At 39.4% G+C, this 144,179-nt stretch overlaps 1 protein-coding gene across 2 annotated transcripts; it reads left to right on the top strand.

The window, feature by feature from the left end:
- Window positions 1-38,873: 38,873 nt before the first annotated feature.
- Window positions 38,874-132,086, top strand: UCH3 (ubiquitin C-terminal hydrolase 3). 2 transcript variants are annotated; one of them, XM_089414457.1, is made up of 9 exons: window positions 38,874-39,182; window positions 40,758-40,889; window positions 85,322-85,375; window positions 85,502-85,607; window positions 91,244-91,302; window positions 91,405-91,479; window positions 92,277-92,334; window positions 131,558-131,634; window positions 131,716-132,086. In XM_089414457.1, exons 1-9 carry the CDS (start codon window positions 39,111-39,113, stop codon window positions 131,800-131,802), a joined length of 720 nt encoding a protein of 239 aa, XP_089270583.1. In that variant the 5' UTR covers window positions 38,874-39,110; the 3' UTR covers window positions 131,803-132,086. The 2 variants fall into 2 exon arrangements, with proteins under 2 accessions (XP_089270583.1, XP_089270584.1); XM_089414458.1 differs by lacking the exon at window positions 91,405-91,479 and having other exon boundaries at window positions 38,876-39,182.
- The last annotated feature ends 12,093 nt before the right edge of the window (window positions 132,087-144,179 follow it).

Here is a 144,179-nt window from a genome sequence, read left to right as displayed (position 1 = left end):
ACAATGAAAAACAAGTTATAAACCAAGTGAGAACAGCAGGGGATAGCAAGACCAACAGGCTCAGGAGGCAGAATTGAAGAAATTCAATTCTACAGGAATCAGCGCGGGTGATACACAGCAACAATGCGCTGATAAAGAACTACGCGTAGCAACAATGCGATGTCAGCGCGGAAGTACACGCCTTACCCGCGATGGTCCGATTTTCAGAATTGTCGCGACTGTTTGGTGTATTAACGCGATGATCAGGAGGTCACAGAAAGGGCTGCGCGATGACAGCGCGACTGTTTAATTATAAACCGTGATGATGCTCAAAAACGGCCACAATCAAGCCAAAAACTCCCAAACCAAGACAATCAATCTTTAAACAAACAAGGCATCTCCCAGACCGAACCAGGAAACCAAGAAACAGAGAACTAATCCCCAAACTTTGAAAAGAGAGCAAAAACAAACTCAAGGAAAGAATGAACAAAAAAGGACAAAAGCCAGCTCCAAGCCGTTCAGTTCGTAAACCAAACCGGAGATTGACTAAAGTGGCGTTGATCTACTTCGCTAATGCAGAGCAATAGCGTTTCGAAGGCTATCTGGTCGTGCTTCAGGCTCCGTCTAAAGTTTACAAATCAAACAACAAGGTAAACTCCCCAGCGGAGTCGCCAAATTGTTGTGGAGGTAAATCCCCTCTGCGGACAGAGGCGATCCCTACTAGTCCAAATAGGGTCTAGCAACAATCAAACAACGCTAACACGCAGGTTCCTAATTGCAAATTAAAGACCGATGATGAAGGCCTACCTGGATTCCAACGCTAGTACTTGTAGAAGAGTCGACGCTCCCGTTCCTTTGCTCCGGCTGGTCACAATCCTCACGATCCTCGTGCACGGACACCTGCACATGCAAAGAATGATACAAACACAAGCATAAAATCCAATAGATGCAACTATATATTAGTCAGAAAGGATATAACTCAAACACCATCATAAAGACAATAATAGTGGAACCATAATGATAGTCATCTATTATTGATAAACAAAGAAGAATACAACCATAGTTCTGACGTCAAATCCTTCTCAAGAGGGTTCAGCTAGCAGGTTCCTCAAGCATTCACCCTTGAAGGTAGATCTCCCAAGACAAAACTCTCTCTCTCACAAGTTTACACAAGATCAAAACACTTCACAACCTTCCTTAAGCTCTCTAACAATCCCACACTTGTCACACCAGCTACCTATCAAGCTCACACACTATCAACAACACTGCAAGCACTATGAATTCCAAACTAGCAGCTCATAGCAATGGTGGAGGCTTAAATAGGAGAAGGAGTCTCCATGAATGGTGGGAGGATGAGCTTATCTCCAAGGAAGGTCGCTCAAATGACGAAACAGACATGTTAGAGAAGGGAGGGCGACATATACAAGGCCAACAACTAGGTATGGAGTCATCTGGAAGGCCGGCTATTAGAACAAACTCGCCCAGACTGGATCATCGCGGGTGCATAACTGCACTGGAGCGCTGACATCGCAACTTCATAACGAAGAAAGTCATGTCAGCGCGATCAAATACAAGCAACAGTCGTGCTATCTCATGAAATTCGGCCATCGCGAGAATCACGTGTACTTCCATGCTGGCAGCGCATTCGGTCTGTTTTGGAGCGCTCATCAGCGCGTTTATTTTTACAACAGTCGCGATGATAGAAAAACTTTGGCAAAGTGCTTCATTTGGCAACATTAGAGAGCATGAGCATGGATGATTTGGACTCATGACACAGTAGGAAGACTGGTAGGAAGGCAGTGAAAAATTACTGTGTAACATCTAGCATATTCCAAAGATCGATATGAGGAATGGCAAGGATCCCGTAACATGGATACTACACATGGAGCAATATTTCGATCTCCATAATGTGCAAAACACACAAAAGGTATGCATTGCAACTTTATATTTGGAACCAAATCAGTTTGTATCGTATCAATGCCTTTGCTCTCGTAAGCATGTTGTCACTTGGGAAATTTTTATGGAAGAATGATAGCACATTATGAGGATACAAAAAGCAAACCATTTTTTAGCCAACTGATAAATATCAAACAAAAGGGTTCAATGATGGAGCACATTGAGGACTTCCAAAAATTGAATATAAGGGTAAAAGATATTCCAAAGGAGCATAGGATTAATGTGTTCATAGGGACTTTAAAGGATAACATCCAACATGCGGTTCACCTTTGGGAACGTAATTCATTGGAGAAGGCATTCAGGTTGGCAAGAAAAATGGAAAGCAAAATTATGGCAACAAGGAAGCCTACCAATCACTACTTTTTTTTCCCCTGGAAAAATCCGTAAAGTTTTCATTAATATGAAAAGATTACATATGTAGATGTTGTTTGCATATGCCATGATCGCTGTGGATCTGTACAAAATTTACAAAAAATTTACATTTTCATATGTCTGATATGAACATTTTGTATTCTGTTTTGTCTATAAAATAGTTTTGTTGCCTGTCAGCAACCTTCAGTCTGATCAAAAATGAATAAAACCAAAAAACTGCACTGTATGCTGTGATCTGTAGTGCTGCTGCTGAGTCCAATATATTAAGTGGTGGGTAGACCCGCTGTAGGGTATCCCGGGTCTATGTAAGGCCGATGGTAGTATTTTCGTTCTTGCTGGTCCAAGTTTTCGATGATCTCCCATAATCCACGATCCATCAGCGTGGCCTCCTTGGACAATTTGTCAGCCTCCATATTATGTTCCCTGTAAATATGAGCAACAGTGACATGATTAAATGCCTCTTTGAGCTGCCGAACTTCATCATAAATAACTCTGAGTGTGTGCACGTGACATGAAGAAACCTCATTGAACCAGTTTGTAATGATCTGAGAGTCTCCAAATATGTTGATACTAGTGCATTGATGACTAAGAGCAAAATGAAGGAGGTGACGTAATGTAATGAGTTCTGCATAATTGTTAGTGCCAGCCCCCAGTCCAGCTTTGATGTGGTAGGAATGAGTGGAGGTTTTGTGGAGGATGAAACCTCCCCCACAGCTGAGAGCATTTGCAGCTCCATCGAAAAATGCCCAAGGGGAGCTTGGGTCGATGATGGGAGGTGGATTTGGTCGTCTGGTCTTTGGGGGAGGCGGCTCAGGCAATTCTTTGTAAGCTGTGATTATGCCGGCTTCAATGTGAGGCCAGACAGGGACCTTGTCATCAAATATCACACTGTTCCTAACTTTCCAGATGATCCAATTTACAATGATAGGAAGATTTTGCTCTTTCTTGCCCTTGTGTCGGTTACTCCAGTCATTCCATGCGCTGATCAAATCTGGGCCATTCCAATCCCCGTTGTATGGAATGAAAGCCTTTATGTTGATCCAAACTTGCTGTACAGTGATGCAATTCAAAAAAAGATGTACAGAGGATTCGGACTCGGCTTTACATAGTGTGCATCTCGTCGGTCCATGAATGGCTCGTCGCATAAGCATTTCACCCGTGGGTACCCTGTTCCGGAGGACACACCAAGTAAAAAGTTTTGAACGGGGTGAGGCTGTAAGTTTCCATATATTCTGCCACCATCTGTCAAGTACCTCGGGCTTCTTTTGATTGATTAGATGCACATAACCATCCTTTGGAGAGTACATCCCATTTTCGGCCTGATACCAAATCAGCTCATCAGGGCCCTCAGTAATTCTAATATGGGATTCCATCAGGGCCGCACAGAAATCTTGCCATTGTGTGTGCCATCTCGGAGGTAGATTTAGGTGTACAGCAGACTTCCAAGCTTGATGAAAAATATCAGAGTGTTCCTGATCTGCAATATGCGCAATTGAATGTATACCCTGGGCAGAGAGGAGATCCACCAATTCTTGCGGGAGTAGGTGTCGACCTCCGCTGCCACTCCAGGGGTCAATGCCAATACGTGCTCTGTCCCCGCTTTTGATTCTCCATACAATATTGTCCCTGATGAGTGGGAGGGCATGTAACAGAGCCTTCCAAATTGACGAGATACCAACCCTGTTCCAATTAGGCTGTCTGAGCCAGTCCATGACATTTTGAGGCCAAATGTATTTATGGAATACAATGGAGGTCCATAGGCTCTGTGAAGTCATCAATGCCCAGCCCATCTTGGCAGCCAGAGCACATGCAAAGGTGGGGAGGTCCTTAAGCCCCCACCCGCCCCATTTCTTTGGGAGAGCAATCGATTTCCAACCAACCCATGCGAAGGTGCGCTTCTCTTGTTTGCCTGCCCATAGATATCTGATGCAGAGCCTCTGCAGCTTTGCTAAAATATTTCGAGGTATCCACGCGAGCGCCATCCAAAATACAGGGGTTGCCTCCAACACTGATTTGATCAATGTTAGTCTGCCAGCCCTTGATAGGTAACGAAAGCTCCAGCATGTGATCCTTTTTTCAATCTTTGCAACCAGCCATACCCAGTCTGCAATCTTTTGTGAGGTGGGTTTTAGCCAGAAACCCAGGTATTTTAGCCCTCTGTCCAGTGGCTGGTTTGTGAAGGGAAATGCTTGGCCTGCAGAGTATGATTCATTTACTGAGGTGCCAACCATCGTGATGGATGATTTTGTCCGATTTATCTCCATTCCTGTAGCCTGTGCAAATAGCTTCATAATTCTGTTAAAAGTGGAAGTATCCCGAACACTACCATCAAGCATGATTAGTACATCATCAACGAACAGCAGATGGGTAAGATAACATGCCTCAGATATTTTTAAACCCCTGATGGATCCTTCCCTTTTAGCCGAGATAATCAATCGACTCAGAGCTTCCATAACTAGCAGGAAGAGAAGAGGTGACAAAGGGCAGCCTTGGCGGAGTCCTCTTTCGGAGTGGAAAAAATGGGATGCAGCGCCGTTTATAAGAATGCTGTAAGTAGGGGAGGTAATGCAAGCCATGATCCAGTTGATGAAGGGGAGGGGAAATCCCAGATGAATGAGAATCATCTTGATATAGAGCCAGCTAACGCGATCAAATGCCTTTGATAGGTCAATCTTGAGGAGAATGCTTTTGAGCCGCTTGGTCCAGATAGAGTGAATTGCTTCCTGGGCTGATCCAATTGCTTCATGAATCTGTCTGTCTTCCAGAAAGGCAAACTGCTGGGGGGCAATATGTTTTGACAGAATGGGCCTGATCCGATTTGCGATGATTTTGGAGATGATTTTGTATAGGACATTACATAGTGAGATGGGCCGGAAGTCATCGAAAGATGATGGGGAATCAGTTTTGGGGATCAGAGCAATGAAAGTGGAGTTTATAGCATGATAGATCTGGCCCGTAGTTCTGCTCTCCTCAACCACTTTCAAAATATCTCCGCCTATGATGTCAAAGAAAGCTGTATAGAACTCAATAGTCCATCCATCTGGTCCAGGACTCTTTTCCTTCTGAAACCACTTTATGGTGTGCTCCAGTTCTTCCATGGTGACAGGATCAGTAAGCGGATCAATATCCTCCTCATTCACAAATCTGGGAAAGTGTGCAGCCACCCTGATGATTTCAGCCAGATTTGTGCCCGCAGGACTTTTGTATATGCCTCTGAAGTGTGAAGTACCTAGATGAGAGAGCTTGTTGAAAGTGTCTGCCAGTCCTCCATCGGGTAGAGGAATATTCCAAATAGTGTTGGCCATTTTCCTACCCTTTGCAAAGTTGTGAAAGAATCTAGAGTTCTCATCCCCAGCTTTGAGCCAGATTGCCCTGCTCCGGAGCCTAAGAGATTCCTCCCTGAGCTTAAGAATGTTCAGCTTTTGGTTCTCTAAATCAATGAGTCGAGTCTTATCCTCCATAGAACCAAAAGCCAAATTTCTGTCATCCTGCAGGTCTTTGAGCTCCTCTTCAATTCTGATGAGATTTTCATCCTCCCTTTTCTTCTTTGCTTTTGCCCATTCGATAACCATGTGCTTAAGTTCTGTCAGATTTTTGACAAAGCCCCTAGCCATCGAAGCTTCCCGGTCAATAGGGTGGGATTTCCAGAACTCCGACACAAGATTTGTGAAGCTTTGGTCCTGTAACCAAAGATGATTAAATTTGAATGGTGCTTTTGGCTTTGGGAGAGGCCCCAAGAGCTCCATTAAGATTGGGGAGTGATCTGAGATCCCTCCTTGACCCACCCATTGCTTATACCTATGAAGATGGTGGATTAGTGGTTCTTTCAGCAGAAATCGATCAAGCCTGCGGGCAAGTGCAGCTGGTCCAATCCTTCTATTCCTCCACGTTGGGAGGGCTTTCTGCATAGGGATGTCAATGTATTCATGATGCTCCAGTAGGGCCCTCATGTAGTCCGTGATGGGATCGATCTGAGCCCTAGAGCCCCATGATTCCCGAAAGCCCAGTGAAAAATTTAGATCCCCTCCCAATATAATGCGGTCTAGGGCCATCAATCTGCTGCTGAGGAGCTGTCTCCAAAATGTTTCCCTCTGTTGACAAGGCCCGTAAACATTGACAATGCGCAAATTTTGCCCTAGTTCAGCGGAGAAGATATCAATCCCCAGGAAACCCGGTCCACCCCAGGATGAATCCACACGGATGGTTTTTGGGTTGATACCAATCGCCAAACCCCCTGATCTACCAATTGCGTCCAGGGCTATGTAGTTCCAATGAGGCGAGATGTGACAGAGAGAGTGTGAGATATTCTCCGCTGATCCCAGAGTCTCTTGAAGAAGAATGATGTCGGGATTTTCGACCTCAAAAAGTCATTTAATGGCTAGTTTTTTGGGGGAGCTGGCCAAACCCCTGCAGTTGAAAGAGAGACACTTCATGAGGGACCCCTCTTTGGGGGTTTTGAAGCTCTAAGGACCCCGTCAATGGTGGCCTGTCGCCCAGAGGCGACTTCAGCACCGGCTAGTTTTATAGCTTTATTGAGATCTGATTTCCTTCCTCTTGTGGCAATAGAACCCAGCCCCGTGGTGACAATACCTAGCCCAATCTGAGAATCAGAGTGTTCTGCAAGTGAGGTCCGAGGGCGAAGGGAGTATGGATGGGGAGGAGGATGTCTAGGAGATGAATCGGAAGGGGGGGAGGGAGATCGAGTCAAGGAGGGAGGGGCAGTGGAGGTTACCAAAGGAGGGGGAGGAATGCTGCAATGTGCCTTGGAACATGAGACAGAATTTACGAGATCATATGATTGCTCTTGTGAGACAAGGGAAACTGTGGGATCAATGCAATGCATCATGGAACTAGAAACTGAATTTAAAAATTCAATTGGAATCTCCTTTGAGTTAGGGTTAGAGATAAGATCAGTTCCCGATGCCAGTGCAGCAGCAGCTGCAGCCCGAGCCCGAGTCATAGGAGGAGAGGGCACATCCATCTTGTTCTGCTCCGGCCCAACCATGTCTCTAGCAGGATCTGCAATCTTCTGTTCCGCTTGAGGGATGAGTGGAGAGTTCCTCTTTGAAGGGATAGGAGAGACCTTTGAAGAGTTTGCAGAGCTATTATTCAAAGGGCATTCCTTGTATAGGTGTCCCACTTGATGACATCGGTTGCAGCGGAAAGGAACTCCTTCATAATCCAGAATCTGCGAACGCCTGTACTTACCCAATTTAAGGGTAATTTTCTCTTCCAAACCTTCTCTGGTATCCAGATGCACCAGGATCCGAGCCACCGACTTCTTCCCTGAGTCCAAATAGGATCGATCGTGATCCAGGTATGTACCTAATGCATTGCCGATTTTGGTAAAAGCTGTATCTCTCCAGTATTGCAGCGGTAGACCTGGCAACCTTACCCATAATGGCCCTGCTGCAATTTGTTCTCGCTCGGGATCAAAGAGCGGACTCCATCGTTTCAATAGCACCGGTGCAGATTCTATGTGCCAAAATTTCTCAAGGACCGCCTCCGTGTGACCTTCTTGTGCGAATTGAAGGGAAAACCATCCTCTTTGGAGGACCTCGACAGCAGGCAATTGTGGGAGCATGCCACCCCATATTTCCTTGACCCACCTCTTCAGCCTGTCCGTCGAGTATGTGCGACCTCGCACATGTCCAACCAACACCGTGCGCGCCATCATCAGGGTTTCTTCGAAATCCATTGGGTTGCCAAAATCTACAGTGATGTCCTTTGAAGTTGCCCTAACACACTTTGACTTCCGTTTCTTCGAGCGAGGAGCAGACGGATGATCGACCAGCGGGTTTGAGTCCTTGGTCTGGGATGGATGATTCGGAGGGTTTACATTAACCGTGGGAGTACCAAAGAAACCGGAGGATTTTACCCCAATGATCGGGCTAGGGTTTTGTGGAATTGTCTCTTGGTTCCCATGAACTTCAGGCGAAACCGGCAGCTGAGGGGAGATAGGACCAAATAGTAGGGCATCAGACGATAGCGAGGAAAGAATATGAGCGGTACCTGGGGAGAGAGGCGGTGCCTCCAAACCGTTAGCAGAAGATGAGGGATCCGGCAGTGAAACTACCGGTGAGATATCCTGAGCGCAAGACCCTTCAGCGAATGGCGGAGTGAATGCCGGCGCAGCTAGTCTAGGGTTTCCGAAGATTTGCTGTCCCTCTAACGGGTCCTCAGTGAAGTCCACGAGGTCCGTTACCTGCTGACCTTCCATAACGGTAGATTCCTGCTCCCCTGTCACTCTCCGCGGTTGATCTGTCACCATGTCGTTTTCCTGTTCCCCAAACCGTTAACCAAAACAGTGGTCCTGCAGCTGCGCTCCTGCGGCTTTAGCCTAATCCTTTCCGAATCGCCGTTACCGCCTCCATTCTCTTTGTCTAGTGTCCCTACCAATCACTACTATAAAGATGGAAGTGTTGTTTCCCTAGCCTTCCACAACCTACAAGGTTGACACCACAACAATTGGAAGAAAAAAGAGCAAAAGGGCTTTGTTATAGTTGTGATAGCAAATACACTAAAGGTCATAAGTGTGTCGAGAAGAAATTATTTTACATATGTTGTGAAGAGGAGGAAGAAAAGGAATAAGAAACGTCAAAAGAAGAGGATATACACCAGGAACAAACCCTAGAGAAAGAAGAAATGAATACGACCATATCTTGTAATGCATTGGCTGGAATTACCACTCCTCAAACTATCAAGATAGAAGGACATATCAAGAAGAAAAAGGTAATAGTGTGGATTTATTCTGACAGTACCCATAATTTTATTCATTGTAAGATAACCAAGGAATTTAATTGCTTCCCATATCCAACACCAGAGTGTCAAGTGATGGTTGCAAGTGTAGGAACCATAAATTGCTCTGGAAAGTGCCATAATATCAAGCTATCCATGGGAGAATTGAATAGCCCAATGTTTTCCATTCCAATGGGTGGTGTTGATGTTGTACTAGGAGTCCAATGGCTACAATCCTTGGGTACAATAGCTTTTAATTTTCAAGAACTTTTCATGAAATTTTGTTTAAAAGGAAATGAGGTTGAATTAAGGGGTATCGCAGGGAAGCCGGGAAAGATAATTATCTCTAATGAAATGACAAAGCTTATAAAGAAAGAACAACAAGGTGTAATTGCACAGTTATGTTCGCTAGAGGTTCTCACATCGAAATCATCTATTTCTCCAGATCTCCAAACAGTCTTCGACAATCATTCCAAGGTATTTGAGACTCCAAAAGGCCTCTCACCTATTCATGATCATGATCATGCTATACATTTGATTCCAGGAAGTGTTCCTCCAAACATCAGGCCTTACAGATATCCTTATGCCCAAAAGACTGAAATTGAATGTATGGTTGCAGAAATGCTAGAGGTTGGTATAATTCAACCTAGTCAAAGTTCTTTCTCTGCTCTAGTAGTATTGGTGCACACGAAGGATGGATCATGGCGCATGTGTCCAGATTATAGGAAGCTCAACAAGATCACTATTAAAGATAAATTTCCCATTCCTATCATTGATGAATTATTGGATGAATTGCATGGATCAAATTACTTCACCAAGTTGGATCTTTGTTCAGGATATCATTAAATCGGAATGAAGACTGAAGGCATTCCGAAAGCAACATTTAGAACTCATGAGGGTCATTATGAATTTTTGGTCATGCCTTTTGGCCTTACCAATGCATCTTCTACATTTCAAGGTTTGATGAATTCCATTTTCAAACCCTTCCTTAGAAAATTTGTGTTAGTATTTTTTGATGATATACTAATCTACAACAAATCTTGGAAGGATCATGTTCAACATGTTAACAAGGTGCTCAAACTATTGGAGGAGAAACAATTATATGCAAAAAGCTCCAAATGTTTCTTTGGAGTACAAGAGGTGGAATATATGGGTCATATTGTATCTCATGAAGGTGTTAAGGTAGACCCTAGCAAAATTAAAGCCATTAAGGAATGGAAAATCCCCACATCCATAAAGCATCTACGAGGATTTCTCGAGTTGACAGGGGATTATCACAAGTTTGTTAAGAATTATGGGAGAATAGCAGCACCTCTAACAAAATTAATGAAGAAAGATGCATTTTCATGGACTCCAAAAGCAACAAAGGCCTTTGAACATCTTAAAGAGGCAATGTGCCAAGCACTGGTCTTAGCTACGCTGGACTTCACAAAAACCTTTATTGTGGAATGTGATGCCTCAGGAAATGGAATTGGTGTTGTTTTAATGCAAGAAGAAAGACCCATTGCTTTTGAAAGTCATCCAATCAAAGGAAATTATTTACACAAAGCTATTTATGAGAAGGAAATGTTGGCAATACTACATGCACTTAAGAAATGGTGACCCTACCTAATGGGAAGATACTTCAAGGTAAAAATGGATCATGATAGTCCGAAATACTTTTTAGAACAAAGAATATCTTTCGAAGAGTAGCAAAAATGGGTCACAAAGATGTTAGGTTATGACTTTGAAATCATCTACAAAAAAGGGAAGCAAAATGTTGTGGCAGATGCACTCTCAAGAAAGGATGAGGATGTGGAAGCATTGCTTTGCGCCATTTCTATTATATAACCAGATTGGATAAATGAAGCAAGGGATGAATGGAAGGATGACGAAGAAGTGTGAGCACTCATTCAAAAGTTACAAAAAGATCCTAATACATCTCACACATTTAGCTGGAAAATTGATTCATTGTGGTACAAAGATTGCTTATACCTATGTAAGAATTCTTAACTCGACTAAAAGATTCTTCTGGAATTTCACACTTCTCCCTTAGGAGGGTACTCATGATTTTTAAAAACTTACCACAGGGTTAAGAAAGATTTTTTTTGGGATGGCCTTAAATCAGATATTCAAAAGTTTGTGGTGGAATGTTTGGTTTGCCAACAAAATAAAGTTGAAACAATTAAGACCCCAGGTCTATTACAACCTTTATCCATTCTAAGCCAATGTTTGGAGGAGGTTTCAATGGATTTTATCACAGGTTTACCAAAGTCCGAAGGAAAGACTGTCATCATGGTGGTAGTTGACAGACTTACCAAGTCTGCATACTTTTGTGCATTATCTCATACATTTAAAGCCAATACAGTTTCTACTGCATTTATGGAAACATTTCGAAAGCTACATGGAAACCCAAAGATTATTGTAAGTGACAGAGATCCCATTTTCACTGGAAATTTTTGGACAGAATTATTTTCGTGTCTTGGTACTTAGTTAGCTCATATCTCATCTTATCATCCTCATTCTGATGGGCAAACTGAGATAGTAAACAAATTTTTGGAGGGATATCTTCGTTGCTTTGTCTTTGATAAAAAGACACAATGGGTCAAATGGTTGTCTCTGGCTGAATGGTGGTATAACACTTCTTTCCATATTGCAGCAAAAATGAACCCATTTATGGCACTTTATGGATATCATCCACCATCCATCACATCATATTTAAGAGAAAATTATAAGGTTTAAGAAGTGGAAGGTCACACAAGCATCAACAACAAGTTCTCCAACTCTTAAAGGATAACCTCACTTTGGCGCAGAATATAATGAAACAACAGGCAGATCAGTATCGCAGCGAAAGAAGTTTTGATGTAGGTGACTGGGTATTCCTACGACTACAACCATATAAACAAATGTCCATCAAGCAATCTAAGAAGGATCATAAATTATCGCCAAAGTATTATGGTCTATATAAGGTGTTGCAAAAGATTGGTACTATGGCATACAAATTAGAGCTTCCTGCAGCTTCCCGAGTGCACCCAGTTTTCCATGTTTCATGTTTAAATAAGGTTATAGGTGACAAGCTCCCAGTTCAAACAATATTGCCAGAACTTGACGAGGAAGGAAAAATCATATTGGAACCTGAAGCAGCCACAGAAACAAGAACTCGATAGCTACGAAATCGATCAATTTTGGAGTATCTCATCAAGTGGAAGAATGTACCCGCTGAAGATTCCACATGGGAGGATGAGAAATTTATACAGAAGCATCCAAAACTACTCAAGCATTGAGGAAAACACTTTTTTGAAGGAAAGGGGCATGTTAGGTCCCTATAATACTAGTGATTCCCCCATTACTATTGTCATTGTAGCCCTTATTGTTATTGTTGTGCCCTTATATTATTATTGTTATGTCGGCTTTGATTATATTGTGACCCCTTAGACTCCTATATATAGAAAGGAGGTTTAATCATTTGTATCATCCAAGAATCGTTCATTTGTGTAATGTAAGGGAGGTTGCCCCCTTGAAGAGGTTGATTTTGAAGTCATTGATCTATATTTTTTATCTTTTTGTGAACTGGTTCATAATTGAATGCGATGGTGAAATCAGAATCACCTTCTGAGCAACAGATTTGCAGATTCCCAGCAGAGCAGAATCTTGAGGGAATCTTCTAGATTCCTTGGAGGTTGAAATTCGCCTAAGTCAGAATGTAGCCAACTCTATACTCAAAAGTCTTAGAATCTCGTAGGGATCATGATGGCATGATCACATTCGTGATTTGAGAAATAGATCTCCAGTCAGCCCAAAGAAGGGAATCTTTAGAGAATCACAGGGAATCTAAAAGATTCCTAAAGGGCCAGATTTTGACCATGTCAGAATTCGACAAATGGATAGTCAGTTTTACACCTCTTGACGAAAAATAATCTGTGGTGCAGTCAATTTTTGCAATTGAGCCTTCCATTTTTCGGCCAACTTCAGAAGTGAATGTACATGAAGCAGTCATGTCATGTTTTCCTTCACAATTGTTGAGATGATAAATTATGTTTTAAGATCCCTTCTTGATGATATGTTGTGGGATCACTTTTGCCACATTATGTGAGATGTATTTAACTTGTCATTCTATGTATTGTTGTTGATATCCCCATGTAACTATGTTGAAGGGATACTCATTGCCATATTGTGTGAGATCATGTTAAGTTGTCATGCTGAGAGCAAGCCTTCTTAAGTGACAATTCCTATAAGTCAAACGGCTCGTGGAGAGACAAGCCACTCTTGTTTGAGGGAATATGACCTTGCTATGACAAAGTGTTGTCCATGTACATCATCATCTCTTTCAACATTATATGAAGCGACCTCCACCATCTTGACACCAGGCCCGGAGACATAGTCCACATTGGACGAAATCTGTTATCAAATGTCTCGTGTTTTGACTTGCCAATCTTGTCATGTTTCCTCTTGTTTAAGCATGCACATGTGGTTCTTTATGCTCTTTTAAAATGAATTCTAACAACATCACAGAAGTAAAAGGTCTTGGATAATTCCGGGAGCTGAAGGAACCCGGATCAAGTTTGGTATCGAAGCGGTCTTCTCGCTGATGTGAATTGCAAGCATGAACGATTAAATGTGCAGCAATGGAGGATGACAAAGAAATGTATGAGACCTTCCTGCGAATGTCCAAAATAGTGGACATCATGTATGAAGCATATGAGAAGAGAAGAGAGAAGGAGGCAGAAAGATCAGAAAGCAATGCTTCATCCACATCTTCTAGTGTACACTCATTTCCTTCATCATATTCTCATCATTCGAATGAGGAAATCAACCAAAATCTTCAAGCATATAACGTTGAATTGAAGATGCTTCTACGAGAAGAGAAAGAGGCGAAGCATCGATTGCAACTTTACTTGCAAGCCGCAGAGGCAACCTTAAAAGAATTGAAGCGAAATGACCGAAGTCTTCAAGTAGAGATTTCTGAATTAAGAAGGCTTCTATAGGAAGAGAAAGAGGAGAAACGGAGGTTGCTATGCCAACTAAAAGCTAAGGACTATGCCTGGGAAAAGCTGCAGTGTGACCCCTGTGAGGTAAAAATTAATTCTCTGACTTCATGTATGTTTATTGATGATGATTTCGCTATTTTTTAAAATCATACCATAGGAATCGAATCCAAACTATTAAAGCAAATGGGGTATCAGGGGAAGGGCCTCAGCCTTAATGGCTAGGGCATCATAAACCCCATCGAAGTAGAGGAATTACCCCGTTAGGCAAGACTTGGGTATGTCAGGAAGGAAGTTGAGAAATGCGCTATTACAGCCAGCGAACCATCAATGACAAATGATGAGAAGCCCTCATCAGTTCTTTCCAACTCGACAGTGGAGGTAAAAGACGTTGATTTCCCTTCAGTTTCATCTTCACACAATTTAATTTCTGTTGGAAAAGTGGAGATACCAATTTCAGGGACAAACATGAGGGTCCTTACCAGGATGAGGTACAAGGAAGAAGAAGGACTTAGTGTTAATAGCCAAGGCATAACTCAACCATTGGAGGTCGTGCAAAGACCTCGATTTGCAGGCTTGGGATACACTGAAGGAGAATGCTTAAAGGTGTCAGATGCTTCTGAAACATTGTTGAAATTGTAAAGGAAAGATAATGATGGGAAATCGTCACCATCATCTTAGGGCAGTATGCATTGTGGAGAAAGAGCTGAGGCAAGCTCTTGTTCCCATGATCATACCAGAGACCAACAAGAAAGGTATAACTAGTCTCGGTATTCTAATGTTCATTTTGATTACAACCATATTGTTAATAATGAACGAAAAATCATGGCATAAAAGAACTTGCAGTTTTTGTGGATTGCATAACCATATGTTTGTTGAGTGTTGGAAAAGAATAGCAGCATGGAAAAAGATGAGGCATGAAAGACCCTCTCAACAACAAACAAAGAAGAAGGTAAAGCAGATATGGAGGAAGGAAGCTTATTGTAGTCATTGCGATAGAGGTGGTCATCAACGAGCCACATGTTCGAAGCTCCATCCAGAACGACGCCACAAGGAAAAAGCATCTTAGCATGAACCACATGAAACAATTGTTCGAACAACGAATGCGCCACAAGGAGGCGACCCATTCACTTTGATAAGTGAGAAATGGTTCTTCTGAAGTGGTAGAATGTCAGGGCCTTATTTTTTTCATGTGTTGCATTTTAAACTATGAAAGTGATGATGTGTTTCAATCACTTGTTAAAGCAACAATAGTGTCTGGCCTTCTTTGTAAATCATGTGTTGCAGTTTAAAATGTAAAAGTGATGATGTATTTTCCATCACTTGTTGAAACAACAATGATATTTTGGCCTTGTTTTGATAGCTGGGGTATTATTCCCATTTTGATGTAAACTTGACCAAATAGTATGTGTTATGAACTCGTGGCAAGTATGGGATGCTTGGGTCATTAGTTGGTCATGTAAATTAAGCATGTAATTTGTAGAATTTTACTATAGGTTTGCAGAGGGTGCAGGTGTCGGCTCATTGCTTATGGCTCCAAAGGACAAAGGTGAAGGAGAAGGAAGGGTGACCTGTCAGGACACTTGTAGTGCAGACAAGGTACAAAGAAGTTTCAGATTATTTTCATGCTTTTGGAGGACCAAAAGCTCCTCAGTGGGGAGGATTGATCTAGGTGGCTCCAGACACATGTAGAAGTCCAAGAGGGCTCAGAAATGGTCAAAATTCAAAGTGGTCAGATTGCTCTCGAACTAGCACCAGATCGAAGTGCTCATCACCTTGATTCCAATGGTGCAAACGACACTCAAATCCGAGCTCGTATGGAGGAGATAGGGCTAGTCAAAGTTCAGGGTTGACTTGGCCAAGTGGCAAGGTTAATGGTCCTACAAATTGCACTAGCAGCGGTCACCAGAACCCGACCACCAGATGGGAGAAATTGTGGCCTAATTAGTTTGCCCAATAACCTCTTTGTTAAGTTGGGTTATGGTAATAAAAATAAAAAATTAAATGAGGGGCGGGCTGTCATCCTCGCCACCCCCGGACCATGTGACAACAACTTATATATATATATATATATATATATATATATATATATATATATATATATATATATATATATATATATATATATATATATATATATATATATATATATATATATATATATATATAACCGGGAACCCCTCCCCATGACCCACAAAGCATTCTCATTATGGAGCCACGAAGATAAGGGTGTCGGCAGGGGTCGAACCCGCCCCACCCACGTGGCCGGATCCCAAGCAGGTGGCCCCATAATCAAATGCGAATCAAAACGATGGATTCCAAAAATGAACCAAAGAGGGAGGTGGAGGGTTCGACACCATGACCTCCACCCTCCTAAACTCAACTGCCACCAACATGCCACAACGGCTTCATTGTTTATTCCACTATGAAAATGTATAAAAGGTATTTCTCTGCAGTGCGCCAGGGAGGAGAAGAAGGGGCGCGAAATTCCACGAATAACATTATTTTAATTGTAGGCTCGGAACCATGACACAATACACAAAGGTGGAACCATGAGGGCACGCATTTTGAGACAATGAATCTTTTGCAGAGAATATTCCTTGATCTTGAAAGATTCCACGGGGAGGTAAAATTTTCATTTTGTCAGAATGATATGAAGTTTAAATTCATTTTAACCAGAATTTCACAGGGAACGCGATTGTGAAATTAAAATCGCCATCTAAGCAGCAAATTTGCAAATTCTCAACAAAGAAGAATCTTTGAAGAATCTTGAGGGAATCTTCTAAATTCCTTGGAGGCTGAAATTCACCAGAGTCAAAATGCAACCAACTTTATACTCAAAAGTCTCAAAATATCGCAAGGATCATGATGGCGAGATCAAATTCGTGATTTGAGCAGCAGATCTCTAGTCAGCCCAGAGAAGGGAATCTTTGGAGAATCACAGGGAATCTAAAAGATTCCTATAGGCCCAGATTTTGACGGTGTCGGAATTCAACAAATGGATAGTCGATTTTACACCTCCGACGATAGAAATTTAGTGGTGTAGTCAGTTTTTGTAACTAAGCCTTCCATTTTTTGGCCAACTTCAGAAGTGAAGGTACATGAAGCAGTCATGTCATGTTTTCCTTCATAATTGTTGAGATGATGAATTATGTTTTGAGATCCCTTCTTGATGTTATGTTGTGGGATCACTTTTGCCACATTATGTGAGATGTATTTAGCTTGTAATGCTATGTATTGTTGTTGAGATCCCTGTGTAACTATGTTGAAGGGATACTCATTGCCACATTGTGTGAGATCATGTTAAGTTGTCATGCTGAGAGGAAGCCTTCTTGAGTGAGAATTCTTGTAAGCAAAACGTCTCGTGGAGAGACAAGCCACTCTTGTTTGAGGGCATATGACCTTGATATGACAAAGTGTTGTCCATGTACATCATCATCTCTTTCAACATTATATGAAGCAGCCTCCACCATCTTCACACCGGACCTAGAGATGTAGTCCACACTGGACGAACTCTGTTATCAAATGTCTCGTGTTTTGACTTGCTGACCTTGTCATGTTTCCTCTTGTTTAAGCATGCACATGTGGTTCTTTATGCTCTTTTAAAATGCAATTCTAACAACGTCATAGAAGTAAAAGATCTTGGATAATTCTAGTAGCTGAAGGAACTCGGATCAGAGAGCGATAAGCTAGGTTGTGGTACCTACTGGATAACGATGATGCTGATATAGGTCAAGAGTGTTGACCTAGATGATGATGTTATCAATGAGTTGTACCTTGTCTTAGAGAAATTATTAACATCAGAACATTTGAATAGTTATTATGAATACCACCCTAGTTAAGAGGGAGTGTTGAATTTTGTAACTATGGTGAATCTTCATACTGTATATTTTTGGTCCTTGATGTATTTGTAAAAATGTTCTCCATGTTTGAGTAAAAAAAAATAATGTTAGACATATTATTCATGTCGGTTGTAAAAGTAAAATTTTTGAATTTATAAAAGAAAATGTTTGCCTGCAAAAAGTTAAATTCAACCTCCTTCTAGTCAAGTTGGCCGCTCAAAAGCTCAGGTCGGATCCAATAAAATACACACCCATTTGGCCTCCAAAAAAAGCTATGTAAAGACACCAATTCATTCCTCCTCCAAGCCAACCCTAAGACTCTAAGAAGAGCTTAACTTGTGATAACTCCCATACCATTATTCCCAAGAGATCATTGTACTAGGAGGAGGGTTGTATGTATAACGTTTTGAATAATGGTGAGAAGGGGGTCCCACTCCCATCCACGTGGGCCCCCTCCCATGTCCCCACCTCCACCCCCCATTGTTCTTATATGATAGACTTATCATGAGGCATTAAAACCATGACTTCCTTTTTGTTTTTAATTTTTTTATTCATTTTCTTTTTATTTATTGTTTCTTTTCGTTTATTTATTTTTATAGAAATTCCTTTTTATATTTTAATATTTTGACCTTTTAAAATTTAAGAGTTATAAAAAAAATCCATAAATTTATGAACAAAACTATTATTTTTCCAGCAAGAAAACATTTTTGGAACCTAGACTTTAACAAGTCATATTTTTGAGTTCTACCCAACAAATCAAGGCTTGTTGGAAAGCTAATTTCGAGGAAAAGGATTTGGAAGTGGTTGCATGACTAGATTTGGTCATTAAATACTCCAAAAAATAGCGTAAGTAACAACTCCAAATTTGCCACAAAAAATCAATTTTTTTTTAGTTTTGTTTTGGGGAATTTCATTGGTTAGGAATATCTTGTTGTTACAAATTCATTTAATATTGCTTATTTACTAGAGAAATATCCAAGAGAGCAATGGAAAGCACATATATTATTTTATTTAATTTATTAATTTTAGTTTTAATTTGGGGAATTTGTTGGGCCAGTTTTGTATTTACAATTTTTTTTTTATAATTTGATTGATATTTAATTGTATTTTTGAATGATTTTTGTAGGGAGCTTGTTGGAGAGCATGAGGCCCAAGAGTTTTGAAGCAATTAGATTGAAGCAACATAGAAAGAAGGGGGAGATTTACAACTCTAATATTATGGATCTAAGTTGTTTTGTAATAGCTTTTCTTTTGGAGATTTCATTTGTAATTTTATAAATAAAGGCTCGGTAGCATATCACTAGGGTTCCAATTCTCTGCAAAAAGAGGGTTATTTGCACTATTGTAGGGGATTGAATTTTGTACAATATTAGGTGTCTTTTGGACCAGATTTAAAATATGTTTTACAAATTTGAAAATTTCATGCTATCATGAAATTTTCTGAGAATTTCAGGTACTCAGAGAGCTTCGATCAAATCTACAACTTATGTACGTTGTCATCAAAGTTAAAAGTTAATTAATAGCTTGCATTTTAATTCAATTTTATTTGATTCTTGATCCAAATAAGTATTTGGTGATTGGGTTTTGCACTATTGTAATGCAATTTAATTCTATGATTATTTAAATTGTTGAAAGGCTATTTTTTCTTGATGGATCTCATTGATATCAAGTTGAACAATGAATTCAAATAGATATACATGTCATTGCTAGTAATTATTTAGGATATTAATGCACATTTATCTTAGTTTTAATCACAAATGTATCTTGAGAATTATTTCCTTAATACAATTTTAGCACTGAAATTCATTTAATTTGAATTTAGATATGTGTGCCACAAAGATCTGATTACAGATAGCTAAATGTACATACTTGTTTTAATAAGTGATAGATCGTGGAACTCTTTCTTGATTTGTCAACTTCTTTTTTATTCTAAATTTAAAGCTAGTCCAAATCTCATTTCATGTTTTCTCTTGATTGGGATAAGATATATATCTTTCCCCATCGAGATATGAAAAGGAAGGGGTGGAATTTGGGCCTGACCATCTTCTTCTTATTTCATCCCCTCAAGTATTTATTATATTTATTTGATTTAGGATTTATTTTATGTGATATCCATTTTAGAGTAGATTTGCATTTAGATTGATTCACTACATTTTTAGAAGTCTCCTTTCACAGGAGCAATTTCATTGGTGGCTTGGCTAAGCCGTTATGTTAGATTAAGGGCTACTTTCTTGCAAGTGCACTGTAAGAGAGTAAGTATGACTTCTCTTATTTTTGACAATATATTAGAAACACCACAAGTCGATAAGAAGAGTGAGGGGTAACTAGACCCAATTTAACTAGTCGAAACCACCAGTGCAAACATAAAAGAGTCTAATTGGGGCTTTGACCGGGTGATCTCCCCAAATGTTGAGGAGGTCATTTTGGCCATCAACACCTTCTGACAACCAAACACCTTACAAAAGATGGTGTACCACTCAAAAGACCAAACTAGTCCTAGAAAGAACAAAGGTGTATATTTGATCCCATGTCCCTATGGAAAAATATATATTGGTGAGATCGGTCGAACAGTTCAAACAATACTAAGAGAACATGGTGATGACATCATACATGAAAGATCTAAGAAAACAACACTAGGAAAACACTCGAAATAATCTAAACACCACATTTTCTTGGAAAATACCAAGGTCATTTCCACCATTGATAATTATTCTAAAAGAAGAATCACGGAGGCCAAAGAGATTGAAAAAAATTCTTACAACATTAATGGAGATGATGGGTGGAAACTCAAAAAATCTTGAGCCCCAATTATTAACCAAATCTCTGCTAATTAATCTAACAATTGACATGAAAACATTGATAAGGATTAATTATCGTTTATTTATCAAATTATGGCCAATTAAACCTAAGGTTCTTTCGTGGATCTCCTCCTGATGATAGGTTGTGATACTTAGACCGAAACATCAACTGCTTAACTCCCATGCAAGATTCCAACCTTCACTAAATTCTCAGCTATTAAGATCTTCCTATGATCTAATACCAAACAAAAAAATATTAATTTTTGGGGGGCACTCCAAACTCCAAATAAAGGCCCAAAGTTGAGACAAAGAAGGTCTATTATTAGGGAAGAGCAAAGATTGATAACGTCGTTTAACAAAATACAAGTCACCTACCCAAACTTGAGAGTCCCGATCTAACAAGGAGGAAGGAGCACAACCAACAAGAACAAATTTGAGAGGTATGCAAATACTAAGAAGGTGACCTATAATGTTACCCCAAGCCTAGATCAAGCAATGCCCATAAAATGACGAGGAGGATATATCCCACAAAGAGATTTTATGCAAGGAAATCAACCAATTACATAATGGATTAGATAGGGGATTGGAGTTCAGAGGCGGATTTCACATAATTCCCCAATCCAAAAAAATATTGATTTCCCATTTCCTGGAATCCAAATAAGCTTGGACCTAATTAAAGGAACAAAAGCCAATATCAAATGCCATATGTGGGAACTACCTTTATTATCAGGGATATGACGAATACAAGATTCTATCACACCATTGAGATATTTTTTATGAAGCACCTATTTCCACCAACCATTATTCCATGTGATTAGTCGCAAAACTAGGTTTGCCCCAAAAGGTTATATTCATTAGAAGGAGGTCTCTTATTCCTAACCACCCCCCCCCCCCATGCCTTTTGGAAGCATAACCACAACCCAATTCACGAGATGAAACATTTTAGTTTTGTCTTGCCTCCTTGGTAGAGAAACCAACTAAGTTCTTAAGCCATTTGTTACTTGACTAAGATGGGGGCCAACATAGTTGAGAACTATAATATAGGAAGGGCTAAAAGAACATATTGAACTATACTTAATATTCCACCCAAATTTAGCCAATGAGCCCCCCATTATTCAAATTTGGATTTAAACTTATAAATAACATGACCCCAAGAAGGATGAGGGAATGTTTTGAGACACATGGCAAGCCCAAATATCTAAAATTGGTCCAATCATCCCTTCCCACTATCCTTAAAATTCTTAATATCCTTCCATGCAATAGTTTGTTGATATTCCAAGAATATCGATGACTTGACCCTCATTTATCAATCCTATCAACACTTGAACAAAATCACCTGAAACATATTTGAAGCCCCGCACTATAATGCAAGAGGCACCACCAAGAAGGATCGCGTCATCAACAAATTGGGCGTGATTTATGCTCTTTATGCCTTTTGAGAAGTAGATTCTAGGGAGGGAGTGCAATCTTCACTAAAATTCCAACTCCGTACTCAAGGGATTCTCAACCATGGGAATGTAAAGAATGGGGCAGAGGGGGCACCCCTGCTTTAGGCCCCTGGAATATTTAAAGAAACCAACCACAAATCCATTAATAATAGGGGAAATCCAAGGCCCAAAATACAAGCATTGATCCAAAAAAAATAAAAACCCATTTTTCTTAAAATATCAAATATAAAAGAATGACACACACAATCAAAGGCATTGGCCATATCTAACTTTATGACCATCTCTTTGTTTCCTTTGTGCTTATTGGAGTGTATGGTTTCCTATGCTAAAACAAAGTTGTCCATTAAATGCCTCTTATTAACGAACCCTCCTTGATTTTCATAGATCAAATTAGGAAGAAGAGGCACAAGTCTTTGAACAATAATCTTTGTAATAATATTATATGAGAAATTACAAAGAGAAATAGGTTTGAAACGAGAGAAAGAAGAGGGCCTTACATCTTTAAGAACTAAATCAAGGAGGAATAAATTGTGAGCGGCCCCCATTTGGTTAGATTTTTGGATGAAGTCCACCATTTTGATCATATCATATCAATTGTATTCCAAAATTTTGATAAAAGTGTCCCGTGAATCCATCTGGACAAGGTACTTTATCCAGATTGAAGGAACAAACCACCTTTCAAACTTATTCTTTTGTGATAGGGAGAAAAAGCTTGGCATTGTTCGATTTTGAAACTAGCAAAGGAATATAGCCTAAAAATTCTTCCACTAAATTTGTAAGAGCATCTCCATATTCTTTACATAAGGACTCAAAATGATGAAAACCGACATCCTTTGTTCTATCTAGATCTTAAATAATCTCTCCTTTAAGTTCCATATGCTTGATTCTATTTTTCCATTCCCTTATTTTTGATTGTTTGTGAAAGAAACTAGTATTTTTATCTCTAGATTTCAACCACAAACTTCTTGATTTTAGTCCCCAGATCTCATCTTCCTTTAATTTCCTAGGAAATTCTTCAAAGTATTTTCACTCTTTAGCAAGCAAATCCTTAGTGACCATAGCCTCTTCTATTTCCAAAAGGATTCCCTCCAAATTAGATTTGATCTACCCTATGTTCCTTTTATAAGAGTTGGACCTTTCGTTCTTCCACTTTTTTATTTCCTCTTTTAAGCCCTTGATTTTCTACTCCCGTATGAAGTTAGGAGAACTAATTACCCACCTCAACCATGCCTAATGTACTAATGGCTTGAAATCCTCATCATTCATCCATAGAGGGTAAAAAAGGAATGGGATGGGACCCTTAAAATCTTTCAATTCGAAAAGAAGGTTTAGTGTGCAATGGTTGGAACCACCCCAAACCAAATGAAAGGAAGAGAGAATTTTTTTGAACCAAAAGATTACTACTTACTAGGAATTGATCCAATCTTGTAGCAATGTGTCTAGGGCCAGCCCTTTGTTGCTCCAAGTAGATTTTGAGAGTTTAGGATTGATATTGACTAGGTCCACCTGGGAAATCAAATCCTCCATCTTTTCTTGGAACTGATCTCTTACAATACTGTTGTTGGGCACCAAATCTGCATACTTTTTTCCCTCCATTTTCACTCTCTCTCTCACTCTTTTGTATCATTAATATTCATTAAATGCTCTAAATGCACGAGGTAACCCCCTTTAATTGTCTTCCTGGAATGCTTAATTAATGAAGTAATAGTCATGGGGATTTTACCTATGCGAGTTACTAATTTTGTCATTTCCGCAGATCTGGTGGTCAAAAGGGTCACATTTGCAAGATCATAGGAGCAACTCCAAGCTTACGACACCATCTCGGCAATGTTGTAACAACATAACGAATTCCAGGCCTATTCCAAACCTTTCTTGTCCTCTCTCGGCAATTAGTTTGGCCATTTTAACAATTGTATATTTGTATACATTAGTTTCCATATTTGAGGAATGATTTTCTCTGAACAATTGTATAAGAAGGGTTTCAAGACTGTGAATCGGGGAGTTGTGCAATAGATTCATATTGTAACAGAAGATCGTTCTTTAATTAAATACAAGCTATTTTGTTGTTCTCTCTGTAAGCTGTGAATCCATCACAGCCCTGGTTAGAGAGTTGGACTCACCCTTCTAATCAGGTGCTGCGTTATTTCTATGTGTTATTATTTTATTTTTGTTGTTTATTTAATTGTTGTTACAATACTCTATTTCAATTGTTGTGAATGCTTTTATAATTCTGCAATTTTAACAGTTGTGATTGATGATTGGATTGTGCCATTGTTACCTTGAAACAGTATACACACCCGAATTGATAAATTAATGTGGAAAAGGGTTGAATAGTTATTCACACTCGGACACCAACAACTGTCACCATTCTTCTCCAACTGGTGAATTTTAACCTTAAAGTCCCCTCCTAAAATGTAGTTGGAGTTGAGAAGGCTTTCCCTTTGTCCTAACAAAGAATTCCAACTTTCTACCTTTTCATGATACGTATTTGGCATGTAAATGTTTACTATGTCACAATTTTTCTTATACGGGAGATGAATCAATCTAGTGATGATCCAATACTGAGATTTTTCTTTTGGTAGAAGATTGGAGAAGGAAGTTGCCTGTAGAGTTCAAACTCCAACCCAAGTTCCCCTTGAACTTACCACCACTACTTTAGTCCCTTTTCAAATTGTTCTACGTTTTACTAGAGCTTCACACTCCCGTAATTTCATCTCCTAGAGGAGGAGGACATATGGATTCTTTGATCTACTTAAGCTTTTGATTGAAAATTCCATTTTTTTTATTGGTCCTCCCACTACAATTCTAGTAGATGATATTCATTATTTGGTATAATATTCATATCCCCCACCATGATGACAACTAGAGGAACTAGATTTCTTTTGATTTTAGGGAGTTTGAAGGAAGGAACATTAATCTCTGATTTATTTCCCTTGTCTCTATCCATTTTTGCATGAGTTGATTAGAGCTCTTGATTAAATTGCTTTCCCACTTTCCTTGGAGATTTCAGGGGACCAAAAATCCTTTACATTTCAATTTCTAATTTGTCATCAACTCAGGTGAGATTTCTCTACTTGTGGAGATTCAAAATCTTCTTCCTTTTCCAAACCACATCTTCTGCTGAGACATTTCGCACAAGGTCATCTTCTAGTTTTAGAACTTTATTCCCATCATGGGATTCACTATATCCCTTTTCTCCTTAAGTTTTCTCTTGTTCTTCAATCCTCTAAGTTTCTCCTTCATCCTCTTCATTTTCCAAGACACCAAATTGATTTGCATGTTGATAAATATTCTTCCCAACTCCTGGAGACAAATCTAACCTCACATTCGTAGGACCTTATGGAGGAGGAGGGACCCTTTAGAGGAAGGGGGGGGTGGGGCCGCTTGGCTCCTTTGGGGATTTTGGAATGTTTGTCCTCCTATTCTCTTTTGGATTTTACATTGACCCCCATCCTCCTGCTGCTTAAGTGCATCCACATTTTTAGGGCAATTCCTGGCAAAGTGCCCATAGCCATGACATTATTTACACTTTAAAAGGATCTGATCATAATCGACCCCTTGGATGAAAGACCAATTATCTAATGTGAGTTGAATTGCTTCTGGAAGGCCTTTCTCAAGGTCTACTAATACACAGATACGAGCACATGCATACATTGAATCTTTTGGTTCTACTTTATATATGTATCGTCCCAAGGTATTTTCCAATGTTTCTCAAAGTATCCTCATATCAATAGTGAAGAGGTAACTGAGGAAGTTTACCTATACTGAAACTACTGAGGGAACATTATTCTCAGGATTAAAATCCAGGGTCTAACGATCTAAGTAAAGACCTTGAGCATCCATGAAGTAAGGGTAACTCTTGAACATGAGATCCCAATCTTCTTTAAGTTCAAATAAAAAGGTGAAGAAACCTTTGCCGCAAAAGGCACACTCAATATGGCCTTTAACTACGGGTCTCCAATTTCTTTCCATCCACATTGTTAGAGATATTAGAAAAGGCCAAACCCCCATAAGTTGGCCAGCCAAACCTATTTCAACTAGACTGATAGCCATTGCCCAATACTTTTTTCGCCTGCACTTTCAGAATCCTATCTATCTCCTTCACAAAATTCTTGGGTCTGGTTTTCAAAGCCTTAGTATCAGTTTTTACAAACTCATTGAAAGTGATGGCTATTGGAGAAGGCGGTCGGGGGTGTAACATCCTCATTCCACATTTACCCAAGCTAACCAATCCATTGGGTGTTCCAAATGGAAAATCACATCAACCCATGGTATTCATCCACCCATGGTATTCATTCACCCATGGTATTTGCCCATGGTATTGTGACATCCACCCATGGTATTCATTCACCCATGGAATTGACCCATGGTATTGTGACATCCACCCATGGTATTTATTCACCCATGGAATTGGCCCATGGTATTGTGACATCCACCCATGGTATTCATTCACCCATGGAATTGACCCATGGTATTGTAACTTAAAAATACTATAAGTAACAAGTCGCATTTTGTAAAAGGACAGTTTGTCCACCACAATGTAGTCCTTACAGTTATTATCTGTTTTAATAAAAAGTTTCTTTGTGGTTTGGTTTATTGGGCATTCTACTCTTTTTCTTCTGGCAATTTCAATCTTTTAGATCTTGGGGGCCTCCCCCCAAGATCTGAATCAGTGGTATCAAAGCAGGTTACGATTCCATGGGAATGAGGGTTTCATGCATATTTCAGTTTCAAATTTTTGCAGCAATATTCAACAAACTTCAGGCACGCGCTGCCACCTCCACAGAGCACTTTCTTGGGCCAAGCAGGAAGAATTTTTCTTTTTTCATTTTTTTGCAGGAATTTTTTTTGGGCGGCGAGTTTGCAGATCAGATCTGAAACATTTGGTGCATTATTTACAAAAAAAAATACCATATCTAGATTCCTTGCAAAAAAATATCAAAATTCAAAAAAAAAAAATTAGCTGAATTGGCGTCTGGATGAGAGAGGTATCGCTGATTTAAAATCAACTATGTTGTAGAATTATTTATTTATTTATTTATTTTTTTGACGACAACTGGTGGATGAAGACTCTCCTATCATTATTTGAAGTTTTTGTACAGAATTTCAAAAAAAGGATTGTAGATCTAAGCTCCTCTTGAAAAATCACCCAATTTAAAAAAAAAAAAAATGGGTCTAATCGGAGTTCAGATGTGGGAGATATCGCTAATTTAAAATCAACTATTTTCTTAGAACTTTTGTGACGGCAGAAAATTGCAACGCGAATATGAAATTCTAGAGTGTCTAGATAAGGATTTTCAACACATGGGAAGATGCAAAATGGTCCTTCTACTTCCAAAAACAGGTTATAATAAACATTCTAAGTTATATTCATCGAGTTATGTCCATTTTAATGTTGGAGCAGCATTTAGAGCGGGTTCCTGTTGGAGACGTGCCCTCCCACCCCACTTTAGTAGGCACTTGCTTCATCAACAACCAACAACCAACAACCAACATCACGGTTATGGGTCAACCACACAAAATCCTTATCATCGAATTCCATTTGCTAGGCCGCACACTGTTAGTATCATAGTTGGTCACAAGCATTACAGGGTATCTCTGTCCTCGGATCTTCGTTTTCATGATTATGGGTCATCCACAAACCCACACTTCATCGAAGTCCATTTGTTAGGGTGCACACTATCAGTATCACAGTTGGTCACAAGCATTACTAGGTATCTCTATCCTCGGATCTTCGTTCATCATGGTTATGGGTCATCCATGAACTCACACTTCATCGAAGTCCATTTTCTAGGCCGCACACTATTAGTATCACAGTTGGTCACAAGCATTATAGGGTATCTCTATCCTCAGATCTTCGTTTATCATGGTTATGGGTTAACCACATAAAACCCTTCTCTTCAGTGACTCTTCATATTCAACAAAGGCTTCGCAGGAGGGAACTTCACGCAATAGGGACCATTACTTCTTAAGGAGGGAGGAATGATCCGTATGAAAAATTGCATCAACCCATAGTATTCATCCACCCGGAATTTACCCATGGTATTGTAAGTGGCATCCACCCATGGTATTGTAAGTGACATCCACCCATGGTATTCATTCACCCATGATATTTGCTTGGTATTGTGACATCCACCCATGGTATTCATTCACCCATGGAATTGACCCATGGTATTTATTCACCCATGGTATTGTGACATCCACCCATGGTATTCATTCACCCATGGAATTGACCCGTGGTATTGTAACTAAAAAATATTATAAATAACAAGTCACATTTTGTAAAAAGATAGTTTGTCCACCACAATGTAGTCCTTACAGTTATTATCTGTTTTAATAAAAAGTTTCTTTGTGGTTTGGTTTATTGGGCATTCTACTCTTTTTCTTCTAACAATTTTCAATCTTTTAGATCTTGGGGGCCTCCCCCCCAAGATCCGAATCACTGAGGTAAACATGTGATGAGAGGATACTAAGATGTGATTCAACTTCCCATGTGTAGTTAAGGAAGTGAAACCGATATATTGAAACCAAATTGACCTTCCACACACGCTACAAAATCTTCAGGAGCCAACCAACCCTTCCAAGTGGCCAACCCCTGAGAAAACTTGACATTTCACTGAAATGGACCCTCATCCACTCCCATGACAAGCCATGCATGCGACTGAGGCTTTCCAGTCGCTCCCACAGAAAGGCATGCCAACGTTTGCGGACTTTTTCAGGCAGTTCTGTGCTAGTGACCCCAGATTCTGAGCCACTTTTTTAGGGCTAGGTCTTAGGCCACTGCCAAGAACTTCATGAAACTTCCAGAAATGAAAAATAAAAATAAAACAAAGATACTAATGCAATAACTGATACAATTGCTTAATCTGACCCCTAATATCCATGACATGCATTTCGTCAAACATGTCACAAATATGTAATCTACAGGTCATAATAACATATCTGAGCATACGGGTCTCATACTTATCTGAGATTTGTAAGGAAGCATTGTTGCCTTATCACAATAGTTACATTATCATCTATTAAGACATACATTCATTTGCTAATCAAAACATGATGAGATCCAAACATCAAGACTATCATAAAACATACTCATAACCAACATAAAACCAACAGAAATAATAAGGATATAACAACCATGAAAACCACATATGAACCAGTACATTTACACATAAAATACCAAGGAGAAGAAGCTCTTATTGATAAATGCAAAAGCCAACCAGGTATGGGATTTCCACGAACCGCCCGACCATAGATTGGCTGAACCAAATCTTTCTTTTAGCCAATCACCCCCATTCCATATTCAAAGCATGAATGTGGGACTCAAAACCAAACCAAACCAGGTTTCCTTAGGCTTTACTGCAATCCCGACTGATTCACTAGGCCCTAACAAGCATGGATGCCACTGGATTTCTCCACCTACACTATGAGAAATTTGTCTCCCTCCTAGACTCTAGGCTTTACCATATATCCCACCATTCACTGGTCGAGGATTCCTAGGCCTAATTGAGACTCCACCCTCCAGGCTTTACCGTATATCCCACCATTCATTGGTTGAGGATTCCTAGGCCTAATCGAGGCTGCATACCTCTAGGATTTACACATATCCCACCATTCGTTGGTCAAGGATTCCTAGGCCTACCGAGGCACACAAAATACAGCTTTACCATAATCCCACCTTCTCCATTCCAGGGATTCCTAGGCCATGTGTTCTTTCTTTCAAAGACCACCTCGCTTAGTTTCGAAACCATATGGAAATCCAACTCAACCAAATACAAGAGAACCCATCACATCATGGCTATCTGGAAATGGCAAGGCAAGGCTGAACTACACTGTCAACCTGGCAATACCTGCAAATAATTTCATTGTGCTACTTGTTCTTGTTATCTTTGCTTGATCTTTGCTTCCCTTTTCGTTCTTTTTCCTTCCTTTTCTTTCCTTGATCCAATGCTGAAGTGCTCCAAGAAAACTGTAAGTGTCCAAGAGAGAGAGAGAGAGAGAGAGAGCTCCAAAACTAAACTGAAAAAAGGTACCCACTAATCTTCGTAAGCCTTTTTATTAATGAGGCTTCTATTTTCTTCATTTTCCTCCTCACATGAAATCTGTGACCTTTCATCTTCCTTTTCTCCTAAATAATTTGCCAAAATGCCATTTTGCCTTTCCGAATCCTTTCCCATTGCCTTTTCCAATTTCCTTAGCCATAATAAACCAAATGAACACCCACACTAGGGTGTTTTGCCCAACATTCGGCTTGGAATAAGTGTCTGGTGACCATGGTTATTATTTGCCTTTATTAACTTTATTTACATGGAATTTTGACCAGGGCTATTACAAAACTCTCCCCCTTGGGGGAACACCATCCTCGTTGTTCAATGACACCTACAACCAACATGACAACATAACAACCATAATGAAATGACACCCATACCACTTATTGGAGCTTTATAACACAACTCATGGCGGTATTTACATCCATATACATATGTACATATACCAAAACATCACACCAAAATATATACCAAAAACATTCGCTTAACCAACAAATAGAGAAGGATACATAGCTCGCATTTAGTCTGCCATCTCCCATGTAGCTTCATTGGGGCCAAAGTTCTTCCACTGCACTTTAACCTGCTCGATTTCGGAACATGAGCATCTTTCTTTGCAAAATACACTGAGGTTCTGGTTGGAATTCTCCTTTTGGTTCCACCCACAATACAGTCCATTTAATCACATGATCAACATCTTTAACATACTTCTTAAGCAATGACACATGGAAAACATCATGGAATTTCACTGTCAGAGGTAGTGCAAGTTGATAGGCTACTGGTCCAATCCTCTCAAGAATCTTGAAAGGTTCACAAAACTGAGGTGCCAACTTGGCACATGATCCAATTCTCAAGGAGCTCTTCTTGGGCTTGATGCACAAGTACATATGTTCCCCAACCTGAAACTCCTTAGATATCTTGTTTCGATCTGCATAACTTTTTTGTCTGTCTTGTGCTGCCTTTAGATTCTTCTTGATTACCTACATTTCCTGTTCATTTTTGCCAACATATATAGCCCTATCAACACTCTGTTCATCGATCAATCCAAAGGATGGGAGTATTACAACTTCACGCATAGAGATTCTCAAACAGACTCATCCTTAGTGGTTCCTGATAACCATTATTCTAAGCGAGCTCAACGAGTGGAAGGTAGTTCTACCACCTCCTCTATTGATGCATCACATACATCCTCAACATTTACTCCAATATCCTATTGACCCTCTCTGTTTGTCCGTCTGTTTGTGGATGATACGCTATGTTGAACGCCAACTTTGTCCCAAAACTTGCAAACAACTCCTTCCAAAACTTGGAAGTGAGCTTAGCATCCTTGTTTGACGCAATCTTCCATGGAACACCATGTAACCTCACCACATCTCTAATGAAGACTTGTGCTACATCATTAGCTGAATATGTAGACTTCACTGGAATAAAGTGTGTTAGATTTGTCAACCTTTCCACCACAACCATGATGGAATCATGTTGTCTAGATGTCCTCGACAAACCTGTGATGAAATCCATGGTAATGACCTCCCACTTCCACTATGGAATCAAAATCAGTTGTAGTAATCCACCTGGATGCTTACACTCTATCTTCACCTGCTGACAATCCAAACATCTAGCCACAAAATCTAGCACGTCCTTCGTAAGATTCGACCATTGATAAAACTTCTTTACTGTTGCCAATGTCTTCTAGTATCCTGGGTGACCTGAATATGGTTTTGCATGTAACTCTTGCAAGATAGTCTTCTTGAGCTCATTGTTGTCTGGCACACATATCCTGTCCTTAAATCTAATCAAACTATTTGTTGTAAGATGATAGTCCACATCCTGATCACTTGTACCCTGCTATAACATGTGCCTAAGCTCTCTATACGTGTTATCCTGCATGTAAGATCTAACCCTATAAGTTTGTCCCATAAGAACTCATAACTGCTACATGATTCACTTGAATCCTCCTGGTAAGAGCATCTGCAACCCTGTTCTCTTTACCCTTGATGTACTTGATCTCAAATTCAAACTCACTAATTATGGCCAACCATCTAGCTTCTCTGGCATTTAGATTTGGTTGGGAAAATAGATACCTCAATCCACTGTGATCGCTCATCAATACAAACCTCGTGCTAAGAAGATAGTGAATCCACAACTTCAATGCATGGATGATTGTTGCCAACTTGAGATCATGTGCCAGATAATTTTGCTCATGCTCATTCAGTTTCCATGACTCATAGCATACTACTTGTCCTTCCTGCATAAGGACTCCGTCAAGTCCTCTCTTACAAGCATTTGTACACACCACACACTCTTTGTTCGAATCCGCTATCTTTAACACGAAGCATTTGTCAACAACTTCTTCAACTGTCCAAAACTTGCTACACGTTCCTCTGTCCATTCAAATTTCTTACCTTGCCTCTGAAGTGCATAATAGGATATGCAATCCGAGAGAATTTCTTGATGAACCTCCTATATTAACTTGCTGGCCCCATAAATGATCTTACCTCATCCACATTTCTAGGAGTTTCCCACTCCATGACAACCCTTATCTTTTATGGATCCACTGCTATATCTTCCTTGGAAACAACATGTCCCAAGTAATGCACCTCTGTCTGAAAGAAATTGCATTTACTGAGCTTAGCATACAATTGATGTTGTCTCAGCAATCTTAATATCGATGCTAAGTGTTTGGCATGTTCTTCCTCATTCTTAGAATATATCAATATGTCATCAATGCATACAATAACAAACTTGTCCAGACAAGTACACAACACTCTATTCATCAAGCGCATAATAGTAGTTGGAGCATTAGTCAAACCAAATGGAACTACAACAAACTCATAATGCCCATACCTAGTCTGGAAATTTGTCTTGTAAATGTCCTCTTCTTTAATGTGTACCTAATGATATCCCGATCTCAAGTCAATCTTCGAGAACACTGCTTATCCCTTCAACTGATCAAACAAGTCATCAATCCTCAACAATGGGTACCTGTTCTTGATGGTTACCTTGTTAAACTGCTTGTAATCAATGCATAACCTGAGAGTACCATCACTCTTCTTCACAAACAACACTAGTGCACCCCACAATGATACACTTGGTCTAATTAATCCCTTGTCAAGCATTTCCTTCAACTGCAACTTCAATTCTACCAACTTCGGAGTGCTCATCCTGTACGATGCCTTCGATGTTGGTGTTGTCCTTGGTACCAACTCAATAGAAAATTCCACTTCTCTATGAGGCAACAACTCTGAAATCTTTGCTAGAAACACATCTTGAAATTGATGTAAGATCGAGTACGTGCTTAATATCTCTGCATCCTCATCCTCCTTACTTTTATCACTATAAATATGCATTGCAAATAACACACACTCTTTTTTGCGACTACGATTTGCCTGCATAACAATCACCATTCTAACTGATGTCACCTTCTTCTTACCCCGCAAGACTCTTTGTTCTCCATTTTCACCCAAACACTCAATAACTTTGTCATAACAATCCACCTTGATCCTGTGAAGATATAACCAGTCCATACCCAAAAGCATACTATATGATCCCAATGACAATACATTCAAAGGTGTTGATGTAGGCATGCCATTCAACTCAATTACACACTCTCTTGCCCAATGATGAACTCTCTTCTTTGTACTTGTAGCCAATTGCACTAACTAAGATTTTGCATGCACTTCTTATTCAAATCACACTTATCCACCAAGTCAGGGTTAACATAATTATAATTATATCCAGGGTCAATCAAAATAGAAACAACTTGATCACAAAGCTTATTGTCTCTCTTAATGATAGATGCCTAATGATTTTCTTGCCTATTATCCAATGCTGCATAGATCCGAGGAATGCTCTGCCCAACATCCCCAACGTCTGCGCCTCCTTTGCACTTTAAATATGAGGCCTACCACCCTGATTCTGCGGACAATCCCTCTTATTATGCTCCTTACCACATGTCCAACACTGCAACCGTCCTGTACCATCACCTCTATTCTGTTGCCCTCTAGAATGTGACCCATGTCCCTGTCTAACTACATTGAACTTCTTGTAAGGTGCAACACTTTCTTTCTCTTCTGCATTCTGAGGCCTTGTTCTTTTTAGTTGCCATTTACCTTCAACTTTGTCTTTCCCTTTCTAACCTTGCTGAGATTTTGTCTTATGCTTTGACTTCTCATAACAATGCTTTAGTTTCCCAATAACTTCCTCAAGCACTCGAAGCTCATCATACTCAATGCTAATGGAAATCCACTGACAAATATTTAAACTTCAGCTTTCTCATCCTTAAGATATGGTACATACCTCAATAACTCCAGAAACTTGGTCGTATACTCCTCATCTGTCATAGATCCCAGCTTAAGCTCATAGAATTCCTTGGCTTTGTTGTCGTAGTACCTCTCTGACAAATATTCTTCCTAGAATGTCTCTTCAATTCATGCCAACTCAAGTCTTCTGTTCTAATGTCTCTCACTCGCTTCACATCTTCCCACCAAATGTCTGCTTTCTCTTTGAGGCTGAAGATAACTATTATGATCTTCATGTTCTTTGTGTACTCATGCAACTCAAAAAAATTCTTCATCCTAAGTAACCATGCCTCTGCATCTTCTGACTTCTTCAAATCTCCATCAAATGTAGGTGGCTTTGATTTCTTGAACTTCTTTGGCAAATATCCCTTGTCACTCCTCCTGTAAGGATGATAATGATGATGATCATAGTGTTTGTTAGAACCAAAACTAGAATAGAACTCGTGTCTATCACCTCTTGTATTTGGAGTATCTAAAAGCCCTCCATTTCTGATCGTGTCATCCTTATCCGACTTGTGCCCACCATGAGATCTACTATCATATTCCCCAGTAGTCTTATCCTCCTACCCATGGCTGATCTGAAATGGTCTCTGCCTCTCTAATTCTAACAAATTCTGAAGGATTACTACATTGACTTATGCTTGTTTCTCCTGTGTCTGAATGATCCTGTCATTATTTGCTTTGCAACTTCTTATTTCTGCCTTCAAACTTCTCAATGTATCTGCTAAGTCAGAAGAGTGCCCACCACCACGTTGTTCATCTGATCCATAGGGAGAATCATGTGAACTGTAGTCTACCATCTTACTAGTCATCTTGGATCTCTTTCCAACAAGTACACCATGTCAGCTAAAACCAAAACATAACATAATCAACATACCTCAGTATAGTTCAGGGGAGAATATGTCATTTGCAAGATTGACTAGATTAGCACGATACATATATAATCATAATCATAACAACATATACACATCATTTCAACCATTATCTAGTTATTAATGCATGACCATATCGACCACATACCATGATCTCATGCATGACAACTATCACCATGTCAATGTATGCATAACAACATATAAACATTGACATGCATAACCAACATTTACTCATGATGAACATATCCAACATCAACACCATCAAATTTCACATGGCGACACAACTCCAACCATGACCATCGCCATGCATACACAATAAGCACATATACCACAAGCATAAAGAACACATATGCAACTGACGTGTATGCATGACCAACACACAACCCATCTAGTCCAAGGGGTGAACTATTCTCTGGTACCACTTTGTAACACCCTCCTCCCACATTTACCTAAGCTAATCGGCCCACTGGGGTAAAAATGTGACAAGAGGCTATTATGATGTGATTCAACTTCCCATGTATAGTTAAGAAGTGGAATCGACATAACGAAACCAAACTGACCTTCCACACATGCTACAGAACCTTCAGGAGCCAACCAACCCTTCTAGGTGGCCAACCTCTGAAAAAACTTGACATTTTGTTGATCTGGACCCTCAACTGCTCCAATGAAAAGCCATGCATGCGACTAAGGCCTTCTAATCGCTCCCACAACAATGCATGCTAGTGACTGTGGACTTTTTTAGACAGTTCTGTGCCAGTGTCCCCGGATTATGAGCCACTTTTTCAGGGCTAGGTCTCAGGCCACTGCCCAAAACTTGATGAAACTTTCATAAATGAAAAATAACAATAAAACAAAGATATTAGTGCAAGTGACTAATATAAGTGCTTGATATGACTCCTACTAGCCATGACAAACATTTCGTCAACACATGTCACAAATATGTAATCTACAGGTCATAACAACAAATCTGAGCATAAGGGTCTCATACTTATATGAGATTCATAAGGAAGCATTGTTGCCTTATCACAATAACTGCATTATCATCTATTATGACATACATTCATTGCACATTCAATTTCTAATCAAAACATGATGAGATCCACACATCAAGACTATCATAAAACATACTCATAACCAACATAAATAACAAGGATATAACAACCATGAAAACCACATATGAACTAGTACATTTACGCATAAAATACCAAGGAGAAGAATCTCTTATTAACGAATGCAAAAGCCAACCAAGTATGGGACTTCCACGAACCACCCGACCATAGATTGGTTGAACCAAATCTTTCTTTTAGCCAATTACCCCCGTGCTATATTCAAGCATGAATGTGGGACTCAAAACCAAACCAAACCAGGTTTCCTCAGGTTTTACCACAATCCCCACTGGATCACTAGGCCTTAACAAGTATGGATGACATCGGATTTCTCCACCTACACTGTGAAGAATTTGCCTACCTCCTAGTCTCTGAGCTTTACTGTATATCTTGCCATTCACCAGTCGAGGATTCCTAGGCCTAATCGAGACTCCACCCTCGAGGCTTTACTATATATCCCGCCATTCACCGATCGGGGATTCCTAGGCCTGATCGAGGACACGTACCTCTAGGCTTTACCGTATATCCCGCCATTGACTATTCGAGGATTCCTAGGCCTACTGAGGCACACAAAATCCGGCTTTACCGCAATCCCACCTTATCCTGTCTAGGGATTCCTAGGCCATGTGCTCTTTCTTTCGGAGACCACCTCACTCAGTTTCGAAACCATCCGATAATCCAACTCAATCAAATACAAGAGAACCCATCATACCATGGCTATCCGGAAATGGCAAGGCAAGGCAGAAGAACACTGTCACACCTAACAAAACCCATGGCAATGACAACAAGAGAACTAAAACCACACATGCATGTACCATGCATGCCAATTCTAGCAAGGAAATCACACATGCAATTCGATATCTACAAATAATCCCGCTATAGCTGCTTGTTCCTGCTATTCTTTGCTTCCCTTTTCCTTCTTTGTCCTTCCTTTGCTTTCCTTGATCCAATGCTGAAGTGCTCCAAGAAAAATCTAAGTGTCCAAGAGTGTGTGTGAGAGAGAGAAGAGAGAGAGAGCTCCAAAACTAAACTGATAAAAGGTACGCATTGATCCTCATAAGCCTTTTTATTAATGAGGCCTCTATTTTCTTCATTTTCCATTATTTTCCTTCATTTTCCTCCTCACTTGGAATCCATGACCTTTCATCTTCCATTTATCCTAATTTCCATTATTTTCATAAATAGATTGTCAAAAATGCCATTTTTCATTTCCAAAGCCTTTGCCACTGCCTTTACCAATTTCCTTAGCCATAATAAACCAAATGAACAGCCACACTAGCATGTTTTGCCCAACATTCAACTTGGAATAAGCGTCCCATGACCATGACTATTATTTTGCCTTTGTTAACTTTATTTACATGGAATTTTGACTAGGGCTGTTAGGGGGACTGATCCCCTGCAACGGTAGTCATTTTCAGAACCAAGAGTGAGCGCGCAAAAAACCTAGTAGAGTCTTGATATTTTTAAAATTTTAAATGTATTTTTTTTTTGTAAGCTTGACAAGTCTACATCTTCATCATGTCCAATATATCATTCCGATTGGGGGAGGGAATTGAACTGATGACTTCACATCAAGGAGTGCTTTAAGAGAGCACCCGATCGCCATCTATCCAAGACCCCATGGACAAATGTAATTATTATTATGTGTAACTCTCTCTCTCTCTCTCTATATATATATATATATATGTTATTTTTTTAAAAATTTTGATCTCTAATGTTTAATAAATCTAGTTTTAATATAGATCTAAACTAATTTTTGAAAAGTGCATCTATATTTTGGAGGGAAATTATCCTATTCATAGGCACATAGCAAACACCAATATTTCTCATCATCATGTCACTTTGAGAATTAAACTTGGGGTGACGGAGATAACAACCATCATGTCAATAACCCAAAGACAAAACCACATCTATTTTAAATAGAGAGAAAATACTCTTAATATTCATATATATAAAATTATGATAAATATTTATATTTTTCGAAATATCATTTTTTTTAATCCATATTTTTACTACAAAAAATGCCAAAAGAATCATTTTTTAAAACCATAGTTTACTTCATGTACTATTATATTTTCTAGTCTAATTTACTCAAAATCTGTAGAATCACAAATTTAAATTAAAACCTCTTCACAAATCAAATACCCCTGATTTTTCAAATACTAAATCAATATATAATAAAAACCAATTTTAAACCGCAAAGATAAAATTTGGCGAAATATTTTTAAAAAATTCTAACCCACAAAAAAATCCAAAACATAATGTTTACACGATATTTTTTTAAGAAATAAATAAATATTTTTAAGCTTGATCATATAGAAATTCGTAAAAATCTCTATTTTTCTTTAACAAATATTTTAAAAAATTCACATATATAAAACCCTTTCGGTTACAGATCGTATTCCACCCTATCGCTCTACCTAAAAAGTCCTCGAATCCATAGACCCCTTTCGAAGGCTAAAGGAATTGGAGGTGACTAGTTTCTGTAAAAATATAATCTACAATTAAATAGTTTTTTGAACATTGGACTCCGCCTACGCCAAGTAAGGAATAACAGAATCAAATACAAACTCTTTATATATTACAGCCATAATCGCACCCAGGCATAGAAACGTTTTTCACTTTTGTCTTTCATCTTCGAAGCAGCAGAGTTTATTACACAGACGTTTGCGATCAATAGCGTGTTTCAACAATGGAGGTATCTAGAAGACCTTGTGCTAAACGATGGATTCCGCTCGAAGCCAATCCTGAAGTGATGAGTCAGGTAATTTCATACCTCCGTTTTCTTCTGTTTTTGAATTGGATGCTTCTGAAATTTCACAAAAACAAAATCGGTCGACAAAACCAATAATTAAACTGGTAGAATTAAAGTAACAGAGCAACGAGCTGCGACAGGCTTCCTGCGCCTGGGCATTTATGCCAGGGTTGGCAAATGCAATATATTGGGTGGTCGGATGATCAGGGGTGTAAAATGCCCATACATTGGATCTGTTAGTTGCTCAATATCAAGGACATGCATTGCTATGAAATTTAACCCATCTGAGGGCTGCATATGCTCTTTTTGGAATTATCTAAGTTTCACCGGTAAGATGCGTTTACATTCTAACAAGTGAAATAACATTTTTTGGGAGCAGCTGCTAGTGTAAGTCATTTATGCATGACCCATCTCTCATGGGTATTAGTCTAATGATATTGATCTTGAATGAATTTTTATAACCCATCTCTTATGAGTGTTAGTCATAATAACTGTAATTTTAAATAATTTATTTAGCACTCATTACATGAGGATGTTTGCCGGGTTTGAGTAATTATTAGAATAGTTCCTTAATGCATGACCCATCTCCCATGAGTAGTAGACATAATGGCTGATCCGTAATAATTCATTTTGAAATATGCACTCATTGCATCAGGATGTTCAGAGGGTTGGAGCAATCATTGCATGTGGTGCTCACAGGGTCTGAATACTCATTTATTTTCATTTTCATATGTTAGTTCTGTGTTATACTTATATGAGAGCATTAATAAAAAAACATGCACAACTGTCGCTGTCAGCAAATCCTCTAGGCCTTTGTAATCATAGTTAAAAGAAGCTTTATGAAGTCGTATTTTTACAGTTATTTATAATATGACTGTCATCCTCAAATCTTTTGGTGTTGCAGAAAAGGTTTAGTAGCTTTGTTTGTCTGAGTTTAGGATGGTGCCTATTTGCTGTTGGCCTCTGAGATTCTGACTTTGCGATGGAGGTTCGTGTCTAACGACTAGGGAGAACAAATTGAAGGAAATTTAATATTAAGAATCTTCAACTTTAACTCATATACATGCCTCGCAATGTCCTGATTTAGATGGCTACATGCTGTCATATTCTAAGGTGAATGACTCTAATGAGATTTGCTGCAACAGAAACCTTGGAATTTTGTTAGTGATAAGGATGTTAGATCTGGTCATAGGCATATGCCCCTAGATCACCCGATTAAGGTTTGAATTGTGGGGAAAATGATTGGTACGGAAATTGTGGTCTGCTGTTTATTGCCTATTTCAGCCATATGTTATTCTCATGCTGTGTGACTTTGGTGTGCTACTTTATAGGGGGATTCAATCCGAAGCATTCTTTACAGGACTCTTGTCTGGCCACTCCAGCTACTTTTCAATATTAGTGTAGAAATTAAGTCTCTTTTCATTCCCATCTGATATTTTGCTCAATCTTTGTATAATCATCTAATGTTAGACATAAAATAAATAGCCACTGGATGACTGTAAATTGCAAATGAGCATATTATAAGATAAATAGTTATTATAAAGGATTTCGTTTCAGGTAACTGTTTTAGATTCTCTTATGCAGTTTGCGTGGGGCCTTGGTATACCTGAAGAAGAAGCTGAGTTCCATGATGTTTACGGTTACGATGACGAGTTGTTGGATATGGTGCCGAAACCCGTGTTAGCTGTAATCTTCCTTTATCCACTTAATGATGCGGTAAGAACCTCTCCTTTCTGACGTATCGTATTCAAGAGTTATCCAGTATCTGTGAAGCCAATGATGAGCCTGTTTTTCTTTTATTTCCATCCCAATGATCCATGGCTTTTCTTCATTACTTTCTCTAGCTACTTATTGTGAATTAAGTTTTATTAACTGATTGTTTCTGTCAGTAATCTCATTAGGATAGCTATTAAATACTAGTTCCTCTTAGTCCTCCCACAATATTGAAATCTTACTAGAGTATCTGTTGGGCAGTTTAAGTGGCAATGCCGGTGTGTTAACATATTTATTACTTTGTTACCATAAACCTAATCTGGAGAACTATTTTTTGGTTCAGCTCCCATTTTCATTTCCGTATTTGACACTACATGAATAGGGGCTGTTACACTGCATACTATACACTAGGGTGTCTTACATTTTCTAAATCCTAGAACCGTCTATAGCCTAGCTTCTCGATCTGTTCTTGTCTCTTTCTTATTTAGACTCTCTAGCATAATAATTAGAGTGAGGCACCACATCCCCACAAAGAGAGAAGATCCTAGCTTGAAGTAAAGCCGTGTAATATCCCAGGGCTTTCTTTGACTAGGGTTCGAACAATTCATGAAGCGACTTATATACCATAACAACAATGCATATTTACTTGCCCATAAAAAGTAGATATTCTCAGTAATATAAAGGATGCACGTCAACCAGAAACTCTTCTGCAATTACGATAGGTCAAGACTGGCAAACAGCAAACTTATACAACCAGAACTGTTTTCACTTATAACGTTAATATTCAACAATAAATGAAAAGTACTGGTCCACAATAATATCAACAGTTGTCCCAGGTTTCACTGGGCTTCAATCTGTTTAATTCCACTGTGCTAATGATGCCTTAACTAAATTGGGCATCTTGTCTTCCTTACAGATTCACTTGCTGACTAGTCGCTGTTCCACTCAATTGCCCACTGTCTTAAACCGTGACTGCGGTAAGACAAATTCCTTCTAAGGCTACAAGATTCCTGGCCAGGGTACCACAGGAAAAGTCTTCTCAACCGACAATTGTTCCTTGATATGCCGTGGGGGAATCTTTTGGTATGGAGGTCGCGGCCTCTAAACTTCACCGTAAACTCGATCACAGTACCACCACGAAATGGGTTTAGAACTTGGGTACAAAAGCCACACTTCTGACCAGATGGGCTCCCTAAAGGTCTTCACTGTTATGAATACTTCCTTGAATGCCAGATCATAATTTCAGGAAAACATGGTTCAGACAATTGCTGTTATTTACTTATTATTGTGTCCTTGCTGTCATTAATTCAGCCTGGATCTGTTCTCAACAAGCTACAGCCTGAACCCATAGTGAATCAAATTAGTGCCCCGTCACTTATTAACAGAGTCGATCCCAGGGAAAATCCCAGACGACTTCGGTGTACGTATATTGCTCCTTCGCTGGTCCTGAAACCTTCCAGAAGCTTGGTAATACTCTCTTCACTTTACCCCAGAAATTCTTCTATGATATCCGCAATCCTATCACCTTCTGTGTCCTGAGTGTATTCATGGAATCTTTGCCACTGGCTTACATCTGGGCTGGCCTCAGATATACTTCCGCTATCTCAGGCTGTCCCTTCAACAAAACGACAGATCAGCTTCTACTGTCAAAACAAGACACAGGCAGGATTTTCTTAGCTGTACAGAAAGCTTCTCAATGTGCCAAACAGAGATGCTCCAATGACCTGTGCTAGAACAAGGAGAATAGTGACTAGGTGGGGTGGGATCACCTCAGTATTCCTTTTCAATTGTTACTTTTACCAGTTAGATCATTTATATTTAGAACACAAAATGAACAATAAGAATAAATGATTTTATTAATTTCTTCAATAAATCAAGTACAATATATGTAGGGCTCCAACCCTAGATGAAGACACCGATCTTCAATCTCCCATGCTCCAACCTGTATTTGCCAAGCACCGACTTGGACTTCCAAGGCTCCAACCTTGTCAATTTTGAGGCACCAACCTCAAGGGCTCCAATCCTATATCTGGTTCAGGCTCTGAGTTGGTTTCTTGAGGACTCCGATTCTCTAGGGGTCCAACCCTATCCTCCAAGGCACCAACCTTGTCTTTTCGAGGCTCCAACCTCTTGGGCTTGAACCCTCAGCTTCACTTTTTCAAGATATGTTTGGTTATACTTCACGGCTCCCAATGTTTTCTTCAATGAGCCTTGTCAATCTTCGTCTTCACTGTAGTCTCCATGTTATGTCATCAATAACAACCTTGGTCTCTTCATATAAAGGTGTCTCCGCTGTCCTTCATGGTACCCAATCAATTTCCTCAAGTCACCTCATGATGACATCAACGATGCATCATGATCTCCAATAATATCTCCAAGAATCCTACAAAGTGTCTTCAATAATAATATCTCCAAGAATCCTTCAAAGTGTCTTCAATAGCTGTATCAGAGAGACAACGTTCCAATGCTCAAAGGTTTCTTCTGCACAACAATTTTTTAAAGCTCCAAGATACTTCTTCCAAGATGTTCTTCTAAACTCTCTTCAAGAATGCCTCAAGGTTTCTCCACAATGGTTCCTCAACAAGGTTAGTAGGAGGTCTTCCAAAAGTCTGTTCTTCAAATCTGTCCCAAGAGGTCACTAGGCTGCTTCAATAGACCTAGTCCTGTCTAAGAGTAAGCCCAAACTCCCCTCTTAACTGTCAACTCAATATATGCTCCAGATTTGCAAGGCTTCTAGTCCCTTTTTTTTACACTCCCACATTCTGCTTCAATGGTGTCACGAGGTAGTTCAATAGACTGCCTTGATGCCAAAGCACTGTCCTCCAAATGATGCCCGAAGGCCTGCTCCAAAAACAATCTTAGGTCCAAAATCGACAAATGTGATAGGTCTAAGGTCTCAGATGTTACAGGACCAAGTTTGGCAAATAACACAGGACAGAGCTTTAATAAATGTGACAGGTCCAAATCATAAGGTAAAGTTCAAGGTTCCTTTCTCTGTCCAGATCTGAGTTTTGTCCTAAGGTAAGCACAGGTCTGAGAATACAGTCTCCCACAGGTCTGAGAATGCAAGTCTACCACAAGTGTATACTGCTGCAATGTCCGAGCTATAAACAGGTGTCACAGGTATGCTCAGGTCCGTGGAGCTGCACCACAATCCGAGCTACAACAGGTGATTTTCCTTCAAGTCTGAGTTGTAATGGAGGCTGTCATGATCTATACAGAAAACTGTCCACAGTTTGACCTCAAGTCAGAGCTTTCCCCAAGACTATCCGAGCTTAAGGCAGTAATCCGAGTTCCACAAATCTGTCCACACAACCAAGCTTCAATCTTCTGACTCGAGTTCTCCAATGATGTAGGCTACAGGTGCAGATTCGAGGTAGCTGTCACAGATGTAGAGCCTTCCACAGTTGTATCTCCAATCCTCCATAGATGTGAGTCCGAGCCTCCACAGTAGCTGTCAAGGACTGTCCGAGCTATCTAACACAGATCTGAGGAATGGAGGGTATACCCAACAGGTTCGAGGTATGGAGGCACCCAAATCTGAAGCGTTGTAGGTGGTCTGCGCAATCGGAAGTGTTGTAGGTGGTCCAAGGTTTAGTTTCACTTGTTCTGAGACTTAATCCCTCGGGTCTGAGCCTTGATTTGGAATAAAAACACAGGTCCGAGGTGCAAGTATTCCTTTCATTTGAGTAGTAGAGATAATCCAACACCAAATTAACCCAAACAGTGTCTTCTCGGCCTCTTCAGTTCACGAGTTGTGAACTCTAGTTGCTGTGCTATATCTCCGTTTTTTTCTTCACCGAATAATTGTTGAATGCAGAGTTTAAAAGTCAATATATACTAGTTGTCATGTGGTAAAAGGTTTCGACTATTGGCTTGAGAACCGACTTTGCGAATTAGGAATCCGACCTATGAACAGCTGGAGCACACTAGAAATTATGTAACATCTAATGTCCAGCGTTGATTATGTAGCGTATTATGTGATGTCATATGGGGAGCCGATATGTGTAATGTATGGGGCTTCAAAGAATATGTAGCTATCATATAAGGGTTACACTTAGACTTTCGATATAATAGAGAGTTATTAAGGAATGGTGAAATAAAGAAGTATGTGGCCCCCTTTTGTAGATTGTGAGGGCATTTGTATGATTTTCTACAAAGTTGCAGATATGCCGTGCATCCTCAATAATTCTTCCAATCCAAAGCACATCAGAAGCAATAGATTTAAGTGCTAAATTCAAGGAATACACCAATCTATCATTGTTGAAAATTGCAGATACACGGTTTGCCTCTTCATTCATCATGTTGAAGAGGTTGAGGGAGGTCAAGACTGCTCTTGGAGCCATGGTTATTTCAGAGTTTTGGTGTTTTTGGAGAAAGACAGATCAAGTAGCATCAAAAAGAGTGAAGGACACAGTGTTAGATGATGCTTGGTGGGAGAGGGTAGATCTACTTATTAAGATCATGGACCCTATCATTTCTTTGCTACAATTTGCAGATATAGACCAACCCATCCTAGGAGAGGTTTATGAGGGATAGGATTCTGTGATTGAGTCTGTGAGAAGCATTATTTTACAGAGTGAGTGCCCTAAGTATGAGACATCATCAAAGGCCTTCTTCACCACCATATAGGATATTCTTGTCAGCAGATAGGACAAGAATTGCACACCTTTGCATTGTTTGGCTCACTCATTGAACCCAAAATACTACAGCCATGAGTGGCTGAATGGTGGACCTTCTCGTAGATTCCTTCCTCACATGGATGGTGAAATTTCGCAGGAATAAGATTTTTGTAGGGAATGATGACTAGGGTTAGGATTTCATCAAAAGATTAGGGCAAAGGGTTTGCACATGAATTTAGGATCTAGGATTTGCTCACCTAGGGTTTGCACAACATCTAGGTTTAGAGTTTTATGTAGCTAGGGAATATGCATCATCTTCGTGCTTAGGGTTTTCTCCGAGGGTTTGCATGAGGTTAGGGTTTTTCAAGTATCACAAGAATATTTGCCATCTCCAATAATGCCATATTGACATCAATGACAACCTCGACCAACAATTAAGCCAAGTCGGTCCCAAGAAAAGAAGATGTCTAAACCACTATAGAATTGCACATGTGTGAGGTCATTTGGACAATAATCAGCTCAGTGGTTTTGGAAATGTGCTCTGCGGTTGAAGTAAAGAGAGTTTGCGGTGAAACAGAGTGTTCTCTGTGATGTAAGGGAGAGTGTCCTGCATTCTGAGATGGAATGAGTCTGTAAGCTGAGAGAAGACTGAGGAGAACTGTTGCAGGGGATATTTTTGGTACTTCTCTTTGGTAATATTCTGCGATAGAGCAGAGTTTTTCTTCTGTAAAAGGGTTTTTTGGTGTAGGCCATGCCCATTCAAGGGCTGGCTGGTAAGCCCTATCTGAGTCCTGGATTATTGAAATTGCAGACCTGTTGAATGCATTACAGCTGTTGAGTAGGCCGAGCTCCAAACAACTGTAGTTGTATATCAGTGACAGTCTTTGAATTTCGAATTCTAGCTTATTTAAACTGCAGCATGTAGGCTATATCAAAGAGAAGAAATATCTCATTTGTGAAGACTTTGTGGTATAGACAGATCATAGTCACTATTTGCCTAGGCCGCAGGGATTAGTGGAGGCTGAGGTAGCCTTCTAGGAAGTTTTTTTGAGAAATGAACAATTAGATGTAAGTGTGAATCGTGATGACCTGTGGCACCCTTGAGTGAGAAGGTTACAACCTCAGCCACAAACTTGTGCTGAAGCTACTTTTGAGAGATGAAGTTTGAAGACCAGATTTGAAGAGGACAGTAGGACAAACACCTCAATAAGACCAACCAATGCAGCAAAGGAACTCCAAAACCAAAGGGAAGAGAAGATATCAACTGTAGCAGCCTCCAAGCTGGTGAGAATTGAGGAGACAACCAATCCAAAGTTCCAAACAAGTCCAAGAGCATGGAAGGTGAGAGCTAGATCTTAAGTGAGCAATGAATTATACAAAGTTTTGGTTTGAAACATTTTGGGCTGAGGTTTAGAGCAACTTAAATATCTTGGGAGATAATCAAATGGCATTACCAATTGTTGTAGTGACCGATGGGGTGAGTGGTCTTCTTTGGAAAATTGAACCATGGGTTTATGGCCTCCATACTGCAGGCAGGTGCCTATAGAATGAAGGTTTCTCAAAAAAATTCCCCATTGTATGGAATGAATCAACAAACACTAGGAAATATGTGCAGTATGGCTAAATAAAATTGTGGCTTGATACACATGCCAAAATCACTTAGGGTAAAGTTTGAATAGGCATAGCAAAGCGATCCATTAGTAACATAGACCTCAATTAGTGTACAAACTCGAGGAGGGATCTAAATTAGAAAAGAGGGACCCAAATGAGTCAAACAAAGCACCTACCATAGCCAAACATGTCACCAAGGAAGACAGATATCAAAAGAGGGGAACCTTGCGATGGCACTAGTGACTAAACATCAAATGAAAAACCACAATCACATAACTAGGGAAGGGACTCCAAAGGACTTACTTTAGTACACTGCAAGCCATCACGAGGATGGATGGGACCCAGGAGGGCCTTGGTGTCAATGCACTGTAAAATACCCCACACACTATTAGAAATTTACCTATATTGCTCAGAAGGTATTCTCCACCCTCATGGTGTATTTTAGCATACCCAGAACTGTCCTTGATTCTTGTGTGGGTTGTTCCAAAATTAGAAGTCTGTATTTGTTGGTTGTAATTTGTTTCTTTTCTAGGAGGAGTGCCCATATCCCAAGGAGTGTAGAAATCTTTGAAATGCTTTGATAACACGTAGGAATTTCATGAATCTGAGTTTTAATGCAAATTCATAAATTTCACCTCAAACATGAGATTTCCTAGATCTATTCCTTGTGAACTTTCAGCCTTAGGGCTTGTTATTGATCTTTTTATCAGGGTTGTTGTAATGAACAAGGTTCGTTGTAGCAGGTTAAACACTCCAAAAGACTTGGAATATGTAGTTTTCCATTGAGGATACAAGAATATATATTAAAATATATGAATGAGAATGATGATACAAATGAGAATGAGGGCCTGCTTATATACCCTAAGCAGGTACCTCTTCATGGAAGATCATGTCCCATTTAGATATGCCTCTTCAGTACTAATTACTAATAAACTAATCATTATTACAATTATCATCATTATTTATAGTTATATTATATATATATCTATTTTATTCATAACAGTTGCTAAGGTCTTGACAATCTTGCTAGATTGGCACAAACAGGGTTGGGACCCTATGTCACCTCGGCTCAAGTCCTCACTATTTAGGCCCAACACCTTCTAAATAGCCAAGGGAGGCTTCCCTAAATATCCCCCAACACTATGGTACGTGATCAGTGCCTTATATGGAGTCAATGGGGCAAATGTGTTTTAGATTTGCTTGCTGTCCTGCTGATAAAACAAGGGTAAAAAGTGCAGATTTCCAACAGCAGACTATTAGTAGCTAAATCATTCATGATATGCAGTTTAACCTATAGATTTTGGTCTACGAAACTTATCCTAACCAATCATGGAGTTATTTATTTGTTTAGATACACGCTTTAAGAGTTATGAGTGAAAATAGCTTGTTGTCTTGTGGACAAACTGTGAAACCTGTGTAAAAAACACAGGGGCAACAAGTTGATTTGTTATTACAACCAACCCACAGTGTGCAAGACACCTCTATGGAGTCATCCTAAAGTGAGGGAAGGCTAGAGGGTAGGTACTTTGGAGGCTTTAGGACCTCCTTTCTATCAAATATTTCACTGAAAATCCTTTTAGATTTCTGGTTATATTTATTTACACATAAATTTTCTAGAATTCAAGTAGTCAAATTTTACAGCTGGAATATAAAGGAAATTCAACCCTTTCACAAGATAAATTTTCTAGAATTCAAATTGTCAAATTTTACAGCTGGAATATAAAGGAAATTCAACTCTTTCACAAGATACTGACTATAAATGATTATATAGCTGAAAATAATAAACCCTAGCTTAAGATACTTACATGCAGGAGTTGAGAACTTACTTTGGATGGCTGTTGAATGCAAGTCTAGTAAGGAAGAACCCTCTCCACTTGTAGATCTGCAGCCAATTGATTAGATACAATTGTAAAAATATGGGAAATGAAAATGGTATCTAAGTGGGAGCTTAGATCCTACAAATTTGATACTTCCCACTAATTAGTTTGTTAAAAATGATCTAATAGTAATAATCAGGAAGAAAATCCTACCCTAATACAGAAAAATAAAAGAGAATTTGAATATTTTTAGAGATTTTTTGGTTGTTCGAATACTTGTTCCATGACAACTTACTAGGCCTGGCTTGGAGTAACCTATATTTGGCGCCTCTGACCTCTATTCTCTATGTTCGATGAAATACAAAATCCTTGGAATAATGAATCCTTCCTTCGAAGTAGTCCAAAACCCTTCGATTGATTTGCCTACAAGCAAAGATCAAACAAGTACAAGAAACCCTAGTCGCTTATCTCCATGCAACATATTAGCTCATCAATGGCAAAGATCATTAGTCTTTGGATAGATTTAATTATATGCATAAATAATTTAGAATTTTAGTATTTTATGCCCAATAATCATAACCACAATTATAAAGAATTACAAGAGCTTGCAAAAACGAGCTCTTTATTTGTGATAGCTTTTGTCTTGAATGATCAACAACGATTACAATGGAGGAGAGTCTATCCTTTATAGAAAAAATTCTAACAAATAGTTAACTGCTAGTTGACTTTTCCTCTTTAAAATATTGCTAGTCTTCCACAATCCGTGACTTAACAACTTTTTATTTTGTTAAAATATTACAAAATAGAATGAATTTGCCCAAGGGGGTTGAATTTGTCCACACAGCCTAAAATAATTCATGATTTCCCTTTGAAAATGGTCTTCAATGGTCAAAAGTGAAGTATTACCAAAATCCCCCCCAACGAATAGCATTTTTGGTCCATGAGTGAGTTGATTTGTCCACATAAAAGAGTGCGAATTGACCAAAGAAAACAACTTTGCCCCTTGAGAAAAAAATAGTTGTAACGACTAGTAGATAGGTTCATCTTCCAACTTCTTGGTCCAATTTGGTTACGACGGCTAGTAGACTTTTCTCCAATGACTAGATTTGACCCAAAGGCTATTTTTTGACTTTGATGTGGCATTGGATATTCTTTTAGCAATTTGACTTGGGCCCATAGTGGTATATCTTTAACGCTTTAGCCCTCCTAGAAAAATTGGACCTTGGGTTTTGCTTAGCATATCTTGATTTGTGTTGCGTTTGTCTTTGTTTTCTCATCACTTTGACTGCCATGTCATATTGCCACTATGCTTGATATCCAACATTGTTGTTTTGACACTTGGGTTTTCTTCATCTCGTCGAGCTGATCAACTTTGACATCATGTATGCTAAATTTTGCCTATTGCTCTGCCTAAAAATCTCTTGGAAACATTTTTTGTACTGTTGACCAAGCTTGACCAAATTGTAACTAGCCACCAGATGCTTTTATTGAAAATTTTCCATGTGGCGTGGAATCCTCTGGTCATGCTCTATAATCTGAGCCTAGGTTGACTTTTTGACTACTTGGACCATTTTGCCTTGGGTAACATGAATTGCCTTGGGAAACATGAACATTGACAAATGAGATTGCTACATTGTGAGAGCTATAATGAGAGCAATATTTCATCAAGCCAGGGTCACCTACAGACTCTATAGACACAAAATCATGTGGAATGACATAAGTGCACCTTGATGCAGGCTGGACTGGTCCATACACTAGTGATCACCCCTACAAAGACAAGTATCCCACAAAACCATGAGTCCTCATGAAAACCTTCTGAAGGTCCTCCAATTCGGTTAATGACGAGATCGCCAAGATGAATCTCTCAAGGGACGAGGCATGCCCTGACCAATCATAATGAATACAAACTCAAAAGTCAAGACACTAGGTTTGGGATGCCGAATACAGGGCCTTACATGGTTTTTTACAAGCTCTGCTGCAGCAATATACTCGGCTTCGGCTGTGGATAATGATATGGATGACTGTTTTTTGCTGAGCCAGGATACCAAACAGTCTCCTAGGAAGAATGCATTTCCACTAGTACTTTTCCGATCATCTATACTTCCAGCCCAATCAGCATCGGTGTATGCAGTTACAGTCAGTGTTGAGTTCTTTGGGTACCAAAGACCGAAATCAGAAGTTCCCTTCAGATATCTGAGAATTCTTTTTACGGCTAATAAATGGGATTGTTTGGGAGCAAATTGAAATCTTCCCACCATTCCTACTGCTTGCATTATGTTTGGTCGTGTAGCTGTTAAGTATAGAAGGGCTCCGATCATTGACCTATAATGAGTTGCATCCACTAGAGGGGAGTCATCATCTTTGCTCAGTTTGCAGTTTGTGGTCATAGGTGTGCTCATGGGTGCACAGTCCTCCATTCCATATTTTTTGAACATGTCTTTTAGATATTTGGTTTGAGATATACAGAATCCTGCTCTAGTTTGGGATACTTGAAATCCAAGGAAGTGGGACAACTCTCCTATCATTGACATCTCAAACTCTTTTGACATGCTTTGAGAAAATTCATGGCTCATTTCATCATTATTACTAGCAAAAATCAGATCATCAACATAAACAAGAGCAAATAGTAACTTACCTTCATCTGTCTTTATGTATAGATTACTTCCAGCCACTCCCTTTTTGAAGCCTTGTTGTTGTGAATAGTGATCCAGTCTTGCATACCAATCTCTAGGAGCTTGTTTCAACCCATATAAAGCCTTTTTCAACTTACAAACTAAGTCCTTTCCTGCTGTTAGATCAAAACCTTTTGGCTGCTCCATGTAGACTTCCTCCTTGAGTTCCCCATTTAGAAATGCTGATTTCACGTCCATTTGATAGATTTTGAATCCTCTTGAGCAAGCAAATGCCAAGAACATCCTGATAGCTTCCATATGGGCCACTGGTGCAAATGTCTCTTCAAAGTCAACTCCTTCAATTTGTGAATAGCCTTTGCAGACAAGTCTTGCCTTGTTTCTGATAACCTGTCCTTCCTCATTCATTTTATTTTTGAACATCCATTTGGTTCCTATTATGTTTTTGTCCTTTGGACGAGATACCAGCTCCCATGTCTTGTTCTTCTCAATGAGGGACATTTCTTCTTCCATGGCTTTTACCCAATGAGGATCCTTACTTGCTTCTGCAAATGTTTCTGGTTCTATCATAGATAGGAGGGCAATGACTTTTCTTTTGGGTGTGATTGTTATCCTTCTTCGGGTCTGCACACCTTCATCTTTATCTCCAATGATCTGCTCTTCTGGATGATGTCTTTGGACATACTTCATCTTTGAAGGGGTATTAGGTGGTTCTCTTTCCTCTTCCTCTTCTTCTTCTTCCTCATCTATTACTTCTTCTTTAGGTTCTTCTTCTTCAATGAGAGAGGCATCTTCATGTTCTTCAATTTCCCTTATTGGAAGATCTTCATCAACCTTTACATCAATGCTTTCCACTATTTTCATTAGTCGATAATTGTAGCACTTGTAAGCCTTGCTCCGTGTAGAGTATCCAAGAAATATCCCTTCATCAACCCGAGAATCAAACTTTCCGGGTGAGCCATCATTTATTTTTATGAAGCACTTGCTTCCAAAGATCTTGAAGTACTTCACCGAAGCAAGTCTTCCTTTCCATAGCTCATAAGGAGTTTTTTCACAATTTGGTCTTCATAGAGTTCGATTCAATATATAGACAGCTGTCCCTACTGCTTGTCTCTAGAATTTAGGTTGTAAGTCTGCTGCTAATTGCATAGTTCTTGCCATTTCTTGGACTGTTCGGTTTCTTCTTTCAACTACACCATTTTGCTGAGGTGTTTTGGCAGCCGAGAATTCCCTTTTAATTCCATGAATATTACAGAACTCACTAAATTTGTTTGATGTGAATTCTCCTCCCTTGTCTGTTCTGATGCACTTAATTTTTGAATCTTTTTCATTTTCTACAAGGGCTTTTAGATTCTTAAAACACTCAAAAGTTTCAGATTTATACATTATGAAATATATCCACATCATTCTAGTATAATCATCAACAAATAACACAAAGTACCTTTCTCCTTGGAGTGCTTGATTTCTAGTTGGCCCACACACATCAACATGGATGATCTCCAAGGGCTTCGATGTAGAGAGCTCCTTTGTCTTGTGGCTGATTCTGGTTTGCTTTCCATGTTGACATGGACCACATACTGCTTGATTTGGTTTGAACAGCCTTGGGATGTCTCGTACAACTTTGATCTTGCTGATATTGATCAGATTTTCGAAGCTTGTATGTCCAAGTCACTTGTGCCACAGCCAACTCTCATCTGTCTGACTCAAGTAGCATTTATTTTCCTGAATCTTGTTCAGAATGTAAATGTTGTCTGGTGTTCTCACCCCTTTTGCCACAAGTTTCCCTGAGGCAGAGTTCCTTATTTCACAGTCTTTGGTGCTGAAGACAACCTTATGTCCTTGATCACAGATTTGGCTGACACTCAGGAGGTTGTGTTTGAGTCCGTCAACTAGCAGAGCATCTTGAGCTTTTCCTTTTCCATTGATCAGAGTAACTGTTCCTTTTCCTGCAATTCTGCTAGATCCGCTTCCAAAGGACACATTCCCTTCCTTTTTGCTCAGTGAGAGAAACTTCCTTCTATCTCCTATCATGTGTCTGGAGCACCCACTATCTACAAACCACTGGTTTCCATTATTTTGAGCATATAGAGCCAGGCCGCATTTGTCCATGCTGGAGTTCTTGCTACTCGTCTTTCTTCCTTTGAGTGGGCAGTCTTGTTCATAGTGTCCATTATTGTAGCAAAAAGAGCAAATTAGATCAAATTTGGTCAAGGGATCAAATGAATTGAAGGTTTTGATTTGTCCCTGCCTTTTGGGGGCATATGAGTTGATTATTCGGTCCTTTAGCTTTGTCTTTTCACTTCTGCGAGCCATACAATGTCTGGCTTGATGACCGAAGTTTTTACAGTGAAAGCAGTGTCCAAGAAATATGGTTTTGTACTTGTTGAAGCAACCACGGTTTGAGTCGATTTCCTTCCTGGGAATTACTCCTCCCTCGTTCTTTGGATTTGCGATGGGCCCTTGGTGGAGTACAGGTTTGTATTTGCTGTAGTGTCCATGATTCGACTCCACATTCTTCTTTGGAGTAATTCTCTCTTCATTCTTGGGATCTGGGATGCACTTTTTTTTTTCACATATTGGTTCACGGATACCCGGGTCAGTGGGTAGCCGCTACGTCCAGGGTTGTTTAACACTGAGTGGACGCCACCCGAAGCGCATCAACACCCCTCAGCCTCACCCCAAGAGCTTTCGAGATTCGACCTTGTTTTGGGATGCACTTTTGATAACACACTTTTTCATCTTTTGGATTGCAGGAAAGTGCATCGACATAGCTTTTCGCATTATTCTTAGTGCTTGAGGATTCTCCTTTGAAACCTATTCCAGACTTGTCATGTTGAGGTTTTTGATTTTTCAGAATAGTCTCAAGTATTTGAGAGCTTAAGGCGCTTTTTAATTTGCTCCAACTCCTTTCTCAGGGACACTATTTCGGCCTCACGTTTTTCACAAGTCTCTTCTTTTCCTTTAAGCTTTGCTTCCAAGAGATCTTCTCTCCTTCTTATTTCTTCGCTTTCCACTTTGAGAGAAATGATTTTGTTCCGTAATTTCTCATTTTCTTCAATGGCGCTTATTAACAGTTCATCCACATTTCCTTCCAGCCCTGAGTCATCATCATCTGCGAGTGCCATGAATAATGTTTCTTGGCTTTCATCACGATCACTTTCCTCATCTGATTGCCTTTTGATGACCATAAACTCCTCCTCATCAGACTCGTCTTGCTTGGAGAAGAAGTTTTTCTTATTGAACTCTTTCTTTTTGTGTGCCATTCTTTTAGAATTTCCTTCATCATCACTGTCATGTTTATGAGGACATTTTGCTGCATAATGACCTATTTTACCACATTTAAAACAAATAAGAGGATACTTGCCTTTAAGCTTAGATCCTCTCTTCAGCTTTCGTACAAATTGAGCCAATTCGGATTCCACATTTGACTCATCACTACAGTCATTCCTTTCTTTCCCCTTCTTTGACTTTGAGGCCTTGAATGCTGCATCTTTGGAGTTTGGGCCACCTTTCCTCATTTCATTGGCAGTGAGAATTCCATGGAGTTCATCCATTTTGAGGGTATCTAGATCCTTTGCTTCTTCTATAGCGCTTATTTTGGAGTCAAATCTGTCTAGAAGAGACCTTAATACCTTTTGAACAATGGTACTTTCTTCCACTTTTTCGTCCAATCCTTTCAGGGAATTTACCACTTCAACTACTCAGAGGAGGTATGCTGCAATATCTTCTTCATCTTCCATCCTCAAACTTTCAAATTGTCTTCTGTGAGTTTGAAGCTTTGCCTTTTTGACTTTTGAGTCTCCATCGTACAAGCCAACTAGCTTCTCCCACATTCCTTTGGCAGTGGTACAGTGCATGATTTTTGTAAACTCAGAATCAGTGATTCCACTAGTGATGGAGTTCATGGCCTTTGCATTTTCGATGTAGGCTTTCCTCTCGTCTTGGTCTGTTGGAAGAGTGGAAGTAGTTTTGTATTCATTTTGAACAAAATGCCAGACTTCAGGTCCAAGGGACATTAAGTAGTAGGTCATTCTTTTCTTCCAGAAACCAAAGTTAGTGCCATCGAACAAAGGAGGTCTTCTTGATGCTTCGTGATTTCTCATCATGGCTGCGGATCCTTCTTCAAGCTGTTAGGCTAGTATGAAGAAGCCTGCTCTGATACCAATTGTTGGAAATACTGAGAGGGGGGGTGAATCAGTATTTCTTATTATTATTTTTTATTTTTTAATTGTTCTAGTGATTGCCAAAAACATATATAGATATGTATATGTATACACAGAACACAAAAATCAACAGCTGGAATTAATGCTTTTATTAAAACTCAAGACAGTGCAATGAAATAAATACAATATAAGTATAAATCTGATTGTGAATAGTTGCCAAGCTCCAACTTGGACTTTAGTGAGGCTCCAACCTCCAGAGCACCAACTTTGTTTTGCAGTGGTTCTGCACTTAGGAGCACCTACCCCCAATGACTTCAGTCCTATTCAATTCTGAGGCTCCAACCCAATCTTAGTATACACTAGTATGCTGTTGCACTCTATTCAGTTGAGGTTATCTCACTCCTACTCTCCTGCCTCTGCTGCTTCTGCTGCCTCTACAGCCTCCGCTGCTTTTTCTGCCTCTTTTGCCTCTGCTGCTTCTACTACCTCACCCTCTGGTTCTTCACCACAACAACAACACCAACAGTTCTCTGTTTTTACTGTTTTATACACTCTCATGCCTTTGTCCATTTGTTTCTGCTTACTCGCTGGCTCTTTGGCTTCCTCCTCGCTCGCTTGAGCTTCGACTTCCTCAACACTCGCTCGACCTTCTGGCTTCCCTCCTCCATTCGCTTTAGCTTCCTCTACGCTCGAATTAACCAATGCTTCACGGGACACGTTCAAGAGGAAGAGGGGCCGAATTACAATAGAAATGATGCTTATTGAAAAAATATCAGAGAGGTCCTTTTTTTTCAAGTTCACGAGCTGTGAACTGTTATTTGTTTGTAATATAGATGCCCGAGATCAATTCCAAAAATGAGGCTTTTCAATATATATATATGACTTCTTCCTATCACCAAGGAATGAAAAATATATATGTCGGAGAATCTTTTATTCACAGACTTATTACTTCATGGAAACCATATAAACGAGGCTATAGCCATATAGAGGTACCACATGCCACGTCATCCTTTTATCGCAATCGCCGCTTCCAGAAGTTCGCACATAACATAGTCGATTGCCAATGGCCGATTCCCCTGCTAGACGCGATATTATATAAACTGTTTTTGATGAGTCCATCGGGTCCATACCTCTATCGCAATCGACAATCGGGAGAGTGTAATTCCTTTGTGTATTGTTGCGATGGGCGGATGTGATAAAGCATTCAACCATAACACAATTCCGCATCGGGTCTGCATGTGTCATCGCAATCGGGGCATAGCAGGAGGACAACCCTTTGGGTATTGCGATGTGAGAGTCCTGATAGGGTGGATGCGATATTGCATTCAACCATAACACAATGCCGCATCGGGTCCGCGTACATTATCGCAATCAGAGGTTTCACCGATATACATATGTATGCCGATATATATATATAAACATCTCCGCCGATCTCCTGTCACATTAGTCAAAAAACACGTGAAGTTAAACCTGCCGTCCGATCATTCATCAGGCGATCCGACGACGTTCGCTCCTCCTGATCCTGCGAACCGCCCGCGCGTTAACTCGCAATAAAGCGGTTTTCAACTGTTCCCTGCCGCCACGCGTCATAGTTCTAATGGAATCGCGAGCCCGTGTACGATTACCACTTGACTCCCTAAGGCGGTGCGAGCATTACCGCTTACCGCTTAAGCCCGATAAACCTTATGCATCTTCCGTTTGCTACATATGCTATGGTGTATTCCGCCTGCTATATATATATATAATTATGCTTTGATACCATATACACTATAATCCTCCCGATGGCTCTGTTTGCTCTGTTAGTTCCTTTGGCTCCGTTTCGTCTGCTCCTCTTGGCTCTGTTTGCTTCGATGGCTCTGTGTGCTCCTCTTCTTTGGCTCTGTCTCCTTCCTTGAATATTGCCATATTGACATCAATGACAATCTGTGTCCAACAGCCTTGACTTGTGACTTTGGGCTTACAATGGTGGTGAATGACTTGCTTGAAACATTTATGTAGACCCACTTATATGTTAGTTTATGTAACTTGGATAGATATTCTAGTCTCAAGTGGTGTTTGTGAGGCTAGGAACACAAGTGGATTAATTATCTCCAAGCCCAATTTATTTTATAAAAAGAAAATGTCTTAAGTAGATTTTTTAACCAATTTTAAATTTTAATTAATAAATGGGTTAATTAATCAATATTAATTGAGACAAGTCAATTTCTCTCTAATGACTTTTGGAAAAGTGACTTGATGGGGTCAAAATGATCTTAGCCATTGATTGTGATTAGATCGTGGCCATTGATTTGTCAACGAGTGATTATAAGAGGAATCAATGGGGCTCTTGGAGACACAATTCAAGTGAGCAAGGAAGGTGCAGTGATAGCGTGGGAGACACCAACAACGAGGTTTCAGCATGAGAAATTGAGGAGAGATTTGCTGGAGGAAGTTCTTCATAGTGATCCCAGTGTTTTGAGAGACAGAATGAGGCCGGATTATTCTGGAAAAGGAAGGCCGGATTTACCAGTGTGAGTTGCCAGTTTACCAGTGTGATTTGCCGGAGGATCAGTTTGTTGTCAGTTGCCAGAGTGATTTACTGTAGGTAGTGCAAATAGATTGAGTGAATTGCTGGAGGCAACTTAACTTGCAAGATTGATTTTCCCGAGGCAGAGCGAATTGCCAAAAAGGCCAATGCACATTTCTAGTGGGCAGTGCGAGTTACAAAGGCAGAGCGAATTGCTCAGGAGAGGTTCATTTGATTTGCAAAGGTTTGATTTGGTTAGCTATAGTGAAGAAAAAAAATGTTGGAGCTTTGCCAGTGGAAAACAAGTAGTTTATGTATATTCTCAATTTGCTGAACAATTAATAATATAAACCCTCATTTGCAGAACTAGTTTCCCCCATCTTGGGGTTTTTCCAAGGACAATTTGTCCAAAAATATTGGTGTCGATTTTGTGTGATGTTTTCTCTGTTCTCGTGGTTTATTATTTGGTGAAATTTGCAGTAAATAATTTACTGGGACAAATAATCTAAAAGATAGGTGAATAATTACCAGATTAACTCCAATAAATTTTTCACATGATAGAGGCTGATCTGAATTATTCAATTACAGGAGAAAACACTTAAATTCACTTCAAGCCAAATCACCCAACAACTCAAGAGAATAACTACCATATAAGTGTACTTCAATGCCAACAATGTACAACCCTTAGGGTACACTTTTCTGATCATTTAATGGATTTGAAATAACTTTGTTACAAGAGATTGCAGAAATTCTGCTCTTTCATATTCAGGGGTGTGTTAAATCACTTATCGAATTTAACAGTATGTTATGTCAAATCAACATGCATAACCAATGCTAGAATCTACTCAATCATGAATTTAACATAGGTTGAAAATAAAATTTGCAATTACACAATATTTGGACAGCTAAAACACTTTATATATATATTTTAGGGTGGTTCACAGACACTAACTGTCCGCTACATCCCTGGGAAAATCCAGGTAGATCAACCCGAAGGGATCTACTCGCCGGCCAAACTAGCAAGGCCTAACCCCAAAGGTGTCGAGGAGAATTGACCCCGTGACCTCTTTTTAAAATTGGCAACTAGGGCCAAACTCCATGTGGGTCATCTTATTTATGGCAGCTGATATTTTTCTTGGATCCCTCTCATCGAGAGGTGTAGGATTGATCTAAAGATCATCCAATTCTGATAAGTATTCATGGAGTTATGAATTTATTTGTGCTATCAGACAATTCGTCAAGGTTGGCCAGCAACTAAATATCACCCACATGTGTTCAACGTTTTAGTATAAATAGAGGTGGCTTGCTAGTCATTTGTACACACTCTTCTTGTGATCTCTTCCTCTCCACTTGTCTTTGGGTTTTGGTGGGAGGATAGATCCTAAGAGATATGCTGCCCTAAGAAGAGCTGCCCTAGTTGCTGCCATGGGGAAGAAGGATCTACACAACTCCTAGAAGATGATGCCCTAGCTCTATGTGCTCTAGATCTAGGATGTTGTCATGGTGAAGCTGCCTAAGACAAAGTCATGTTGAAACTGCCCAAGTGACAAGCATATTGGAGGGTTGTTTGAGGACTGTTGAGAGGAGTTTAGGGTTGCCCAAGTGCTCTAACCAGAACAATTAGGAACAACAAAGTGACAAGCATATTTGGAGGGCTGTTCGAGGATTGTTGAGAGGAGTTTAGGGCTGCCCAAGTGCCCAAACTAGAACAATTAGGAACATCAAAGTGTTGTTCGAGGATTGTTGAGAGGAGTTTAGGGTTGCTAGAGTGCCTTAACCAGAACAGTTAGGAACAACAAAGTGACAAGCAGATTTGGAGGGCTGTTCGAGGACTGTTGAGAGGAGTTTAGGGCTGGGCTTCCCAAGTGCCCTAACTAGAAGAGTTAGGAACAAAAAAGTGACAAGCAGATTTGGAGCAGTGTTAAAGGTGCGTTGGGTCAAGGATATTGACCAGATTTGAATCAGATTCAGAGCAACTTGTGGGAGCCACGTGTTGGGTTTACATGGAGTGTTGAATACCCCAAAGGAGTGCAACATGATGTGATGGATGCAATAGTATGGTATATTGCAACGACATGGTGCAATAAGGTGCATGGAATAACATGTTTAGATACAACAGTTGGACAACAACAAACAATGCAAGGGACAACAAGCTAATACATGGGACAACTGCAAGGATGGTGACACATGAGACAACTGCAAGCATGGTGAAGTATGGACAACAACAAGAAACATGGATAACAACAACATGGTAAAGCATGGACAATAGCAGGCACAATGCTGCAAGTACATTGGGACAATAGTATAGTACTTGGTGCAGCGAGAACACAAAGCAGCAATGGTGCAGCAAACACATGGGTGACAACATGGTGCAGTCGTGGCACTAGGTATAGCAGTGCTAAACACTGGGACAATAATAGCATGAGGTCTAGCATTGTGATGATGGGTGCAACATGGTGCAGCACGGTAAGGTGCAGCATGATGACGAGATGTAGCACAATGATAGGTGAAGGAGTCACTTTAGAGAATCAGTTGAAGCAGCATGTCTTCAACTGATCTCACGTATCATCTTCTAAGAGATGATCTATGCTCTTATCTAGATAAGTCAAAGTGTTGACTTCTGTTGTAAATGTACTCTCTCTCTCTCTCTCTCTCTGCTAAACTATTCAAGAACATATAAGAAGAATTGATCAAGGGTCTCCCCAAATTGGGGTTTGTCCCTGGCTAGCGCCACATCTTGTGTCCTCTTGTCTTGGCTTGTCTTCTGCGATTTATATTTATGTTCTATTTGTAGTTTACTTTAATGTTGATGTGATTGCTAATCTGGAAAAGATATTGAGTTAACTGTGAAAATTGAAATAAATTGCTCTAGCATAGAACATACCTAAAATTAACATGGTATCGGAGCTGAGGTGAAGACAAAGCCCAAGCAAGAGTGAAAGAGCAATCACCGAAGACAGTTGGGAAAGGACAAAAGGATCAATGGATTCCTCATCCCTCTTCTAATTCACCAAGGGTGAAGTCGAAGCAGAGAATATTATCAGAATGGCATAGCGGAAGTTTCTGATGGCCTACCTAAAGATCACTTCAATGGGAAGTCCAGATCTAAGGAAAGGCAGATGCCATTATGCGAAGGAGTGTCCGAATGGCAAGGACACATCACTTGATGATGATAACAATCACTCCAGGGACATCTTCAATGATCAGAAGAATGACAGTGCAGGTCATCAAGGAAATGGCTGACTCTTCAAGAAAGCAAGGAACCCCAGGTATGAAGAATCAAATGTTGTTTCTGATAAGATAAAGAAGTGTTATCTTGTATTGGCCCTCTCCTTCAGATTCTTTGGGAATCTGGCTTATTGATTGTAGTGCTTCAAGGCACTCCATCAGATAGAAGGGTGCTCTCTCTCTAATTTGGTAGAGATCAAAACATTCGTGGGATTATACTTGGAGCCGATGCCACCTATCCCGGAAAGGGTGTTACCCCTCAATTGAATGAGGGTAACTCAATTCATTTACAAAATCTCTTTTATGTACCTAATTGCAAGAAGAACCTGGTGTCCATTTTGGCAATGGAAGTCAAAGGTTGCAGGGTGGCATTCATTGATGGAAAGGTACGTGTTTGAAAATAGAATTTTCAAAGATGCTTTTACTAATGGGTTCAAGGTTGGCAATTTGTATCAAGTTGTAGGAAGTCCATTGGGGACCATGTCAATTGACACATAGCACTGGAGGTCTGTGAGTCAGATGATGACAGGGATGCTTGAATTCAAAAGGAGCATGAAGGTACATGTCTGAGATGTACCAAAGGAAAATCTTACAAGGGGACCATTCCCCTCATGTAGCAGGTCCACAGGTTTGGAACAACCCGAGAAGGTTTGAGATTCATGATTGGGAATCTCATGTGTGCAGGTGGAAGAAAGCCCTCTATGGCTTGAAGCAAATCACCTTGGGTTTGATATGAGAGGATTGATAGCTATCAAATAAAGCTGAAGAATGAAGCCGATCCAAACCATTGTTTGAAGGTTGTGGATGATGGACCTCTCATACCGACATCTTCTGAGAACGACCTATTTCTGACAGATGCAGACCCTCTGACTTGTAGAAGTAAGAGGGAGTTGGATTTTGGATGTGGAATGGTAAACTGCAAGCCCCTGACTACCTCGAGGATCTTAACTTTTAGAAGTTATATGGTGGTGATGCCGGACCAGATTTTGGAAATGCCTTTGAGTTTCACAAACTCATTTGCATTGATGTTCTTGGTGAACTTCCGTCTGGATATATGTTTTGCAGTTAGCATGGTGAGCTCATATTTGGTTGAGCCTCACTGGATTGGTGCCAAGTATCTTCTAAGATATCTTCATGGCACAATCTCTCATGGATTGAGATACAGTGTCGGAAAAAATGAAGCTGCATGATTATGTTGACTGGGCAGGCAGTGTGGAGGATCACTAGAGCACTTCTCAGTGCTGGTTCTTTTTGGGTATTGCTTTGATATCATGGATGACCAGGAAGTAGAAGTCGATTGATATAAGCACCGCCAAGACCGAATACATAGCCACGAGTATGATCTCGTATGAAGCTGCCTAGTTGTGGAAGCTCTTCAATGAGTTGTTTGTACACATGATGAATACCACCATATCCTTTGTGACATCCAGGGGGGATTCAGTTGTTGAGGAATCCCGTATTCGATGATTGCTCCAACAAATAGACATTAGATATTACCTTATCTGGGATATGGTAAGTCGATGAGCGATGAGGCTGTCTCACATTGAGACTGATGTGTAGGTTGGAGACATTTTGTCAAAGCCCGGGGGAAAGGTCAAATATGTGACTTTCCCAAACGACTTGGAGTCGTTGAGAGACCTTTGTATAAGGGTCCTGCATGTTTCATACATTGAGCTCTAGGAGCTCTAGGGGGCTTGGGGTACTTACTGGAGCAACACACGACCATAGGGCGACTCACCCTCCCCTAATGGTGCGCTGTGTACAGGGTGAATAGCTCAGCCTTCCCCTGTGATACCCCGAGGCGACTTTGGGACAAGATGATTCATTCTCCTGTGAGCCAGGATGATTAGTTCTCCTGTGGGACAGGATGATTAGTTCTCCTATCGAGGCATCCTACCCATGCAGTCTGGGACTCATGGGAAGTACCTCTCATTTGATCAATGAGCAGGGAAATGGGGTTAGGGACCATAGTAGTACTATCAATGGATGCATCGTTGTATCTACCGTACTCCCTATGCTAGGATGACCTCCAACTGATTTGGGATCAATATGAGTGGTTTGAGACACTCTCTTGTGATATTGATCTGGGATCAATAAAACTGACTTCGGGTCAGTAAAAGTGATATGACACACTCTCTTCATATGGAACTGACTCCGGGTTAGTAGAGAATGGTATGAGACATTCTCGATCATAGTTTTAAAAAATGGCCGTTTCGAAACGGAAACGACCGAGTTGGTCCGTTCCATGCCCTCCGGAGTGACTCGGTACAAAAAACGGCTCGGTTGGCCGAGTCAGCCATGACTCAGCCGAGTCATTGAATTACTTGGCCGAGTCAGCCAAGTTTCCCGTACTGACTCGGCTGAGTCACAAACAGCGGCCCGTAACCCACTAAAATAGCGATTTAACATTATTTTAATGAAATTTTAAGGGGTTTGCTGATTGGTTTGGACTTCAAGGTGTTTTATGAATTAGCTAAACGTTATTTGGGGTCTATTTCCCCCTCCCAAACCCTATTTAACACACTCAAATGCTCTCTACTATTGATATGCTATTCAAATTTCATGGTAATGTTAAATTCTTAAAGTAAAAGTGACATTCTCCTTAATCTTCATTTTCATCCTTTTACTTAAATTTTTAACATTACCATGAAATGACTCAGGATGTTTGAGAGTGGTTTCGGCCTCATTGGATTTCATATGGAGAAAGTAGAATTTTAGATTCATTCAAAATCCAGCAGACTTATCAGTTTTTCAGGATTTCAGGATTGGAGGATTGCAATGTTTCCATTGAATTTTGTCATGTATTAGGGTATGGAACTCATATTTAATCAAGAGCACCAATCCATCTATGTACCTTGATGTTAGTGACATTGGTTGTCGAACTCCTTTGGGATTCGCTCCCAAACCAGGAGCTTCTGAAAATGTCGCTCCCGCTCCCGTTTTCGCTCCTGCTCCCAAGTAACACAAAGAAGAGAAACCGTTTGGATAAAAAACGGTTAAATGATCTAGTTTATGTCCAATACAACCTCCAGCTCAGATGAAACCATTTGCTGAACAAAAGACCTGATTCAGATCCCATTGTGTTGGAAGAGATTGATCCAACATCAGATTGGGTAGTGGAGAGTCGTCCAGCAGAGTTTGATCCTGATGAGGATCTTGATTTAGATTTAGATATCGAGACATCAGTTGAACTTGAACATGCTGTTCAGTTGAATGCAGATCCCAATCCACCAGCCTCAGTCTCACAGCCAGCAAGGACTCCAGTTGTAGGTGCTTCCTCTGCTCAGCGACGACAGAAGCGCAGCCGCATATCTACTCTATCTCAGCTTGCATCTGCTGCAGTTGCACAACCTGCTAGTGGTACCACTTCTACAACTGCAGTTGGAGATGATGATGATGATGAGGAGCCATGGGGCCCCCTGTCTGACTTTGATGATGATCCAGAGATTGATCGACATGATCTTGGCTCCTCTGGCAATAGCTACTAGCCAGTAGCTGTAGTACTAGTACTGGAGTCTGGTCACAGTTTACTTTTGTTGTAGAGGCCATTTCTAGCCTCCTTGGTTATGTGTTTTTTGTTTTGAGTCTTTGATCATGTATGACAGTTGACTATGTATTGCCATTGGGTACCATTTTGATATAATGGATTGGTTCATGAGCCTACTTTGATCATATGTTGTCTTCCATCTATATTATAATGCTGTGTGTTTGGAAACATGAATGAAAATCTTTAAAATTATGTTTTTTAATAAAAAAAATAAATATTTAATGTATTTTTTACAACGACCGAGTCACTGAAATCGAGCCGGCCGAGTCATTACCGTTTCGGAGTCGGAGTCGGAGTCGATCCTCGGCTGAGTCGGAGTCGGAGTCAGAGTTTTAAAACTATGTTCTCGATCAATTCTTCTTCTTCATGGTTCAGCAGAACAGAGTAGAGCAGAGCTCAGCATAGCAGAACTCAGCAGAGCAGGGCAGGGCACTGATGGCAGAGATAGTACAGTCGGACATATGGATCAACGGATGGAGTTCTCCCTAGTTGAGAGGGAGTGTTAAAATTGGCAACTAGGGCCAAACTCCATGTGGGTCATCTTATTTATGGCAACTGATATTTTTCTTGGATCCCTCTCATCGAGAGGTGTAGGATTGATCTAAAGATCATCCAATTCCGATAAGTATTCATGGAGTTATGAATTTATTTGTGTTATAAGACAATTCGTCAAGGTCGGCCAACAACTAAATAACACCCACATGTGCTCAACGTTTTAGTATAAAAAGAGGTGGCTTGCTAGTCATTTGTACACACTCTTCTTGTGATCTCTTCCTCTCCACTTGTCTTTGGGTTTTGGTGGGAGGATAGATCCTAAGAGATATGCTGCCCTAAGAAGAGCTGCCCTAGATGCTGCCATGGGGAAGAAGGATCTACGCAACTCCTAGAAGATGATGCCCTAGCTCTATGTGCCCTAGATCTAGGACGTTGTCATGGTGAAGTTGCCTAAGACAAAGTCATGTTGAAGCTGCCCAAGTGACAAGCATATTTGGAGGGCTGTTGGGAGGAGTTTAGCGCTGCCCAAGTGCCCTAACTAGAACAGTTAGGAACAACAAAGTGACAAGCATATTTGGAGGGTTGTTTGAGGACTGTTGAGAGGAGTTTAGGGTTGCCTAAGTGCCCAAACCAGAACAGTTAGGAACAACAAAGTGACAAGCATATTTGGAGCGCTGTTCGAGGACTGTTGGGAGCAGTTTAGAGTTGCCAGAGTGCCTTAACCAGAACAGTTAGGAACAACAAAGTGACAAGTAGATTTGGAGGGCTATTCGAGGACTGTTGAGAGGAGTTTAGGACTGCCCAAGTGCCCTAACTAGAAGAGTTAGGAACAACAAAGTGACAAGCAAATTTGGAGTAGTGTTAGAGGTGCGTTGGGTCAAGGATATTGACCAGATTTGGATCAGATTCAGAGCAGCCTCTGGGATCCACGTGTTGGGTTAACATGGAGTGTTGAATACCCCGAAGGAGTGCAGCGTGATGTGATGGATGTAGCAGTATGGTATATTGCAACAGCATGGTGCAGTAAGGTGCATAGAACAACATGTTTAGATGCAGCAGTTCGACAACAGCAAGCAATGCAAGGGACAACAAGCTAATACATGGGACAGCTGCAAGCATGGTGACACATGAGACAACTGCAAGCATGGTGAAACATGGACAACAACAACATGGTAAAGCATGGATAGCAGCAAGCACAGTGTTGCAAGTACATTGGGACAGTAGTATAGTACTTGGTGTAGTAAGGACACAAAGCAACAATGGTGCAACAAGCACATGGTTCACAACATGGTGCAGCCGTGGCACTAGGTACAACAGTGCTAAACACTGGGACAACAACAGCATGAGGTCCAACATTGTGATGATGGGTGCAACATGGTGCAGCACGGTGAGGTGCAACATGATGACGAGATGTAGCACAATGATAGGTGAAGGAGTCACCTTAGAGAATCAGTTGAAGCAGCATGTCTTCAACTGATCTCATGTATCATCTTCCTAGAGATGATCTGTTCTTTTATCTAGATAAATCAAAGTGTTGACTTTTGTTGTAAATGTACTATCTCTCTCTCTCTGCTGAACTATTGAAGAACACATAAGAAGAATTGATCAAGGGTTTCCCCACATTGGGGTTTGTCCCTGGCTAGTGCCACATCTTGTGTCCTCTTGTCTTGGCTTGTCTTCTGCGATTTATATTTATGTTCTATCTGCAGTTTACTTTAATGTTGATGTGATTGCTAATGTGGAAAAGATATTGAGCTAACTGTGAAAATTGAAATAAATTGCTCTAGCATAGAACATATCTAAAATTAACACCTCTCGATAGGCTAGGTACTTAGCAACAGGAACTTGACCAATTGAGCTATCCCTTGGGGCAACACTTTATATATATATATATATATATATATCAACAGCTTATCGCAAACTGGTACAACTCAAGCTCTCCAATTGTTAGCTAGGGAAAATGTATAAAAAATCTTAGTCACCAACTCCTCTTAGGTAGGAATTGCTCTTAATGATATGTAAATGAGGGACTTATAAACCAACTTGCTTCACCAACACAGATACTATGTGGGAATTTATTTTTGAACTTTGTCTCTATGCCCTGTACAAAGATCTCTGTCTTGCAATGTTATAGTTATGAATATAAAATGCTTCACAACACTAATGAGGATTAGTGAGATGGCTTGTTCTCCGATGTAACCTGTAGACAAAGAACTAACAGGCAATGTGATGGCAATTAGGTCTCGAGTTTCAGCTTCTTGGTTGTTAGGCAATGTGATGGCATGGCTTTGCTTCTATCTAATGATAGGCATAAAATACTTTATTTCGAGATTGATTGACTAGTTGGTTTTCTCCTCAATATTATCTTGGTTGATCAATATCTTGATAACATCCCCATAGGCTCCTCTGGATTGGACTATTAGTAACGATGAGATTTGGCTTACCCTCTAAGTTGCTCATCTTCAACGGTAGTCATGAATCTTGATAAATCTTTGGTTATCATGTAGCCTTTTGAAGGAAATAACAGAGTAAATTGTTGAATTTGTAACTATGGTCCGTATTCATAATGTATATTTGGTCACTTGATGTACTTGTATTTATCATTGTAAAGCATATTTATAAATGCTAGAGTCAAAGAAAAAATTATTTTGAGTCAAAGTCCCATTGCGACTTTTTAAAGATGAAAATTTGAATTTTTGAAATGTAATTTTTGGCTCCAAAAGTGACAAGTTGGCTTCCTTCCAAGTCAAGTTGGCCGTGGCAAGAGACACACCCATTCGGCCAAGATAGACTACTATCTAAAGGCAGTTCGATCTCCTCCACTTGGGCATTTGATTTCTCACACACAAGATAGTTTTTGGGAAGCTAGCAAAGGACAGGAAAGACAGAATCAGACAATCTCTCTCCTCTTTCTCTCTTGCAACTTGCACGCATGGATTGGAGTCTCTCTTTGTGGTATGCATTTTTTTGGGCATTCTGTTGCAGGGGCCAACATTTTCTGGGTAATTGGGCAACTACTACAAGGCCAAAATTTCTAGGGCAACTAGCAATTGCAAGAGGGCTGAAATTTTGGGTTAGACAAGCATAACGAGTTGTTGGATCAGATTGGGTGACTTGACTTGGAGGGGAAGACCAGGTTTGACCATAGGTCCAGGTGTGTCTCTCATTGAATAAGAAGAATTTCCCTATTGGAAAAGGTTGCTGGGTTTTTCCCCTTGGTGGGTTTTCCTAGGGTAAATCTTGTCTTCTTTTGTGTATTGTGATCTCTACTGTTCTATTGTTCTTTATGGTTGAACTACTGAAGTATAGTTGCTGAATGATATATTGGAATAAGTTAAAAGAAGATCTACATCAAAAGTAATTATGAACATTTCATAAATATTGTGCTAATCTCAGTTGCACCTAGAAAATCAACATAAATAACCTTCATTTCATAACATCATCACATGTTAGGCAATGAATAAAAAAGAACCATGTCATTTGTGAGCTCAATGAAAATCATTATCTATAAGTAGTAATAAACATGTTCAACCTAATAATATTAATCCATGGGGATATTGGTGCCCACCCGCCTATTCCACTTGGACCCCCAACACTTTTTCCTTTTAGTTTCCTAATTTCTAGCATAGTTTACTACTTTTGGCAGTGTTTTGGGTCTTGAACTTTTAGATCCGTTTTGAGGCCCTTAACGACTTTTTTTGGAAAACGGGCAAACCTATAGCCTGCAGTAGGGGTTTGCAGTCGAAAGTTGTTGTCCTCAGATATATCTTTCTAATGAAGTATCGTACACGTCAAACGAAAGATCATATGCCAAAGTTGTGACCTCGGGAATTTGATGTACCAACTTGTTAATTTTTCGTCAATTGTTCTATGCTGCAACTATTACTTCAACGATATCCAATAGCATTCAATTTAACAATTTCCACTTCTTCAATTAACCAATGACAATAGAGCAATAGTAGATAGAACAATTATAGAAATGCACAATGAAAGACAACAAAGAGACAAGAGACACAATATTTGGTCAATGACCAGGTAAAAACACCACAAGGGGGAAACCCTTAGCAATTCTTCTTCTATTAGATTGTCTTCAAATGTTCAGCAGAGAGAGTACATCATCGAAGAGTCAAAGTCAAACCTTTGACTAGCAAATATCCAATATTGAAGTATGCCAACCAAAAATCGAAATATCATTCAATAGTCAAATTTTGTCAAAATCAACTCTCGTCAAAGACAATAGTAGCAACATCAATCAACGGTCAATAGTGAATTGTCCTCCAATTGAGCTCAATCAATAGTCAAAAGATCCGGCCTGGTGAGTTGCTCAAAGTGCCTTGAAAATGGTCCCAAAATTCCTCCTCAACCTTGGTCAAAGTCAAAGTCAAAATTTGCTGCAAAACCCTAGTTGCAGGTCTGAAGTCAATGTAGTCAAAGTCAACAGATTGCCTTGGTTTATGTGCCCGAAAACTCGTCCTGCCCAAACAAAAATTCTCCCAGAAGATCGAATTCAAAAACTACCCAAAATGTCAAAGTCAATTCAGGTCAATGCTTGGTCAAAGTGTAGAAAAATCGTAGATTTCGGCCAACTGAAAATTTTCCTCCTTTCAATCCACATGTGTGAAGAAGACCTTGCAATTTTGAGTTGTAAAACCAAACCAATGAGGAGAGAGAATGATGTGTGACGAGTTGATGAGGTGCCAAATGAGGACTCAACTTGTATTTATATGCAACTTGAGGGGTGCCATCATATCCTTGAGATGTGTCATTTGACCCAAGGCCGACCTTGACAATCTTGTACTTGTGGGCTTGACTTCAAAAATCCACTTTTCCTTATTTGAATTGAGTGCTTCAAAAGTCATTTTTGGTTCTCTCGAAAAGAGGAATTCAATGCAATGGTTGGAATTTGTCATTGAGCTACCAAATTAACACAACTAACCCTAGTGGGGTCCACAAACTTTTGGTGTTTCATCTCCTAGGGTTAGGTTTTTGGATGGTTAGAGTTTTCCATTATTTCTCAATAATAAAAAGGCCTCCAAGCCTCATTGTAGCACAGTTCAGAAGACATGTAACTATCACATCTTTTCTCAGAGATAAGCTACTATCACCCAAGCTAGTTTATTTCCATTCCATATGTAAATGGTTCTTAGTATTTGTTATTGATTAATTGATGTTCAATTTTCGTTGTAGCTCTATGTTTCTGTTTAAATTTGTATTTCAGTTTGTTCTTGCATAAATTTGGATTTGTGGTATCAATGCGATCTGCTCTTTCTCTATTTTTCTGTGCATGTCCCCAACAAGGTTGCGGTATAAGGAGTTAGGACTTGAACTGGTTGAACCCTTGCTAGATTGACCTCGTAGAACCTGATGACCTCCCATGGTGAAAGAAAAGAAAGACGAGGGAGTTGGAGATCCTTTCAAAATGTTGCTCAAAGTGGCCCTTGAGCGACAATGGAACGAGATGATGGATAACTTTTCCTAGATCCTTCGGCAGGTATCAACGGGCGAAGCATCTTCATCCAACAGTCACTTCGGAGACGTCGCCTCCTTTAAGGTACAAGTTAACTTTGACATTCCTATATTTGAAGGCCAATAGATGTAGATACCGTAGATAAATGGTTAAATCTGCTTGAAGGATATTTTTCGGTCCATAATTTTTCCAATAGGGAAAAGATTACTTTTGCACTCCTCAAAGTTGCCCCCCATATTAAAGCTGGTGGGAAACCTACTGTGAGCAGAGGGACGAGAAAAAACTCTCACTATTTTCAGCTGCACCCACTTGGAATTCCTTCGAGACACCATCAAGTAGCAATATTACCCTGTTAGGAGCTATGAAGATAAGTACATAAAATGGACCACATTGTGGCAGGAAAGGGACCAAGATGTGCCGGAGTTCACAAATATTTTTCATACCCTTTGCACGAAGTTGGGTATCAAGGATTCTCAGCGGTATCTGGTACTCAAGTACCGTGGCTGTCTACACAAATATATCCAGGCAGAGATGGAATTTCTGGACATCACCTCGCTTGGCGCCGCATACCGATATGTTGTCAAGGTCGAGTAGAAATTTAAACAGAAGAAGTGAGACGTTGGATCTGCAAATCCGAAGTAGGCAAAATGCACCTCCAAACTGCAGAATAAAGGACAGAGCCAAGGTGGGTTGTCCCAGGACAACCCATTGAAGCCACAAGCAAAGAATAGCACCATGAAGATGAAGGACACATGAAAATGGTGTGAGTTTCACAAGAGCCCTACTCACAACACAAATGAGTATAGTGCCAAGCAGTCACTAGTGGTTGAGCTGAAAGCTTCAGAGTCAAGTGCATGTTCCGACTCTGAGTCGGACCCTGACAAGGGGACCCCACTCATACAAGCAAAGAAACAGTATGGTTACAAAGATTGTGTTAAGGTATTGGGTTGGTACAAAAAATTGTAAGGATAGTTTGTGATAGTCAAAGTGCAATTTCCTTGGAAAAAATTAGGTGATGTTTTGCATCCGTTTTTGGCAGTTTTCAGCACATGGTTTTCACTTTTAATAGTTCTGTGGTGCAAGTGGTTCAGCCCATGGTTTTGTAATCCTAATTAGGGAACTATGGTTGTATTCTAAGCCAGGGTAAATGGATTGGTGGTTTATGTATGCAGGATATACATATTGTATTGTATCGCTATAAAGGAGGATATACTAAAAAAATTCTTTCTCGTTTCCCTGTTTTGGGTTCCAGGTAATCTTTGTGTTAATGTTGTGTGTGATGTAGCATCTTTTTTGTTGTTTACTAAGAATCTGTTTGCAGGAATTAACTGTATAGGTTAAAAACCTAAAAAGTCATGATGCAAGTGCAAGGGAATGGTTCCAAGAGGAATTCTCAACCTTCAGACCCCAAGTCAGCTTTTATGTGAACGTGTGGGTCTCCAAGCCAATGTCCAGCCTTCAAATATCTTCCAGCAACCATATTCTTTTCTAATATCCTCCAAGAATGACTTCAAAGGAACCATAGTGGTCTCTAAAGGTTCCATATTTTATAGGGGCTGGTGCTCAAAGTGGACAAGTTCAAAAGTTTCCTTCACAATTTATGCATTATAAAAATCAGCAAAATACCCCAACCCTAAGGTCAGTTCTGTATTTAATTCTGATTTTTAGTTGGAATTTGTCCACACAATAAAGGTCAGCCCGCAAATTCAAATTAGGATTACAATCCTTCATAAGTTTGCTCAATTATAGACTGCAGTCCAATGCCACATGAGTGTATAAATATCATGTGTTGGGAACACTCCTTCACACAAACTGATTTGTCCTGAGATTGCGGCCTCTATTTTATTTTATAATAAACCCCGAACAGCTTCAGGTCAGCCCTGTTTTCCATGTTCCGATTTATCCGCAACAGTGGTCGGCTAACCTAATTTGCACTTGTTTGAAGTATGCCCAGGCGATTTATTTTCCAGCACTAAAATACATATTTGTCTGTTTGTTTTTTATTTTCCGTATTTTTTTCATATTTGTTTTAACTCAATTTTTAGGGTGCTTCTGCTTCGGATCTGAGTTCTGAGATGGTAATTTGAGACTACAGAGGAAAAGTGTGCCTTTTAACTATGCTGATTAGTGCAAAGATTCTTCTCTGTCCTCCTGCAACTTTATAACTGTTGAAAACAGCTCTTGGATCCTCAGCCAGTGATCTAATATCATCCACAAAAGACCACTGATCACACAGTTGTTTCCAGCAGTCTGCAGCTGTCCAATGATCCATTACATGTGGAATCAGTAAGCTATGCAATTTTGAGCCCCCCCTACATCATATGGTTTGGATTTAAAACCAGGACTGTTTGAATATCAGACAATGTGCCCTTATAATGTTGAAGAGCCAAATAAAAGCAGGTTCGAAGTTCTAGGCAATCAAGTGCTAAATTGAAACTTAGAACACATGTGATTTCTGTCAGTGCAGTATGTGCACTCTGGACACTCATTAATATTGCAGTTTGATATATAAATGGATAGGTAAGAGCAATGTTTTAAAAACTGGAACCGGTGACCGGACCGGTCGACCTAATGAACCGGGTTTTGAACCGGAACTGGTCGAACTGGGACTGGTTAGGTCTAAACGAACCGATTTAAAAACAATACATTAAATAATTAATTTTTAATGAAAATAAACTATTTTTAAGATTTAAAACCATGATTCCAAGCCAATAGAAACAAAATATGCAAGGTTTGCTCATCTATATACCATGTAAAGGTGAATATATAAAAATGGCATCGAGCGCAATACATATCTGCAACAAAATACATAATCAATGAGGCTCTAAATGGCCTCTAGAGTCCGAAAACAATGCTCTAAGCTATGGGGTCACTGAACTACTACAAGTCTACATATCACTGATCAACAACATGATCACTCCTCATCATGATCAAACTCATCACCACTACTAGACAAGAGATCATCAACATGAGCTACATAAAAATATGGCTCCGAGGTTGAGGCGGTGTTTTAAAAGCCGGCTGGCTCGAAACCGACTCGGCCGAGTTGGTCCGAGCCGGTAAAAAAATTTGCGACTCGGCTGTCGAACCGGTTTGATCGGCCGAGGTAAGACTGACCCGGCCGAGTAATGGCATGACTCGGCCGGGTCAATTCATGCGGCCAGTAAACCCCAAAAACGCAATTTTTTTTTAATTTTTTTATGTTTTTTTCTGAGTGTGGGGGACTCCAAATGGTTTTATTAATTGGTTTTTTGGTCTTTGGGGTCCAATCCCCTCTCCTAGTATTGATATGCTATTTAAATTTCATGTTAATGTTAAATTCTTAAAGTAAAAGTGACATTCTCTTTAATCTTCGTTTTCATCCTTTTACTTAAATTTTTAACATTACCATGAAATGACTCAGGATGTTTGAGAGTGGTTCCGGCCTCATTGGATTTCATATGGAGAAAGTAGAATTTTAGATTTCATTCAAAGTCCAGCAGACTTATCAGTTTTTCAGGATTTCAGGATTCGGGGATTGCAATGTTTCCATTGAATTTTGTCATGTATTAGGGTATGGAACTCGTATTTAATCAAGAGCACCAATCCCTCTATGTACCTTGATGTTAGTGACATTGGTCGTCAAACTCCTTCGGGATTCGCTCCCAAACTGGGAGCTTCTGAAAATGTCGCTCCCGCTTCCGTTTTCGCTCTCGCTCCCCACTTTCACTCCTGCTCCCAAGTAACACTAAGCCAGATGATGTTGGCAACTCTAGCAGTAGCCAGTAGTACTGGTCACAAACTTTTGTTGTAGAGGCCATTTATAGTCTCCTTGGTTATGTGTTTTTGTTTTTATCTCTATATCATCATCGTGTATGTATTGGACAGTGCACTGGGTGCGATTTTGATGTAATGGATATATTCATGAGCCTACTTTGATCATATGTTGTCTTCTATCTATATTCTAATGCTGTGTGTTTGGAAACATGAATGAAAATCTTTAAAATTATGTGTTTTTATAAAAAATAAATATTTAACGTATTTTTTACAACGACCGAGTCACTGAAATCGAGCCGGCCGAGTCAGAGTCGGAGTCGACCCTCGGCCGAATCCGAGTCGGAGTCGGAGTCGGAGTGTGGAGGATCGCTAGAGTACTTCTCAGTGTTGGTTCTTTCTGGATTCTGCTTCGATATCATGGATGAGCAGGAAGCAGAAGTCGGTTTCTATAAGCATCGCCGAGACCGAATACATAGCTACGACTATGATCTCGTGTAAAGCTCCCTGGTTGTGGAAGCTCATCAGTGAGCTATTTGTATAGATGATGAATACCACTGTGATTCTTTGTGACAACCAGGGGGGGATTCAATTGTTGAGGAATCCTGTATTTGATGATTGCTCCAACAGATAGACATCAGATACTACCTTATATGGGATATGGTAAGTCGATGAGTGAGGAGGCTCCATCACATTGAGACTGATGTACAGGTCGCAGACACTTTGTTAAAGCCCCGGGGAAGGGTCAAATCTATGATTTTCCCGAATGACTTGGAGTCGTTGAGAGACCTTTGTGTAGGGTACTACATGTTGCATGCACTGAGCTCTGGGAGCTCTGGGGAGCTTGGGGTACTTACTGGAGCGACATACGACCACAGGGCGACTCACCCTCCCCTGATGGTGCACTATGTACAGGGTGACAGGTTCAACCTTTCCCTGTGATACCTCGTGGCGACTATGGAACAGGATGATTAGTTCTCCTGTGGGCCAGGATGATTAGTTCTCCCGTGGCGACTATGGAACAGGATGATTAGTTCTCCTATGGGCCGGGATGATTAGTTCTCCCGTGGCAACTATGGAACAGGATGATTAGTTCTCTTGTGGGTCGGGATGATTAGTTCTCTCGTGGCGACTATGGATAGGATGATTTGTTCTCCTGTCGAGGCATCCTACCCATGTAGTTTGGGACTCATGGGAAGTACCTCTCACTTGATCAATGAGCAGGGAAATGGGGTTAGGGACCACAGTAGTACTATCGATGCACGCATCGTTGTATCTACCATACTCCCTATGCTAGGATGATCTCCATTGATTTGTGATCAATGAAACTGATTTGGGATCAACGAAACTGATCTGGGATCAATATGAGTGGTTTGAGACACTCCCTTGTGATATTGATCTGGGATCAATAAAACTGACTTCAGGTCAGTAAGATGAAACTGACTTCGGGTCAGTAGAGAATGGTATGAGACATTCTCGATCAATTATTGTTCTTCATGGTTCAGCAAAGCAGAGCATAACTGAGCAGAGCAGTACAGGGCACTGATGGCGGAGATAGTACAGTCGGACATATGGATCATCGGATGGAGTTCTCCCTAGTTGAGAGGGAGTGTTAAAATTGGCAACTAGGGCCAAACTCCATGTGGGTCATCTTATTTATGGCAACTGATATTTTTCTTGGATCCCTCTCATCGAGAGGTGTAGAATTGATCTAAAGATCATCCGATTCCGATAACTATTCATGGAGATATGAATTTATTAGTGTTATGGGACAATTCGTCATGGTTGGCCAGCAACCAAATAAACCCCACTTGTGCTCAACGTTTTAGTATAAATAAAGGAGGACTTCAAGTCATTTAGACTCATCTCTTGTGATCTCACTCTCCACTTGTTTTGGGTTTTTGGTGGAAGAGGAGGTCTAGAGGAGATGCCTTCTACGCAGCCCAAAGAAGGGTCATCTAGGAGAGCCCTAGCCGCAAACTTGTAGGAGATCTGGCCGCAGATCTAAGAGGCCCTAATCTGCAGCTAGAAGAGCCCTAATCCGCAGCTAAAGGGAGCCCTAATCCGCAGCAAAGGGAAGGCCCTAATCTGCAGCTAGAGGAAGCCCTATGCTGCCCTACCTAAGGGTGGTATGAAGATGCCCTAGCCGCAACAAGAGAGGATCAAGAAGAGGACAATTTGCTGGGTTGATTTGCGGACTGTCCTAGGACTGTTTGAGGGCTATCAAGACAAGTCCGAGTTGCTGTTCAAGGGCCGAGTTGCTGGGTAGTGAAGGCTGAAGAGCTAGAGGGACAAAACGCTGAAGAAGAAGGTGTGTTTGGGCATGCGTAGGGACTGTCTCATGACAGTGCTAGGCGCAGGCCTTAGCACACAGAAAGAGCTGTGTAGAGGGCTGTTAAGGTGGACTAGCCCCTCAGAAGGCAACATGGACAAAGAGGAGGCTTCACTAGGAATGCTGCAAACCTTTGAGGGTTGGTTTGTGGACTGTCATAAGGGTTTAGGGCTACAGCACGTGCCCTAACCAGGGCTGTCACAAACGCAGACAAATATCAGTTCAACGGTGTTTTGTAGGGGTGTTGGATCCTAGTTTAGGATCAATACTATAGTTGGTTGTTGTCCTGAAGGGTCACCTAGTTGCTGTTGCTATAGGTGACAGCCGGGCCATGTTTGGGTATGATGTGCTGGACATATTATGGGATAGAAGCAGTATGTACAACAACATGTATACGTACAACTGTTGCAGTGGAAGCAATATGTACAGCAACATGTATAGATACAACTGTTGCATAGTGGAGGCAGTATGGACATGTATAGGTACAACTGTAATGATTGCAACATAGTGGAGGCAGTATGTACAGTAGCATGTATGGGTACAAGTGTGGGTGGTGTAGCATAGTGCATCGTGATGGGTACAACCATGACTGGTTGTATTTCCGTGACAAGAGCAACTCAGTGAATGGGTGCAACATGATGACGAGATGCAACACGATGGAGAATCAGTTGAAGCGGCTTGTTTTCAATTGATCTCATGTATCATCTTCTTAGAGATGATCTATGCTCTTATCTAGATAAGTCAAAGTGTTGACTTCTGTTGTAAATGTACTATCTCTCTCTCTCTGTTGAACTATTGAAGAACATATAAGAAGAATTGATCAAGGGTTTCCCCACATTGGGGTTTGTGCTTGGCAAGCGCCACACCTTGTGTCCTCTTGTCTTGGCTTGTCTTCTGCGATTTATGTTTATGTTCTATCTGCAGTTTACTTTAATGCTGATGTGATTGCTAACCTGGAAAAGGTATTGAGCTAACTATGACAATTGAAATAAATTGCTCTAAGCATAGAACATACCTAAACTTAATAGTCTGCTTTTCCACAAGAGCTTTAAACTCTTTAAAGCTACTAAAGACCTCACCCTTGGTCTTCAGGAAATATATCCAAGTCCTCCTAGAGTAGTCATTATTGAATATAACATAATACTCATAACCACCCCAAGACACATGAGACATATGGCCACTAACATCAGTATGAATCAAGTCTAGTATACTTGTAGATCTGTTTCCGCTCGTTGGGAATGGTAACTTTGGTGTACTTGCCCAAAGCACACCCTCTGTAGACCTCATAATGCTCGACATTGAAATCAGAAACTCCAGTAGTGATCTCCTTCAGTACTCTCAAAGATCCATGATGCATATGCGCCATCCTCCGGTGCCATAACTCGCACAAGTCTCTGTTGCTGGTGGTACTAGTGCGAGTGCTGCCAGATGTGCTACTCACCAATGCTCCCGTCGACTGAAAACTGAACGTGTATAGTTTCCTAGAGCGAACTCCAATCACTTTGGCCGAAGTGATGGAAGCTCCCCTGGGATGCGTTAATACCTGCCCTCTTGAGAAAGTGACGTCAAACCCCTTCTCCATAGCAGACATTGAAATCAAGTTCTTCTTCATCTCTGGAACATACAAAACATCCATGACCTTCAAAGGAGGCAAAGACTCCCTCTCAAAGGTCACGGTCACCACATCAACAACTCTCATAGTGCGGTCATCTTCTAGTACAATCTCAATATCAAGTGCCCTCTCTTCAAGCTCTGAAAAGAATTCCCGTGCACCTGTCATATGGCGGGAAGCCCTGTTGTCTATGTACCACACATGGGATGATGTACTCCTACTAGATGTAGAAGTAATAAATGCAAAGTCGTGGTCAAACTGTGAAGCAAATTGCTCCACCTTTGGTGAAGCTGGAATACCCTCCTCATCTATCTGTGTAACATCCATCTCCATCATCATCTCAATGAATGTTTAACTGCTGTTTTATAATGAATGAAATTACTTGGTAAAAGAAGAAAATAAACTAATTATAGACGTAAGGCATAGTCCATGACCGTGAGTATTGGTGAAAATAAAGTGGTCGGTGGCGCCACACCTCCTATAGTGCGGTTGGAAGAGTACCGCCAGTGTAAGGGCGTGGAGCATTCAGATGATAACACCTGTCATGCTCCACGCCCCTACACTGGCGGTACTCTTCCAACCGCACTATAGGAGGTGCGGCACCACCGACCACTTTCTTTTCACCAATACTTGCGATCGTGGACTACGCCTACTTTCTATACTTAGTTTATTTTCTTCTTTTACCAAGTACTTTCATTCATTATAAAATAGCAGTTAAACATTCATCAGCATTAACATAAATGCACAACAGTATAACTAGGAGGGGCAACTCCCTATAATGAGTCTGCCCGTAATAATAATATATATGTAAGTTACAATCCTGAGGAAACCCCAGATTTACACTTAGAATATTTTTACATTCACCGGCACAACGCGTTTCCGCCAGCTCGTTGGTGCGCCCACACAGTTGCCTGAACGACTCTTGGTCAACTCCTCGTTTGCCTCTGCACATTCACCCGAATGCGTTTCGTTCAACTTGTCGAACGCTCCCATCGAATGCCCAACTCGTCCACCAGCGGATCGTGTCACCCGTTCAAAACTTCACCCGGTTCAACGTTCGACCAACTCGTGTCGTTTGGGCGGGCGCCCTGCCGCACCCTCACATGCCCTCGAACGACCTTCTGTATGGATCTCCGAACGACCTCTCGCACGACCTCTGAATGATCCTCTGAACGACCTCCCCGACCCACCGAACGACTTTCTGCACATTCGTTCAGCCCTGCATGATCGTCTGTTCAGCCCTGCACGACTGTTCGTTCAGCCCTCCAAACGACCTCCTGAACGACTCGTACCTCATCCCTCCATTCATAGCTTTAACACATAAGTATCATACCTCATCATGAGGCCCCTACATTCAGAGCTTGTTCAAGTTGTGCTGGTGAATGTAAAATTATTCTAAGTGTAAATCTGGGGTTTCCTAAGGATTGTAACTTACATATATATTATTATTATGCGCAGACTCATCATAGGGAGTTGCCCCTCCCAGTTATACTGTTGTGCATTTATGTTAATGCTGATGAATGTTTAATTGTTGTTGTGTCGTTCGAGGGCGTTTGTGCAGGAGGTCGTTCGAGGGCGTTTGTGCAGGAGGTCGTTCGAGGGCGTTTGGGTAGGAAGTTGTTCGAGGGCGTCGTTCAGAAAAATTGTTCGAGGGCATCGTGCAGGAGGTCGTTCATGCAGGATCGTTAGAGGGCGTTCGAGCAGGGTCGTTCGAAGGTGTGGCAGGGCGTCTAGACGAATGGTTGTTCGGGAAGTTGTTCGAGGGCACGGCAGGGCGTCCGCCCGAACGAGTTGCCCCTCCCAGTTACTTAGTTTGTTGGAATGACAATTGAAATAAATTGCTCTAAGCATAGAACATACCTAAACTTAACAGTCTGCTTTTCCACAAGAGCTTTGAACTCTTTAAAGCTACTAAAGACCTCACCGTTGGTCTTCAGGAAATATATCCAAGTCCTCCTAGTGTAGTCATTATTGAATAAAACATAATACTCATAACCACCCAAAGACACATGAGACATATGGCCACTAACATAAGTATGAATCAAGTCTAGTATACTTGTAGATCTGTTGCCGCTCGCTGGGAATGGTAACTTTGGTGTACTTGCCCAAAGCACACCCTCTGCAGACCTCATAATGCTCGACACTGAAATCAGAAACTCCAGCAGTGATCTCCCTTAGTACTCTCAAAGATCCATGATGCATATGCACCATCCTCCAGTGCCATAACTTGCACAAGTCTCTATTGCTGGTGGTACTAGTGTGAGTGCTGCCAGATGTGCTACTCACCAATGCTCCCGTCGACTGAAAACTGAACGTGTATAGTTTCCTAGACGAACTCCAATCACTTTGGCCGAAGTGATGGAAGCTCCCCTGGGATGCGTCAATACCTGCCCTACTGAGAAAGTGACGTCAAACCCCTTCTCCTCCATAGCAGACATTGAAATCAAGTTCTTCTTCATTGTCGAAACATACAAAACATCCATGACCTTCAAACGAGGCAAAGACTCCCTCTCAAAGGTCACGATCCCCACACCACCAACTCTCATAGTGCGGTCATCTCCTAGTACAATCTCAATATCAAGTGCCCTCTCTTCAAGCTTTGAAAAGAATTCCCGTGCACCTGTCATATGGCGGGAAGCCCCGCTGTCTATGTACCACACATAGGATGATGTACTCCTACTAGATGTAGAAGTAATAAATGCAAAGTCGTGGTCAAACTGTGAAGCAAATTGCTCCACCTCTGGTGAAGCTGCAATACCCTTCTTCCCCTTTTTCTTCCTCTTAGGATAGGTAGCAGCATAGTGTCCCATCTTCTAACATGCCCAACATTTGACTTTGGACATATCCGTATCTTTCTTCTTCTTCTCCTTTTCCTAAGCCCCATCTAATGAGACCCCTTTCTTGGCCTTCCCTTTGTTTTCCCCCCTAGCTGTCAAGGCTACATCCTCATTTGCTATCTTCACCCCACCACTACCTGTCTTCCGTATCTCATGCTGCACACAATCTTCCCAGAATTTGTCCCAATTGGGAAGATTCTCCCTAGAGGTAACATCATCTCCAAAGACCTCCCAAGACTTAGGAAATCCCGCCACAGCTATCCTGACTAACTCTGTGGGTGCAACTGCTTCACCAATAGCAGTCAAATCATCACGTACTTGTTTGACCTTGCCAAGATAATGAACTACACTTTCAGCCTTTGTCATCCTGATGTTCTTCAATTGTTCTTTGAGTACCATCTTCCTGCTCTCATTGGTACTCTGATAGAGAGTGGTTAGAGCTGTTCACATCTGATATGCATATGTGTTTCCTCTCACTTGAGGAACCACATGATCCTTCAGACTATCTATCAAAATCCTTTTTGCCTTTGCATTATTTTTTGTGAATTCAGCAAGTTCATCTGCAGCAGTAGGAGGTACAATCACTTGCCGCACCATGACCCAAATTGCTGCCTCCTCAAACAGTTTGAATTCTGTCCTTTCAAACGGCATAGTTGGATATCCCAGCCAATCTGTCCTCTATCCTTAAGAACATGGCCATGACTGCTGTCCAAAATTTACAAAACCAAGAAAATGAAGAAATGAATTTTCCAGCACAACTTGCTGTACCAAAAGATTAGTCTGTGTGAAATTTCACCTTGCTGTGCCAAAATATCAGTTTGTTGTCCAAACAACTGTTTGCTATCCAAACCACTGTTCACTGTCCCAAACTACTGTCTGCTGTTCAAACTGCACTTTTCAGCTTGTAGCTCTGATACCATGTAGACTTTTGATGACTTAAAAAAGAGTTTCTTGCAACCCCAACCCGATTTTAGTTTCACCTTATCACTCCCATTCAGTTAAATGCCCTTTCCCATAAACATACATTCAACATATAGAATTTTGGAAATGAAATTTTTAGAGTAAAACACTTGGGACTGTCAACACATGTTGAAAATAAATATGGGCATAATAAGACCAGCAACACATAAAAATACAGACAGATTTTTGGTCAACTTAGACTCAGGCAAAACCCCTTCAATCTTCTTTGGGGAAACCTGTTAGAGAGCTCTTCAAATTTATTTATCTTTCAAGTTCAGGAAAAATATGTTTGCAGACAAAACAAAATAGCAAAATACAACTTATCTCTTTAGCTCAAAACTCCTTAAAAACCGTGCCCCACTTGAAGCTGGAAATATGTAATGTGTGGATATGATTGTACGGACTGTACGGATTTCTGTACTCTATATAGATTTTTTTTCAAAAACTTCTTTTGAATGACATGCAGTTCATAGCATTCAACGCTGTTCGTACTGTACCTTCTGCTGTCTTCTATGCCTTGATTTCCATGCCCATCTTTGCCCAGAAATCACTCTTTCAACTTGCTGCAACAAATTTTTCCTTTAGAACTTTTCTCCAGCTCTCAGCCTCCTTTCTCCAATCTGCTCATGAAGAATGAATGCAGTCTCTCTTTTCTTTTCCCCCTTTTGTTTCCCTAAATGACTTTTGGGCAACCCTAAGATCTAATGGTTTAGATTCATTTAGATCAAGGGATGAGAATAAATGTGCATTTAATTCTCACTTTCTATTTTTTAACTCACCCATTAATTAAAGTACCCACATTGTACTTTATGTCTAAAGTCACTTTTCAGTTTATAATTTAACATTGACTTTACCACTTATAAAGTCACTTTCACTTTATAAAGTCACACTTACGAAAATAATTATTTTGGACACTTCGTTAGGTAGAGACTAACCCATGGGAAACCACTTGTCCAAGGTACATTAAAAATCAACATTGGGAGAGGAGGCCAAAAGGTTGGATACAAAGAAGGGATCAGGCCAGACATCTCAATTAAGCCAACCGAAGCATCAAAGGAATTCCAATGGCAAATGGAAGAAAATATACCCACTGTAGAAGCCTCCAAATTGGGAAAGGGTTGAAGGAGATAGCCAATCCAAACAAAACCAGGAGTTTGGAAGGTCAGAAGTTGGAGCAAGATTGCTAGTGAGCCATCATTTCGATAAAGTTTCAGTGTTTTAAAAAACAAAATTTAAGACCTTTTGGAAGGATATTTAAAGTGACTTAAATAAATTGGGGGATGCTCAAGTGGTGGGGGTTAGTGGTATTCCTAGGAAAATTAAACCGTTGGTCTATGATTCCCCATATTTCATGTAAGTGGTCAGTACCACAAAGATGACCTAGAAAAATTCCTTTAGTTTACCACAAGAATCAACTAACTGATAAATTCAGAACCTAGCACCCAGCAATTAGTTCCTAGCAGATTACTACTGGTCTACTGAATAAAAGCACAACTAGGTTCTTAACACAATTATTCTGCAGAAGCAAAAATATTAACCAATCTCAATGACATGTGACACTTCCAAATTCTGCCCAATCAACAGTTCTTCATTAACTTAATAGTCTGAACTTACTTGGGCTCCTGTTCTGGGATAATGGCCCAACAAAGGAAAATACATTTACAACATACCCTGTATCTGATCCAGCTGATCAGGCCCTAGTTCTTTATTGATCATGTGTGGGAGGAAGAGCATAAGGTACAACATCATCTGGTATAATCTCTGTCAAATACCTGAGATCATGTGGGTCAGCTGAGCAAATGCCAGAAACATCTCTGGCAAACATCCATGGACAATCCATAGATCTCATCTGTGGAAGTGCTGGTTGTGATAAAAATTGCAAGTGAATCAATCCTCTAGTTACCCTTATAAGTCATGGGATAACAGTATTCAAGGAGGAGGAAACATAACTTCTCTACTCAGAAACATGGAACCTGTATTGAGCTTTTTGTTCTCTTAAGTGTGTTTCTTGTTCCATGTTTTGTAAGCCTGTTGGTGTTCTTTTGGTCTGAAATAATATTTTAGACAAATTTTTATAATTAGGTTGTATCTCCATTTCTTGCTTAATTTCTTTGAATATGTCAGCTGGAATGAGAGATGGGTATGTGAAGAAACATTTTGAATATTTTAGAAAATGGGGAAACTATGTATCTATATATAGATATATAAGCATGAATGAACTTTTATACTGTGTCGTATAGATCTATGGGCAGGAGTTTAAAAGTGCAAATTTTTAGAACTGCTCTTTATATTTTTATTTTTTTTCTTTTTTTATAAGTTTCTAAGTGGTAGGGCCCACCTATTCTTTTCACTTTTGTATATGGAAAGGGGGCTCAGCTGAGGCGTTATTGCTACATAGCTTTACACTGCCATTATTTTTTGAGATTTGTCTTTTTTTGAGAAATTAGGGGTTTAATAATTGATTCGTCCTTCAAGGAATTTGATGTTGTGTGGAAGGATGAAATTGAAATGTGAATCTGTTTGACTGCTGAACAGTGAATTTCTGTTAATCCAGAGGATGTTGTTGCTAGCTAGCTGCCTTGTGTACCTTGAAAGAAGTCATGCCTTGCCCCAGCTTGCTGTGAAGGTGTTTTCTGTTTTAGGAAACTGTTTTTTTCCAATTGTGTAGACATGAGATGGATTGCTGATGCAACCACAGAATGATCTGTTTTTCTAATGCCAGCTTTTTTCATTTTATGGTTACAAAGTTTAGCAGAGAAAACATTAAAAATATTTACAGTTTGCATGTTTCATTCATATGGGCAGGTGCCTGGATGTCAAGTCTTATGTAATAGTAACCATTTTCATTTTTACAGACTAACGTTAAGAGATCACCCGAGGAGCAACAAGTTGCCGATGATGGACAGAAGGTATATAGATACTGATGTAAATTTTTTAGTTGTGGAAATGTTCCATATATGTTTGTGTGCTTTTCTTTAGCGAATACTTGAGCTGTTTCCCAAGTATCTGAGATGGACATCCATTATCTATAACAGGGAGTGAGCAGCAATGTTTATTTCATGCAACAAACTGTTGAAAATGCCTGCGGAACAGTTGCCATCGTCCATGCAGTAGGCAACATTTTACCACAACTCCATATCCGTAAGTTTTATGGGATACTTCAAATATCATGTTGATGATTTAGTCAGTATATGAAGATATTTATTGTCATGGCAATGTAATTTATGATGATATTGGACAAATTGAAGCAAGAACAGATCATTTGGGTCATGCTAACTTCAAGTCTGTTATGGGCATAATTGTGATTTCCCAAATCCTGACATATGTTGGAATCAGACTTTTCATTGACCAGTGTCTAGCATTACATCACAATTCATTATCAATGACTGGAAACAGATCTCCCTTATTTTATTTTTTGTTTGTTAGTTTGTCTGCAAACTGGTGGGACTAGCCTGTGGCTTGAGAAACCATAAACTAGGGGCATCTAATTTGTCAAAATCACCCAGGGATTGCATTCAGCCCGGGCCATGCCAACCTGTACTCATGGCTGGATTTGTGCCCATGGGGTTTCGAAGCGGTGACCTTTTCACCATGGAGTGTTTTAAAAAAATACACTGCCACTGACTGCTCTATGCCCCATGGGAGAAACAGATCTCCTTTATGAAACTACTCTATCTTACTGTATCCTTTAATATTTGAGTTGTTTGAGCAAGTGTCCTCAGTTTTCCTTTTTAAAGGTCTGGATGGTTGTATAAGACGATTGGCAGCAGGTGTCATGATGATGCAACTCAAGCAGCTACTAATGTTATTTTAGGATGATGTCTTGAAAACATCACTGCCAAAGATGGTGTCTAAGGGTTACCATCCAGAAAGTCATAAAATAAAATTAATCCTCTGGAAGCAGAGGTTAAAGACAAGAAAATAAGAAAAGTTCCAGATTTAAACACGAGTTATTGCTCCCAGTTGGGGATATGGTTTCTGTTTTATCATCCTTTCGGCCCAGGACAAGGTAAGTGAATATGCTTCAGTAGGTGGTTTCCACCAGTGTCCAACACAGACATGATGATCTTATCCTCCTTCCTCACAGGCGAAAAGCCAACTTTGATATTAGTTATCCGTAAGTTGTTTTTATTGACTTGGAAGTGTGTTCCTTTGCTTGTAGTGGCTTCTATCACTACTAATTGCCTTTGCCTGGAGATGAACCAGGACCTCAATTTGTTGTGCATGGATTTTGCTTCGGATGACAATACCCCAAAGTCAAAAGTTGTCTATAATCCCACGGAGTTTACTACTTAGCAAGATGATTCTTTCAAGTTCGACTATTTTGAGGCAGTTTATCCCAAAATATTGTTTTCTGCCTGTGCTTGGAAATAGTGATTTTTTCACTATGGGTCCAATTCTTTGAGCTCTTTAAGTAATTCCTTGGAATATCTATGTTATTGTTAGATGTTTAGCCTTATAAGACCACAGATTTGCATCATAGAAGTTACAGATCTACCGCTGAAATCTGATATCTCTGGACACCCCTCGCTCATCGACTTACCATATCCTAGATAAGGTAGTATCTGATGTCTATCTGCTGGAGCAATCATCGAATACGGGATCCCTCAACAATCGAATCCCCCCTGGTTGTCATAGAGGATCACAGTGGTATTCATCATGTGTACAAACAGGTCACTAGGCAGCTTCACACGAGATCATACTCGCAGCTATGTATTCGGTCTCGGCGGTGCTTATAGCAACCGACTTCTGCTTCCTGCTCATCCATGATATCGAAACAGACTCCAAAGAGAACCTACACTGAGAAGTGCTCTAGTGATCCTCCACACTGCCTGCCCAGTCAGCATTCGAATAATCTTGCAGCTTCATATTTCTGGCAGTGTATCTCAATCCATGAGAGATTGTGCCCCAAAGATATCTCAAACGATTCTTGGCACCAATCCAGTGAGGCTCAACCAAATATGAGCTCGCCATGCTAACTGCAAAACATATATACGGACGAAAGTTCACCAAGAACATCAATGCAAATGAGTTTATGAAACTCACAGACATTTCCCAAATCTGGTCTAACATCATCACCATAGAACTTCTGAAAGTTGAGATCCTCGAGGTAGTCACGAGCTTGCAGTTTACCATTCCACATCCGGAATCCAACTCCCTCTTACTTCTGCAAGTGAGAGGGTCTACACCTATCAGAAATAGGTCGTTTTTAGAAGGTGCTGGTATGAGAGGTCTATCATCCACAATCTTCAAACAATGGTTTGGATCGGCTTCACTCTTAGTGAATCTCAGCTTCATCTGACAGCTATCAATCCTGTCATATCAAACTCGGGGTGATTTGCTTCAAGCCATAGAGGGCTTTCTTCCACCTGCACACATGAGATTCCCGATGAATCTCAAACCCCTCGGGTTGTTCCAAGCCTGTGAACCTGCTACATGAGGGGAATGGTCCCTTTGTAAGATTTTCCTTTGGTACATCTCAGACATGTACCTTCATGCTCCTTTTGAATTCAGGCATCCCAGTCACCATCTAACTCACATTGAGTAGGTCCCCACAATAAGTAGACCTCCGATTCTATAGATGACATGTGTCAACTGACATGGTCCCCAATGGACCATCCTGCAACTTGGTACAAATTGCCAACCCTGAACCCATGAGTAAAAGCATCTTTGAAAATTCTATTTTCAAACACGTACCTTTCCATCGATGAATGCCACCCTGAAACCTTTGACTTCCATTGCCGAAATGGACACCAGGTTCTTCTTGCGATCAGGTACATAAAAGAGATTCTGTAAATGAATCGAGTTACCCTCATTCAATTGAGGGGTAACATTTCCTACACCCTTTTCGGGATAGGTGGCATCGGCTCCAAGTATAATCCCACGATTGTTTCTTACCAAATTCGAGAGAGCACCCTTCTATCTGATGAAGTGCCTTGAAGCACTATAATCAATAAGCTAGATTCCCACAGAATCTGAAGGAGAGGGCCAATACAAGATAACGCTTCTTTATCTTATCAGAAACAACATTTGATTCTTCATACCTGGGGTTCCTTGCTTTCCTTGAAGAGTTGGCCGTTTCCTTGATGACCTACATTATCTGTCATTCCTTCGATCATTGAAGATGTCCTTGGAATGATTATTATCTTCATCAATAGATGTGTCCCTGCCATTTGGACACTCTTTTGCATAATGGCCGAACTTATTGTAAGCAAGGCATTTGTCTTTCCTTTCACCCTGAGATCCGGACTTCCCATTGAAGTGATCTGTAGGTAGGCCATTAGAAGCTTCCACTGCGCCATTATGATGATATACTTTGCTTCGACTTTACCCTTGGTGAATTTGAAGAGGGATTAGGAATCCATTGATCCTTTTGTCCTTTCCTAGTTGTCTTCAATGATTGCTCTTTCACTCTTGCTTGTTCTTTGTCTTCACCTTGTTCTATGCTTAGAGCAATTTATTTCAATTTTCATAGTTAGCTCAATATCTTTTTAAGATTAGCAATCACATCAGCGTTAAAGTAAATTGCAGATAAGAACATAAACATAAATCGCAGAAGACAAGCCAAGACAAGAGGACACAAGATGTGGCGCTAGCCAGGGACAAACCCCAATGTGGGGAAACCCTTGATCAATTCTTCTTATATGTTCTTCAATAGTTTAGTAGAGAGAGAGAGAGAGTACATTTACAACATAGGTCAACACTTTGACTTATCTAGATAAGAGCATAGATCATCTCTAACAAAATGATACATGAGATCAGAAGACATGCTGCTTCAACTGATTCTCCAAGGTGACTCCTTCACCTATCATTGTGCTGCATCTCGTCATCATGCTGCACCTCATCGTGCTGCACATGCTTGCTGTCCCATTGTGCCACTGTTGCACAATGTCATGGCTGTCGTGCTGCACCACGTTGCACATGCTTGCTGTCCCATTGTGCCATTGCTGCACTATGTCATGACTGTCCCATTGTGCCACTGCTGCACAATGTCATGACTGCGTATTACTGCTTCTTCATAGGGCAGCGTTTAGAGCTTCTCCATAGGGCAGTGTTAGGGCTTCTTTCACCGTGCTAGATCTCCCTTTCCTCCTGCGTCTAGGGCTTCTTCATTAGGGCAGCACAGAGCCTAGGACACTCCCTCTAGATTAGGGCAGCGTTATCCATCAGGATCTCTCCTCCTACTAAAACCCAAAGACAAGTAGAGAGGAAGAGATCCCAAGTGTGCGTTGAAATGACTTGAAGGCCACCTCTATTTATACTAAAACGTTGAGCACAAGTGGGGTTTATTTGGTTGCTGGCCGACCTTGACGAATTGTCCCATAATTCATATCTCCATGAATACTTATCGGAATCGGATGATCTTTAGATCAATCCTACACCTCTCAATGAGAGGGATCCAAGAAATATCAGCTGCCATTAATAAGATGACCCACATGGAGTTTGGCCCTAGTTGCCAATTTTAACATATACCTAGGATATGTGCTTGTTAATCATTAATTAGTAAAATCTACATGTAAATTCAGACTTAGAAAAACACACTAAAGCTGTCCTTAAGTGCCTAAAAGCACTCAAGAACAATGATAAATTCGAAATAAAATAACAAGTGTTGAATTACAGCAGTGATTAAGTGAACAAGAAAAGAAGAATGTGTGCCTCGAATGAGAAAACATTTTAAAGTAAGTGCACAAAATAACATAGTAGATCCCTGCAGCATGATTGCACAAGTAAAACAATCACACAAATTTGAAGAGTTTGAAATAAAACATAATTGAATCCATTTAATGTTTAACGAAGAGGTGGTCAACAAAAGCATAGCCACCAATACATCACAGGCTGCTTAGTCAATCTTTGGCATGCAGTGGTTGAACAAGTCTGTCAAGTCCAGGGTGGAAGAAAAGGTGCTAAAAATCTACTGCTTAAACCTGTCAAGAAATGTTGGTAATAGGAGCATTATCTCTAGAGTCTCTTGAGGATTCTTGCAGAACTGGTATCCTTTGGCTGTATATCAAGGCATTGATTTGGGAGATAACACAATCCATTCTATTATTGGGGAAAATATACACATGTAAACACATCATATAAAATTTATTACAATGAACAATAAGAATACCATCTTACCAAAAATTGAACACGTAGAATGGTTGCCAAGGAGCGATTTACAACACTGTAATAGGGTATCCAATATGAAAACCACCAACTGGATGGGCTACGAGATGACGAAGGCAAAATTTGCTGATGGCTTGGTTGCTTATTAATTTCCAAAAGTTGTGCCACATGTTCCAAGCTAGACATGGAACTCACCCATGGAGGAACAAGAATCCTCTGCTAGACATACTAGTGTGAATTCAGGCAACACCCACTAACAACTAGCAGTCAAGCACATGAGCAATCCCTCAATATCATCACTCACACCAATTTGACCATTCCAACATTAGTGTACTAAATGTACGAGGAACCCTTCATGATCCGGAATGGATCCACCACTGATCTACCAAATTGAAAAGATGAATTTGTCTTTAGATCTCTTTTAGTTGGAAAATTCCATGTTGAAGGGATGGCCACTCACATCCATTGATCCCATTTATTCATTACTTTTTGTTTATATTTCCCTGAAATAGATTCCAACCTGTTGAGCAGATTCTTATAAAGTTTGCCATGTATGATTTTTCTTTTTGTTGCTTGCATTAAGAGGTGTCCTATGTTTATACTAATAGGTTTTCTCTTTTCTCTTTAATCTACTGAAGCAATTCCTATTTCATACGCAATATTTGCAGGTAATGGATCTTTTTTTGAAAGATTCTTTACATCCACTGCAGAGATGACCCCAGCAGAGGTGACGCCACTTAACTTTCTCTTTTTAATTCCAGTTTTACCATGGAGATTGCTCTTCTATATTTATTTTCTCACGTTTTAAATTGGGATTCTTTACTGACAGCGGGCTGAATTCCTCGAAAATGATACAGAATTAGAGAGTGCACATTCTGTTGCAGCAAGCGCAGGTCATACTGTTGTAAGGCACAAATCACCTTTGCTGCAACAACATCAATTGTTTACTTAATGTTGAATTCTTAAAAGGCCCAGGCAGTCTGGAGTGTAATTTTTGATCTTTTGTGTAGTTTTAAATTTGTGTGTTTATTTGATGTTTTTTTTTTGTAACAATTTTTGAGTAATAATTAGGGGATTTGTTTTCTATGTTGATATTGCAATGCTTTTCCCAGGTTTTATTTGATCACTTTTTGCTTGTTTTAGAATCTTCCAACTTTCTTTCTGTTTCCTTCAACGTCTTTTAAGTCTTGTTATATTTTTTTAACTTCCCTTTGATCAAGTGCAAAGAGATTCTACTGGTTGGTTTGAATCTTATCAATTATTTTGGTGTTATCATGACTAAATAAGTTGCCGTTTGTTTCAATGCACCAGCCTTTTTTGATCCTCTATTTTTCATTTGCTATCACATTGCAAGTAGAACTTTATGCTGGTTTTAAACGGTCATATTCATAGAGTTCTGCCACATTTAAATTTTATTGTCCATTTTTGAAATCCATATATGTCAATGGTCAATGGAATTTTATTCCCGCATGTCTGATGTTTTGCAATGCATGATCTCTCTGATAAATAGCTTCAGTATGCAACGTGGCCTTAATGAATGACTTATTGTGCACATGATGCTTCTCTTATTCTTTCTAAAAATGTGAAGAAAACAAATTTTGCATATATTGACTAGTGTTAAGTTGTTAACATTACTTTTTATGCTGTCAATGACAAGCAATTTAATCTATTTGTATCTAAACCTTTGTTACTATTTTGCAGGCTCCTGATCTGAGCGTTAATGTGGATCTGCATTTTGTTTGCTTAACTTGTGTCGATGGTAAGCATGCGTAGCAGTCATTATTTTATTCATAATCACTTGGCTTAACGGAAACTATAGAATGTAATTGCTGTTCATGTTTATGGCTGGTATTATTATAAACTTTTGACCATGGAAATGAGGGAATGTTGTCTTAACCCTCAAAGAGATCTATCCATTCAATGTATTGCTGAAGGCAGGAATTTAGGAACAGCTTTACTGGCATGGACACTAACTTTGCCACATGTCTTGGTTAGATGATTGCGTGCAAAATATGGTTGCCAGCTTGCCACTACTAAATCTGCAAAGTTGAAACTAAAATATTTTTGAAATCTTCTTTCTTGGATGGTGTAAGTTTCGTGTTCAGGGGAACCACTGAGTGGGATGAAAAACTTCTCCAATGCAAGGAACTATACTTGGGATGGTTTCTGAGGATCTTGGGTCAAACCATTTACTAGTTGCCTTGTGAAAGGCATCTTTAGAAAACTTTCCAGGGTGTCAACTGCAGAAGTGATAAAATCATAAATCTAAAGGAATGCATAACGTGTATAAACTATGGCATAAATCCATACCCTGCAAATAAAAAATATCCTATTAAGGTCCAGTTAGACCAAGTTGTTCTGTCGGGCATATGTTAAGCTCCTTTTATAACAGGGTGAAACCACAACTCGAGGAGGTCAAACTCCTTCCCTCACCCACACACATTGCTGATTTGCTGAGGACTGAATCAGGCAAAATATTGTATCTACTGAAGCATGCAATCCCAGTTGTGTAGGAATTTACAGGGTAAGTTCCTCAGAAAGAACACCAAAAGGACACCGCTCACAACCAGATCTCAAATCAATACACCAGTATTTTTGACGTGGTTAAAACCCTCAAAGAGGGAAACAGTCCACGGCCTGTCCCAACGTGGGTACTACAGGCAATTTATTAATCAAAGAATGAAAATTTACATAAGCTTCTCTCATGCACGGATTACCCGAACAATGACCCTCCATGCGCTTTAAATAGAACTCATGGACCAATCGGGTGTCAAGCCACGGATCAAGTGTCGGTAATACCGAGGAGAGAGTGAACCGTCGGATCACTACATATCGTGACCGTCGGATTGTAAGTTACAAAATGTACAACGGTAAAGAAACACACTTTACCTAACTCTATACTAGACCAAGTTGAACTTAACTATTTCCTATGTGTCGGAATATCCTAACATCCCCCCTTAAGAACAACTTGGGATAGGATTGAAGGATTTACAAATATGACACAATAGGAGAAGGAAGGAGGCACTAGAGCCTATCCCCCCTTAGTGACAACTTCCTGAACTCCAAGCATATATCGAAGTTTAGTGAACTTCGCCTCTGTGAGAGCCTTTGTGAAGATGTCTGCAACCTGATCATCTGTTGAACAATATTGCACTTCAAGAACATGGTCATGAATGAGCTTTCTGATGAAGTGCATGTGTAGTTCAATGTGTTTGCTGCGCTGATGCTGGACTGGATCTTTGCATAGCTGAATGGCACTTTGATTATCACACCAAAGTGTGGTTGGATGCTGCTGCTCAAAGCCAAACTCTGATAGGATCTGACGAAGCCACAAGGCTTCCTTACTAGCTTCCACGGCACCACGATACTCTGCTTCTGCTGACGAAAGAGAAATGGCAGCCTGTTTCTTACAAGCCCATGTAATAGGTCCTGAACCAAGAGTGAAGACATAACCGGCAGTAGACTTCCGATCATCAGGGTCACCAGCCCAATCAGAATCAGTGAAACCAACTAATAGAGGAGCTGCTTTGGCACTGTAATGAATCCCAAACTGTACTGTACCTCGAACATAACGAAGTATTCTTTTAGCTGCTTTCCAATGACTTTCACGGGGGTTTTGCATAAAACGAGCAACAAGGCCAACAGCAAAGGAAAGATCAGGACGAGTATGGGTTAAATACAAGAGTTTTCCTACAAGTTGACGGTATAAGGTAGCATCAACTTCAGGAGAAGTACAAGAGACTGAAAGTTTGACTCCAGACTGAAAGGGAGAAGGGGCTGGCTTACAGTCTTCCATGTGAAAATGACGAAGAATATCACAAGCATACTTGGACTGGGAAAGGGAAATACCCTCCTTGGATTGCAAGACTTGAAGACCGAGAAAATAGTGTAAGTGTCCTAAGTCTGTCATTTCAAATTTCTTTTTAAGGCTGGACTTCACATGGTTTATAAGGTTGGGATCACTACCAGTAAGAATAAGATCATCAACATAAAGAACAAGGATGATAAGAGAGTTGCCCACTTTCTTGGTGTAGACAGTATTGTCAGAATAACACCTAGAAAAGCCAGATTCTAAAAGAAAGCTATCCATTTTGGCATACCAAGCCCGAGGAGCTTGCTTGAGACCATAAAGGGATTTCTTAAGTCGACAAACAAGGCTGGAGTCTGTTTGTATGAAGCCAATGGGTTGTTCCATATAGATTTCTTCATGCAAGTCCCCATGCAAGAAGGCAGATTTAACATCCATCTGATGGACTTCCCATTTTAAAGAGGCAGCAAGGGAAAGAACAAGGCGGATAGAGTTCATTTTGGCAACAGGGGAGAAGGTTTCAGTGTAGTCAATGCCTTCAACCTGTGAAAAACCCTTAGCAACAAGACGAGCTTTATGTTTATCAACTTTCCCATCTGGTCCATACTTGGTTCTGTAAACCCATTTACATCTAACAAGTTTGCGTCCCTTTGGTAGAGGAACAAGATCCCATGTATCATTTGTCAACAATGAATGATATTCTTCATTCATAGCTGCTTCCCAATGTGGATGGCCTGAAGCTTCTGCAAAAGTGTCAGGATCATGATTTACTGGAGCTTGAGCCAGTAAAGAAGAGGCTCTTTCAAACTGAGAACGTGTACGTCGCTGATCTGTAGGATCACCGGCAAGATCACCTGCTGCATCCCGAGTAGCACGGACCCATCTTGGAAGTTGAGGATCCTGAGAAGGTGGGGGAGGATTATCATCCTCACTTTCATCATCTGAAGAAGAAATGTTTTCAAAAGTAGAAGAGATAGGAAGAGGTGGCACATCCGCCGGACTAGGCTCGCAGGCCGATTTATTTTCATCAAATTTTACATCTCTTCTAATGATAACATTTTTGGACTTAAATGGAATAAGTCTATAACCTTTTACATCTTCAGAATATCCAACAAAAGTACATTTCTCACTCTTAGGTTCTAAAGCTTTATGCTTTTCATCTGGAATATGGGCCCATGCTTCACTTCCAAAAACACGAAAGTGACTTACATCTGGTTTAATGGAACTCCAAGCTTCTTCTGGAGTGATATTCTTTAGAACCTTAGTAGGAGTGCGATTGATTATATAATTTGCACAATTAATTGCTTCGGCCCAAAAACTAAGACTGAGTCCTTTAGATTGCAGCATACAATTAGCCATTTCCTTTAAGGTGCGATTTTTCCTTTCAGCTACACCATTTTGTTGTGGAGTGTATGGAACAGTATGTTGCATTTGAATTCCATTTTCGGTGCAAAAGTTGATGAATGTGTTTTTAACATATTCTCCACCATTATCAGTTCTTAGCTTAAGAATTTGATGTCCAGATTGTTTTTCAACAAAGGCTTTGAAGGCCAAAAATGTGTTAAATACTTCGCTCTTGAGTTTTAAGAAGTATACCCAAGTGCGTCTGGAGAAATCATCAATGAAAGTTAAGAAATACTTGCAGCCAGAGAATGAAGCAACAGGAAGTGGACCACATAAATCACTGTGCACAAGCTGTAAAGGGGCTGAGGCGTGCCAAGAGGCACGTTTTTCAAAACTGTCCCGATGATGTTTTCCGAGTACACATCCGGAACAAACACCATCTCTGCAAGATACCATAGGAAGACCTGTCACCATATTTTCTTTACATAGATGCTGAAGGGAGCGATAGTTTAAGTGACCAAATCGCTCATGCCAAAGTTTGCTCACTTCATCATTATGAGCAACAAATACTGAGGGAAGATTTGATGACCCAAAGTTGTGAAACTTATACAACCTTGTGGAATCATCAGCAATACCAGTAGCTAGAATCTGTTTAGGATCTCTTAGATCCTTGATTACAACATCATGAGGTGAAAATTCAACAATTTTACCTTCACCTGAATGAGTTATCTGATATACAGATAGAAGGTTGCAGGATAAGGTTGGAACACATAATACATCATTAAACTGACCATTGTCTAGATGAACAGTTCCAGTCCCTACAACATTAAGAGATCTATCATCACCAACATATATATTTTTGGTGTTACAATCATTTAAAGAAGAAAACATGGCTTGGTTTTTGGCCATGTGATAAGAGGCTCCAGAATCAATGAGCCACTCATGAGAATGAGAAGAAGAAGATACATTTAATGCATAACCAGACTGAGATGATTGACAACGACATGCAGAAAGTGCCATTCCGGAAGTTGAAGTTGAAGTATGCTCCACATGGATGTTATGTTTCTTCATTGCGGCTTCCAAGGCTTCCATCTTCTTAAAGCATTTAGATTCTAAGTGGCCATCTCGATTACAAAAGTTACAATGTCTATCAGTCTTCTTCCATTTGTTTTTATTGGTCTTATCATTTTGCTGAAATGATCTTTCATTTTGAGGCTGAGTTTGCTTAGGACCCTTGTTTGGTTTAGGACCATTCTTTTTAGGATATGACTTCTTAGGATTCTTTGAATTTGGTTGCTGCTGGGCGGCTAACGCTTTCTTGGAAGAGTTTCCAAGATTAAGAAGACCAAGGTGTAAGAGTTTTTCTTGTTCTCTTATTAAGGAATCACAAAAGGAGTCAAAGGAAGGGGCCTTGTAGTCTTTTCCTTGACAAATGAAAGCTTCCCTTGTAGAATGGAAAGTGGAAACAAATACAGAGTAGGCTGGTCCCAACTTAGTAAGGATGGAATAAATAAGGTTACTATCTTCTTTCTTAACCTTAACACCTTCCAAGAGATATCTAAGGGTCTTGAATTTGGACAAGAAATCTTCAATGCAAGAAAAATTATTAGGATCCAAAGTAAGCAACTCATTTTCAAGTTGATGGGCTCTAATTTCATTTTTAATCCCAAAAACTTTAGTGATTTTTTCCAATGCTTCATGAGGAGTCTCAAGTTCTGCAATATGGAATCTAAGATCAGGAGAAATAGACATCCCTATCAAACCACGTGCTTGATCTTGTCTATTTTCCCATTTTGCAGCCTTGTCTTCATCTTTTGGTTTCTTCTCTTGGTCTGTGGCTATTCTGTAGAGACCTTTACTTCTAAGTAAATCTTCCATGTAGGCTATCCATTGGAAGTAGTTAGTGCTGTCAAGAATGACTTGGCATGGACTTTCCATTTTAAAAAAAAAACTGAAGCTGAAGATGCTGAAAGTAAGTGTTCCAATGGATAGATCTCGAAAAATTAGGCTGTTTTAAAAAAAACGGCTCTGAAAAAGGCTTCCGGATGAAGAAGTTATGGCTTTTTGAAAAAAAATTGTTGAAGTTGCCGGCAAAGTGCGCGAATGTGCGGGAATGAAAAAATCCGCCCCCACAAAATGGAGACTTGAACCCAAGACCTCTACTCTCTTAAAATAGCTTTGAACCAATTGATCTATACAAAAAATTTGAGAGAGAGAGAGAGAGAGAGGGGGGGGGGCCTTGGTTTGCGTGCTTGCCTTGAGAAAGCTCTTTTTCCCTACAAAACACAAAACACAAAACCCAACACGAATATGCAAAGAAAAACGAACCTTGCGGCTCGAAGTTAGCTTTAGCCAAAAAACTAGATATTTTAAAAAAATTAACCTTGCGGCTCAAAGTTAGCTTTAGCCGAAAAACTAAATATTTTTCTCAATGTTTCTGATTTTCCGAGATCACACTAAGGTGCAGGGAAAAGAGCATACGCATGAGAAAAAATCCTTCCTTTCTGTTTCTGATTTGCCCAGATCGCACAGAGTCGCAGGGCAAAGAGCATACGCAGAAATGAAAGGTATAGATCCGGTTAAAAAAAGGCTAAATAAACCGAAACCGAAATAAGCAGAGAGAAAATAACAGTAAACTGCAAAAACACTGTATACCTCCCGATCTGAAAAATGACGCAGCTAGGGCTACCGGAAACCTTTTCGCGTGAAACGAAAGGGGTTCCTCACTGGAACAGATGCTCCGAACGCAACAGAGCAGTCCTCTCGGCCCGAAAGCAGTCAGAAACAACAGATCTAGGAAACGACAGCCGCATGCAGTTCTACCGGCTTCAGATTTGGATCACCAACGGACGCGGCCCTCAAATAGCTCTGATACCATGTAGGAATTTACAGGGTAAGTTCCTCAGAAAGAACACCAAAAGGACACCGCTCACAACCAGATCTCAAATCAATACACCAGTATTTTTGACGTGGTTAAAACCCTCAAAGAGGGAAACAGTCCACGGCCTGTCCCAACGTGGGTACTACAGGCAATTTATTAATCAAAGAATGAAAATTTACATAAGCTTCTCTCATGCACGGATTACCCGAACAATGACCCTCCATGCGCTTTAAATAGAACTCATGGACCAATCGGGTGTCAAGCCACGGATCAAGTGTCGGTAATACCGAGGAGAGAGTGAACCGTCGGATCACTACATATCGTGACCGTCGGATTGTAAGTTACAAAATGTACAATGGTAAAGAAACACACTTTACCTAACTCTATACCTAACTCTATACTAGACCAAGTTGAACTTAACTATTTCCTATGTGTCGGAATATCCTAACAAGTTGAAGGTATTGTGCATACAGAGATGTTTCAAAGGCTTCAAAAGAGTACCGAGGTTTCCTTAATCATTCGCTTCCTATAAAAATACCCTAGAAAGTTTTTGTTTAAGGTGGATACCCTAAGGAGGGTTGAAAACACAGTTGGGTGCTGGTCCTTCACTTGCAATAGAACAACATACAAATGGATGGCCTTAAGCCCTAAGGAATACTGCAGTTTTGTTATACAATATCAATTTCTCTTTTCATTCTCAAGAAATTGCAGAATGATGCCTACAAATTTCGATCAATACCTGCAATAGATTTCCCCAATGAAACCCACAGCAAAACAATAGAAATCATGCACTAAACTAGGTCCGAGCTGCAATGAAACTCAAATAAAAAGTGTCTATTGTTCAAGCCCCAGCCACAGATATAGAATAGGCCTTAATATGAAATTGTGAATAGAGGATGTTAGGATATTCCGACACATAGGAAATAGTTAAGTATAACTTGGTCTAGTGTAGAGTTAGCTAAAGTGTGTTTCTTTACTATGGACTTTTGTAACTTACAATCCGACGGTCACGATATGTTCTAGACATGAAGTGATCTGACGGTTCATTCTTTCCTCGGTATTACGCACACTTGATCCGTGGCTTAACACTCGATTGGTCCATGATCTCTATTTAAAGAGCATGGAGGGTCATTTGTAGGGTAACCGTTCATGAGAGAAGCTTATGTAAATTTTCAATCTTTTATTAATAAATTGCCTGAAGTGGTCGCGTTGGATTAGGGTGTGGATTGTTTCCCTCTTTGAGGGTTTTAACCACGTCAAGAATACTGGTGTATTGATTTGTGATCTGTTTGTGAGCGGTGTCCTTTGGTGTTCTGTCTGAGGAACTTACCCTGTAAATTCTCACATGGTATCAGAGCTATTTGAGGGCCGCATCCGTTGGTGATCCAAATCTGAAGCCGGTACAATGGAATCTGACTGTCGTTTCCTAGATCTATTGTTTCTGACTACTTTCTGGCTGAGAGGACTGCTCTATTTTGTTAAGAGCATCTGTCCCAGTGAAGAACCCCTTTCGTGTCATGCGAAAATGTTTCCGGTAGACCTAGCTACATCATTTTTAAGATCTGGAGGTATACAGTCTTTATTTGCAATTCTAGCTATTCATCTCTCTGTTTATTTCGGTTTATTTAGCTTTTTGTTTTTTATTTTCGGATCTATACCTTTCATTCCTACGTATGCTCTTTGCCCCGCGACTCTGTGCGATCTGGGCAAATCAGAAACATAAATGAAGGATTTTTCTCATGCGTATGCTCTTTTCCGCTGCGCCTTAATGTGATCTCGAAAAATTAGAAACATTGAGGAAAATATTTATTTTCTGGCTAAAGCTAACTTCAAGCTGTAAGGGTTTGTTTTTTTTTGTATGTCCATGTTGGGTTTTGTGGTTTTTATTTTGTAGGCAAAAAAGAGTTTTTTCAAGTAAACATGCACCCCAAAGCTTCAGAGACTAAAAGAACCCCCCTTCCTCTTTTCCAAAAATTACTAACCTTTTAAACTAGCTCACTTGGTTCAAAATTACTTTATGAGAATAGAGGTCTTGAGTTCAAGTCTTTCTTTTTGTTGAGTTACTTTTTCAAAAGGCACATGTAACTTATGTTTTAAAGTTACTTTATGTAAAAGTCTTCTCCCCCATTATAAAAAGTGAGTCACTTATTATTCTAAAGTCTCTTTATCTTTTATTCAAGTGACAATTTAGTGGGTAGCTCATAAAGTACCATTGTAAAAGTGACTTTCACTTATTTATAAAAGTGAGTCACATTTTTTTTTAAAGTGAGCTAATTAGATTAAGTTTGGAAAGGAGGGGGGGGTTTAACTATAACATTATTATTCATTTCCGTACATTCACCCACTTCGTTGGCATTTTCAACAAATTTTCTTCAAAAAACCATAACTTCTTCATCCGAAAGCCGTTTTTTTGAGTCAGCCTAATTTTTTCGAAATCTTTCCATTGGAACACTTAGTTTCAGCATCTACAACTTCAGTTTCTGTTAAAATGGAAAGTCCATGCCAAGTTATTCTTGACAACACCAACTACTTCCAATGGTGGTCCTACATTGTGGATTTACTTAGAAGTAAAGGTCTTTACAGAATAGCCTCAGGCCAAGAAACCAAACCTCAAGATGAAGATAAGGCAACCAAATGGGAAAATAGGCAAGATCAAGCACGTGGGTTGATAGGGATGTTTATTTCTCTAGACCTTAGATTCCATATTGCAGAACTTGATACTCCTAATGAAACAATGAAACAACTCACTAAAGTTTTTGGAATTAAAAATGAAATTGGAGCTCATCAACTCAAAAATGAATTGCTTACATTGAACCCCAATAATTTTTCTTCCATTGAAGATTTTTTGTCCAAGTTCAAGACCCTTAGAATTCTCTTGGAAGGTGTTAAGGTTAAGAAAGAAGATGATAGCCTTATCTATTCTATTCTTACTAAGTTGGGACCAGCCTACTCTGTGTTTGTTTCAACATTCCATTCTACTAGAGAAGCCTTTATTTCTCAAGGGCAAGACTACAAGTCCCCCTCTTTTGATGCCTTTTGTGAATCTTTGATAGGGATGTCTATTTCTCCAGACCTTAGATTCCATATTGCAGAACTTGATACTCTTAATGAAGCAATGAAACAACTCACTAAAGTTTTTGGAATTAAAAATGAAATTAGAGCCCATCAACTCGAAAATGAGTTGCTTACATTGGACCCCAATAATTTTTCTTTCGTTGAAGATTTTTTGTCCAAGTTCAAGACCCTTAGACTTCTCTTGGAAGGTGTTAAGGTTAAAAAAGAAGATGGTAGTCTTATCTATTCCATTCTTATTAAGTTGGGACCAACCTACTCTGTGTTTGTTTCCACCTTCCATTCTACTAGAGAAGCCTTTATTTCTCAAGGAAACTCTTCTAAGAAAGCCTTAGCTGCCCAACAACAACCAAATTCAAAGAATCCTAAGAAGCAGTATCCTAAAAAGAATGGTCTTAAACCAAACAAGGGTGCTAATTAATTTCAGTCTCAAAATGAAAAATCATTTCAACAAAATGATAAGGCAAATAAAAACAAAGGGAAGAACAATGATAGACATTGCCATTTTTGTAATCGAGATGGCCACTTAGAATCCAAATGCTTTAAGAAGATGGAAGCCTTGGAAGCAGCAATGAAGAAGCATAACATCCATTTGGAGGACTCTTCAACTTCAACTTCATCTTCAAAAATAACACTTTCTGCATGTGGTTGTCAAGCATCTCGGTCCGATTATGCACTAAATGTATCTTTTTCTTCTCATTCTCATGAGTGGCTCATTGGTTATGGAGCTTCTTATCACATGGCCAAAAACAAAGCCATGTTTTCTTCTTTAAATGATTGTAACACCAAAATTATATATGTTGGTGATGATAGATCTCTTAGTGTTGTAGGGACTGGAACTGTTCATCTAGACAATGGTCAATTTAATGATGTATTATGTGTTCCAACATTATTCTGCAACCTTCTATTTGTATATCAAATAAATCATTCAGGTGAAGGTAAAATCGTTGATTTTTCACCTCACGATGTTGTAATTAAGGACCTAAGAGATCCTAGATAGATTTTAGCTACTGGCATTGCTGATGATTCTACAAGGTTGTATAAGTTTAACAAATTTGTTTTGGGTCATCAAATCTTCCCTCGGTATTTGTTGCTCATAATGATGAAGTGAACAAACTTTGGCATGAGCGATATGGTCACTTATACTATTGCTCCCTTCAAAATCTATGTAAAGAAAATATTGTGACAGGTCTTCCAATGGTATCTTGTAGAGATAGTGTTTGTTCTAAATGTGTACTCAGAAAACATCATCGGGATAGTTTTGAAAAACGTGCCTTTTGGCATGCCTCAGCCCCTTTACAGCTTGTGCATAATGATTTGTGGTCCACTTCCAGTTGTTTCATTCTCTGGCTACAAGTATTTCTTAACTTTCATTGATGATTTCTCCAGACGCACTTGGTATACTTCTTAAAACTCAAGAGTGAAGTATTTAACATGTTCTTGGCCTTTAAGGCCTTTGTTGAAAAACAATCTGGACATCAAATTCTTAAGCTAAGATCTGATAATGGCGAAGAATATGTTAACAACAAATTCATCAACTTTTGCACTGAGAATGGAATTCAAATGCAACATACTGTTCTATATACTCCACAACAAAAGGGTGTAGCTGGAAGGAAAAATCACACCTTAAAGGAAATGGCTAATTGTATGCTTCAATCTAAAGGACTTAGTCTTAATTTCTGGGCAGAAGCAATTAACTGTGCAAATTACATAGTAAATCGCACTCCTACTAAGGTTTTAAAGAATATCACTTCAGAAGAAGCATGGAGCTCAATTAAACCAGATGTAAGTCACTTTCGTGTTTTTGGAAGTAAAGCATGGCCCATATTCCAGAGGAGAAACATAAAGCTTTAAAACCTAAGAGTGAAAAATGTATTTTTGTTGGATATTCTGAAGATGGCAAAGGATATAGACTTATTCCACTTAAGTCCAAAAATGTTATCATTAAAAAAGATGTAAAGTTTGCTGAAAATATATCGGCCTACGAGCCTAGTTCGGTGGATGTGCCACCTATTTCTGTCCCTTCTACTTTTGAAAATATTTCTTCTTTAGATGATGACAGCGAGGATGACAATCCTCCCCCACCTTCTCAGGATCGTCCTTCAGCTCCTCAGCATCCAAAATGGGTCTGTGCTACTCGAGATGCAGTAGGTGCTCTTTCCAGTGATCCTACAGATCAACGACGTACATGATCTCAGTTCGATAGAGCCTCTTCTTTACTGGCTCAAAGTTCAGCGAATTATGATCTTGACACCTTTGCAGAAACTTTAGGCCATCCAGATTGGGACACAACTATGAATGAAGAATATCGTTCATTATTGGCAAATGATACATGGGATATTGTTCCTCTTCCAAAGAGACGAAAACTTGTTAGATGCAAATGGGTTTACAGAACCAAGTATGGACCAGTGTTTTACAACTCGGACTCGGATTCGGACTCGGCCGAGGATCGACTCGGACTCGGACTCGGACTCGGTAATGACTCGGCTGGCTCGATTTCAATGACTCGGTCGTTGTAAAAAATACATTAAATATTTATTTTTTTTATAAAAAAACATAATTTTAAATATTTTAAACATAATTTTAAAGATTTTCATTCAAGTTTCCAAACACACAACATTATAATATACATGGAAGACAACATATGATCAAAGTAGGCTCATGAACCAATCCATTATATCAAAATGGTACGGTGTACCCAATGGCAATAGTAAATACATAGTCAACTGTAGTCTGTGACTCTGTCATACATGATCAAAGACTCATCTTCATGTTCCGCTTCATTATTGCTTGACCATCTTTATTGGATTCTCCTCGTCATTACGATTCTAAGGATATATAGCACGCTGCGAGACTCCTTACTGTTTGAAAGATATGTCCAACTTAAGTTGGTGCACCCACTATGTGGTCACAAGCCCCAAATAAGTTGATAATATGGAAGCATATTAAAAGGCTAAATAATTGTTGAAAATGCCAAATTGAACCTTCTAATATCTTGCTGGACCAAAAGGTTGTCAAAAGATTAAGGTTAACATTTGAAAATGTATTAAATATACGAGGAAATTTAATCATACTATGGTCCAAAATAGAGGACAAAATGGCCTCATTTAAGCGTGGGATTCTTGGCTCCAAAACTTGTTTTAATTAAAAAATTAAATTTTTGGGCTTCCCTCCCAAATACTCAAGTAGACTGCCTGTCATGAAAGCCTATCCAAATCTATTTAAACGCACCCATCCTCTCTCCAAAAGAGATAAGATAATTCGGACATCCTTTGATCTGTAACAGCATTGAACTTGTATAAGGGTTTGTGGTTTATAGTTCTGGGATTCCCTGGGTTCGTTCAACATATATTTTGTAGGTTTTAGTCATTTTGTTCTGAGGGCATAATCGTTGGTTTTCTGAAATTGTTTTGACAGTGGTTCACAACTCTATGATTATGACACGGTTCTGATCCTTTACTATTCGCCTCTAGAACAGAGGTATACATTAAAGAATATTCTGTTTAGTGCAAAAGCATTGCGTGGCAGCGAAATGTGATGTATGATATACCCCAATGTCCCTGTGTGTAGTCTACAATAGCTGTTGAATTTTACCAGACCTTTGACACTTAGAAACAAAGCTAGATCTTACATCTTAAAATTACCTCTTTCATTTGAAAATGGGAGGATCCTTATCTGATGGACATACATCATCAAAACATTACATCTCCCTCTGAATCCTTGCTTTAGGAGATCGTCAAGCCCTTGTCAATCTGCACTTCATCATTAAGATGAGAGTCTGAGACTTTATCATTCTTTGATGTCATTCCATACAACAACAACTGCAGTCTTCTTCCTTACAGAAAGGAGTGCCACTATACTTTTGATTTGAAGGCAATGATGCTAAAGCAGGTGATGATACACATTCAATTATGCAAGGTGAACATTCTTGCTGCCATGAAAACTTTGATGTAACTATTGTTGTTACAGACATTACTAATAGAGCCTCCTATTGCAAATCTGAATATTGAAATCCTTGCTTTAGATGACATCTCGATTTGTCTACAGGAGTTGAACACTTCACAACAAGCCATAAATTCTAGCTAACTGATTAATTGTTTCTTGCATACCTCATGTATCCGACCCTGTGAGGCACATTTCAAGCCTAAATACAACTCATTTTTGTGAGGTCGATACCTGGAAGTGTTTGAATATCTGCATATAATCTGAAGTAGATTGCCCTAAGAAGAATGCATCTGTAATTGAAACGGCCGAGTCATTACAGGACCCGGCCGGGTTGACCGGGTCAGCTATGACTCGGCCGAGTCATTGGCTGACTCGGCCGAGTCATAGCTGACTCGGCCAGCCGAACCGGGTCATGGGCCGGGTCATAAAAATTGGCATTGAAACGGTCAGAAACGGCCGTTTCCGTTTCGGTACGGCCGTTTCGTAAAACACTGGTATGGACCAGATGGAAAAGTTAAGAAACATAAAGCTCGTCTTGTTGCTAAGGGTTTTTCACAAGTTGACGTCATTGACTATACTGAAACCTTCTCCCCTGTTGCCAAAATGAACTCTCTCCGCCTTGTTCTTTCCTTGTTACCTCTTTCAAATGGGAAGTCCATCAGATGGATGTTAAATCTGCCTTCTTGCATGCGGACTTGCATGAAGAAATCTATATGGAACAACCTACTAGCTTTATACAAACAGACTCTAGCCTTGTATGTCAGCTTAAGAAATCCCTTTATGGTCTCAAGCAAGCCCCTCAGGCTTGGTATGCCAAAATGGATAGCTTTCTTTTAGAAACTGGCTTTTCTAGGTGTCATTCTGACAATACTGTCTACACCAAGAAAGTAGGCAAGTCTCTTATCATTCTTGTTCTTTATGTTGATGATCTTATCCTTACTGGTAGTGATCCCAACCTTATAAACCATGTGAAGTCCAGCCTTAAAAAGAAGTTTTAAATGACAGACTTAGGACACTTGCATTATTTTCTTGGTCTTCAAGTCTTGCAATCCAAGGAAGGTATTTCCCTTTCCCAGTCCAAGTATGCCTGTGATCTTCTACACCATTTTCACATGGAAGACTGTAAGCCAACCCCTTCTCCCTTTCAGTGTGGAGCCAAACTTTCAGTCACTTGTACTTCCCTTGAAGTTGATGCTACCTTATACCGTCAACTTGTAGAAAAACTTTTGTACCCGACCCATACTCATCCTGACCTTTCCTTTGTTGTTGGCCTTATTGCTCGGTTTATGCAAAACCCACATGAAAGTCATTGAAAAGCAGCTAAAAGAATACTTCGCTATGTTCAAGGTACAGTTCAGTTTGGGATTCATTATAGTGCAGAAGCATCTCCTCTATTAGTTGGTTTCACTGATTCTGATTGGGTTGGTGACCCTTGTGATCAGAAGTGTACTGCAGGTTATGTGTTCACTCTTGGTTCAGGACCTATTACATGGGCTTGCAAGAAACAAAGTGCCATTTCTCTTTCTTCAACAGAAGCAGAGTATCGTGGTGTCATAGAAGCTAGTAAGGAAGCCCCGTGGCTTCGTCAGATCCTGTCAGAGTTTGGCTTTCAACAGCAACATCCAACTACACTTTTGTGTGATAATCAAAGTGCCATTGATCCAGTCCAACATCAACGCAACAAACACATTGAACTGCACATGCACTTCATCAGAAAGCTCATTCATGACCATGTTCTTGAAGTGCAATATTGTTCAATAGATGATCAAGTTGCAGACATCTTTACAAAGGCTCTCACAAAGGCGAAGTTTACTAAACTTCGATTTATGGTTGGAGTTCAGGAAGTTGTCACTAAGGGGGGATAGGCTCTAATGCCTCCTTCCTTCTCCTATTGTGTCATATTTGTACATCCTTCAATCCTATCCCAAGTTGTTCTTAAGGGGGATGTTAGGATATTCCGACACATAGGAAATACTTAAGTATAACTTGGTTTAGTGTAGAGTTAGGTAAAGTGTGTTTTTTTACTATGTACTTTTGTAACTTACAATCCGGCGGTCATGATATGTTCTAGACATGAAGTGATCCGACGGTTCATTCTCTTCTCGGTATTACCGACACTTGATCCGTGGCTTAACACCCGATTGGTCCATGATCTCCATTTAAAGAGCATGGAGGGTCATTTGTAGGGTAATCGTTCATGAGAGAAGCTTATATAAATTTTCATTCTTTTATTAATAAATTGCCTGAAGTGGCCGCGTTGGCTTAGGGCGTGGACTGTTTCCCTCTTTGAGGGTTTTAACCACGTCAAAAATACTGGTGTAGTGATCTGTGATTTGTTTGTGAGCGGTGTCCTTTGGTGTTCTATCTGAGGAACTTACCCTGTAAATTCCTACAGATCCGAGCTGGATTCTTGAAGGAGATTTGAGCTCAAAATAACTTGCAAAAAGAATTACCCTAAACGAACCACCAATCCAAACTAAAAACAAAACAAAATAAAAAACCCTTTGAAGATGCTTCGTTGTTTTCAGCCTCAGGAGGTCGAAAAAAAAAATTCAGAGCTAGTCTTAAAGATATGTCATGTATAGTTTAAAATGCATGATGATGAGATGAGGTAAGTTATAAGGTCTCCTTTTTATAGAGTTATCTTATGTTGCGAAGGGCTTCTAAAGGAGCAATGGTTCCTCTTTTGTAGGAGGATTTCAAATCAATTAAATATTTATATTCTAATTTCTTAGGACCCAAGTATTAGCCCTTGTAGATGAGGGATTTAATCTTTAATTAACGAAGGATACCTTTGTGGGTGTTAAATGGTTTGTGCCGTTCCTCAAGATGATTTTTCCATGAAACAGGCTCAATAACTCTTATGCTAGATGTTTGATGACCAACAACCAATAAAATTGTGCCATGTCACCATCCCTTGGGGTATTAGCCCACTAATTGGGGTCTTCACCTTCAAACTTGAATTTCTCTCAATCTGGGAGGCCTCTCGGGGCGTGCCACATACCACCGGAAACATCTTGGCAAGGAGAATCCAATGACGAGGATCTCCAAGGCAAACTTAATGATTTTCTACTTCAAAAACCTTGAACAAATTCGGGGTACGTCCTTAGTCCAAAGAACTCAAACCTAGAACTTGGGGTTTCCAACCATCCAACAATGGAGCTTCCAACTTGATGTAATCTAGACAAATATAAGAGCGTTCATTAATTGTTTGAAATCAATGATAGGTGTTTAGTCAAAGTCAAACCCTAGGGTTGACATCAATGACAACACCATTTAACAATACAAACAAGCATAAGCACTCGATTGCTAAGTGAATAAAGTACCTTTTGATCAGAAGACCGCCTTCCAACATGCACTCCTGCCAAATGGGCGAGGAACATATAATTGATGTAGGTGGCAGTGACATGAATGCCACATCATCATTGGTTAATGGTGGCTGTCAGGAGATGTTGGCTGGCTGGTCAGAAGAGATGATAGAAGAAAAAATGCTCCTATGGGGTCACCCACTTTTGGTGGGTAACATCTGGCTCCATCTAGGACATGAGCTCACCTAGAGCGCATGATTCATGTACTCGAACAGGGAGTTCATGAAAACTCCAACAATCTCCTGAGACACAGACCTGTAACGTGCACATTGGAGCAAATTAATTTTGGAGCATGTGCATTGGGTGTAGGGTATCACCCATGTTTTATGTGAAAATAATAAATCCCTTCAGAAAGTAAATTCTATTCTACATGCAATCTAATCTATATGAGAACATGAGATGAATGATATTAACATGCGAAAGAAATATGCAATGCACCTAAACTACCATGCAACACTATCATACAATGGATGACCTAAGTATAGACATATAACCAATGTAAACAACATATCATTAGACTAAGATAACACCCCTTACCCCTATGATGACTTGTGAGATAAGATAGGAAAGCATCACAATCATCTATGTAACACTTACGTATTGAAACATAAGGGTGGGAGGTGGGAAAAGAAGACAAACTCGGATTATGAAAAGGAAAAGGGGAATCAGGCCCACACCACTAGATCTTTCCTTCGAGCTTGAATATGGAGAAATCAATGATCAAGTTTAAGAAATTTTTTCTCAAAGGCTTTCTTAGGCACACAACTCTCACCAATGTCCTCAAGGACATGCTGAGAGTGGCACGATGAGGGAAAGGGTTGGTAGGCAGGGGCTTGATAACTAGGTTGATCAACATGACAATCACATTCAAAAGGATCAACCAATGTTGGTTTATCACGCTCAGGATCCATGTGACCCGAATGTGACTACCGGATGATATCAAGAATATTTAAAGGTGGCTCAAATACATCAACAATCATGTATTCTTGATTATATGGAATGTAAGGCAAGACAAGGGCATTGCTAACATCATCATCAGTATCATAGGTTGGATCCTTGTCAAAGTGAGCACAACATCAATGAAAGGGGGGGGGGGGGGCTTGCGCCAATTTTTCTTTCCAAAGAACCACCTTCATCACGCTCCATATTATGCTCTCTTTCCATACCATTATCAAGATCACTTTCAATGTGTTTGTCTAGATGATCCAACAAAGGCTCTTCCTCGTGCTCACAATCATGATTTCTAAGATGGCAATGATCTTCTTCAGCTTCCTCAACATAATGGAGGAGGTACGCTTCTTGGAGCGCTATGATCAGATTTTGAAGAACGACCTCAAAACTACATGTTGGTCCCCAGTACTTTAGAAATTCTTCTTTTAATGCCTTAATGGAAGGGATGCTTTTAGGTCTACTAGAACATCTAAGCTAGTCTGTTTGATCATCCCCAAAGGAACTAATGAAAAGCCACATGAGAACATCCTCATGAACCATGTTGATTTTCGAAGCATACTTAATAAATTTGACAACATTGTCCATAATTGAAGAAGGATTACCATCGCATTTTGGGACACTTGCCATGTAACTTGAATCCCATTGATTTGGAAATTCGGGAATTTCCTTGACATCCAAAGCCAGGAATATCTCATGCATGTCCGAAGGAGCCATTGCCTTGAATCTTGCATGAAAATAAAATAAGGAATCGCTAGGGTGAATTCAAAATGTTTTGAGAAATGCTTGCTTCACCCTACAAGCATTGAAATTTGAAGTTCAATGAAGAACAAGGGCTTTGATCTTCCAATAGAGTTGTCAGAAAAATGATTTATCTTGTTGTTAGGGATGAAAATAAAGCTACAAGGAGTTAGACTCACTTCATCCTCGACAACAATGCGAAAAATGTTGTCGCAAATCTAGCAGGCCTTCGAGATGGCTACCTTATAAGGCCTAAACTAGACCAAGCGACAACAATGGGGTAATGGCCCACTGTCACCACAACCAAATCCTCCTGTTGTTTATGGATTTTCATCGATGGGAGGAGTCTCGATAAGTTTGGAGGTCACCAAATAGATATTCTAGGACTGTGGTGTGAGGTGACTCAATGAGGTCTTCTACAAGAAAGACTCAATTTAGGTTCAAGGCCTCAATAAGATGCAATTCCCTTTCTTGGTAGAAACCTAGGGAGGGAAATCCATGGCCTAGGGTTTGATTAATTGGTTGAGGAAAAGGTTTCCAATAATGATTTTGAATGAAACAAAGGTGCATGAAACCCTCAAGCAAGTGTCTAAGTTGAAGCAACACAAACTAAGGTTTTACCCTAGGGCAAATAAATTTATGGATAAGATTGAAGTGGATGTCCACCAAGAAGAGAGATTTTGTGGAAGGTTTAGGCTCTCCAGTCCCCTAAATGCTCCTTACCTAGGGATTCACACTAAGCCCTAATTCGTGAGCTTATCCTTGAAGAGGTCAAAATGAGAGCGAGAAAAATTAATGGATTGAGGATGTGTTTGATCAACAACAAAGTAGACCAGTCGCTTGCCCCTCAGGAGTATGAAGTCTATGATTTGATAGGATAGCCAATAAGTTTCTGTTAGGGGAATTTCGAGGTCTAAAATGGGCCTCTAAGGAAAATAATAAAATAATAGTTAAAACTTAAAATAATAAAATAAGAGTGATGAATTTTTAAAGAAAAATAAAGGAAACTATTTTTTTATTGTATTTTTGGCTTATCTCCTTATAGATTTACACAAATGTCAAGTGTAGAGACCCGTTGCACGTGAAATTAAATTTCACATTCAACGAGTACCCACTCTGTATACTTATAAGAAGACCCATATAGGAAAAAATTGAAGATACTATAAAAAAGCGCATTGAACATGTTTTTTTGTGTATCTTCAATTTTTTGTGTGTATCCTTCTCTTAGACCAAACTCGCACTTCTCCTCATTCTATTTTGCACTTCTTTCGGCTTCAAGAGAGATTGAACTTGCTTGTGAGAGAGAGTGCTTCAAATGGATTTCGAATGGCTTCATTTATAGCCCTTAGGTGAGGTCAAATAGCCTCCTTTGAGGCTGACTTGGTGTGGAGACAACATAATTCATATTTGACTCAATACTTAACCTTTTTACATGATTCAAAAGCCCAAGAAGGATCTCTTTAAAAGTACAATGACTCTATTGACTTAGAATAAATCCTAGAAGTCCTCAATGGGGACTTTGACCTAAAACATGATGACCCAAGTAGGAAACCCATGTTTTAATAAGTTAATAATAATAATAAAAATTCTTTTCTTTATTCTTTTGATAATTACATTTTTTTATTTTTATTTTATTTTTATATAATACTACTTAAGCACCCACGGGGGATTTGAACCAATGTTGTGAAAATCGCGATCGGGATTAAATCGGCGTGGGGAACAAATCGGAAAAAATCGGGAAAAAATCGTTTGGTACAAAAATATTCATTTTTTTCATTTTTTTTTCAATTTTTTTAATATCTAAACCATCTACAACATAAAATAAATACATTGACACATAAAAAAAACTAATATATAAGATGTTTAATATCATTTCTAGCGCTAAAATCACACATAACATTGAATCATGTCCTGAATAGTAAGTTTTGACTCCTGAGTCCTAACTCAGCCTCAAAATATCAACAAAAAATATGATAATGTATCTCATCATGTCATAATGTCATATACAATAAAATGAAAGTCTAATTCTATTGATTTCCTCTGCCCCTCTTGCGAGAAAATGCCATAGCTTTCGCTTTCCCTCTAGATGTAGATGCTGGTGCCTGTGCTGGTGGAGATGGCAGTGGAGTCTGATGTGCTCTAGAAGCTGAAGAACTAGAAGTAGGAGCTATAGGAGGTAGACCACGTCCTCTACTGGTGGCAGGGGTAGCCCGGGCAGGTGGTGTCACCTGGAAACATTGCAATCTTCCAATCCTGAAATCCTGAAAAACTGATAAGTCTGCTGGATTTTAAATGAAATCTAAAATTCTACTTTCTCCATATGAAATCCAATGAGGCTGGAACCACTCTCAAACATCCTGAGTCATTTCATGGTAATGTTAAAAATTTAAGTAAAAGGATGAAAATGAAGATTAAGGAGAATGTCATTTTTACTTTAAGAATTTAACATTACCATGAATAGCATATCCATACTAGGGCCTAGACTTGATCATTAAGTTGCCCCACTCAAAAATTATTTGTTTCTTTCAAAAAAATTGCATGAAAAAACCCAAAAAAACGTTATAAAACTATGCTGTCGCGACCCTTGGCGATTTTTTAAGTTTTTATCGCGATTTTTCAGTAAAAATCGGCAAAAAAAATACCGGCGATTTTTTCGTATAAAAATTGCGATTTGATCGGCAGAAGGAAAAAATCGCGATTTAATCGTGATTTTCACAACACTGATTTGAACCAGTGACCTATCGCAACGAGTGCCTTAACAGTACACCCATTTACTGTGAATCCAAAGCCTCATGGGCCTTTTGATAATTACATTACAAGATGACTCAAATACATTTAATGAAGACCAAACCTAGTTACATTTTCCAACACTCCCTCTTAACTAGGGAGGTATTCATCATATACAAGTACAAGGAAGATCTCAACTATATGAACCATGAAGAACTTTAGGCACCACAATGCCATGGACTAGATTCCTGACCAGGGCAATCTATCCATTGGTCTCTCAACAATTTAGGCATCGTAATGCCACGGACTAGATTCCTGACCAGCGCAATCTCTCCGGGTGGGACTAAGCTGGACTCAAGCTCCCAGCCTCTCTAGGTACCATCAAGCTTGCTAACCACCAAGCTAAAGATCTAGGTGTGTATCCAAAAACAAAGCTCTATAATCAACACCACCTTTTCCAACTTCGGGACCTAGACATCAACACAAAGTGCCCCCAGATGTCGTCCCAAGCAATGCTTCACTCACAAAGCCTAACCAATCTCTCCCAATCAAATTGATTGGTAACTAGCATGCTATCAAATCCTTAGAGAGATTCACCTATACAAACACAACCCCAAGCAATAATATACTTTCACATGTACATAATCAAATACAAACCTCCGGGGTTTTTCAAACAAATTGATGTTGCTTCTCAAATTTTCGTAGTAGGACTATCAACCGAATCTCTGACAGAAGATTCCTCAATCATACACTTTCCTTTTCTACTTCTCATGCATAAACATATCCTCCGAAATTCATTCTTCAATCAAAACCAAGCTATGCTTTCCCTCTCAACTAGGGAGCATCTCTTTATCCAGACTCCCTCTTAATCTCAAGGATATCAACTTCTTCTTTTCGTCATCAGAGAATCTTTCATGGCTTCCAACCATTTCATTAGAGTTATCGTCATTCCCATCATGCTTATCACATCAATGAACATCTTCACCATATTGAAGATTGTGTACTTGCACAACTGAGATAGCAAGTACAACCAAATCTATAGAAGCACGAAGTTAGCCATATCAGAATTACGGAAGCATTTCATTCTTACATATATCCGATATCAAAACAAGAGACACATACTCTTCAACATATTGCTAGGGACTTTGTCATAAACCTAGACTACTTCATAACAACTTTCATTCCATCTAGGGTTTCAGTGTTTCTTTCAAAGGTGTAACATACCCTACTACAACATATAGCAAACCCTAGAAACAGTGCAAACAAATATAGATCTTCAAGACATCTTACAACTTTCAGAATTCAAATGTTAGACTTTCCACTAGGGATTCATACAAATTATAGATTTCATACAAAAGAATAAATAAAAAACAATCTCAGCTTAGTCATTAACATGACCAACTTCCACTAGGGTTAGTTGCAAACCCTAGATTTTCAATCAAACATCAATTCCAACTAAGACTCAGATTTCAACAATCTTACACAAATCTCAAATCATCATATTGTCATCACACATCAGAGATTTTTACTTCTACCAAGGTTCAACTGCAAGACCCTAGAATTTCACAAATACTACCATCCTAGAAAAACAAACTTTGACTAGGGCTTAGTTCCAAACCTTAGGATCCAAGACCACTGACAAACAGGTCAGCTCATACATCTATGACTTCATCATCATGCATAGGCATTTCATATCATGTGTTAGTCAACGCCAACTTCACAAATATCAAAAGCAATTATCATTGCGAGAGAAATCACCTCATCTCTCTGCCCTAGCTTTCTCAACACTTGAGAGGCTTATTCTTGTATTATTGAGCTATTTGGTGGGCTTGTCACCAAAAGTTTTGCTATTATGCACATTATTTTATTTTAGGGGCTCAATTAGGCCAAATTAGCTAGCTAAATCGAACTCATTAGAAATTGTATAAATAGATGAGAGGTGATTCACTCTCTCATCATCACTTGGATTGGGTTATTCTTTCTTGTGAGATTTTCGCTATCCCTTTTGGAGGACAAATTTGGATGATATGAATGAATTTTGAAGTTTGGATCTTCTATCTCGTCTTGGAGCTTCACTATTGGCATAATATGATGGTTGGATATACTCTTACACATGTAAGTGATCTTTTCATGTCTATTTTTGTTATTTACTTTAATACATGAATGTTGCTAGGATTTTCGCTATACTAGGTCTGAAATTTACTGCTTTTCTTATGTGAAATTGTGGAAATATTGATCTTTTGTAGCGTTGCATCATTTCATGTATCATGTGTGAATGGCTGAATGGTCTTAGAGATTGTTTCTATTGAACACATTTTGACAAACCATCGATTATTTCAAATTGAAGTATAAATCCTTCTAGCAGCTACTCTCATGCGCTAATTGCCATGTGAAGTTATCTAGAAGGCTCCTTGATTGGGTGAAGTTCCTCCAAGTCATAAATTTCATTCTGACTCCATCTTTCTCAAAGGATAAGTCACTAATCCTTCCATAGGTGATCATTTTCAAAGAGAATTCCTCTCACCTTCCCCTCTTTTTCTAGGTCTAGCCTCCATAGGTCACCTAGGGCATCACTTTTCTCATGATTTAGCCATCCAAAGAATTTCATCTCTTGCCCATAATTGTGCTGGGGTGTCCTCTAGAAGCCCTCCAAATTTGAAGCAATTTTGACAGTGGGATCTTAAGATATTTCAAGCCCTAGCTCGTAGATTGATTCTTGCCCTTGTTTTCCCATTGGCTAGTAACCTCATTCGGATCATAGCGTTAAATTAATAAAAGAATATTCTTTCTTTGATCCTCCTCCCTTCCCTAATTAGGTCAAGCACACTCTTGGTTGATCAACTCCATACCCTTGAACTAATTGTGGGTCCACTTGGACTTTTGTGGTCCCGCAACTTGCTAACACCAATTTCACAAAGATGACATAAAAGCCAAGTCTCCATAAAGATCTTTAGGTTTGGGAACCGTCTTAACAAAGCATGCCCTCAAAACCTAGCCCTAAGGAGGTTCATATCCCTTCCTAGAGAGCCCATCCTCTTGCTTCTAAAGCAAGCAACACATCTAATTGAGTCTCTCTTGTGAATAGGCCTAGGAATCACCTATTTATCTTGTCATTGACCATATATTCTCATGATTCCATGTTATTGGGTCTCCTCCCATCGGTGAAAGTTTGTAAAGAGCAGGGAGCAGTGTTGCGGGGGAGCTCCCCCACCCTCCTCGATCCCGCTCCCAATCTGCGCTCCGAGCGGGAGTGACTCGGGAGCGGGTCGGGAGTGCACTCCCGAAATCGCTCTTGAAAAGGGAGCGATCCACGCTCTGGGCGGGAGCGACTCGAGAGCGGGTCGAGAGCGCGCTCCCAAAATCGTTCCCGAAGAGGGAGCGATTGCGGGAGCGTGCTCCCTAAAAAAAATTTCACTCCCTGCCTTTTGGGGAGCGTTTTGCCTTTTTTGTAATTTTTTTTTTTTGTACTAATGTTCGAAATGCAATTTTGTTTTGAAAGAAACATATAATTTTTGAGTGGGGTAGCGTAATGATCAAGTCTATGGCCCTAGTATTGATATGCTATTCATGGTAATGTTAAATTGTTAAAGTAAAAGTGACATTCTCCTTAATCTTCATTTTCATCCTTTTACTTAAATTTTTAACATTACCATGAAATGACTCAGGATGTTTGAGAGTGGTTCCGGCTTCATTGGATTTCATATGGAGAAAGTAGAATTTTAGATTTCATTCAAAATCTAGCAAACTTATCAGTTTTTCAGGATTTCAAGATTGGGGGATTGCAATGTTTCCATTGAATTTTTTCATGTATTAGGGTATGGAACTCGTATTTAATCAAGAGCACCAATCCTTCTATGTACCTTGATGTTAGTGACATTGGTTGTCGATCTCCTCTATCATGACCCTCCTAAAAATGTACGCATCACTCAAACAAAATCTTGACTTGACATGCTATGCTGTTTCTATCTTATGTTAATGCTTAGAGGGTGATATTAATGACAAAGATCCCTATACAGATACAAAGGTAATGACAAAGATACCTCTGGATATTAATGCTTAGAGGGTGATATTAATGACAAAGATCCTGATTTTCCAACAAGACTAAAAAATTAGACATTTCGTGTGGTGGCAAGAGGCCCAAGCATAAGAAATAGATAATAGATTTACTTCTCATTTCTAGTTTCTAGTAGTTTTTATAACTATTGACGCTTTCATATTTATTATGATATTTTTTTTAAACAATATATGACAATTTAAGTTTGAAGTTGGCAATTATAACTCATTAATAATGAATTATGAATATGATGCTTCATGAAAGTGGAAATTTGTTTCATTTCATTTCATTTTATAACATTTCATTTCATGTTAGATATTATTTGTTGTAATGGTTACACTTAGCTTACAAGTACAACTTTGGTGATCAATGATGATAAATGTTATATATTGAATTTTGAAAGCTTGAAACTTTAAGATTGATGAATCATGAGACTCAATATGTTGTATGTTACTATGTTACTAACTTGTGGACGTGGTTGATGAAGATTATAACTTCTAGATGATTGTTTTATATGGTTCAATCTATGTTTTTTTTTATGTTTTTTTATATCTAATTCATTATTCTACATGTTTTTGTTGACATATATGTATCAAAATATAAAAAATATAAAAAAGATATATATTATATAAAAAACCCACCGGGATTCGCTTCCAAACCGGGAGCTTCTGAAAATGTCGCTCCTGCTCCCGTTTTCGCTCTCGCTCCCCGCTATCGCTCCCGCTCCCAAGTAACACTGGCAGGGAGCCTTAATTGAGTTGACAGTGGGCTATCGTTCCATTGTTGCCCTTGACCTAGTAGTTGCTCCATAGGATCCCCGCCTAAGACATGTTAGTGTCCTATGTTATAGTAATCAAAGTCAGGTTTAGTCTTTTCATCATTTTGGTCAATTTGTAAATTGTTGCTATGATCTCTTAGAGATCAAGTTATTAGTCTTTGTGAAGAATGTAAAATTATATTATTGATGTAATTATGTTAGAATTGTAAAGATAGTCATTGATTCTCTAAAGGGTTGAGTTAAGTGAGTCTAGGGTTAATGTCTCATACAAAATCATGAGTGAGGTCATAGTGAGTCTTGTTTTTTCATCATTGGGACAATTAGTGGTGTCTTTTTAGTTAGTTGCAAGGTCAAATCAGATAACACATCATATCCTTGTCACCACAAGTTGCTGTTGCGCTTCTCTTTTGCGCTGTGCTTGGACATTTTAAGCTTGAAGAGTCATCATTACAGTTGAAGGAAACTCTGGACTGCTTGGAGGAGTATAAAGGGGTTCCATGCGCTTTTGCAAATTGGAGGCTTTCTTGTGTCATGATCACTCTCAGTTCATGGAGGCTCAAGGAGGTTGTTAAAACTTAAGACCAATGTTGCACTAATCGTTATCGGGATATTATCGGCGCGGGGAAAAAATCGGAAAAAATCGGTAAAAATCTGGAAAAAATCGTAACATACAAAAATATTCATTTTTTTGCAATTTTTTTAATATCTAAAGCATCTACAACATAAAATAAATACATTGACACATAAATATGATAAAAGAATTAATATATAAGATGTTTATTATCATTTCTAGTGCCACATCACACATAACAGTGAATCATGTCCTGAATAGTAAGTCTTGACTCATGACTCCCAACTCAGCCTCAAAATATCAACAAAAAATATAATAATGTATCTCATATCATGAGTCATAATGTCATATACAATGAAATGAACCAAATAACTAAAGTCTAATACTACTGATTTCCTTTGCCCCTCTAGATGTCAGTGGAGTTGGCAGTAGACTCTGTTGTGCTCTAGAAGTTGAAGAACTAGGAGCTACAGGAGGTAGACCACGTCCTCTACTGGTGACGGGGGTATTTCCTTTGCCCCTCTAGATGACGGTGGAGTTGGCAGTAGACTCTGCTGTGCTCTAGAAGCTGAAGAACTAGGAGCTACAGGAGGTAGACCACGTCCTCTACTGGTGACAGGGGTAGCTTGGGTCACCTCCTCTTCACATTAAAAAAAAAATATTTATTTATTTTTCCACGATTTTTTCATAAAAATCGGCTAAAAAAACTCTATTTTATCGCCCGATTTTATCTTTTTTTGTTGTTGAAAAATCGCGATAAAACGATTTTATCGCGGTTTTTTGGCGATTAGTGCAACACTGGTTAAGACTGTTAGCATTATCAACAAGCTATTTTCTTCGTTCAGAGACCCTAGTGCTCAGCCAAAACCATGCAGGTGAAATTACATTATGCTTTGGCACTACGCTTTTGCTATAGATGATGATTTTCAAAGAAGGAAGGTTTGCAGTTTGGTCAGGTGTTTCTTAATAGGTATTTGATGATTTAGGAGTTATTTTCCACCTGTTTGGCACATTCAGAGGTATAAGGGATGATCAGAAGTATACAGATGGTGAATTCACTGCACTTTTGAAGTAGCGCAACGAATGCGCTACGCTTCCACACAGTCAACATTTTGACCTTTTAATTCGACTCCAAACCTCATGAAATTGATTCTCATGGTTATGAAAAATGTCCTTGAGTGTCTTGTAGGTTCAACATTCAAGTATTGATCATCTAATATGAAAAAGAAGCTTGCTGCGCTTTTGTTGCAGGGGATTTGCTGCGTTTTTAACTGTTTTAGCAGTTAACTTCAAAATCGGTTTCTGACCAAATGGAGATGAATTTTGAAAAAGTGAAAGAGGTTTTTGTCAAACATGAGCTAAATTACAATAACCTCCTTCAGTTTTGTAACAGGTGTCATATATTGGAAGATTCGAATGAATCTTTACAACCTATTTTTCAGATTTCGTCATTCCTATTTTAGTCATGATCTTTGGGTGTGGATTCCGAGGAGCTGAAGAAGAATTTTCGAAAACTGAGAGAGGTTTCTCTCAAGCACAAGCTCATCTACAAAAACCTCCTTCAGTTTTGTAACAACTATCATGATTCAAGAGATATGATCTAATCTTTGACCCCTATTTTCCAGAAATTCGGTCCCTATTTCCTAGCAGGCAGTTCCAAATTTAATGTAACTGATTCTATCTTTAGGGAAATGGTTGAGCTCGACCCCCTAAGTCCAAGGATGAGCTAGTTGTATATATTTCATGAAATTTAGTGTGCAAAAGGTTGGTTGGTCTTGGTTAAGGGAGGAAACACTGTTTATTGTATTTTTATGATATTTTCTAGTGAATGAAAAAGACTGAGGTCTTATTTTACAAGGATTCCTGTGTCAGTTTCTATGGTGATGTGATTTCTTATGTTGTAAGTTTTCTCTTTTGTCATTTCCATGCTTTAATGTATGTCTTCATGTTTGGTTAAGCAAGGGTTTATCTCAGAACTCACTGTCCAAATTGCTTTGTTATAGCTTACTAAACAATTGATGTTTTCTTCTTTAATGACATTTAGAATTCATCTTGTAGTTAGATGTTGATTTGGGGTAGCATCGAATGTGTTCTAGCCATGAAAATTGGTGGAGAGGCTAAAGCACATGAGATCTCCAAGACCTAGAAATGGTTTGGACAGATTGTACCCGGTTTGGGAGATATTAAAATAGTTAATATTTATAATGGAGTTCCTAAGTCTAAACTTAGGAAAAATAAAATATTAATGGGTATTAATATAAAACTGGGTTAGAAGGTTCCAAAAGTCATGGATCAAGCCAATGTAGGAGAGTTGAAGGCACTAGTTGAATGAGAGAATTTGCAGCAGAAACAGTTGTCCCGAGTGACAGAAGTTGTTCCTAGAAGGAAGCAGCAGAGAAGGGTTGACACAGAGGGCCTGCGTCATCAGTTCGAGCTAAAAGGAGGGTTAGCGCAGAGGCAGAGGGGCAGATCAGACCTACGCAGTGCCCAGTCATCTTTTTTACCCGGGAAGGATCAACATTGTGGCCAGGAGGTGCAGATTCCGCTGTTGCCAGGATTGCATAGAGCCTAGAGGCTCAGTTCTTCAGTTGCTGGGGCATAGGAAGCTGTGGGTAGATTGCGAGGAGTGAAGCTGGTGGGGCGCTGTTGTTGCTGAGACAGAACAATACCTAACGGGGCAAAAAACCAAGGTAGAGGGAGCTGCTACTGAGGCAGATTTCTAGCCAAGGAATCCGGATCAGTGTTGCAGGTGCATAGGAGATCGGAGAGGGCTGACTCGACAGTTGGCAGGCGGATTTCCAGGAGGGAAGTCTAGACTCAGAGGGAGGCCAGAAGAGGAGCGGAGATGGCTGTGGATGACGATTGTGCCATGAGTGCTCATGTACCTCTAGAGAAGAGGTGGGGAGACATTGAGCTGTAGTCAAGAAGACTACAGGCGATGAGGGGCAGAATCCTTGAGGTACCCAACCTCCTGGATTATACTTTGCTACGGGAGCCCCGAGAGAGAGTAGCAGAACTGGTGTATGTCAGTAGAAATAGATGCGGATGAAGCGACAGAGAGTGCTACAGTGCAGGAGTCCTCGGGCAGCGCAAGGCTAGCAGGCTGTAGCAGTGCAAGAGGCACGAAGAGTGTTGCAACAATGCAGGATGGCACAAAGAGGTTTGTAGCGGTGCGAGATGCAGGTAGTTGTTGCAGCAGCGCAGAGGTCAGTAGAGGGAGCACTTGTTAGCAGTAGAGAGAGCTTCAACATTGGGAGTGTTTCTAGGCTGACAGGGATGTTAGTGGTTGGGAGGATCAGTTACTTACTTCTTAGTAACTGAGTTGTAGTGTAGTAGCAGTTTGCAGTATAATGATGTAGCATGATGAGAGGGGGTTGCAGTGTAGATGCAGTGTTGGGAGAAAGGACCAGCAACAACATGGATGCAGAGGGAGTTGCCGTACGAATGTAGCAGTGGTGGGGCTATGGGCAGCATTATAGGATGCAGTAGTGTAGAGGATGTTGGGTGGGGAGGCCTAGCATCAGCACAGGTACTGGTGCCGTATAATCAGAGTGATGCTCAGTGTGGAGTATTACTAGAGCACAATCCTCGCTAAGAGGGAGTGTTGATTTGGGGTAGCATCAGATGTGCTCTAGCCATGAAAATTGGTGGAGAGGCTAAAGCACATGAGATCTCCAAGACACAGAAATGGTTTGGACAGATTGTACTCGGTTTGGGAGATATTAAAATAATTAATATTTTTAATGGAGTTCCTAAGTCTAAACTTAGGAAAAATAAAATATTAATGGGTATTAATATAAAACTGGGTTAGAAGGTTCCAAAAGTCATGGATCAATCCAAATCTAATCTTAGTCGTTTATTAGAGATTTAATCTCGGCCGTTGAAGGACCAATAGGAAAAGTATAAGAGAAGGCTTGAGGGTCAGTTGGAGAACACACCAGAGTGATTAGTCATTCGGTTTGCTAGAGCGGGGTTGCTAAGCAAAGTCAAATCAATGATCAGCAATGAGGGGCAGTGAGTACTGGACAAAGAGGTAGAGATAATGTTGAGAGATCAGCGCAGAGGCAGAGAGCGAGAAGCAACAGCCAGAGTAGGCCACGCAGAGTGCAGCAGAGACAGCGCAGAGGCTAGAGGGCCTGCGTCATCCACGCAGAGGGTAGCAGGAGTGATGCAGAGGGTCCCAGAGGCTGCGCAGTGCCTCAGAGGGCTGATGCAGAGGGTTCTGAGGCTGACGCAGTGTTTCAAAGTTGTTGGAGAGGGTTTTGTGGGACAGGTTTTATGAATACTTGTTTCCGAATAGAGAGCTATCACTGCCGGTTGTTTTTCTCTGTCGGGTGAGCCAGTTTGGCACCTAATTGTACTAAAGGAAATACTGCATAATAATAAACCCTCAGAATTGGGACATGCAAGGGTATGTTTTCTTTTGATGTACTAGGGCAACATTGGCCCAGGAATTGGGTGATGGCCATACGAGTCAGGTAAAGCTCATGCTAGGATTTTTCCCATTTGTTAATGTGTATGTCCTAACCATCTTTTGCATTTTAATATTCTATTGTTTTACATTGTGGCCATGATATGCTTTTTCTTGTTCTTTTAGGTGCGTCAACCTCCTTGGGAAAATTTTTAGGCTTGTCTAGGTATGGGGATGTATGGGCGCCAAATCCCAGAGAGCCAATGGTTAGTTGTACCCAAGAAATGGAGGTGGAATAGGGGCATGTAATGTAAGACAAAAAGTGGTAAGTATGCAATAGGGATAGATGGAACTATGCGATTTCAATCAGGGCTTCTCAAGTAGTGCCCCTTCTATACCTATTGGGCCATTAGGCAAGTCCCATTGTACCAACATTGAAAATTAACCCCCCATTTAAGGTGAGGGAACAAGATTACGGTCAAAACCTTTCTTCCTTCCAGGTCACCCAATAGTCCATGTCAAAATCCCAAATACAAACAAGCATAAGCACCTGATTGTGAAATGAATAAAATACTTTTTGATTTGGCTTTTAGTTTGTATATGTGCCTTTCCAACATATAGGGTAGTGTGCACTTGTTTTGTGCTGTCCCCTCCCTGCATCCATGGGACTATCTTTTCATAGCATTTCTACACTGGATGTTCAAGATTGAAATTCCTTCGTGTCCAGATCAAGGTTGCTTGGGAGCGGGAGTGGAAGCAGGAGCAACATTTTCAAAAGCTCCTAGGTTCGGAGCAAATTTTTATATAATATATATTTTTATATATTTTGATGCATATATGTCAGCGAAAGCATGTAGAATGATGAATTAAATATAAAAAACATAAAAACATGGACTAGACCTTATAACATCAATCATCTAGAAGTTATAATCTTCATCAACCACGTCCACAAGTTAGTAACGTACAACATATTGAGTCTTATGATTCATCAATCTTAAAGTTTCAAGCTTTCAAAATTCAATATATAACATTTATCATCATTCATCACTAAAGTTGTACTTGTAACCATTACCATTACCAATTGGCCAAACTATAGCAATGAATATCTAACATGAAATGAAATGTTTCAACTATCAATTTTCATGAAGCATCATATTCATAATTCATTACCAATGAGTTATAATTGCCAACTTCAAACTTAAATTGTCATCCGTTTTTACAAAAAATATCATAATAAATATGAAAGAGTCAATAGTTATACAAACTACTAGAAACCAAAAAAGACAAATAAATATATTATCTACTGCTTCCTATGACCCTTGCCACGAGAAATGTCTAATTTCTGAGAAGGTTACGATGGTCTACTGGGAGTCTCCTCCCACATAGTCGGACAACCATGTCCAAAACCAGAACCATAAGGCACATGACTTCCACGTGAGGATGTAGATGGAGGTGGCAACAACAAAGGCAAAGATTGTGGAACTTGAGCACTGCTACTGGATGATGGGGGTAGCATGGCTGCTATTGTTGCTTCATCATCATCTTTCAAAAATTTTGTTTCCAATTCTTCTAGATGTAGAGCTTCATCCTCCAAATTATCTTCCTTTGGGTTGTTGTCCCAAGTCATAAATGATGTATCATCACAAGCCTGATCACAGTAATATGTCAACAACCTCAAGTTGTAGTGCACAAAAACCAAGCCCGGTTTTCGTTGAGGCTGTTTCTTCTCACATTATGGATGAAGCTAAAGGTTTTCCAACACCTCTCTGTCGAAGAAGTATTTATAACCTGTGAAAGCACTTTTTTTGCCAATTTTCCCAAAAGTCGCTGGCCGCCATACATGTTTTACCATGTGACAACATCCAATTTGTCCCTATCTTCCATTGCATGCAAAGAACCAAACACTCTAGTGCTAGTGAAGTATTTACCTAATTCAAGATGCAATCTAGCACACTCCTCCCTGCCAGGGACCAACTTGTCTAATGTTGTCATATACCCATTTTGTACCTCTGGATATATATGGGGTTTGGTCTTAACCCCACCCCAATGTGCAGGTTTTCCCAACCAAGATGGAGAGTAGTACTTTGGCATAAGAATATACACTAAGGCATGTAGTGGAACATTAAGTTTATCCCACCGTGGACACAAAATTGTAAATAATATCATACAAGTTGGGGCCTTTTTGTTGAACAATAAGTTTTATTTGCCCCCACATGTTATCCATCTGCTCATACACCTCCCCAATCACTAGTGCGTCTATATATGCGAAATGAATCATGTTATAAATGGGTTTGGTGTATTGCAAAACATCTTTCACACGTGCCCAAAACAAACCATCAAGAGTGGTCTCCACCTCTTCGAAACCTTGCCTGTCAAGTGTGGTTGGAGCCCTGTCCTTTAATACCTGCCAGTGTTGACTTGTTACCCTGCTAGCCAATGGCTCTCTTACCTTCAAAAGGCGCATGAAGATGAGGTAATAGCTAGCAAATCTAGTCGTCGCAATCTTCAACAACTCCAACCTTGAGTGACTGTGGAAAAGCCTATGGGCGTTGCTGTGATTGGTAATAAACTATATCAATCTCTTGCCTCTTGTATAAATCACCAATCCACCTGAATTGAGGTTGTTTGTTCTTAATAATATCACACATCAAAAGGTTCATTATGTGAACCAAACACCCAAACCAAAATATGTTGGGGTATTTATCCTTAATGATTGCTCCCAGTGCCTTACAATTAGAAGCATTATCAGTGATGATTTGGATGACATTGTATGGCCCAATACTTTCAATTGTTTGAAGTAATTGTTTTGCAATGTTGATGGCGGTCTTGAACTTTTCCGAGTAATCATTAGCTGAAAGGAAGATTTCACCACTAGCAGACACACAAAAAACACTTATCAATGGCTCGCCTTTTACATTTGTCTAGGCATTAGATATAATGGATACCCCATAGTCATTCCAAGATTTTTTTTTTTCATGATCAAGTCCCACGATTCTAGCTTTGTCATAACCAGGGCTCTTGTATCCTTTAGGGGCATCATTGAAGGCGGAAACCATTTCATGCCAATAAGGTGAGCGAAGAACATTGAATGGTATCCCACATGCATAGAGAAACAAGAATTTTTTTGCATCCGCATCATCCCTATACCCTTGATCAAGTAAATCTGATATGGTTATACTTGTGCCTCCATATCCACTACCATGGGTGGGATGTTGACGGAGTTCCTAGTGTATGTGATTGTGGGCTAGTGGTGTCATGTTCAAAGTCACCCTTTGATCTTTTAGATTTGTATTGGGCTTCCTCCTCTTCCCTTATGTATTTGGCTCTTTGAACTTGTGACACACTTCCACAAGTTGTGATTCCTATTTGTTTATTTCCATCCCATGCCATTTTCCCATAGAGATGCTTTCTGGCACGGGTGTATGACCCTGTGAAAGTATTTTTGCAATGGAGGCATGTAAATTTAGTGGTTCCAACCCCTCCTGAAAACCTAGTAACATATTTCCACAAGGAGGTTTGGTCTACTTTGTCTTTTTTGCCCTCATCATCTCCACTCTCATTATCCTCCTACTCTTCCTCTTAGTACTGCTCCTCTTCAGGGTTTTCAAATCCACCACTAGCCACTTCTTCATCCTTTTCATCACTCCTTCTGCTCCACAACACCATCATAACAAAAAAATGAACCAACATCAAGAGAATTCCAAGCCATATAGCCATGATGTTTGAAGTTTTGAACTTTGGTGGGGTTATAGTTTCTTACCTGCAATAAAATGGAGGAATGGGAATGGGAAAGAGAGGAGAAATTTTTTCATTTAACAATGAACATATAAAAAACACAAATGCTATATGGAAAAATATAAAGAATGGGATTAGAGTTTAGACCCTACCTCTTTGGCTCTCTAATGGTGCCTTCAATTCCAAGCCCCAATCTCCATTGCAATCCTTAAGTAACCCTCTCAATCTTCTTCTCACTCACCTCACGCTCCAAATGCAAATGATACATTGTGGGAGGGGAGGAGGGATTTTATTTCTTTTGGCCCTGTTGTGGTGTGGATTGCACAGGGACCGCAACAACGTTCAGGACGGGGGCTGTCACTTTGATCCCTGCCCACTCTGTTCTAGCTGTCTCCCAACAACAGGCTATGAGGGGTAGTCCCTATGGAATGAGGTGAAAGAAAGTAAGTTGAGAAATCAACTTACTTCGGAGACACGTATGAGTGGACTAGCCACTTGGTTGAATTTAAGCAAGATGATGATTAAATTAGATTTTCTATTATGAGACTAGTGGCTTAATGGAGTCACAAATTCTTGCTTCTTATGAATTGAAACTAAATGACTGGATGGACATCCGCTGCTTGAATGATTGACTAACCTATATGATGTGCAAATGCTAGAACCTATGTGATATGCTATGGTCTTGGTAAATTTTAGTGAAATGCCTAGTCTAAGTGTAACCTTCCCTTAAATATTTTGAAGCTGGGCTCCAAGTTAGGTTGTGGGAGGGAGGCTAACAGGAAGCAGACTAGGGCGTGATTAACGATACCTTCTGTTAGGTTTCTATCACCCGATGCCTCCGGCGCTGCAGAGACTGTGGCTCTGACCACTACAAGGTGTTAACCACCGAAGAGTTGCCAAGCCCCCTCAAGCTAGATAAGAAGGGTTGACCTATATCTCTATCAACCTAGCTTATGCTAAGAGGTAAATTATTAATGCAAATCTAAATCTAGAATGCTTATGCAAGAGATTATGAGTGAGATTTATCTTGAGTTAAGATCTCTTTAAGTTGTTTAAGTACTTTAATTAGAAACCTTTTAATGGTACTTAACAATAGTGAATCACAATCTTAAACAAGATAAAATGCTTGCAAATTTCAACAATATACCAAGATAACAAAATACCCAAGATGCCAAATGCAAACAGTGGTCAATCAAGTGGCCGATCATAGATTTATGATAATTTATATCAGCACTACTACTTAAGAAAATTCAGATTTACCAATGTATAACAGCGGTGCATAAACCACTCCAAATAATGAAAATTACTCAATACATTGAAGCATAAAATTTCCAATTCAACTAGCAATGTAAATTAACTTCTTTGGCATACTTTATGATGGAGTATTCTGCAATATTTCAGATCTGATTTTAAGATTACAGTAGTAAGTAAAGGCAGATCAACAAGATAAAAACTGCCCAAATAGGATATCCAATGTGCCAAAAAATAGCAAAATGCACCAGAACTTGAGAATTTCAAATTTAGGGCTTTAGGTGAGTTTGTCTTAGCAATATTCAGATCTGATATGATTATTACAACAGTGAATTAACCACAAATCAACAAATTAACCCAACGAAAAATAACTGTCCAATACTTCTAAAAATATAAACTTTTCATCAAAATTGATTTTTTTTTTGAGTTTTTAGAGAATTTTTTTTCTTCAGAAAATTCAAAACTGATAAACTAATTACAGCAATAAGTTAGTTACAGATCAGCAAGTTAAAAATATTGAATAGGATGTCCCAAATGTCTAAAAATAGTAAGTTTTTGCCGGGGAATTGAAATTCAAAATTTTAGTCCTAATTAAGTATATGCTTCAGAAATATTTCAGATTTGAATTTCACAGTTATGCAATAATTTCCAGCGAGTTAAAATGTTAGATCTAGGAAAAAATAGAGAGGCCCAAGTGGTCAAAACTTGTGAAAAATTAGGTTTTGCAATTTCAATCGATTTTGACCAATTAGAATATAGTTTTAGGGCCTCGAAATTAATGATTTAACTGCTGTAATGAAACTGAAGCAAAATGAGGGTTTGGAGGTCAAACCAATATTCCACCAAGTTTTCGGGACATGGGAGTGAGGGAGCATGGATATGCAGGTGTGACCTATGCAAAAAATCCCCACCAATTTTTAGGAAATGTGGGGGGATGTTTGTGCCTTAAAAACTTATAAATATAAAAATATATGATATATCATTGAAATTTTAATATTTATAATGTAACTGTCTTTATCATTATATAATATACAACACTTACATTATGAAGGATAAATGATAAATCATATAATCAATTGAAGTTTAAAACAAATTTAAAACGAAAAGCATGATATCATATAATCATACATCATACATGTAAGTTTGTAACAGTGTAGTGTAACTACTAACAATATACAATGAAAATAAATGTTTAAAGTTTTAAAGTTTAAACCATATTGAAGTTCTAACTTGAATACCGAATATTGAAATAAAAGTCAAGTCTGACACATCAAGAGTCAAATTTTTATAGAGTCAGACTCCAGTCTAATATATCATATATAAGATTCAAAATAAATTGAAGTCTACTGAAGTCTGAAACAGAAAAATAAATACGTTAATAACATAAGAACATATCAAATGATAAATCGTAAATGAGCATAATTGCTCAAGTTAATGCCTGCTAGTCTCTGCATCTAGCTGAAAAGAGCGATACCATTGAAAGATGAAACAATATGAAATGAACATTGAAAATAATGTTTAAACCCTTCCCTGTTCATAAAAAATAGGATTTTTTTGTTTCATTAAAAAATTTGTTATTTTTGTTTAGGGAAACGACCCCTCATGACCCCTTTCGTCTAGGAAACGACCGCATTTGGAGGGTTCGACCCCGAAAATCAAGGAAATCCCCCCTTACAAGTTTCTATGGGTACCTTGCTTTTTGGGAGCACGGGGAAACAACCCCAGTCGTCCCCAAGTCCCCGGAGTGCGAGGGAGCTAGGAAACTTGACCCCTAGGTGGGGGGACGCGACCTCGTGGAACACCGGGTCAAACCCTAGGCCCAAAGATTTGTAGGTTAAACCGTTGAAAATTGTTGAAACTTTGGGATTATCTTGCCGCTTGCTAGATATGAATTTTGAGACCTTAATCTTGCAAAACCGCCAAGTATTTAGCCTTGCATATTCGGATTAGGGTTTCAAGTCAATTTTGGGGCAAAAGAAGCCAAAATTTGGATAACTAAGACAAGGGAAGCGAATTTGTGGGGATAAGTGGGCTAGGATGATAGATCGGGCCACTAGGAGGCTGGAAATGGCCAAGAAGGGCCAACGCTTTGCCTAGAGAGGCCAACGTTTGGGAAATAGGGGTCTAGGGGGCAAGCCCTAAGGCCTAGAGCCTAAGGCCTAAAGGCTCCACAAGGGAGCCACAAGCCCTTAGAGGGCTGCAGCTAAGGAAGAGGAGGAGAGAGGGCCAAGGGAGGGCCGAAAAGGAGAGGAGGCCTGTGCAGGCCTAGGAAGGGCTAACGGACAGCTTTCCTGCAGCCCTGGTCCAGATATGGCGTGGATATCACAAGTACAAAATCTACAAGTTGAAACTTGATGAAACTGAAATGTGAGACCTGGGGAGTTAAGAGTTCTGAAAGTGATGAAGACTGTTGAATGTTGAACCACTGAACATCATTTTCTTAAGAAAAGCAATGACAATGCCCAACTTATTTTTAATTCTCTGCTGGTCTCTTCCCAATTCACACAGCCAAACTGGAAATGCAAAAGTGAGCATGGAATTAGGGTTTTTTTCTATAAAAGGGGTTGGCACTTAACTGTTACAGGGTTTGCTGTTGGGCCTGCTTAAAATGCAGACTTATTGCGGCTTTTTAATATAAAAAATATTTTTTTGCTAAAATCGATTCAGGTACCCTAAATCAGGGTATGTCTCCAGATTGGCGTATGGTGTGAAAGAGTATAGCTGGGCATGGCAAGATATGAGCATGGGTTTATTTCCTGTATGTGGGTACGGTATCCTGTACATGTATGAGGAGTCTCAACCTTGGGTATGCTACCCATGTTGTAGAGCTTGAAAATCTTATATGATGGTAAAATCCAAATGGAGGGAAAACTTCCAAAAGCCATGTGGGAGGAACCTTTTCTCTTTTGGAAACTTTGTCATTTCCCTGTTTTAGGCAGCTTGGAGTTTTACCTACATATGTGAGAGTTAGCCCAAAAGGCTAATGGTATGGTACTGCTTGTGTTCTTGTTGGATTCTTTCTCAAGACATGAAATGAGGCTGATCATTATGCACTTTTCTTACAAATGAACGTGTTGATTCATTGAAACTTGAAAGTATTGTAAAAATGGATGTATTTACTTTTCCTTATTTTTTGCAATAGAGAATAGTGGTCCTAAAAGCCGTAAAATATCACAGTTTTGTTAAAGTGTTGTTACTAGTTCCAAGGAATAGCCATATGTGTTGTATTGATATGAGCTGTGTGTGATGCAGTAGCCGCTTAATGAATCTGGAATCAGTAAACTTCACCATATATGCCACAACCACTATTCTTTGTTTTGCTTGATTAAACAAGTTTCATGGGTGCAGGAAAATTATATGAACTTGATGGAAGGTGGCCTTCTCCTACATGCCATGGACCCAGTTCACCTGAAACCTTATTGAAGGTGGGTATTGTTATAATTTAGTTTTCTATTCTTATTTTGTTTGTCTCATCATTCATCTAATTAAATCTATGTTCTTTACAGGATGCTGTCGGAGTCATTCAAAATGTTAGCAAGAAAATTCCTGATTCAGTGAATTTTAGTGTCATAGCCCTTTCAAAGAAAACCTGAGCCCGTACTATATTAATTGTTATTCTGGAGTGCTCTTCTGGGCTCTTAATGGCGGGGCTCTTCTGGGGAGAGCTTCATCTTTTGAGAAATGTTCAAATGTTGTGGTTGGGAGATCATAAAATTTAAATTGAGATACAAAATCAAGAATTCTTTCAGCTACTGAAACTTATTGCTAGTGCTATTCATAAGTAGATGTTTGTGAAGTCAATAGATGCTTAAAGCTTGCCTTTATTTTGTTTTTGTCTTGTTTTTATTGAGTAATTTCTTTTAGAATGATAATTTTACATCTGCTGTCTTGTAGTGTTGTGTGTTTTCTTTAAACACAGAATTTTGCAGCCTTGGCTGTGTAATTATTTAGGTTTATCCTAGATTTTGAAGACTTACGGAAACATTATGCAAATGACTACTTATTCCATGTTTATCATACAGATATAGGGGAATAATTGTGGTCTTTGTTTTTGGTAAGCTTTACAAACTTCTAATCGTGTATTGATGATGTCTAGCGTTTGGGAAATCATTATCAATTCTAAGTTAAAGCAAGAAAAGCAGTTGGTAATGAATCCTTAAATCACTTGTCCATTTTGAAAATTGCGAAGTAGGAATATGGAATTATGTTTCTAAGGGTAAACTAATAGCACCAAGGTGATGTATTTATATACTAGATCAGGTATTTTTAGTACTGTTAATGATTGTGTAAGTCTAACCAGTCACAGTGATGTATTTCTCATATAAGTGGGCTGAATATCTAATTGCATCAAGAGAAGCCATGGTCTTTTTAAAAATAGAATAGAATATATAATATAATATTTTTATTTACATCTATAGGAAAGCTGGAAGACCTAGAAGACCAATAATTTCAAAAATTTACATTTGCAGCTTTGATGTACTTTATCTCAAGGATTTCTAGCAATATACTCAATTTTTCGTGGTGTTTTAGAACATCCTTAATGTCACTGTATGCTTTGTTGGAAACTCAACAAGCTATGGCTACTCAAATCTTCACACTGAATCAAGTGTTTATTTGACTGGTTCATACATGGGATACTGTATCATTACATCCACTGTGTTATCAATCTCTCTTTGTTTGCAAGGTACGTATAGAGTTTTAGCTCTGTTTATATTTTTCCATCTCCATTTTTCCATTGATAACTGACAAGAACTTACCTTGAATTGACCAAGTAAATGTTTTTGGTTTTAAATGCTTAGAGATCTCTTGGAGGCACTATTTTACTGTGTAATTAATCATTATGTTGATCTCATGTTTGTAGGATCCCATTTTTTCCACCAGGTTATTGCCATGTCTTTTATTACTCTTTTTTGTATCGTCTTGAATGGCCAATGGTTCATCTAGAAAATCTTTTTCAATTCTCCATTTTGTAATCCATTTCATCACATCGCAGCACTAACCAACCTTTATCTTAAGATGCAACCTTTGTTTGCATCAATGATCCATATCCATGTTTTATTTTGATAACATATGCAATAAGTTGGCATAATGCTTCTTTTATCTATGCTTCTCAAATCTTCAAATTGAATGGAGTGCTTCCATTCTACCTGTTCATACATTGGATAATATACTATCACATGCATGATGGTTGCAATTTATCATTGTTTGAAAAGCATGCATAGAGTTTTGGCGATGCTTATAGCAATTGACTTCTGCTTCCTGCTCATCCATGATATCAAAGAAGAATCCAGAGAGAACTAGCACTGAGAAGTGCTCTAGCGATCCTCCACACTGCCTACCCAGTCAGCGTTCGAATAATCATGCAGTTTCATATTTCCGGCAGTGTATCTCAGTCCATGAGAGATTGTGCCCCGAAGATATCTCAGAAGATTCTTGGCACCAATCTAGTGAGGCTCAACCAAATATGAGCTCACCATGCTAACTGCAAAACATATGTCTGGAGGAAAGTTCACCAAGAACATCAACGCGAATGAGTTTATGAAACTCAGAGGCATTTCCCAAATCTGGTCCGACATCACTACCATATACTTTCTGAAAGTTAAGATCCTTGAGGTAGTCACAGGCTTGCAGTTTATCATTCCACATCCGGAATCCAACTCCCTCTTACTTCTGCAAATGAGAGGGTCTGCACCTGTCAGAAATAGGTCGTCCTCATAAGGTGCGGTATGAGAGGCTATCATCCACAACCTTCGGGTAATGGTTTGGATCGGTTTCACTCCTAGTGAATCTTAGTTTCATTAGACAACTATCAATCCTCTCATACTACGCTCGGGGTGTTTTTCTTCAAGCCATAGAGGGCTTTCTTCCACCTGTATACATGAGATTCTCGATCATGAATCTCAAACTCCTCAGGTTGTTCCAAACCCGTGGACCTGTTGCATGAGGGGAATGGTTCCCTTATAAGATTTTCCTTCGGTACATCTCAGACATGTACCTTCATGCTCTACTTGAATTCAGACATCCCTATCACCATCTGACTCACATCAGGTAGGACCCCATAGGTAGACCTCCGGTGTTATAGATGCGATATTTCAATTGACATGATCCCCAATGGACCATCCTACAACTTGATACAAATTGCCAACCCAGAACCCATGAGAAAAAGCATCTTTGAAAATTCTTTTTTTTTTAACACGTACCTTTCCATCGATGAATGCCACCTTGAAACCTTTGACTTCCATTTCCGAGATGGACACCAGGTTCTTCTTGCGATCAGGTACATAAAAGAGATTCTGTAAATGAATCGAGTTACCCTCATTCAATTGAGGGTTAACATTCCCTACACCCTTTCCGAGATAGGTGGCATCGGCGCCAAGTATAATCCACGATTGTTTCCATCTCTACCAAATTAGAGAGTGCACTCATCTATCCGATGAAGTTCCTTGAAGCACTACAATCAATAAGCCAGATTCCCAAAGAATCTGAAGGAGAGGGCCAATACAAGATAACACTTCTTTATCTTATCGGAAACAACATTTGATTCTTCATACGTAGGGTTCCTTGCTTTCTTTGAAGAGTAGGCCATTTCCTTGATGACTTGCATTACCTGTCATTCCTTTGATCATTGAAGATGTCCCTAGAATGATTGTTATCATCAACAAGTGATGTGTCCCTGTCATTCAGACACTCCTTTGCATAATGGCGAATGAGGGTTAACATTCCCTACACCCTTTGGGGATAGGTGGCATCGACTCCAAGTATAATCCCACGATTGTTTCCATCTCTACCAAATTAGAGAGTGCACCCATCTATCCGATGAAGTTCTTTGAAGCACTACAATCAATAAGCCAGATTCCCAAAGAATCTGAGGGAGAGGGCCAATACAAGATAACGCTTCTTTATCTTATCAGAAACAACATTTGATTCTTCATCCCTGGGGTTCCTTGCTTTCTTTGAAGAGTAGGCCATTTCCTTGATGACCTGCATTACCTGTCATTCCTTTGATCATTGAAGATGTCCCTGGAATGATTGTTATCATCAACAAGTGATGTGTCCCTGTCATTTAGAGACTCTTTCACATAATGGCCAAACAAGTTATCTGCCTTTCCTTCCACCTTGAGATCTGGTCTTCCAATGAAGTGATCTTTAGGTAGGCCATATTCCGCTGCGCCATTATGATAATATTCTTTGCTTCGGCTTCACCCTTGGTGAATTTGAAGAGGGATGAGAAATCCATTGATCCTTTTCTTTTTCCCAACTATCTTCGGTGATTGCTCTTTGACTCTTGCTTGGGCATTGCCTTCACCTGAGCTCCAATACCATGTTAATTTTAGGTATGTTCTATGCTTAGAGCAATTTATTTCAATTTTCACAGTGAGCTCAATATCTTTTCCAGATTAGCAATCACATCAGCATTAAAGTAAATTGCAGATAGAACATAAACATAAATCGCAGAAGACAAGCCAAGACAAGAGGACACAAGATGTGGCGCTAGCTAGGGACAAACCCCAATGTGGGGAAACCCTTGATCAATTTTTCATATATGTTCTTCAATAGTTCAGCAAAGAGAGAGAGATAGTACGCTTACAACGGAAGGCAACACTTTGAATTATCTAGATAAGAGCATAGATCATCTCTAAGAAGAGTTGAAGACATGCTGCTTCCACTATTTCTCCAAGGTGACTCTTTCACCTATTGTTGTGTTGCATTTTGTCATCATGCTGCACCTCACTGCGCTGCACCATGTTGCACCCATCATTACTATACTGCATCTCATCATGCTTCATTAATCATGACTGTACCCATCATTGTACTGCATTATGTGCCATTGCTGCACCATGTTGCCATCCTGACTATGTGTTGGTTGCACCTTGCTTGCTTATTGTCCCTAGCATGCTTGCTGTTACATGCTAGTTGCCCCTTGCATGCTAGATGTAACATTGCATGCTTGGTGTATTTGTTGCTAAGTACCATACAACTATCCCAATGTTAGTTAGTTGTCTCTTGCATGTTGCTCTCCTTCGGAGACAGATGCTCCCGCTGTTCTCGCTGTTCCCAGCAGTTCCGGATTTTTCGACTTTTTCGACAGTTCCAACTTTTCCAGCTTTTTCTTCAAGTTCCAGCTTTTCTGGCTTTTTCTGCCAGTTCCGGCTTTTCTGGCTTTTTCGGTAGTTTTGACTTTTCCGACAGTTTTGGCTTTTCCGGCTTTTCCAGCGGTTCAGGCTTTTGCCCTCTAGATCAGAGCAACATTATTCCTTAGGATCTCTCCTCCTTCTAAAATCCAAAGACAAGTAGAGAGAGGAAGAGATCCCAAGTGTGTGTTGAAATGACTTGAAGGCCACCTCTATTGATACTAAAACGTTGAGCACGTGGGGTTTATTTGGTTGCTGGCCGACCTTGACAAATTGTCTTATAACACAAATAAATTCATAACTCCATGAATACTTATCGGAATCTGATGATCTTTAGATCAATCCTACACCTCTCGATGAGAGGGATCCAAGAAAAATATTAGCTGCCATAAATAAGATGACCTACATGGAGTTTGGTCCTAGTTGCCAATTTTAAACAGTTATTTAATACATAGTAGAGGGATTTCATGCCCCTTATTACCAGGAAACACACAAGTTTCAATTAAATTCAAGCCCTAAGTACTTTAAGAAGGAACTACTTCTAGTTAGTTGCCATTAAATGCGGTGATTATATCTATCTTGCAAGTACCCATTATCATTAGCTTTGTGTTTTAACGTTAGCATTCATTTTAGAGTAAATGCAAAATTTGTGTAGTTCATCAAAATGTCTTTGGAAACTATTGTCGTGCTTTGCTAGTAACACATCTACTTAAATCAAGAACAACAAAACATAACTTGCTTTCCATATTCCATTTTTTCTCTAGCAATATTCTCATCGATGTTATGAAAACATAGAACAATGTTGGAGAGGGGACATCCTTGTTTCAATGTGATAACAACGTTGATTTTGACTTTCTTTCCTTGACATTATCATATATCAGCTTTCAATTCCACGATAACCTTTTCATACAAGTGGAAAGTAGGTTCTCTAATGTTCCACTAGAATTCATAATAAACTAGCATAGATCCATCTTATCTTTGCATGCATCATGCATTGATCGGAATAAAAAGAGTGGCACAAACCTTAATGTAAGTGGGTTACTTGGATATCAAGATCAAAATTTATTTTGGGGGTAGTAGGGTTTATCTTTGTTTGACACTTTGATTGACTTAATTGAGCCTGGCACAATAATTTGAATTTGTTCAACACTATTTCCTTGGTGATTAGGGGTTATAATGAAATGCATTTTGAATGATACATAATGGTGTTCTAGTTTTCAAAGTTGGTGTTTGGAAATGAGTAATATTGTAATGTTCCCTATTATGAGTAATGTTCCCTATGAAAAAGCCTATCCAACCTTGTAGGCTGCAGTCTTTGATAAATGGGAAAACCCATTATCTAATGTTGCAAGGCAACATTGGGTAAATTTGGGGTAACCCCTCATTAGTTTAAGGAAGAGATAGTCCAATGAGGAATCTATAAATAAAGGAGATGAAACCATTTTCTCATCATAAAATTGGATTGAATTATCTCTGTTTTTTTGAATTGAAGTTCTGAGCAGTTTAAGACCCCTTTTTCTCTTGATTGGTTTGGTGGAGGTGATCCCATCCTAGCTAGTCTCTTCTTTTCTTTGTTTCATTACATAATCTTTAGAGCAACTCGGGTTTGTCCTAGCTATCAAGAAAGCAAATTTCTTGTGGCTATTACTTGGTCAATCAAGTATTGTTGAAGAGTAGTGAAGGAACTTTTGTGGTAGTCTAGGCCATCACTTGTTTTTTGGACAACCGCAAAGCCATAGGCAAGACTAAGGCCATGGCAGTGAGTTTGGACCCCCCCTTGAACAACAAATTCCAACTCAACAATTGGTACTTTGGCTAGCCTGCGTAAAACCACATGGGGGGATTTGGGTAACAGACTCGATGGTGAGTTTTGATGGATTTTTAAGCCTAACACATCAATATGATAGTAAGGATTGGCATGTATATAAGGATTGGATTGGCAATAGGACAATAGATGAACAATTAGGGCAGAATGAGTCCTTAGTAGGTAGAGGTCAAGTAGGTAACCAATTTGTAAGTTGGTCAAAGAACATAGAGGATTTTTATTGTTGATTTCAGTGGTAACTATAGAAGTGGATATTTTGTGTTGGTAGACAACATCTATTGCTTGCTCATAAATATTTTTTAGCAACCCTGGTGGTAGGTTGTTATATTGATATAAGAACAAATTTATTATTGTTTGCATCATTGTGTACTCTATGTTATCTAGGCTTGAAGTCAAAAGAATATCTTGAAAAATTGAGTGTGTGCCTTGACCCTAAGGGTAAAAATCACCTTGGGACATTACAAATATGGCTTTCAATTTTGCCTTAAGAGGCCATTGCTTGTCATTATATTGGACAATGCCAAGATGGTATTAAAATAGATATGAAATATTGTTTACTTTTGGAAATTCAATTGGATGAGTAGCAACAACTTTCAATTTGAGTTTTTCATTGAGATAATGACTTCTCATTGATGTTCAAATTTTATTGACATAGAGACTATGGACCAAATATTTAAAACAACTAGTTTGGATTTAGTACTAGTCAACTCAACATGCCATAGAAACATACATTTTGAATGAAGTACTTTTTCTTCCAAGGAAAACTTTTGTGGGAAACCCAATGGACGCTTTCACATGTTTGTGAACGACATCCCTAGTAAATATGTTGATGTAGACTACTACACTTTATAGAGTTGGTTTTGAACCAAGTACTCATTGACATGGAACTAGCCAAATGCCCAACAACATTGACAAAAATTGATTCAGCTAACCCTTTAGGCTAGAAAGAAATTACACTTGAAAAATTGCAATCGATAATATTGGTAGCATTAGGTTTTATAGGAAGGATCATGTATTGTTAAGATGAACGTGATAAAGCTTTTAATGGCTCACAAGCATAAACCTTGCCATATCAATAGGTTCAATAAGATAAATATTAATCCTTGAACACAAACTACAATGGTTTTCCCATATGTAATATTGCATGTCATACTTAGTTGCTATGCTCTAGTCACCCTTTTAACAGGGTTTTCTCTTGTGGCTAGGACTTTGTAAGAAATTAGTTGGCTTGGGCATCACTAGATTAAGATTTATTTCGATTAAGATGATTTTTTGAAGGGACCTTTGCACCTAGAAACTTGATTGTTTAATCTTTCTAGCTTACCTATTTGTATGTACTCAAGAAATGTGGATTTAATCAGTGTTTATTAGAGTGATTAGAAGCTTAATCATTTGCCATATTAGATTATGAGCCCCTAGACAATCAAAAAGTCCAAGGCCACATTGTCATGAATTGCTAAACCTTATCTATGGATGAGTTGTCATGATCCATTGATGAGTTGTCAATGATCTAGAATGGTCAAATTGTTGTACTATAAATTCATATCATGAGATCAATACAACGCATTGAAAGAACTTAAAAGCCTTTTCTGCCACATTCTTGTCATGTTATGCTTGTGATCAATCCTTAACATGCCATTCAATAATTCATGCAAATATATTCAACATTTTTTGCTAAAATATTTATGGGTAAGGTACATACACTATGGCTTTTTTAAATTCTTTTCTAATAATCAAGATAAAGGTTTGACCTTCACAATTGTCTTGGTCCAAGTTCTTATGCAATCATAAATTACCTATTAGTAGCCACTTGGGAAGCCCATCACTTTTGTACAGATCACCCAATTTGAGACTCCTTATAGTTGGATGATTAAATCACACCTCCCTTGTGCCACACAAAGTACTTGCAGGGCTTGTTTGTGGATTTGAACTCCATATCTTTTGGTGTGGACCAGAGGATGCCTAGAAATCAATTGAACTACATATGGAATCTTAAAGATGCATTTGGAATAGTGCTTAGTCCAAACAATTCGCTAGTATTTATTTGTGTTTGTACATGACAAATGTTGTTGTCATTGATGTCAAAGGTCTATATATATATATATATATTAAAAAGAGGGTGCTTGTGAAAAAAGAGAAGGGAAAAAATGAAATGGTGGTTTTAGACCCATGCTTTAGGAAGTCTATGATATTTTCCCATGGTATTTCTAAAACTAAAATAGACAGGTGAATTAATTATTTAATTAATGAATTGATGTACCTTAGGGAAAAATTCTAGAATTAGATTTGCAAAATTGGATATGCGGCATGATGTACAAGTTGGTTGTTGGGAAGAGGCAAAAAAACAATAAGCGTTGGGAGAGTTACCATAAATTTCATTTGGAGATTCAAATTTTGATTAGAAATGGTAAAGATAGAAGTAGTGAGCAGACCTAGTGAAGGCAAAAGCAACGGGAAAATCCAATGGAAGTAGACGCAACGAGTAAACCTGGTGAAGGTAGAAGTAGTTAGCAAACTTGGTAAAGGTAGAAGTAATGAGTAGACCCATTGAAGGTAGAAGCAATGAGTAGACCTGGTGATGGAAAAAATAGCAAGCAAACTCGGTGAAGGTAATGTGGATGTTATCATCTTTTCAAGAAGTTATATACTCAAAAGAAGAGTTGTAATTGAGGGTTGTTGCTAAAACAAAGGGATTGATGTCTCTTGCTAAGTTGGTGCTTAATGGTGGGGATTGGGGTTCTAGTAAGTCAATGACTATGATTAATTGTGGTGGTGGGGATTGGTGTCTTCAGTGGGTTGGTGCAAGCTACAAATATTTGCAATGGTGGGGATTGGTATGTAGTAGATTGGTGCCTTTGAATATTTGCAACAGTGGGGATTGTGTATACAAATACTTGTGAGAGTAGGTTGGTGCCTACTGAGATTTGTACCATTGGAGATTAGTGTCTCAATTGTGTTAGTTTCTATAAATATTTATAACAGTAGGTTGGCTTCTACATAGAATTATAAAGAGATGTTTTATGGTTTCCACTCGAAATGGTTTCTACATAAATCTCGTGCTTTATGTTTTGTAGTTAAATGTTAGGTCCCTATAATACTAGTGTAGCGCCAATATTGTTATTGTTGTGCCCTTACATTATTATTGTTATTTAGGCCCTTATTATATTATGACCTTTTAGACTCCTAGATATACCAAGGAGATCTTATCATTTGTATCATCCAAGAATTGTTCATTTATGTGATGTAAAGGGAAGTTGCCCCCTCGAAGAGGTTTATTTTCAAGTCATTGATCTATCTTTTATTTTGTTTTTGTGATGTTGTTACATAACATTTGTTATTAGAGCTTTGCATTCTAGGGTTTCACTTAGTCAAACAATTCATCTTGGAATTTTTGCTTTAACCTCTTTTTTTTGGGGGGATGTGTGGGGGGCGAGGGGGCAAGGCTTTAGAAGTTGAAAGTTCTACCACGTGGAGCTGAAGTCTTGATGAAAAACATGCAAAATTTTCAGATCTTGGTTTTGTTAGATGATCCAAAATACATAAACTATAGTTTAATTATTTAGAGTCTAATATTCAGTTATCTAGAATATTTAATTAAATATTGGAGACATTTTAGAATAGCTAGTTGGTGTTGAGTGATTGTGTATAAGCTCTTGCAGTTTTCATGCAATTTTTCTTTTCAATATTAATACAATTTATGTGTCTAAGGACATATATGCTATTAGGTTTGCTATAGTATTAGAGATATGGTCCAAGAAAGTTAGGGTTTCAACATGCTTTAGAATTCTGTCTCAAACATATGTTTTAAGGAAAATTTTCATAACTTTCTCTTCATGCATCAGATTTTAATTTCGTAAAAAGTGTTTGAAAGTACATGGATTTTGGTTTTCTATGTATCATTTTTAAGGTTGAAGGTTAAAACAATGACACGTGGCATCCCATACAAGATTGCTTTACTATACCAGTCCATAATCAGGTCATCTTGGGAAAATTGACATAAATTTATCTTGAAGAATCCAATCTTGGCAGAACAGGTGGGGTTGGAAAGAAAAGACAAAGGGATACCACAAAATGAAATTTCAGACTCTAGAGAGACAAAACCATAGAGATACAACAATTGCAAGTTCAACCTTATCAACAAGCTCAAAATCGAGCTTTCAAAAGGTGTGTATTTTTAAATTTGCATAATTGTTTTTTGAAAAATCAGTTTAAAGTTATTAAAAAGGTGTAGTGAAACATATATGTCATTATTTGGTTCATAAGTGCGCTAATATGAAATTATTCCACATAGATTGTGAAGAGGAGGAAGAAAAGGAACAAGAAACATCAAAAGAGGAGGATATACACAATGAACTAACCCTAGAGAAAGAAGAAATGAATCCTACCATATCTTATAATGCATTGGCAGGAATTACCACCCAAAATCTCAATATAGAATGATATATTAAGAAGAAAAAAGGTAATAGTGGTGATTGATTTAGATAACACCCATAATTTTATTCATTGTAAGATAGCCAAGGAATTGAATTGCTTCCTATATCTAGCACCAGTGTGTCAAGTTATGGTTGCAAATGGAAGAACTATAAATTGCTTTGGAAAGTGTCATAATATCAAGATAACCATGGGGGAATATATATTGAATAGTTCAATGCTTTCCATTCAAATGGGTGGCGTCGATATTGTATTAAGAGTCCAATGGTTACAATTTTTGGGGATGACAACTTTTAATTTTCAAGAAATTTTTCTAGGAAGGAAAGGAAATTGAATTAAGGGGTATCATAGGGAAAATGGGGAAGATAATAAACTCTAATGGTTGTAAAAATCTTTTGAAGGAAGGACAACAAGGCGCAATTGCACAATTATGCTCACTCGATGTTCAAACATTGAAATCATTTATTTCTCCAGATCTCCAAAAAGACCTAGACAATCATTCCAAAGTATTTGAGACTCCAAATGGTCTCCCACCTATTCGCGATTATGATCATGCTATACACTTGATTCCAGGAAGTGTTCTGCCAAAACATAAAACATTACAGATATCCCTACGCCCAAAAGAGTGAAATTGAACATATGGTTGCATAAATGCTAGAGGCAAGTATAATTCAACCTAGCCAAAGTTCTTTCTCTTCTCCAATAGTATCGATGCACATGAAGGATGGATCATGACGCATGTGTCCAGATTATAGAGACCTTAATAAGCTCACTATCAAAGATAAATTTCGCTTCTTGCCATTGATGATTACATGGAGCAATTTACTTCACCAAGTTGGATCTTCGTTTTGAATGTCATCAAATTAGAATAAAGACATAATACATTCCAAAAAAAAAAGTTAAAAACTCATAAAGGTCATTATGAATTTTTGGTCAGGCCTTCTGACCCTACTAATGCACCTTTTACATTTCAAGGTTTGATGAATTCCACTTTCAATGCCTTAGAAAATTTGTGTTAATATTTTTTGATGATATACTAATCTACAACAAGTCTTTGAAAGATCATGTTCAACATGTTGATAGGGTTCGTAAACTATTGGAAGATAAATAAGTTTATGCAAATCCCTCAAAATATTTCTTTGGGGTACAAGAGGTGGAATATTTGGGTCATATTGTATCTCCCGAGGGTGTTAAGATAGACCATAACAAAATTAAAGCCATCAAGGAATGGAAAATCCCGACAACCTTAAAGCATCTTCGAGGATTTCTCGAGTTGATAGGGTATTGTCGCAAGTTTGTTAAAAATTATAGGAAAATAGCCGTACTTCTTATTGAATAAAGATGAATTTTTTTGGACTCCAGAAGCAACTAAGGCTTTTGAACATCTTAAAGAGGTAATGTGCCAAGCTTTGGTCTTAGCTACACTAATTCACAAAAACTTTACTGTGGAATGTGATGCCTCAGGAAATGGAATTGGTGTTGTTTTAATGAAAGAAGGAAAGCCCATTTCTTTTGAGATTCGTCCAATCAAGGGAAAGTATTTACAAAAACTTATTTATGAAAATAAAATGTTGGAAATACA

Source organism: Pinus tabuliformis, chromosome 6 (genome assembly GCF_031772625.1).
Source record: "Pinus tabuliformis cultivar Carrire ecotype Pingquan chromosome 6, CPIR1, whole genome shotgun sequence".
Lineage (NCBI taxonomy): Eukaryota > Viridiplantae > Streptophyta > Pinopsida > Pinales > Pinaceae > Pinus > Pinus tabuliformis.
This window is presented reverse-complemented; position numbering and strand designations above follow the sequence as displayed.

Excerpts from the sequence above, each read along its gene's own strand:
- UCH3 (XM_089414457.1), top strand. The coding sequence starts at position 39,111 with ATGGAGGTATCTAGAAGACCTTGTGCTAAACGATGGATTCCGCTCGAA. Across the intron at positions 39,183-40,757 it reads ATCCTGAAGTGATGAGTCAG|TTTGCGTGGGGCCTTGGTAT; the intron begins GTAATTTCATAC and ends TCTCTTATGCAG. Across the intron at positions 91,480-92,276 it reads CAAGCGCAGGTCATACTGTT|GCTCCTGATCTGAGCGTTAA; the intron begins GTAAGGCACAAA and ends ACTATTTTGCAG.